General features: G+C 37.8%; 2 protein-coding genes and 1 pseudogene across 4 annotated transcripts; all 3 read left to right on the top strand.

The window, feature by feature from the left end:
• Window positions 1-5,101: 5,101 nt before the first annotated feature.
• LOC124638326 (growth arrest-specific protein 1-like) lies at window positions 5,102-23,581 on the top strand. 2 transcript variants are annotated; one of them, XM_047175264.1, is made up of 3 exons: window positions 5,102-5,564; window positions 14,934-15,173; window positions 19,807-23,581. In XM_047175264.1, exons 2-3 carry the CDS (start codon window positions 14,937-14,939, stop codon window positions 20,293-20,295), a joined length of 726 nt encoding a protein of 241 aa, XP_047031220.1. In that variant the 5' UTR covers window positions 5,102-5,564; window positions 14,934-14,936; the 3' UTR covers window positions 20,296-23,581. The 2 variants fall into 2 exon arrangements, with proteins under 2 accessions (XP_047031220.1, XP_047031219.1); XM_047175263.1 differs by lacking the exon at window positions 5,102-5,564 and adding an exon at window positions 11,490-11,706.
• Window positions 23,582-46,141: 22,560 nt separating this feature from the next.
• LOC124638014 (membralin) lies at window positions 46,142-130,142 on the top strand. Of its 2 annotated transcripts, XM_047174786.1 has the most exons (11): window positions 46,142-46,336; window positions 46,722-47,272; window positions 48,929-49,220; window positions 52,009-52,048; window positions 52,856-53,090; window positions 55,734-55,824; window positions 60,466-60,523; window positions 68,726-68,809; window positions 87,004-87,136; window positions 124,023-124,122; window positions 128,929-130,142. In XM_047174786.1, the coding sequence occupies exons 2-11, from the start codon at window positions 46,794-46,796 to the stop codon at window positions 129,658-129,660; spliced, it is 2,244 nt and encodes a 747-aa protein (XP_047030742.1). In that variant the 5' UTR covers window positions 46,142-46,336; window positions 46,722-46,793; the 3' UTR covers window positions 129,661-130,142. The 2 variants fall into 2 exon arrangements, with proteins under 2 accessions (XP_047030742.1, XP_047030743.1); XM_047174787.1 differs by lacking the exon at window positions 46,142-46,336 and having other exon boundaries at window positions 46,704-47,272.
• Window positions 104,563-106,005, top strand: LOC124638015 (annotated as a pseudogene).
• Window positions 130,143-143,105: the final 12,963 nt, after the last annotated feature.

Genomic DNA, 143,105 nt, shown 5'->3' with positions numbered 1-143,105 from the left:
CACTTACCACGAGGCACCTACCCTCCGAGCGGGCTGCTAACCCTACTCTAGCGACTCCACTCTGACCGGCCGATGAAGGCAAGCCAAGAGGCGGGAGACCTATCCCCCGTCATGCTTCACTCCGGCAGGCCGGAGATGGGGGACAGTATACTCTCCCTGGAGCACTCGGATATATAGCCCCGCGGGGTCGCTACTCCCCGTCATCCGCCTCAGATGCCCTGCGGGGCTCACACTATTATTAATTTATATTCATTGAAATTTATTTTCTTTTTTTTAGTTCGGTTTTGTTTAAAAAGCGTGTTTTTTAGTTTTTTAAAACTATTATTTATTTTGTGTACCGATGGACACTTATGTTATCGAAAATATTAGTAATTTTCTGTCAAAAAGGCTGATAGAAACACCAATTCCGTTATATAGTTGATTAAAAGGTTACTTGCTGGGTCTATCAAGTTTTTAGGGTTCCGTACCCAAAGTGTAAAACGGGACCCTATCGTTTTCGCTCCTCTGTCCGTCCGTCCGTCTGTCACCAGGCTGTATCTCAAGAACCGTGACAGTTAGAATGTTGAAATTTTCACAGTTGATGATTATTTCTGTTGCCGCTATAGGTAACAACAAATACTGAAAACTAAAATAAAATAAATATTTTGGGGGCTCCCATACAACAAACGTGATTTTTTTGCTAATTTTTGCTCGATGTCGATAACAGGTAGATGCGGTTTTATAAATAATGGTACGGAACCCTTCGTGCGCGAGTCCAACTCGAACTTGGCCGGTTTTTTTCGGATGGATACTTACATATGTTATCCAAAATATAGTAATTATCTGTCAAAAAGGCTGATAGAGACACCAATTCCATTATGTAGTTGTTCAAAAGATAACTTGCTGGGTCTATAATGTTATTTCTATTTATGTCGTTCTAAAATATACCTCATGAGGCTATTATTATTATTCTTTTATGTGGTGAGAAATCAAAATGGGATGGCATGGGAACCCAAAAAAAAAACCACATTCAATTGAGGTACTTACTCGGGAATATGTTTTGCAAAAGACTTGTGTCTGATATTAAAACCATTGCCCAATATCGGACACATTGCCCAAAGTCTTATGCTAAACAAGGAGCAATAGAGATATAATCATCGGCACGAATCTTGAGCGCTGACCTTCACCGGCGCAGAAGTGGCAAGTTTATTAGCAAAGAACCAATCCCGAGTGACGGCTATGACGCGACGCGCTGCGGGCCAATCACCGCTTTAGCCCGTCCCCGCGCCTCGATTCATACCACAAAAGGGATCTAATAAATTACTTCTGCGCAGGTCTGTGCAGGTCAGCGCTCAAGATTCGTGCCGATGATTATAAAGTAAGTAAAAAGGTATTACTCACGTGTAAATTTGTTATGTAAATACGTATATTGAACTTAAATGCAATAATGTAACGTACAAATATATTGTGACTGTACCTATTCTATTTATATTAGACAAATATTTGTAAATAAAACAAAAGTATACCTGAAATGAGTTTTTATTTATTCCTCAATATTATTAAGAATATTAACTTCTTGAACATAAACAAGGCACTCTGATTTCGACGCGTTCAAGATAAAGCGTTTATATTACAAATAGTCAGACGTTTATATTACAAATGATCAGACGTTAATGTTACAAATGGTCAGACGTTTATATCACGAATGGTCAGACGTTTATATCACGAATGGTCAGACGTTTATATCACGAATGATCAGACGTTTATATTACAAATGGTCCGACGTTTATATCACGAATGGTCAGACGTTTATATTACAAATGGTCAGACGTTATTTATCCTCACTAATATTATAAATACAAAAGTAACTATGTCTGTCTGTCACACTTCCACTCGCAAACTAAAGCACCAGTTTTAATGAAACTTGGTAAAGGTTGTTAGATAACTAAAGCCTCAGAAAGAGTGCTGGAAATACTTCCTTATGGGTACAGGTCGCAATGTAAACCATGGTGGAACTATGAGCATATCTAGATCATCCTCCGATCCCTTTTCCCAACTATGTTGGGGTCGGCTTCCAGTCTAACCGGATGCAGCTGAGTACCATTGCTTTACAAGGAGCGACTGCCCTATCTGCCCCCTCAACCCAGTTACCCAGGCAACCCAATACCCCTTGGTAAGACTGGTGTCAGACTTACTGGCTTCTGCTTTTACCGCATATATGCTAAGGTCAAGCAATGCTACGTAGATGGGAGTGTCGTGTTTACAAATTTTAAAAATATCATTTTTGTTTTAGACTTCCGTAAAAATAAACGGCGACTTTTTCTTTTTTTCTTATTGACGCAATTGGTTCTGATAAGTCTAGTTTAACCTTGGTTTTATATTTCATTTTACTTACTTTTTTGAGTTCCTATACATATAAATATAGTTATCGGCATGGATATTGAGCTCTCGGCGTAAGAGTAGGGATCGCTTTGCGCACTGTACACTTAAGGCAATAAACCAATAAATCGCTTCTGCGGAGGTTAAGGTCAGGGCTCAATATCCGTGCCGATAACTATACATAAGTTCTGTTTGTCAAGAAATTTAAGAAAAAATGCTAAAAGAAATACAAAATTTTTTGACTTGATAATATGCCAAGCTGTGACCTTGTTTGCACAAAATTTGTAATTTTTTGTTGTTTAGTTCTGTCCTTTCATGTTTTACTTTTAATTTGTTTTTGTACTGTGCCAATATTTCTTTTCTCTCCATAAATATTAAATATATAATATTGGTATAGATAGAAGTGTAGCTCATCATCTGCCGAACCTTTTCTCTGCTACTATATAGGGACAAAATTAATCAGGAAATGTTCCAAGCATTCTATTAATATATTTTTTCTAAGGCTTCCCGCCCAATCATCTCAGTGGAACTTACTTAAATGAAGGATACCAAATTACTCTGTAATTTTCCATTATGGGTTCCCAAGATATATTTTTGGTACATACTAAAAGGATTGGTCTGATAAAGAAGATTGTCATGGTATGGGCATGTAATGAGGAGGGATGATAGGCATGCAACTAAGTGTGTGCTAAGTATGAATGTAGATGGATGGAGTGGAAGAGGAAGACCTAAGAAAAGATGGATGGATTGTCTGAAAGACGACATGAATAGGAAGGGAGTGAGTGTCAGTATGACGAGTGACGGGGAAAAATGCAAGAGGATGACATATTGTACCAATTACGAGGTCTTTTCCCACAGTTTCACCCTTGTCTCGGGGGAACTACTGCCCATACCAGGATAAAATATAGTTTACTAGGGAATATGGGAAGAGTGCAGCTTTACAAGAGAACGTAGTAGGCCTGCTGGAAGAGAGTTCTCATGAAATAAGCTGTGCCTTTGTACTATCTGTTCAATTTTCTTCTTGTCTGTATTCGATGTGTGTAACCGTGTACATAAACTGTTAAGTACAAACAAAACGTTTCCTTTTTATTATGTGTATTAGTATAGATATGCTCATAAGATATTCAATGACAGATATTCAAGGGGTATTGGGTTGCCCGGGTAACTGGGTTGAGGGGGTCAGATAAGGCAGTCGCTCCTTGTAAAGCACTGGTACTCAGCTACATCCGGTTAGACTGGAAGCCGACCCCAACATAGTTGGGAAAAGGGATCGGAGGATGATCTAGATATGCTCATAGTTCCACCATGGTTTACATTGCGACCTGTACCCATAAGGAAGTATTTCCAGCACTCTTTCTGAGGCTTTAGTTATCTAACAACCTTTACCAAGTTTCATTAAAACTGGTGCTTTAGTTTGCGAGTGGAAGTGTGACAGACAGACATAGTTACTTTTGTATTTATAATATTAGTGAGGATAAATAACAGTTATGTACATGTAGAATTAAATAGATGTTTAATAATACATCAACTACTTTCAAATCACATTATTTTTAAATAATTTAAAATTAAAATTAATTAATTAACACTACCCAGAACATGGAATTATTTGGATCCCTAAATTAATACAGCAAGCCTAAATTTATATACAATTCAAAAACAGTTATCATCTTTTTTTCATATGGTTGAATGCTAACCTACTTTGTTTATTATTGAAAAAGTATGTTTTTTACTAACGTGTGATGTGTGTAACATAATAATTACGCGCGGGAATACTTGTATTAGATCCACGTTACACTAAAACGACGACAAAATAAATAACAATGTTATTTTTTATGTAAATTCGATCAACCTTGCCCGCAAAAGTGTTACGGAAGTTCTGCAACGAAATAATCGAAATCTAAGCGTCCTACTGTGTGCTATCATCGTACCGCAATCACTGAAGAGTATAACCATCGTCTTACAATCGGCTTATGCGATCAATTCGTATAAATCAGCATTAAAATACAGATAACGAGATAAAGATACCACAACAACTTTGGTGTGTAAACAGACAAAATCAATAGACTAATACTTACTGATATAAGCCGGCTCACCAAATCGTAATTACAGTTAATGTCTTACTAAAAGCATTCCAGAAGAAATTTCCGACACAGATTACAGCCACAATTATTTCATCCGAATCAACACGTAATCAGTTGTTTATAAAGCGACGCTGCAAGCATGAAATCACTCCGATACTCGAAGCCGACCCATAACAACTCAATCAACGCAATTTTAAAATAAACTTTTTTTTTATCCCGTACAAACACTGGCCGCCTTGAACAAAAAATATTCCCGGCGAAGGTCTTAATAATGACTTTCTCGAGAACTTGTTACATATGGACAATGTGTAGAGTCGTATGTACAGGTTTTCGAAACCAAGCGATTTTGAACCGTATGAATTGAATTAAAAGAAATATCTCAGGATTAAGATCTTAATAATACCTACTAAGTGAGACATCAAACTTTTTTTGTTCGAATCAACCGTGATATTTTATTTTAAATATGCAAAGAGGTGTTTTTTATTGATCTGCCATTCAGAATAATCACTTAGATTCGCTAGCTCCTGTTTCCAAGCGAGTGAATAACTTACGCTTGAGTCTTTTAACAAATAGATTTTATGAAAGCCTTTAATAATTCATCTTAATCCTACAGATCCGACAGAGCCGAAGACAGTTCATTCGGACTTGTCGGGTCGGTGCCAGTAGAATAAAAAAATAAAATAAAAATGCAACAAGTCTATTTCGTTCAGTGAGCGTTTATTCCGAAGAGACTTAAGAGGCTGGGAGTGGGGTCGGGAAGGGAAGAAGATATGAAGCTGTCATCTGGCGGTGTGGCGGGGCTCGGGCTCTAAACACAAGTAACACAACTCAATCGGAGGCGCGCGCGCGGCCCCTGCGAACGTACCCGCACGTATCCGGCCTCGCGCTCACCATAAACAGAACGCAAACAAATACAACAAGTTATCGTATAAACTCTAACTGAAAATCGGAGTTCGTAAATAAAACTTTACGTGGATATTCATGAATAAAGTGATGGTTATTAGTGACGTTGTTCAACAGTGATATTTTTGTGGGAGATCGTAAAAGTTTAACAAAAACAGGAGTTCTAAACTTTCCAATGAACACGAGCCATGTGACTACGGCGAGAGCGGCGAAGCAAGATTTGTACGTGCATTTATCTTATTTTAACTTTATTGTAACGTTTCTAATAATAGACTGGACGAAGGAATTCAGCTTGTTCACTTATTAGTTTTAAGACCTAGCTGGTGTTTGGGCTTCTAACAGTATCATCAGCTTCTGTAGCTAGTCTTAATTATTTACCAAAGAATTAATATCGGACATGAACCTAATAAATTTCAAGTATAGTCTATTTAAATAAGAACTAAAAAATCTTAACTAAATTTTGCGAGTTTCCAACGCAACAGTAACATGCCGTAAAATGGCCAATTGCGGCATTTAAAGATACCTAAACAACCAGTGAGATATGAATGAAGTCATATCACTACATTGTACACAAACTAAATGTAATGAATCGATTATTTACCGTAAGATTTAAGGTCACGCATGTCATGACTTATACAATGAATGCGGTACGTAACTCCAATAACAGGGATCGCAAGTTAATTCATCGCATAGTAAAACACATTTGCATATTCGTGATATTGCATATAAATAACTCAATTGGTCAAGTAAGTACTGGAGGCGAACAGTAGTGTCCTCGCCTTTCCCGTGTCCTTAGCTGTAGCGAACGTGTATTGAACTAATGAGATGGTCTATTAAATGTTTGACGTAAATATATCGCTCTACAAGTAGTTAAGCGAAGTTTTATGCGGAATTTGTGAGGACGGACATAGAATGGTAATGATACCGTCGCAACAAAGTTCTATTTTTGAAGTGGAATGGCAGAAATTAGCATTTTGAAATTGTATTCCAGACAGTTGGCTTCAACATTCACTTTTTCTTGCTGAAATGCATTAAAAGTTGCTCTATATAACAGTGGTCTTAACTCCAAATTAGCTTCAATTTGAAGTTTCGCCAATTTTATAATGGCGGTTAATAAGCAACTCATAAAGTTCTTCTAAATCCTGTCTGTTAACACTGAATGTGTCAGAGTGTCGCCGATGTATGAATTAGTCATTACATGTCAATTTTCTAATCTAGACGGACGCACGTTCCGCACATAAAATTGTATTCAGCGCCTAGATTGATTTATTGCCATCTGCCGTGCGCTGTCCATGGTTAATGTTTATATCTTCCCTTCTTACCTGTAAGGTACCTTCAAGGACAAAATAACAAACAACAAATGAGTTTTTTTTAACTTCAAAGCTCTACTGATAGATAAGGAACCACTCGTCTTTTGTTTTTGGAGTTGGTAACTATTAGTATGGTTTCCAAAGGATTGCAACATTTCGTTTTCTAGTTTTTCAGCTATTCCGACAAAGTATGTAATTAGGCGATAATTAGCCTGAAGAGTTTTCCAAGGAGCCGTGAAGTGGTTGTAAAACTTCAATAAGACGCAATTTGTAACGCAACACAAGTACAAGTGAGCAACTTAGACCCGTTTTAAATGTACAAAACACAAAATGTCAGAGCAAACTGTCGACATTTTAAAATGGCATTTTATTTAACGACCGAAACGTCTCGAGAGTTTCGCAGAACGAGTGGCGAGCGGAAAATTATGATAATTTCGTTTTTGGTATCCGACAATAGACGAATGCCAAATGTCGAAATAACTTAGGATAGCATAAATACGAGACTGTTGAAAGATCAAACAAATCGAACAGAATTAAAAGAAAAAGTAGAGTCGATTTGTCATTTTCAGAATTAGTCATTTGGAAAATCACAAATCGATAAGGTAGTAGGTACATACGATTTTCATCTAAATGAAAATTATATGATAGGTAGGTATATCAATGTCAATATAAGTGATGATATTTGTTTGCATTGATATTCAATCTCTATTCTACAGTAAATTGAATGAATCTAATCAGAGTCGGATGATTCTACGCCGAAAGCTGATATTTGCTAAGAACTTTGTTTTGCACCCGAGTGTACAAACAAAACAAATCAACCGGGAATTGTCGAGCTTTGAAAATGCTTTCTTCCAAAATGTTTATTTTGCTTTCACGAAGCGAGAAATTGGATAGCTTCAGCAGAGTCAGTTGTCTCTGAATTATGTTTACCTTTGTAATTAACAGTAGATGAGTATTCTTCAGGAATATTATGTTACCGAGCGTGCGTTATCTGGGATTGCCGGTTCACAATACGATTCTCCTCGCCTTGTTTGCATAAGCTTTATATGATTTGATAGTGACATGATATGACGTGAGCCAACACTTTAATGCACGTGATTGTATGAAAGTTATACGACCGTTTGTTTGTGTAAGGCTTTCTTTAATAGACGCCTGTAATAACTGAAGGAAATGAAAAAGTGCCCCCATATTTTATTAAGTGCTTCGTCAGTTTAAGTACCTATCACATAATTGGAATATATTTCGGTCATATTTGGGTTTGACCCTTAATAATGTTTTATATCAACGTCATTGTTCCCAAATTAAATTGTTCGAAAAATAACTTTATTAAATTTAAAAGAATAACAAAACGTTTACGAGGTGTCTTGTTGCGAAACGGTAACACGTCTGAGCGGTTACGACCGTTTTATCGGCTTCGTTACCAAAACCGATCGCGATATATTCAAACTTTGTTTTCGTTTTGGTCACGCGTGCGAATGATATCCGAACTTGATTTAGAACAACATTCATTTCGATGTTTAGAAACAAAAAATGTGGTCGACGCACTACTATTCTGACCCTTGCAGCTGCAAGCCACATGTCTTAATTTGTCTCCCAAACCGACCTTTTTAATGATTTATGACTGGGAACATGGCGTGTCCTTACATATGAACCCATGAATTTGTAGATTCCGGAGAAGACTTGAAACTGACTTTTCTATATTTAATTGTGTAGGTATGTGGCATCAGGAATCTTTGTTTGTCACTCAATTCTGTAGCAAGAGCTTGTATCCATTTATTGTAAGTATTATCTATCATTAGATGGCTCTGTTCAGTTCCCCTTTTCTCTAGCAACATTTATCGGGACATTTTAAATCTTTCTTTATTACTTTCCTACTTAGTTTGCAGAGGAAGGAACAATAAAACTGATCTCTTCTTAAGAAGCGAAATAGTAGCTAATGTGTTCTATTTGAACGCACAACTAGACAATTATAATAAAGTGTTAAGAGTTGCTACCTGCGGCCCTTTTGACTTGTCCTTTTTTACTTGCTACTGTTCATTTTTTTGATTTCTATTTTTACCTTGTCCTGTCGAGGAGATCAAGCGATGTTACCTGCGTGAAATAAGAATTAAGATGTTCCTTTATTGTTAAAGGTTATGCAAGTCAAGAAAATATTTTTTTACTACGATTAATGTCACGTTCACTGTTGAAACTTTTTTGATAATTCCATTTCAATGGGTGGTTGAAACTTTCAAGTATATGGTGCTTGATTCATTTTTCGTGGGACTGTTCTGCAAAAACAAAGCGCTCGAGTGGTGTTGAGCCGGACGTCCTTTGGATTGGAGCCAATCAGTTTGCTTCCGTTCGTGGAGTTACAAACAATATGAGTTTCTTCCAACTGATTCAATATTGGGGACATCGTGGGCTCTCTTAATTTAGGCCTTCGTTTTTGATGTATCCGTCCTGTTTTTATCCTAATGCCAGAAAGGTCTATAATTTTTTATATCTCATCTTAAACTATCAGAAATATTAAATTCACATGGCTTGAACCACCATATTTTTTCAATTACATATTCCGCAGGACAAGTGGCATTAATTTCAGGCACATTATCCTTTTGCAGTACCCACAATTTATTTAATTGTAAACAGCAACATTGACCCGGCTCATCGTGCATTCGCTCTTCAAATCCAATCCAGCATTAGCTCCTGAGTCATCAACCCCTCTAAGTAACAAATATATTCAGACGCAGCTTAGGATTACGCCTCGTTGAGAGCCCCATTGATTTGTATGATTTATTATACTGGTAACACGAGATTTGTGTGAAAGCAAACATCTTTAGTGTTGCCCGCATAATCTGCCACTTCGGAAAGCTGAAATAAGACTGCGTTAACAAAAGAAACCTTTTTGGTTCTAAAGATTTTAAAATATTTTAAAAGTTCGTTATTATTCATGGCTAGAAATACCTACATCTTCGACCTTACCAAGCAAGAAATAATTCGATGATAATTCAACTTTCCTAATAAATACCTAATATGCCTCAATTTAAGAAGCTTAATACATCATGTATAAATCAATTGACATTAAGTGCTATATTAATATCATTATCGCCAGCATTATACTGATTGTTATTAATAGTTTTCGTCAGTGGACTAGTAATTATTTTAATTGTATACGAGTGTAGGTTCATTGGACGTGTCCCCCAGTCTTCTATTTGTAGGTAATCAGTAGATCTGTAGTTTTGGCGAACATGAGTTCATTTCTATGTTAAAGACTTTATCAGAAATAGGTTCAGAAGTAGGACGTCCTACAATTAACTGTAATTATCCTGAAAAGGTTGGAACTAGTATGATTTTATACAATATTTTTTAAGTACATCATCTTCGCCAGTCGTCTCTACATGACTTAAAACCTGCTACTACTAAGAAAGTCATAAGATCATATGAATGCAGGGAAGTACTTAAAAATGCAATAAACATAGGTGCATCATGTTCTTGCATCTTGCATGCGTGTTCGCGCATCTCATATGTGTTGGTGTCTTGTTGCCAGGCGTTCTCTGAAATGGCTACCTAGTAGCATTTCACGAGAATTTACCTTGACTACTAAGAACTGCCGTTACCGATTATTAATTTGCAATATAAGATATTTTTGTAACGAATTTTGTGGATTAAACAATTTTGCACTTTTTTGCGTGAATGCAAGAGTTGCTATTCCGGTTTTCATTTTGAAGATTTTTCTGGCAGAGGAAGACAGATCTTTAGGCTAAATCAAATGCCGGTTAACATTTCTTTTTTTATTCAAACAACTCGTGTCGTAGAAGATCTGTAAAATGCGCAACATATTTTTATTGCTAGGCAATTAATCGAAATTCAGTTATTATCTATCAATTCGCAATATTTCTGAGTAATAGTTAAAAAGTGTTGGTATCTTCACATCCCTTATCTCCGAGGCCAACAATACGTTAATCGGGTGACAAACAATTAGTGATAACCTCATTAAAGTGTTGCCAAAGAGTATACAGAACTGTGACATTGGACGAACGCGCTGAATTTCAGATAACATTCATCTTTGCTTGGAGACTACGGAATAAATGATTATGCACGCCTTTCATGCTATTAACCTTCTGTATGTCGCTAAGTATTTTAGATAAAAAAGAAAATCAATTGTGTTTCGCGTATGTCTGCGCTCCGATATACAACGGTTAAAAAAAAAACTATTGTATCTAGATATAAAGTAGGAATACATTTTGAGTCTATTTCTATGTCTGTTGCCGGAAACCGACAGATTCAATAAGAATAGATCCTTGTTTAAATGTAGGCCAATACAGATTCTGAGAAGTACTCATTTTAATACACTACTGGCTACTAGCTTGTTCGTTCTGAAAATATAACGCGTACACATTACCAAAATGTTTAGTTGAAATATTTATGTGGTGGCAAAAACATAATTAGATTCGACATTACATTTTTCGCTGCGCAAGAAAATGAGAGCAGGTTTATTTTTTTCATTGCACTATATATTTTTAAAGGAACACTCCAAAGAGTTTAATTTCAAGTTTTAAAGTTGTCTCAAATCTGTTGTATAAGGAAACTGGTTAAATAAAAGAATAACGTCAACAATTGCACACAATCTCAACAAGCAATACCAAAGCGGATTGACACTTCAAGTGTCCTATTATTCATTGAAACATAATTTCTCGCGGGTCAATTAATAGGTCTAACAATATTGGTCGTTCTGATAACGCAATGCAGACATCGGAAACACCAGATAGCTTATCTAAATCACTTGTTTTCTTGTAATTAGTCCATTTTATAGTTACGCAAGTTTGTTTAGTTTGATTTAGTATTAATGGGACAAATAACGATAGTGAAGTGTTCAATTAATGTTGTAGTATTCAATTAGTTATTACGGAGGATGCACCGAGCCGGGTGTTGATTGATTTAATAATGAAATGATCGTAAAGTATTGTGTGATTTACAACTTGCTATCGCAGTTATTATACGGTTAATACGATTCTATAAATAGGTTTTTATGCTCATCAACGCCTTCAAAATGTATTTGCGGAGTATGAATGCAAGTGAGTAAACAAATGTTTTAGCGCGGTGGAAAAATTATATCACGATTTTTGGAGATGCCTCTTTTTCATTGCAAAAAAGTTGTATGTTGTACATTTTCCATAATATATTATAAGACTAGGTGTTTGGTCTTTGTATTTGATATGACAACAATGTACGTAGGTATTACGTTTGTGTACCAACGTCTATCTATCTGCAATGAGATTATTTAAATGGGTGCGGAAAATCTGGTTTCAGAAACATTACTTGTCCAATTGAACCATAACCACCTTTATCTCTTCAATCAGTATTTGTTCAAATAAACTCGGAGTATAATTCAATACCAGCTGTACAAGTTTTAGAAAGCGGTTTAATACGATCATTTATATTCGAAGTTTAATGTGTCGTGAGACGACTTTATACTTCTATAGCCGACTCCATAAAAACGTGGATCGTAAATCAGCACTACAGACATTTGTTAAGAGGAATATACTCCGCATCATTAGTTATAGTGTAAGAGATAATAAATCAATCGTATGTACCTACTTAACATCTACCGGTAAAGTATGGTGTCTGACTGTCTGTTGAACTTGGAAGCCTGGCTGATAGTGCTGGGGATTCCGGAAGCTGCATTATTACTTTAATAGTTTTGGCCTTTGCCTTAACTTATATACATAAGTATAGCCTGGATTCAAATGTTTAGTACCCAATATCTCTGCGTCTTGGCTATGTAAGTGACTTCTAGGGAAAAGTTGTACTGAGCAGGACCAAATAGGTTTTTAACAGGCCATAAATAGAGTTGACAGAACGTACACGAGCCGAAGTTATAGCCTAGTAAAGGTAATACCACTGCACTTGCAGAAAATACAGGCCTTAATCTGTCAGATAGAATGTTTACTGCTCAAACGACGCAAAAATGGTCTGGTCTGTTTGCATAACAAAATTAGCGCTTTATGGAATTCCTCGTAAACTGGTATTGGAAGCATGGTCTGTGAACATGTTCGGTAGCTATTTGTCCTCGTAGTTGGCGCCTAACGACATGCAATAATGAGCTGAGCGGGAACACGACTTGTTTGTGTTTCTGGTTAGAGCGCGCAGCCGCAGCCGCACTATATCATGCTACGTTTATGCTAAAACGTCTTAGAACGTACTTTAACATTAGTTATGTTTGATTTAGGATTTTATAATAGTGTGTGTTTTGAACGCTGCGGAAAATTGTGCAGTATTTTCAGAAGTCTTGAGTCTTTTTTCTGTTACCTACTTCAACTTGTAGTTGAAAACATAGACGGTCCAATAGTCTTTCCTATTTGTAGTCTTCAAAGGCCTGGTTGAAATCCAAGCTATGTTGTATGGTTGTAGAGCGATGGTGAAACATTTTTCAAGTGTGTCGCTATGCCGGTCAGGCTTGTGTGCAGGCAATTACTAACGCTTTTCACACCTGCCCGCTAACCGCTCGCCGTTTGGATTACGACTGTTGAAATGTCGCAGCGATGCCTTTCTCGGATTTTGATTTAGATAATGTTTACCACGGCTCCGGGTATGGTGCCAAAGATATTGTGTTGGGTTAGTCGTCACGACCGTCAGCTACACGACTCCGTTTGTGTAATATTGACGTTTGATTTTATCTCACCGTGGCCGGTCCATTAGTCCTCGTCATCTCACGTACACAATCTCTTACCTAGAATTGACCTGGGTTTGGAATGCGCCTTCTAGTGCCAACTGCACGAATCACGTACTATAATGATACTATTATGGCAACGACACTTTCATACTGGTCTCCGGCCGAGCGAGTTTGAGCCGTTGCATAAACATTGACACAATGAAATAGTGTGATACGAAAAGTTTACGACCGACTTGGATTCATGCTGCGCCAAGAATACGTGATCATACAAAAGAATAACTTCAGAGAATCGTGGGCAGAAGAAATATTGTTTTAATTAGACGTAGTCAGATGCGCCCCAACACAAAAAATACATAGTAAGCACTAGTCAAATATTGGAGTTGATTGTAATTCTATTATGTAATTGAATTACTAAAGCAAACAGCTCACGTAGGACGCGCTGCTTATCTGTAGCCATTGCGGCGTAGTCTTTATTAGTATGCAAATAAGGGTTATGTTTGAATGCAGGTAACAATTGTTATTGTAATGTTACACTGGCTCCTGCGCCGTGAGTGGTGGACATCTTAAGTTGTCAGTTTGTTTTCTTTTTGCATTGGGGACTCTTCGGCGTACGACGTTAGGGCTGCCACAAAGACCCTTTTTATTTAGGTATTGGTGGATCATATTCAGAACTTTAATCTTATTCCATGTCAGTTTAATGGTTTTGAAGAAGATAGTGATTTATGGGGAAAATTCTGGTCTGCACGTCAAATTAAAACTCGTTAGCAGTAGTAAATAGGAATAAACTTTGAAGAAGAACCGAAGAGTTTCTTCAAACATTATCACATTTCGTGTGGCCTCGTTCTCTTGCCTATAGCAAAACAATATTATTTCGATATAGAACCGACACTAGACGAACTCACAACAGCCAACCCTATCCCAATGTTACGGTAAACGTGTAAGTTAGTAGCGAGTGACGAGTGGACGTGACGTGATTTTGTTTGTTTACGAAGCGGCCGGCCTCCTTCCGAGAACAAGACCAAGTAAGCGAGAGTTGCCGAGAGATGCCGAGGGTTGCCGAGAGATGCCGAAATATGCTGACACATGCAGCCCGTACAAACAATTTCACGTACAGCTTCATTATCGATACATTGTAGTCGATACTTTGTAAAGCGGAATTTGCATTTTCACTGCGACTTGACCAATGGGCAAACTTATATTTTTTTGTTTTATTGTACGCAATGAAGTCGTTTGCGCAATGAACTTGTGTAACTGTCCTCTCTGACTGGCAGTTACCATACAAAAAATACAATCAGTCTGTTATGGCAGTTTAACTTTTCGAAAACCAGGTCATAATTTGACTCCAGAGATTCTGGGTCTACGTCAACCATTAGCTCTACATTTACCATTATAAAAAAAAATCTTAAAGCAATACTTCATAGGGCTTACATACAGGGTCTATTGTTAGTGCACAAACACCCTTAGGTATTAGTCGATCTTATAGATCTTTCGAACCCAGATCCAATCCAAATTCGCCAAACTTCAACCGTATCATAAATTCCAAGAATCTTGTAGACAATCCTCTTTATACAACCTTTTCTTCACAACCAGATCAAAATCCACATGTTCTAAATTTAAAATGTCTTCCAGGTGATGTGGCTGCTAGCGGCACTCCTGGCCGCGTGTGCTGCGGTCGGCAGCACGATGTCTTGCAACGAGGCGCGAACACGCTGCGCCTACCGCACGGGCTGCGGCGCGGCGCTCGGCAACTACATGATGATGTGTGAAGCAGTACTCTCTGAACCCTCGGCTTCGAGCTCCTGTCCTAGGGAGTGTGGGAACGCCCTTATTGCCTTGACTTCCACTGAAGAGGGGAAGGAGCTTATGAATGTAAGTTTGGTTTGATCTTGTCAAATAGTTTGTGCAATGTCAGAAGTGTATGATGTTTGCCAGAATAAACGAAATCGGATTTTGCTCAAAGACTCTTCAAAATTCTAAACAAAAAGATCACTGATACAATTTGAAGAATCGCTTCTGTAATTTCATGAGTGTTATAAAAATAATATTCAGAATGTTTAATACTGGTATTCATTTACAAAACAAGATATATATTACATCTTAAGAAAATTGGATTAACAAGAGATTCCTCGAGATTGTTGGCGGATGTCCAACATTAACATTGTAGGATTTAACGATTATGTAGTGACAAGTTAGCTGTCCGGCGGATGTAAACATACTATTATTATAAGCTTGAACATCAAGATTAGGAAGTTATATGCCTTGGAGAGGCTCTCAAGTCTCATTCACAATATTTATGACGAAGTACGGATTACGAAGGTGAAAATTCAATGATGTCAAAAATTATGGTTATTTCCAAGTGATCCAAAGTTTGGTTCCATTTTATTGTGCATTTGAATGGTTTACATACTTTGAGCTCTTTAAGAAATTGAAAAAAGTACTTCGCCTAAACTTACAATAACGTAATATGCCTAATAAGGAAATAGTTGTCCATGCTGATATTGCACGTGAATATGTTCAGCTATTTGCGAACTAATAATATTCTTGAAATGTATCCGAGGCTATGGCTTCATTCACTGCGCCTAGTAATGGACCATTGTTTCGAAGAATATCTTTATCTACGCGTTGCACTGAAAATGTATTAGAAGGTGAACTAATATCATTCTGTATTGCAAGTGAAAATGGTATTTTGACATTTTATTTTCTAAACCATCATCAGTAGAACTTTATGACATTTCATCATATCATATTCCATCATTGCTTTTAGTTCGCTAGATAGAAGCATAAATGTCTTCAACTTATAACGTGTTATGCCCTCTACTTAAAGTTGAACTCTTCACCATCAAGCCTATTTATTAAGCCCTATCATCTAAACGAGCACTTGTAGACTCCAATCATCATCTATTTATAAACTGCGGTGTGAATCCATTCAGATTGATTATTCAAAGTTCAGACTTGTCACAATTACTCCTCATAACAGCTGTTTACAGCTTACGCCTCACTCAATTGGGTATACGACCAGTAAGTTATAACCTTTAGTTCGTAAAGTAAATTGGGGATGCCGAGGTCTTGCTTACTTGGTTATGTAAAGGTGCATGTAGCAGACGCCCCGCAATAAAATCTAATTTAGACGTTGTGGGCAGATTTGTCCGACACGAAGGAACGTCGAGGGTCGCGGTTGACGACCTCGTTGGACTAACTTGGTACCTAGCATGTTGTGCGCTAGCCTCGTCCGTCAAACAAGCATGATTGTGTTGTGTACATGTTGCTATTTCATGCTTAATCTTATGGGATTGTTTAACACCATGCTTAACATTATTGTTTTCTGTCAACAGTTTTAGTATGAAATTATTAGGATTTGGAACTTTTAAAAACATGTTCCTTTGAATTAAGATTTATTTAACATTGACCGGATTAAATGAATTATTCACTACCATTTTAGCATGCAGTGTTTTGTTCACATCTCCACTTTTCGGGCTATAAAGATTTCATGAATCTAAATTGGGAAGAAAAGCGAGAAGAATGCGAGCGAATCACTTCACGTGTTTGTCGCACGTGATTAACGGAGTTTGGCTTTGTTATTGTTTCCATGAGCTTTATTGATTGTTTGTATACCTACCTACTAGACTTGAGGAGCGATGCGTAGTTGTTTGTAGCAACGCTTGTTGCACCTTCTTTGTTATCGTAGAAATCACGTAAAAACTATGATCATTGCTTTCTCATATTTATAGGTAGGTACAGATGCATGATAGGAAAAGTAAAGGAAACTCTACAAATGTAGGTAAAACATCTCAAGTAAATGGAAATGTTATCTATCTTTGATTTTAAAAACAACTCTCATTATAGTCTGTTTTTTAATCTCGTAGACTAAATTGACACTTGCAAAATGTCAACCTTCCAAATAATTTTGCTAGCTCTGTGGTGCAGTGTTGTACTTACGATACCGGTACGTTGAATCGTAACTTTTTACAATAAGTCATCCTGAAATAATGGGCTTATCCTTGATGATTACGCATGGCTTTGCGTGGTCAGATATCCCTGGCAGTTTGTAGCACGTCGTACAGCCATGTGTACGTACGTGAATTTTAAATATAAAACTTTGAATGAATATTAAATTCGTCTATTATAGATAAAAAGTTACGATTCAACGAACCGGTATCGTAAGTACAACACTGCACCACAGAGCTAGCAAAATTATTAGAAAGTTTGACATTTTGCAAGTGTCAATTTAGTCTACGAGATTAAAAAACAGACTATAGTATTGGTATCAAAATGCTATTCCGGTGTGTGCATCGATGTTGTTCCGTCGTGTATCGTAGGCGGCCCAACATGGTTCTGTTTATGCACAATTTTGATCTTTCTATTAACACGTGACGGCTACATGTGGTCTCAAGTGGTGCTAATGCATACGAGCTTGGACACAGGCGTTCGTGTGGCTTGCAGTTGATATTTCTGTAAAGAGCTGTGGATATGTCGTCTAAATATACGATGAGAATACTTGAATTGGTTGAAAAGCTTACATAGTCCCTACTCTAAAGTTTTTTAGCGGTCATAAAAAACGTAAATTTCATATTTATGGGACTGCAAAATTTCAAAAAGTTATAAATATAAAGTGAAAATACATAAATTAGAAGTAACATAGTACAGTTACAAAAGGACTGAAACGTCCTACACCCAATTAAATATTTTTATTGACACAAACTGCACGTTATCGTAATTTACCGGCTGTAAAACGATTTTCAGGCAATCAGCCGACTGCCAGCAAATTATCTGTGTAATAGTTTTATTATGAGCACACAGTTTTTTAAATCTTTATTATCTCTACTTTGTTTAGTGTTACAATGTAAATAAGTTGTTAACCACTTGATTGCATAGTACTGCTAATTTCCGTCCGGTAGTAATTTAAAGAATAAGGAGCGGAAATTGAATCGTATTTGCTTATTTTTTCCTAGAAATACACAAAAACAACTTGTAATCTTTTAATATCCTAATAACGAAGTTAATTGCAAAGGTCGAATGAACACATTTTTACCATCAATAAAATAAATATAAACTTTCCAAGCTACATTTGACAGCAGCACTTTGCGCTAAATATTTCTGTCATCGTAGTAATGAAATTGTATCAGTATTGGCAGTTGTATCAACAAAGGGCCTTCCTATCCGATGCCTCGGACCCCCCAGCGGCGCAGGTGCTCACCTCGCACTAAATTACAGAAAACATTACACCATATTCGAATTTCTTTGCATCTTGCACACTTGTAATTTAACGATTTTTAAGGACTGCTTTCGTACTATCGATTTAAATATCCATTAATTTTTGCCTTTACGTAAAGCAGGTGCGCTTTTGTACGCATTATCGTTTACATTATTCCGTACATGGTTAGTGTACACTACACGCATAGATAAGGCAGCAGTTTGAACTCAAACCGGTCAAACCTTTAATTATATCGTAGTAGCGAGTGTGATTACGAGTACTACGTTGGGCAATGTATATCGAAAGGCAGAGCAAAGGAGCGGCCGCGTTCAGCCTTGAGATTTGACGTCTTGATCGGGACCTACCGCAGCGTCGACTCTTGCGCAGGTGTTGCCTTCTCACAAAAACTAAGCGTAAGACGGGCGGCCGTGTCTTCATTAATCCGAGCTAGATATCCGGTAAATTGACCTTAAATTTGAGAGCGTAACCGATTGTTGCATCTTAACGAAGCAACTGCCAATTTCCGAGGTCGTTCCGCGTCGTTCCGAGCGAGACTGCAATTTTATACGGTATTAGCCATTCATGAGTGCATTCTTATGTGTTCTGTGATCCTCCGTTTGCCGTTGTAAATTGTCGTGTTAATGCAGGTCATTAAGGCGTATGGCCGTTTGTTTTTAAAGCATCAGATAATCTTCTTCATCTTAATGATTTCATTGAGCTTATGATAATGAGTGATCTTTTAAACTGAATTTAATGTTATTGTACTCGTGAGCGTGTCTTTATAAATTTCTTAAATCACGCCATGTTTTGATAGTGGATAGATTCCGGAATACATATTTGGTGTCATAAACTGTAGTTTACGTTCGTTGAATGTTATTATTATGCGCCATGGACCGCGACGATTTACGAGTTTCCCTAAAACTTTATTACATTGAATTATTAATAGATTTCTCGTGTATCACGTGTTCTTTTATAGTCTTGAATGCAGTTTGTGGATAGAGAGCGTTGGATATAGTCATGTAGGTTGGATTGTTTGATAAGAAACGCCTACTTCATATTGTATCAACACCGGTCTGATATACCATAGTAAGATGCACCTAAATTAAAAAGTACACGGTTATTACATTTCTAAAAAGGAAAAACTGATGGCAGTAATGACAGACGTTAACTTTACAATAGGTAGTTATATTTATTACGGCCATAAATTGTTTTACTTCAATAGGATATTTTCATTTTTGTTTCTCTTATCAAGTTTACACTATCAATCATTGAAAAACAGAAATATCTTTAAAACGATTTCTTTTGTTGCAGTGTGAATGTGAAGACGAATACTGTTTGGAGGCAAAACAACGCATCGACATCTGTCGACCTCAAGTGATGAAGGGGGCAGCCAACGCGACTTCTTCATGTAGCCTGTCCCAGCTCATCTGCCTCGCCGACGCACAGTGCGCCACAGCACTGCAGTACTACCACCGACTCTGCCGGTCCATGTTCCGAGGCAGAAAGTGCTCCAACAAGTGCCTAAACTCCATAGAAATCTTAAGAAAGCAGGAGAAAGCCGCAGCGTTAACAGCCTGCCAATGCGACGGCAACGATTACGATTGTCCAAGAATGCAGAACAATCTAGCGAGGCTATGCTACCATAAGATGAAGAACCATACAAAGAACCATGATAGACATGGGGAGAAACATAAGAAGCCCCCTGTAGAGGAAGTAGTGCAAGTCAGTGCCGCGAACTTTGTGCGAGTGTCCGCGCTCATTGCGCTCATATGCGTGTCCAGTTACACCTTCATTACGTGATACATGGTGAAGTACTTCTAATAGCTGAAAGTGTACAATACGAACATTATAATAAGGACACTGCCATAGAAGAGACTATACGTTAGATAAATTCTGTAGTGTTTCTAGATAGAAATAATTTAAGCTAAGGCGTTGAAGTACAATACAATTTAGTGTACATTTGTAAAAACAGTATTAGTTAGTTTAAGGCTATCGTGAGGGAATCAAGGGTAATTATGTAGATTGTTGTTTATATTTTAACTATTGGCTTAATATGAGAGTGGATGTGTCGCCGCCCACGGGCTGCGCAGGCGTCGCTATAAATACGGCGGCGCCGGTGGTCCGGTGACAAATGCTGGTCTGTTCCCGATGTAGCACCACGCCGATTGATCTAACGACTGTTCCGGTAACACCATCATCCTCACATATTTACGTCAAAGAGAAACTCTTGTGTCTCTCTCTTTGTCGACAGATGTGAAGAGGATAGTGTCAGCTGAGCCGAGCATGAGATGTGTAGTATGGATTAGGGAAGTGGCTGATATAATGACACAGTCGCGGCTAAATCCGTTAGGCGGCACTAATCGTTCCCACTGATGTAGGGCGTTGGTTAACGTTTTACAAATATGCGGTATGGGATGCCAGATTTTTTTCAGAACGTCTTTTGATACTTTTCTTTGACATCCGTTTTATTTTTTAAGTGGGAGTGTGCTTTTGAGAGATGAATGTCAGTTCTAGTGTGAGAAATTAGAGGGGTATGTCAGTAATGATTGAATGAGTTGTCGATCTATTTCTAGGTTCGTAGGGAGCAAGATCAGTCATTTATTGTCGTGCAACATTCGTCATTACAAAATCGGTTTTATTACATCGTTCACCAAAATTGCAGTACATACTCAAACATGTTTTTTCCTCGTTCAATTCTCACATTAAACGAAGATTGAGATATCTGTCTTACCGCGAAATCGTTGATTTTTTTCGAAGTATCTCATTTAAAATGTTAAGAGCGTACTTACATGGGCTCGTAAAGTAGTACCAAGGCAAACGAATGTGCGTATTGTTGGTACGTTTCTCAGTAACGTGCGTCTGCTCAGTAATGAAGAAGAACCGGTCCCGTAACAGGCTACATGAGATCAAATCAGAGCAACGTGAATGAAATAGCTTTATGGGTTTTAGGAGGAAAATTTTAACCATAAAATACTTAAAGCAGATAAAAAAATGTAACTTCTGCTTTTTGTGAGAAGGTCTACAATTTTTTTATTATATACGAAGCAGTTAAAAAAACTTTTACTTTTTATCAACCGGTCTTTAAGACTTCTAGGAATTGCCTCTATCAGAAGTAGCCTTTGAACTTTATTAAAATAAATTCGTAACTGCAAAAAATATAGACTTGCAGCTGACCCCGATTTTTTAAGTGTCAGTCATTGCATTACTCATGTCCTATCAAATTAGTGCAAATGTCTTGTTGGCTCTTGTTCTAAAAATTTTATATTCTTTTTCCTGTAAAATTCCGACTGTCGAATTCAATTTCTTTTTTTCGTTGCGAACTATGTAAGTCGGCCTTTGAACTATTGTTTTCAATTCAATGTAAATTCCCATAAACTTGAAATAAAATCCTCCATACCCAATACAGGTATTAAAATCCCATAAAATATTTTCCCATACCACTTTATTCCAACAAACCGCAACATATAATCTTAATAAGATGCGTATGCGACAGCTGCGTATCGGCCATCAAGTGCGCAGTTTGCATAGAGCATCTAAGGCAGTTCTGCGCGGGCGCAGTGACGTCACGACTTGCCCATATATCTCCTCACACAAGTGACATGTAACTTTGTATGCATCCCGCAGACGTCAAAGTAGTGTCTCGTCACCCGAATCATGTTCTAATGTTTAATGCAACAGTTGTTTCTGAGCAGAATACTAATCGGTCCTGATCTTAATGTTGATTTTAACTTCGTTAGGCTTAGGCTCCGCTGAGGCGGAGACGAGCGGAGCGGAGAGGAGACGTGTGAGGATCGACCAATCATATTACATGAAATCCACATCGCGTCTTCGCTCCGCTTCAATGGAAACAGTCAAGCGGAGACGAGCGGAGCGGAGAGAAGACGTGTGGGGATCGACCAATCATATTACATTGAATCCACATCGCGTCTGCGCTCCGCTTCAATGGCAACAGTCAAGCGGAGAAAAGCGGAGCGGAGAGAAGACATGTGGGGATCGACCAATCATATTACATAAAATCCACATCTCGTCTCCGCTCCGCTTCAATGCCGATGGAAATAGTCAAGCGCTCCGCTCGTCTCCGCCTCAGTGGAATCACGTACCTCTTTTCACAGCTCTGCTCCTCTAAGCTCTGCTCGTCTCCGCCTCAGTGGAGCCGCAGCCTAAGTCCGTACCTAGTTTACTTACCTTCGAGAAATCGTTCATACATATGTTTGTAGATTGTTCTTGTAAACGTTTACATGGCTTTGTTAGTAATTGAGTAACAAGGCATTGCAAATTTGCGAAGTATGACTTGCCAGTTTAATTATTTGCGTTAGTTGTTTGCATATTTTGTGTCAACATATGATCATGTGCTGTTCTTAGGGTTTTGTAGATTACAGTTTTTCTTTGCTTTAATTGCAACCATTCATCAGTTGTCTTGTGTATATCTACATGGTCAAATAATAAGGTTTTACAAAAAAATGTGTCCTACAAAATGGTCATTGTTTGGAAATTCCGTAATCGTTTGTAATAATTTAACTTACTTAATTTATAATTCACATCAGTATAGAATATACCTCAGATATACATGTTTGTATGTGTTCATTAGCCTGTTATTATTATATGCTTGTGTGTGTGACTTCGTATGTGTTTCATTCTGAGTGTAAAGTTCAAGAGCTTGTTCTACAAACGCTATTTTTTATTTAATTTTAATTTTCAATTGATTTGTTTTAGCCCAGCATTTGATATTTGCGCACAATTTTCCAGTTTTTCTTTAGAAATAAGTAGGTAAATAATTACTTATAATAGGTTTTACTGTAAGAGAAGAAACTCATTAACCACAGTTTACCAAAGTGAGATTATTAGACTTAGTACAAGAATTGTAAATAGCTTTAGTTCATAACTTAGTCTTAGTGTATTGCATTGTTTTAATAACTATGGAAATTCGTACAAAGTATTTTAGAATAAAAACGAATAATTTATTGAATTACATAAAAAAATCTTAGTTAATAAGTATTGTTGTATTTTGTTTCGTTTTGTACAATTATTTTAAGGATTTTAATTGTATTTATTTTACAAAATTGCAATAAATTGTCTGTTTTCTAAACTTTGTTTTCTTTAAAGAATAAGCACTCACCTACTGTCCCATAAGTTCCCGATAATATTCCAACGAGTAATTTAGTGCACCTAGGGGTTAAAAAGCTAAAATATACGGCTACGGAAAATAAAATTTAAGGCTGAAAGAAAGAAAATTTATATTTCTCTAGACTAGACCGTAGCAGTTCTGTAGTTAGTAGTTGACCGATTTCAGGTCCAGTTGACAGTTACTGCAACAACATTTTCTCTAGAAAACTTACAGCTGTCAACTACAAAACACAGTTGGTATAAATACCCCTATAACTTACATTAGATATAATGCCAACAAGCCAGTTTGTAGTAACTCCGTTAGCATTAGCAGCCCTTATACGATACTACTGTAACGTAACTATAGTTCGGCCATTCAGAGAATGCGTTCCTGACACGTCGCGATTGAACTGACGACGTAACTTTGCAATGGCGTTGCAGTTACGATAAAAATATTTTTGCTGGTTGTTTACCGTTTTAACAATTGAGGAGCATTAAAACAACATTATTATATCAATAATCAATGAATGTAGTTACGTCGTCAGTTCAATCGCGACGTGTCAGGAACGCATTCTCTGAATGGCCGAACTATAAGTACTACTACTTGCTACTAAGTACAGCTAACCTGGGCAGATGTTGCTTTCTATCTATGTACTTGACAACATGTTTACACTGCGGGTCAAAAGAAACGGTGTCGGCATTATCTACATTGTATCACTGTATGTAAGTACTTGAATGGAAAACAGATTCTTTCGGCATATATTCCCAAATAATAATATAGGCTATGCGTGCAGCTGGTCTAATCGGAACAAATATTTAATTTGATTTAGTCAATAGCTGGTGAGTCCTAAGAAATAATTTAATTATTTGTCACCTAGCTTTAAGACAAGGTAAAGGATTAGTACTTAAAGCCTGATCTAAATCCGTGAAAAACAGGAAAATCCAAATGATAATTTCCCATTTAGTAAATGGAGGCTTATGTGTACTATATCGCGTAGTATTGCTACGGTAAGAGGCTCCTTAGGAAATATTAGTTTAATCAGAAATAAAACCTCGAAGCTTATAGATACAAAAATATAATCAAAAAATAAGTAAATAATAACAATACCTAGTACCTAGTGGTAGTACATAGTGCTCACGCAGAACATGCTGAACATTGAAGCATTATTTCCTTCTTCATAAGAATTTTCTCGCACAGAGGAAGAGGAAGGAATAATCTTGAATGAAGATTTACTTAAGACCTTTTTTCCACGATCATGTAATGAAAACACCACCTGGGATTTTATGATTTTAAGTACCTCCCTAGTGGACTAAAGTACCAAATTCCTTAATAAGCAGCGGAAACATTTTTTGCATTTACCCCCAACCGTGTTACGCAACTCAGCACTTCCTTTCCCAGGGTTCGCAAATCCGTTCTCGCGAAAAGATCACGTTCGCGTACTTAGGAGTAAGAGCCACTGAGCCATGGAGCCGTGTAGCCACGGAACCACGGAGCCACTTAACTCAGGGACCGTTGAGAGGTGCTCGAGGATTAGCACTCGACGGCGCATATCCTGAGAGCTACGTCCGTTGCTTTGAGAAGCGTGTGAAAATGTGGCGGAGTAAGGAAGAATTTTGCTACAGAAGCGGCTGAACTTAATTAGTGAGGTTTTTGATCATAGCACTTTGTGAATTTAGGTAAGCTTTGATCTCACGTATCTACTTACTCAATTACCTTAAATTATACATTATCTATTGCATTTGCAGGTAAAACTGGGCAACAATTGATCTGTTCTAAAATCTGAATTTAAATCTCGCTTTTTGGAAGTATTTTAATCAACTGATTAGCTTACCTAATTGGACACCAAAAATCTTCACAAAAACAAGATTTTTACATAGCAAACTAGTTCAGAAATGTTATTTATTGGGTTTATTTTTGCCGTTAACAACACCTACAGGAGGTTGGGTGGTCCACTCCTACGCTACACAACGTTGTCATCATTATTGAGGTAACATAATTAAAAACTCATTGCATGTAGGTATCATTTAGTTGCCACCTACGAACTTATGGACAACGCCGGTTGTAAGTATACCACCTAGTGTGAATTGTCATCTACGTGCCATGATTGTCGTGTTAGGTAGATCCCATTTCCAAAAAGCAACATAATATTATACATAAAAGTATTATGGCAAAGGCAAATATTGTTTTAAATATTTGAAGAAAATATTCAGAGTTTGCAATGGCAAATTACTGCACCTTATTCGCTTTTCCTGATTTTTTTGCAGAAGTACAAGTATGTGCCTACCTACTCTGTTTTTTACTAAGCAAGTATAGATACCTATCTACTTATTTAATAGAGGTACGTTTTTTCGTCTGCTTATATGAGCGAGTTAAGGGCGCTGTTCCAGTAATACCTTTTTTGCATTTCCTAATTTCAAGTCATTCGAAGCAATATTCCCGATATTTTTTTTGTGTGTTGCGGTTATTTCGTTTCAAGTCAATTACCTTACCAAAGTCAAGCGCGGCTCAAAGTTGGACAGACTGCGGTTTTGTGGTCACCATACTTTTTATACAGGTGCTGCGTGTAGAAATGTGTTCGAAAACATGTAATTAGGAACATGTGGTGTGAAATGGAAAGACGGTTATGTATTTTATAGGATACTTCCTACATTGCCTGCATGTTGTTCGTTAGAGAACTAGAACTAGATTATAGCTTCGTACTTGCATACAACTGCTCCTATTTGCGTGCTCTTTGTGAAAGAAATGATGTTCTTAAAGGACCAATGTCCTAAACTGAAGCATAGGAGAACCTGGAAAGGTTTTCCTTTGGTTTTGGTAGACTCGTAAAATACATGTAGAGTTTCCGTCCTTCTAACTGAACCATGCATCAGTATCACAAAAAAATGCTAACATTGTAATAAATGCTGATTTAAAAGAAATTCAATCCAGTCTGCAGCTGCATGGCTGGAGACCGCTGAAAATTGCTCAATTGCAGTTCAAAAGAAACAGTTATTGGTTATGACGATATTATCTAATCAGAGCGCGCTCTAAATTCGCATAATGCATTGTTTTACCCGGCGAGCCGGCAGCGCGGCCCCAGGGCTCCGCGGGTGGTCCCAATTACATGTAGCAAGCCTTCCACGTACGACTTATGTACCCCTAATTATTACCACTTCAAGTAAAGTTGACCATTTGTGTAGAACGAAACGCGGTAGACAAAAAACTAACCGAAATTGTTCGTGTTCTATGAAATATAATGATTAGGTTGCCCGCCGGAATTCCTAAATTGGCTCCGTAGATCTGTCGGTCACGGCATCCGTTATCTACGTTTCTTTAGAAAACCGCAGTTTTATTTAATGCGTTTCCAACAACAACTTAATCAGCAAACTATTTATGGTCATCATCATAGTAATAATAAATTAATGTCGATATGTAATTTAAAGTAATTGCTTCATCATGGTCAGGAGATTACTGGTGAAAAAATTGTAATTATACCTATATGGTAATACTCAATTATTTTCGGGTATATTGGTTATATCCTCCTCTTATAAAAAGTTTAACCAGAATATCAAGGTGCGTAAGGAGATGAGTAATAATTTAGATCTTTAAAGTAGCTAGAATCATTGTAAGCAATTAAAACATCAATTTATGGGTGCAATTATGAACTAAATTATTTGTTTATTTTTCTGTAATAATAACAGTGTGTCTATCAAAGTTTTTAGGAGGCAGTGAATCATCAGCGAGATTAAAATGTGGTGCAATGAAGTCGTCGTCGGCGGACCACCGCGCTAGCGTGCGCGCGCGCACGACGCTCCACGCCTCTAATCCGCGTCTCTTGCGCAATGCACGACACGACGTTTACATGTTTAGATGTTCATAACTTGGGATGGAAAAGTATTAAGCGATAAGCTTAATCGAGTTTCATGTTAAACTTTTGGAGCTTAACTTAAGTGGAGTTTAGAATATTGAAATATGAAGAGAAATCACTTTTACCGAGGTATTTTGATGAGCTAGCTAGAGAGCCGGTTAATAAATACATAAACAAAAATTGCTCGTAGGTAGATGTAAAATGCGCTTTCATGAACTTTTAAACAATTTGAATGACTAGATACGTACTTATGTCATTTGATGAACTTGAGGAATAATTAAAATGCTTAATTAAGATTACCACATCCTCTGATTGCTTTGGATGACTCAGGCTTAATTAAAATCGTCTTATAGTAAAGATCATTACTCAATACCTAGTAAATAAAATACATACCTACCATCATTATTGAAATATTCCGTTGTGTCACATGATACAATTAAACAGGAAAAATATGACATAGGTGCCTAATTAAATGCTTGATAATATTTTTTTTTGCTTATATCATAAAGCTACGCATGAATTAATAAAAAAAAATCGTTTACTTACGTTAAAACAAGTTTGGCGTGTTTATCTTGTAATCTCAATTATTTTGTCGTTTCCTTCACAGTCCAGCATCCACATTTTACGGCTTCCTGTAACCATGGGAACGACTGTCGTATGTAATAGCTTTATTGTGTGTCCTGTGGACTCTATGAATGTGTTGACACAATGTTGTATTAGGATGCAAATCTAGATTCTGTGAAGCGCGTATTTTGGTGCAAATTTTGGACGTTTTTAAGGCAAAGGCAATTTACTATATAAAACGAATTGAAGAAATTGCTGACTGACTAATTGTTTGAATGAGGACCCTGTCCAAGATGTGTGTCTCTAAGGATTGTATACAATTTCAATCCAGATTCGTAATGACCCATGATTTTAAAATTGCAAGTTAACACGTTCATACTGATAGTGTACGTAAGTATAATACACAATTTAGTAAAATCTGTTAATATTCAACAGTCGCAAATTTTAATTAAGTTGTGCTAAGCGAGAATAAAAATAAATTAAGTAATAAATATTTTTTTATGGGATTGGTTAGTCGAAATTAACTGTGAACTGCCACACACAGCTATGCTATAACATCAAACAAAACTCTAACAAACAAAAGACGACGACGTTGAGAGTTCTAAAGCAATTTCCGTGTTTTCATGCCTTTTCATACAATTGACTTGAAATATATTCTTTCACACGTTTCTAACGTACGTTTTGAAACTGTCCGCCATTTATGGGCATTACTTACTTAGACAATTTAGTCCTACAATAGTGTCTGTGGATAGTTCCACAGGGATTTGTAGAAATAGTCTGCTCAATGACCAATTCGATGTCCTTTCAGTCTAGTGTGCAAAATCTATAGTAAATTTAATGGTCAATCGAAGGTGAATTAGAAGATTCGCAATAGACCCGAGTGTGGGCCGAAGCCCACCCCAACGATGTGTGTAATATGAAACAATGAAGACACGACACTGAAATTATTGTTAACGGGGAAAGATTGTTAGTACGTAGTTAGTTCTTCATAAACAAACCGTTTTACCTTCGGTTTTACTCAATAATTTTTATGATGTATTCTTACGTGTGCAAATACGAAGATATTTAAAGTTCTCTTCTGTTAAGAAGGTTGTGAATTTAGGCCGTAAAAAATATTTTTATTCCAACAACATACCTACTGGTGATCCTTGCACCTATTCTTAAAGGTTTCGATAAGCAGCTAACACGGCTATCATGTGGTGGTTTGAAGCAGTTCCATCTAAGGATACTCTTTCTACTATTGCAGCTTTAAAAATTTCATTACAGTCAATTTCTGACCAGCCATACTGTTTTATTTTCTCGTTTCAGTGTCGCTAAATACGAACGAAAAATATTAATTTGCTGGAGTATGCAGGAGGTCTTCATTTCTCAATAGAATGTCAACAAAGCAGCTAAAAATATATCTTTAGACCACCAGTGACTATGTTTCAATGAAGTTCGAGGACAACGCATAATTCCACAAGCTTAATTGGGCCATATATTTTTAGCTCACTTTAATTAATTTGCATATTACTCATAGTCGAGATAGAATATTCTTAGATTAGCTTGCAACACATAAAGTGGCTTGTACGCCGTGATACCAATTAATCTATCTCACACGTTGACAGCTTATTGCTCATCGTTTGCAAAATTAGCTCTGTGAAGTTGATATAAAGTTCTACGAATATCAGACTAAGTCATCTATACTAATACTATACAGAGGAAAACGTTGTTTGTTTGTTTGTTTGGTTGTAATGGATAAACTCAAAAACTACTGGACTGATTTTAAATATTCTTTCACCATTAGAAAACTATATTATCTGCGAGTAACATAGGATATATTTTATCCCGGTGCGGGCATTAGCTCCCACGGGACGCGGGTGAAACCGCGGGAAAACGGCTATTCTATAATATAAAAATGAATCGCAAAATGTGTTAGTAAGCGCATAACTCAACAACGCCTGGACCAATTTGGCTAATTCTTTTTTTGTTGTGTTTGTTATTGTCAGGAGAAGGTTCTTATGAAAAAAAATAGGGTAAAGTAGAGAAGTCAGTTGACGGGAGCGAAGCCGCGGGCAAAAGCTAGTATTTAATATTTTCAATGCAATATTTTCTGAAAAACTGAAACGTGAAGTTCAGGAACTTTTGAGGGTATTTTAAATTGGTAGATACCCATTCTTACATATAGTTTGTACTTAGTTTTATGAAAGTTTAGCGGTATTTTTTTCGAGTGTCACTCAAAAAACTGCTTTACAACATCCACTTTTAACCGACTTCCCAAAAAGAGGAGGTTCTCAATTCGGGTGTTTGTATTTTTTAAGGAAAATAAATGTTAGTCTCAATGATTAGTTCCATGAACAATTGTAAGATCAGTGGGTGGTCGTCAGTCACCAAACATTACTCGACTTCGTTACACGTAATGATGGCTGATGATGCTCTCGGCAATTATGCCGCAGCCGAATAGTTCCATCATTGTTGCGAGAGGTTAGCTGCGTGTGTGGCGTTCATGTCATTCATATTTACTGAAGAAGAAGTGTACCACCAAACCAAACCACCAGCGTGTGGTTTGGTGAGGAATATAAAGCTTTTTCAAAGGCAGATTCAGCCTTAAATTCCTTTCCATCACAGTGTACATAGCGTATTGTACAGCAGGTAGCCCCTGAATTTGAAAACCCAGTGCTTGACTGTAAGTACGTATTTAGTGTGTATTTTCTTAGGTTTAAGTTTTTGCCAATTCTACTGAGCGAGTCAAACGTTGAAACTCACCTTAAACCAATTTCTTCACAGTGGATACTTGCCATAGTTGTCGTAGTCGACAGTATCCATTCAGCGTTTAGTGACGCAATAAATATTTGAGCCGGGTTCTTACCTCTACAAGTCTACACTATATAGCTGTACCGTTACATAACAGGAATGCTACGTTTTACTGGCTAAAAGTGATACTTACGAATGGTGTGGCTTACATTATAGTAAACAAGCGAAATAGCTAAAAGCGGTAAATTTTGATCGTGGTAAGTGAGAAAGATTGAAGAAACTTTTGAAAGAATAGTTGCGAAAAGATTAGATGATTGAAGAAAATTCGCAATAGATCCCAGTGCGGCCTGAAGCCCACCATGATGAGGTGTTGTATTAAGACATTGAATTCATTGTTAACTGAGAAAGATTGTTGGATAAAACGCAGTTTGACTTAATAATTATATTTATAAGATTTATGGCAGAGTTATTTAGGCACTACTACCTAATAGAATAGAAGAAGCAAAATTTTAAACAAATGACAACAAAACTCCTTCAAGTCATGAAAACAGGTAACAGGACACAACATACCTACTCGAGATCAAGTGCAATTATTAATTAGCTACAGTTAGAACCAGTAAAACTAGCAACCAGAGCGCTTGCGTGACCAGATGAATCAATGTGCACGAAGGTAAAGAACTATGCCCTGTAGGTACAGTCATGATGACAGGTGAAATTCCTGCGATTTTCCAAAGGACTCCGATAAATGTAGACACTGCAAATGGAAAGAGTGTTCCTAATGTGCCGTAAGAGATGAAAGCCCATGTACGAGGAAGCAAGAAGTTCAGGTAAATGTTACCATTCAGTTACTTTAGGATACAAGTATCAAAGTACTTGTTCAAACTAAAATCACGAGTTCCTCTTTATTTGGTTATATTATAACGGGTTCGTGATGGAGTGTTGCCGCCTCTAAGATATGGATGTCAAGTGTGAGAGCTGTGTAATCGAAAAACAAGAATAATAGATTGGGATGTAGTTCGTTGCTTGTTTCGTCATTATCACCATGTTTGTTTGATATTAGCATATTGATGAAAGTGGCTCTTAGTTGTTTGGTTCCACATTCCATAAAGATTGAGTTCATTTGACATTTATTGTGTTGTTGTTTATGAGGTTGAAGTCAAGTAAGTACCTACTTGCTTCATAATTGCTATTTGTAAATCTAGGTATGAAGTAAATGGCGCACTGACTTTTTATCTTTGGCAAAAGGGTTGTACCAGCATTAGAAAGTTAGGAAAGAGCGAGATAAACTTCCACGTTGTTGATACTAGGAAGAATCTGAAAAGTCACATTTATTCAGCACCATGCCTGCTAGATGTAGATTCATATTCAGAGACAATAATTATCAGATCAGGCGTTATGTAACTCACGGACATACTCAAGATACCTGCGTAAGAATAACTTAACGACCATAAAGAAAATACCTAATATATTTCCTGATCATAAAACTTTTAAAATTTATTTCGTTTATGTCATTTCCACAGCTATAATCATCGAACAATAAATTTTGAATAAGTTCTTGAGGGTTCCGACCTGAATCCGCTACCGGCGTTACTTCTAAACCATCGCCGTCGGCTAAAAGAGGTTTATATTATGCTTTTTATTGTCACTAAAGCTCGGTTATTAGTATTGTACGTTTCCTGCTTATTTCAACATCAGTCACCGGTTTCTAAAGACTATCGTCTAATCTTAGAATATCGTCTGAATTTATTGTATTTTGGAACTGACCGACAATTTGCTTGCAAAAGCTTTTTGTATAACAATCCCTAATTATGGGGTATTTAGCATTGTCAGTTTTCAAGTTTACCTTTATTTTTTGTTAAGCACCTAATCCTCGGTAGCATTTTTTGAGTGGGTACTTAAGTATTACTTTTGCTGTAATCGAGGATGTGTTTTGTTTGTTGGGATTTCAGAGAAGTTGAAGTGAACAATGAAGTATGTTATTACATTTATCTCTGAGTTTCATATTTCTATAAGTATTTTTCTACTTAAACTCTCACTTATCTCAGTCCTACCTAAGCAATATGGTACACTTTATACCGATGATAGTTTACAAACAGACGGACTTGCGTCTGTATTATTGTAGAGATAAGGGGCCACTGGAAGTTTGTTGTTATTACTCTTGTTACCCTTCCGAGAATCACTAATAACAATAGAAAATTAACAATGAGTGGAGTGGGTACGCGTATGCCAGTGCTGATGAAGAATGGTCATGTTTTCTATTCTGGTAAGTTCTTAGGGATTATCATGTTGAATTTGGAAGCTGTTGTTACAGCTTTAAAGAAGAATGTAAATACAGAGTTTTCTCAATAAATTATGAATATTTTTTTTTAGTTGATCATCGTTGAATATGAGAAATATCAATTAGTTAAACCTTTATTCATCAAAGTTGAAGTTTTCAGTAAAATTGAACTTTGAAGATTTGAATTATTCTGCAAATGTGTGTGAATAGAATAGAATATCGGTTATTTCTAAGCATACATACACTACCATTGCTAATGTAGAATAAAGAAAGATTACCATGCTTTATATAAAAAAAAATATAATTATAATAATGTCAAGTAAATTAAATCCCGACATGACAATAAGCAACAATATTATATGCCTTAAAAATGTTTAAAAAGTAGTGATCTGCAAAATTCCAAACAAAGTGTAAACCTTCACAAGTGATTTAAGTAAAGCGTGGCTATGTTATACAAAGGTGCGTGTTCATGCATGCCAATGAATCGCGTTCGACATTACGCAGTCACACTATAATGCAACATGCAGACAGCTTTTGACATTAATTCTGTTTACACTTACAGAATTAAGTTGAATGCTAAGTGACTTGTGACTTGGGTACATGATTAGGGAAAAAATGTGCAAGGACTGGTTGTAGATCAGAGGAACGCTGTTATATGAAACAAAAAAGGTGTTTTTTTATAATGTGCGTAGTTGTGTAGATTTCTGGGCAGTTAGTGTGTTGTGATCGAATAACATGTTTTTTTTTTGTCTTGGAACTATATGACTAGCTAACGATTTCAGAGAAGGAAGCAGCATCTGTGGCACTCATTTAAATTTTATTAGTAAAGCGATAAATTTTACACCTCGATTTGAGCAGTTAAACGAACTTCAGCCATTAAGTCGCGATTGCGGCCATAAGCTTATTATAATTTATAGTCGGGGGATGCGCTTGCACGGGTGAAGTATACACTCGTTGATAGTCTCGTCAAACGGCCCAATGGTCGGAAAGTCAGAATAAATCATTGGGTTTTTTTATAAAGGCATCATCGCCTCCGCTGTCGCCACAGCACGGCGCGTCGGCAACATCAAAGCTGCTCATGTCTTTGTGGAGCCGCATGCGCGCGCGCCTATTGAAGGCTTCATTAAAAAAGCTCAGCTTTGATCTGTCGTTCGGTAACGTGTTTGATTGCTTCGTATTATTGTATTTGACGTTTAGATAATTGCTTGAATGTTCTTATAATGACCGTGAGGTGCGTGATTATTCTAGGTAATTTTGGTAAGCGTGTTAAATTGGTTAATTCTTCTTTTTGGATGGTGTGATGTTTGACGAGTCTGTTGGACGTAATTGCATTCGATAAACAACTTCGGTTGTTATAAAAACACCGACTTGCTCGGCAGGTATGCAACATGGCTACGTGTTGCGTGCGCACTATTCAGAAGTCTGGATATGTTGGAGAGGCAGGCACACATTATTCCGAGAATAAGCACTTACTCACTGGTAGTAGAAAAAGGTAAGGCCGGACCGCGAGCGCAGGCCGCCTCGCCGCCGCCGATAGAGTCATTATGTTCCATTATTCTGCACCGTTTCTCAAACTTCATCAACTACAAACATTCTTTGAAAAGTGTTGATTTTTAGCCAAAGTCAAAGTAACATTATTTATTTCAAATATACCTAATACAGATCCTTATGAAAAGCTAAGCTAGTTGCACATTTGTAACCTGAAAAAGAAAATACATAATTCTATGTTAACGGAGAACAAGAAGTATTTTTATAACAGCCAAACCCACAAAAAGGTTTTTCTTATTTTTCAAGAGAAATTCCTCTGATCACAATATAATTCACACAATTCTTGCACAAAAATATGCCCCTAAAATACAACTTTGAGCACCGTAGTAGACTGGCTGATTAACTCGTCGAGCTGGGCGCGGCGCGGGCGCAGCGTGGTTTGCGGGGAGAGACCTCTTGCCTCCAACCATAATGTATATCATTTTCTTCCTGCCTTAGCTCGAGGCAAGCCTTTTTTACGCTTCCTATAGACTGCGCTCAGAAACCAAACTTCGCGTATGACTTATTCAACAAAATATAAACGCGTTCGTGTTTTGTTATTGTTTTAAACATTGTTATATACTTATGCAGGGTTTAAGGTTGGCTTTTTAGTGCTTATTGTTTCATTTACAATGCCTATGCTTTGTAGCCTGTCTGGGATAATATTTAGTTATGTTCTTGATTCTGTAAGATTTTCTTCCATTTATTGCATCTTTTAATTATAGGTATCCTTCATCATAATCCAGGTTGCATCAGTTTTTAAATGTCTTGCTCTAACGTACTATGTAGCAGCAGAATTGGAATGGTGCCTACCATCCGTTCAATAAATATCGAAGACCTAGTTAGGCATAGTCATCTCTTTTCAGGAAACGATGTAGGATTACGAGGCGGTGTTTTCAAGACATGTCTTCGTGGGATCATTGCACTTATTAACACAACTATCGTATAGCTACACATTGAATTAGTATACAAAATTATACCGTTGATTGTTCCAAAAGGATAAGGCCTACATTCTCTTGAAGGCTAATTAAAATACAATTGCGTTTAAATCGTCTATGTTTAAGTTGAAGCTTGGCGGCGCCTGCACCTAACCGAAAGGGGATAAGTGTGGGTGGACACAACCTACGTAGGTAGATGAGGTAGGTAGGTAGGTACCTCCACACGTGTGCCGGATGTTACCCCCAATTCATATGTAGATTGTTGTTCGTTTTGATGGCTTTTTGTCGTTCACGCATCACAGTCGTGTGGAGACACTTTCCCGCTTTTGGGTTTATCACCCACTTTGAATTTGGATTAAGGTATTAAGTAGTTAAGGAATATAAATCGCTCTAAATAAATATAGCGGCTTTGAAGAGGTTTGTGACATAAAAACAGTCATCAAAAGCTTTTGTCAGATAAATTCTAAGAATGATGTAGTAAAACAGCATATTTGGTATTCGGCATTAAGTCGTCGTTAAAGAGCAGTTTAAATCTTCAGAATTACATTATTCTAACACACAGAAATGTTAGTTATAGCTTGAGTACTAATAAGGCAACAAATTGCTTTCACACAGCAGAATATACACAACTCAATTACAAAGTTAAGAATAAGTTGAACCATGAACTCATGTGTAGGCGCCGTTTTCAGACCCACCATACTTATTCAACACTGTTGCGAAATTAGCATTGGAGTCTACATTGTTATAATTTTCCTGTTTCCATATTTAAGCATGTATTCTTTCTTTTAACTTTTGTAAAGTAATAAAAATGAAGATGTCTATTGTTTGTGTAAACCCAAAAGGTAAAGTATGAACCAACTGCAAAAATAAAGACAAAAGAGCAAAGACAAAGAATTCTATAAATTAATTAAACATTTTTTGGATTGGGGCCTTTTTGAAGCAAACTTCTACGTATCTATGCCTTATAGAGGGACATATTATGTACGCGTTCTATACGTCATTGCAGTCTATTGTCTTTCGTATGATAAATTAGCTGATTGAAGATGCAGGAGGAATTTATTGCTTGACAGACCTATAAATTGTTACAGACTATGCTAATTCTAGTGCTAGGAACATTGCTTGAGTAACGACTGTACATTTGTTTGTCTTTTTGGGCCCAACATGAAAACTTTGTCTCAGCTTCACTTCTATAGAGTGAAAGATTTTCAGTTGCCAAGAAAGTTTAAAATTAAAGGTTCTTGTCTGCCGCTCTCCTCAGAACAGGGAGATTTGGGAGTCAGATTTAGGAGTCATATATATTTCTTTAAGCAGTTTCCAATCATATAGATTCTATCACTATTGCCAGAAAATTAGGATGTGGTTTCCAAATTATATTTTTGTCAAACAAGATAAGAACAATTTTGGGACGAATAATTGCTGTTTTGCATGGTTAGTTATGGTGCCAATAATTGTGCTCCAAATTGACGATTCGGTCTCTGCAGTCATAAAAATCAGACGTGATCCACACGCGTTTTCAAAATGTATATATACCAAGGTAGTTTAATTCCAAGAAGTTATTACAAGGAGGCCGATGGCTATAAACCGTTGCGGAAGAAATTAAGTATCATAATATGAGAGCAATAGCATGTTTCGATACATTGAGGTTCAATTACTCGCAAAAAAGCTATGGCTGTACACAGGGTACAGGTACGTGTTCATCTACTTGGCTTTTAATTTTTGAAGTATGAAGAAAGCCTTGTAACAAAGTAAGTATACGACTACATAGGTACTGCTAAATATTTTGATAATTATTGGGAGTGCAAAAATGGATAGCATTCTTAGTCTCTGTCTCTTAACATTTTCTCGACAACAACAATTGGGCAACATATCTCGGCTGTAATTTCCAGCCTCAGCAACCATGTATAATTGCACTCGTCCTTACCTGATCTTAGCTGACAAAAACAGGGTTCAGAACAAAAAGCAGGCGCGAGCCACAGACTATAACAACTTCATTGGCGCGAACGACTCGTTCACGTTCTAAACTTAAAGTCGTCGCAATTCCCGCCTTATCGTGCGACCTCTATGGTGAAAAAAAAATGACCAGCTTTCTCATTAAGGTGGCTGTGTAGTTAATGCTTTTGCTAGTAAGTTCGGTGAACTTAAACCTTTATTTTATACCTTGGAAAAAAAATATAGTGGTGTTATAGTTCAATAGGAAATAGCAATCAATGGCTCGTTTCCTACGTAGGTATATCGAGGTACTAGATGGATGTATTTGTGCTAATGTTGAAGTTAAGCTGATGTCTGAAGAAAAGTACTACCCTAGTTCTTTTATTATCAGTATGATAATATTAGTTTAAATAAATTTGAAATTACAATTCTTAGCCAAACAAAAAATATTATGATTCGAAATGGCCATTACCGCAGAACGGCAATTTCATAGGTACCTTTTATTAAATTAGGTAGGTATGAAACTGAAATTTGAGCAAACAAAAGTATATTTCTCTTAATTTTAGCCTTTTACATATCACAAGCCTTGAAACAACAAATCTAAACCTACATTCCTAACACGCCTTATAACAGGATTTATTAATAAGCCCTCTATTTCTTAGAAGTGAGCCATTATGTTCTACGTGGGCAGGTTTTAGTTAAATAGCTAGGTGATATAGTAGTCGCTAGGTGTCGTGTAACAACTTCATTCGCGCTAACGAGCGAATACCAGTTCCATTGCCATCTTATCTACATAGACACGGCGAGAAGGAAAAAGAAAATACGAGATTATTATAAAGCTGTATTTTTTCATTTTCTTTTTTATTTAAAGTAGTCTCTACGACTACTGATGATTTCTTTAGGAGAGTAGAGCCTGTGGCTACTGAGAAATAAGTAGGTAGATGCCCTTCGGTTCTTAGAATATCCAAAAGAGTCGACCAATCATGAACTGTGTCTAGAAAAGGATGTTTAAAGAATAAAATGCCATTTTTCAGCTAGTACTTATTAGTAGTAAATACCTTGGACATTGTCTTAAAAAATGATAACTTGCATTTTTTACTATCTCCAAGAGTACAGTGAATAAACAGTGACATTAAAGTATCCATGCACTTATTACCTATGCGACAAAGTATGCAATAATTACTATCGGCCAGGGCTTGGCCTAAGAAAAAATGGATGGATTGCCTGAAAGATGACATAAATGGGAAGGGAGTGAGTTTCAGTATGACGAGTGACAGAAATGGAAGAGGAAGACATATTGCGCTGACCCCAAATAAAATTGGGAATAGGGCAGGAGGAAGAAGAAGAAGGGCTGGGCCAGGATCGGCCGAGCCCTTGTGCGAAGTGTGTGTACTAATGGTAGCAATTAGGTAGCAACGCTCTATGTGTTTTTCGAGGAAACATGAGGAGTGACAGCGATTCTGATGGACACCCAAAATCGGCCATTTTCATTTTTCCATATTTTTTGCAATCATGATGATAAATTAATACACGCGTTTGGTCTAAATAGTGTCAAAAAGTTACAAACCCGCATGGGCTGATAAACATATTACCTCCTTTGCACTGCGCAGTCGGGCAAAAGAGTGGCGCTTCAGTTGGCTCAGCCCTATCGGCCTCACCTTACAGCACAACCATAGACAAGTAATAAGGTGACCAGTTCTTCGGTTCAGTATTAGCGCAGAAAAAAGTCTGCATGTAATAAACTGCAAATTAAATATCCTCATAAATTAGTCCATTAACTAAGGAGTAGAAACATAAATAATTTAATTTGTTGGTAAACAGGTTTGACCTTCTTTGATATTTTCTTCCTTGAATTATTACTACTTACCTACTACTTGACTTTTAATGATTTTCAATTGTTTTTTTTTGTTCTCATTGCATCTACGTGACACGTTTGATAAACAATTTAGAAATATAAGTTTTTAGTAGTTACTGATGAAAGTTAGTTCCCAAAAATACCAAGTGATACAGACCAGATCTCGTCAATGTCGGTATTTTTTTATTTTCCGACGGAATTATTATTTATACAAAATTACCAACTGGTTAAAAGTTTAAGCGGAAACGTCTTATAAGTTTAAAGTATTTGGAGACATGTAGGAAGTTTTATTTTCAGCGCATAAGAACAAACTTTTTAATGACTATGCTCATTAACTGGTGAAGCGATAAATGACGGCAAAACAACATTTATGTTACCCATAAAACGACAATTTCATAGTAGCTTTCTTTAATTATATGACGTGACTATGATCTGAATGATTTTGAGTTCTAAACTTATGCGTATAAGGCTGAATTCAAGATAATAAGGTTTAAGCTTTCAATAAAATGTACAGTATAATAAGTTCCTCTGCAAAGTCCAATAAAATTTGATAACTTAATCATTTTATACCAGTAAATGGTAGGATGCCTTTTACAACCATAGTCGATTGGCCATACCAATAAATTGTTACTATGGGTTTCTTAGGCTCGATTACATATACATATATAGATATGTTTTTTTTCAAAAATATTCTAAGTGAATAAGTGACTATAATTCAGTTATTTTAATAGTGTGTATTAATCATAATAATTAACTATGAAAAATCATGTGTGAGTTTCTGAGGTCGTTGATGTCTTTTCCAAAGGATGTAAAATATTATAATAAATTATTTTGTTGGGGTACCAGCTTTTTTTAAACAATGCCTATTATTGACAATTTAATGTGGATTTAAATGTGGTGCTCGTATACCTATTTTTTTTCGAAGAAGTCTTTTAACACCCATTCGCGCCTATGTATGTCCGTTTTAGTATCAGTATCAGATTAAGACTTAAATAAGAATTAATGTTCTATGCTCCTAGTAATCCGTAATTCTAGCTTTCACTATGACTTCAAAAATATATTTCTTGAAGATTATGAAACATCTTCAAAACTAGGTACTAGTAAATCGTTCTGAAGCGACAATGTCCGTACAATAAAAACGAATATATATATTTGAAGCAATATCCTGCGCTATTGTGTTCGTTTTATAAGTCCCGGTAACACCGCAGCCTTAGCCGTGGCAGCATCTGTATACGTCTTCGTGTTGCTCAGGCGCAGATGCACAACCTCTGGTTGATTTTTAAAGTGAGCCTTCTTAAATAAGTGACCCTTAACTTGATATGTCGAAATGCCTTAAAGCACGATCTGCTTAAATTAATATAATATGGTGTATGTTTAATATGGTACGCTTATTAATAAGTCACAAATCCGGAATAAGATACCTACCTATGTAGTTGCACAAAAAGGTGAAAACTTTCCAAGAAAACACATTCTGAGTACTTTTGGACATTTTGTTATTTTTTTAAATAAAAAAGTTTTGTTTTATAGCCTATTTTCATTTTGAATTTATAGAAAAGGCAAGTAAATCAAACAAAAAAAATTCAATTTTGTATTAAAACATCAGTTACAGAAATGTTGAGGAACCCTGTCCATGATCCTCTCGCATCCAGCTGCGATATCTTCATTTGGCGGTCGGCAGGTGTCACGTGGTCCCACTATACCCATCCCTCTCTCACACACACCCACGTCTATCTATCTCTCTTTTTCTTTCTCTGTAGGAAAGCTTTACGAAGGTTTGTAAGGTTTTTTTGTCGAAGGCTTTATTTATTTCTGTCGAGTTCCTGCAGTTACAAATAAATATGTTTATTTCTTCGTTTTCAATCTTCAAGAAGAAAGTTTATGTGTACTTTGTACGTTTTTATTAGATGCTCAGAGATGAGTATTGGCTTGTGAGTTGATTTCATAATTGGAATTGATAAATTGATGTCTATTGATGTTATGAACAGTGACGCGCATAAAATAATGGGTCAATTGGGCAATAGCATCAATTATAGCAGAATTATTAGGTATTATTAGGAATGAAATTAATCGATGAATGTCTAAAGTAGAAGCACAGAAAAACAAGACAAATAAAATTTAATTTTTAGAGGTATCCTTATACGTAGCAACTTCAACGGTAGCAAGCAAACGGAGTAGCGATCATGTCTTCACGATAAGTAGCATATTCGAATCAGTAACGTCAACTAAACTAACATAAAAAATAAATACAGATTAGCGACTTACTGAGAAAAACAAAGAAATACTCCCAAAACGGGAGCTGTCAACCTGTGCAAGTAAAGAAACCTTTTTACACCTACCATAGACAAAGCCGTTCAACTTAGAACCTTATTTTGATAGCAATAGATTATATTTTTAGTTTTGTTCGTGAAAGTAGATTGTAAAGTTATTTTTGTGAAGGCATAAGTTTAGTTTACAGAGCTCTGTGTAAATATTTGTGAAGTGGGAGTCAAACAGTGGAGTAATCTGAGTAATGTTGAAACTAGCGGATTATCTTATTCACAAGGCGCTTGAGACGGAAATAACTTGATCTAGGAATTGTTTGTTGTACAATGTGGACTGCTTTTGATATTGTTCTATTTTTTATGTACTTACCTATGTTGTTCTGTTGTCCTTCGAAGGGTTGTGTTAGGCTTGCTGTTTCTAAAGTACAGGAGCAATACAAACGATGGAAAAACTGTGTAGGTAATAAAATTGATCAATCTAGTGGGAGCCTACCTAAATATCACGATGTTTTAATACAAAAATAAAGACATAAAACATAATATAAGTACCTACTTATCGTCTGAATCTTTCCTTATTTTTTGTTGTATGCATTTCGTGTTCCGAATAAATTAGCGTCGATCGATTTTCCTAGAAGTTACCGACAGCCGACAACGAATATTTTTAATTCCAAAACAACTATTCGAATCTAAAATCTGTGTATTTGTGACAAACACAAAAAAAACGACATGATCGAACGTCAACCAATAAATTGATAGGGCAAAAAAAGCATGACCACAATCTCAGCCATTCCTAAAATAAAGAACAAATTGCTTTTTTTGAGTGGCTATAACCGAGCAGGGTGAGGCGATTAATCATTGACTGAGACTTATCATCATACAGTATCGGGATAGAAACATGAGTGTAAGAAAACTTTTTTGTTTATTTCACCTGCAGCGCCGTTGAACTTTCAAGGCAGTTTTTGAAGCTTTTCGACCTTAAATAACTACAGAAAAAATCCTCAATAGCTAACCTAATAAATTGGGTTTTTAAGTAGTAAGTGTTATCACTTTATGAAGATTTTAAGACGACTCTTTTATTGCAGTAAGTACTATACCTACATAATTGCAGTGAAGTGTAATAAAGTGGAGGTTAAGGAAGTTACCTACGCTTAATAATTTTATCCTACTCTGTGAAAGGCTAGTTTTTGAAATAATTAGTATAAATAGTATAATTGTCTATACCTTTCTTCCAGCTGAATTGCGACAGAGATAAGAAAAGCAATTGGTTCCAGCCAATTCTTGACATACGTAAAAATGCTCTGAAGGCTCGCAGTGCTCATTCGAAAAGCTTAATCCATAATTGTTTTGTTTGCTCACAAGTCAAAGTGAATGAGTAGGCGGTGCGAACGCCCATTGTAAGAGCAGACACATTGTCATCTGCAAACAATGATGCTTCTTAATTGAGAAGATTGTCCAGAGGTTGTCGAACCAAGTTCAGTGTGCAACATGACGAATGAGGAACACTTTTCTCCTGAGCTTCTGTCTATCCTCAGAGTGAAATACAAAGTGCACCAAGACTGATGTCCTAAATTCAATGTACCTAATTGTATTGTTTTAAAATACTTATTTTGCGCCTCACCCATTTGCCTTGCAAGCAGAAGGTTGATTTGAGCTTTCTATATTTCCTGGTCTGTACCTGTGAATGAGTGGTCTTTACTTATAAGATTGTTTAATTCCTTTCCGAGATTTCTAACCGCGAACTAAATCAGTGATGTTTACGTCCAAACCAGCGTTCGTAAAATCTTCTAAATAAATTGTGTTCTTAACATTTACTTTATCTAACACAATAATTTATGGTACTGCATACGATTTCGAGCCAATAAAATATTCATAAGGTGATAAAAATCTTTCGGGGAAGCGGTGTAAAATAAAATAAAAATATATATGTGCCGTGTCATATTGCCGTAACGGACTATACATGGCACCCGGTAAATTGGGTTTGTATCTCAGTGAAAAAACTCGCACAAATGCACGCATATGCACGGTATCCGTTTTTTATGTTCTGACCAAAGCTTTTTCTTTCACAGTAAGTTGTTCAGATAAGGATTCACACCGCTACGGACATTTATAACTTATTTTGGCAACATCAAGTGCATTAAGCTGTCGAAACCGACTCCATTTTCATATATTTCGACAGAGAAGGTATTGAAGTAATGTTTATAATGACAGTGGTTCGGGTGTGGGATCTTAACGATGCGCCTGACATTTTCAGACCAGAATGAAACGTTGTTCGATTTACTTCGATCAACTTTTAACACAATGATGAACCGTCTTTATCCTTGAGTTATAGGTATGTAAGTAGGTACCAGATTTCCCTATTTTCTGGCTTAATTACTTAAACGCTGTTGACGATTCTAATCACATTTTTTTCGTTTTTTAATCAACCTGAATCAAATTGTTAAAATTCCTAACAGCCTAATCACAATACTTACAATTGACTTCCCAATTTGATACAAAATTGGACCCTACCCAGAAGTGATAAAACGTTACCAAAGTCCCTTGAAAACATTAACCATAGAAACAAAAAAGCACAAATGTATAATGTCTACCTAAGATTCTCGAGATGATCCCAAGCCGACAAACTGTGCGATATTAACTATATAGCTGCCAACAGGAAATAAAAGTCGTGAGAATAATATAAATTAAGCGGTAGGTACAGCCTCGTCCCGAGCCGAGCGTTCGATAATTGAGACGTCAATTTTTTCTAAGCAGAGACCGGGCCGGACCGCTTTTTGAATATTTATAACGTGAGCGGATCGTAATTTAAGTTTACCTCTCGTTATCTTAGTGCCTTTATCTAACTCGACATTCGACTTGTACTTGGATTAAGTGGGCTCTATAATGGGCTACGTTCTTGGCAAAGGTGAAATGTTAACGAAATCTTGTTTAGATTTAGATTCAGTTCCTAGTTAAGCTATGATATTTTCATTAGTTACTTATTGCTAAAATTCAGGTTTTATGCGCTAGTATTTGATAACACCATCTGTAACTTGAGACGTTAGTGAAACTAGGAAAAGCATAACAAACAACATTATTTTCTGGTCATTAATCCCGTTTCACACTACACGTGACGTGCTCACTGCTCAGGTAGAACGACATTTCAATAGATTTTTTATTGCATCTATCATTCAGTCTTTCCTTATTAAATCTTTGAATAGATGACATTTATTACAAAAAAATCCTTTTACAAGTCTCGTGTACAATTTGAACGTCAATCACAGTTTCTGTAAAGGTAATGGTGGGTTTTGTTGTAATTCCATGGGCTTTGTTCCCGAGTCACAGTGCGTCTTTTCACGATTCACGCTCTCTGCAGGTCTGGGGTTATACTTAAATCCCAAGCTTTGTGCTGCAAATGATCCGTTAAATTATTGCTGCTTCTTTATGTGAAACGCATTCATTGCACTCTAGATATTGCAGCTATAGACTTAAGATAATGGCATAGATTATTACCATGATAATAGGCATGACGTTGCTCGTTTGTATCTATTGGATAGCAACTACAGAAGCTGTATCGTTCGAATCAGCAGGGCAACATTAGATAGGTAGGCCTGCTGAGAATAAAAAAAGGGAGATGACTGAAGTAGGCGTATATGGTCGCTACCTCCAGCGGGAAGCAGAAATATAATGTAGACTAGAACCTTCTGAATATCTTATCACTTCCCTTGAAATATCCATTTATTAACAACAGCTGTATAGGTGTTCGCAATGCTTGTATTATCCCACAGTGCTATTCTACTTTTTAATAAAGAATTACATTTTGACTCTGACTTATTAAGTAATTGTTATAGCATTACCTACCTACGGCATGCGGCATCACAAAATCACAAAGAGACATGTATGTATGTGATAGCGGTTTCCCGCGTTTCAAGGGAACTATTTCCCATACCCTAATAAAAGTATCCATCTTCATACTACCTCAATATTATATTTGTTTGTTATAAATCTCAGGAATTAATGTCATGAACTGCTGGTCCGATTTGAAAAATTCATTCAGTGTTAAATAGCCAATTTATCGAGAAAGGCTATAGGCTATATAGGTATATCATCACGCTAAGACTAATAGAAGCAGAGCAGTAATGAATAATATCGATAGTTCGCATGGAAGTCTTGTCTTAGAAGTGAGGGTCTTAAAATTTGAAGTTAGTCCGCTTACCATAAAAAAAAATTATACGCGGACGAAGTCGCGGGCGATCGCTATAACTCTAGACACATAAAATCTCTGTACCTACTTATGAACTTTATTTCATCCAAATCGATTAGACCGTTTATGCAAATAAAAAATCAAATTTTTTAAACTCATCAAATGTAGCGCCATCTTGTGGGCTGTAACTGAACTACAAGAGGCAAACCCTACCTTAGAATATACTTTATTCTGTAACTATGTAACAAAAAACTATGAATTAAGTATCCAACAATATCTTAGCTTACCTGATTGAAGTTAATTTTCATTGATGTGTTAATTTTTCAAGAAGTTTCTTTGGTCTTGATTGACCACAAGCAAAATAGAAACTCTGAGCGCACTATATTTGGTAGAACGAATGGTTTTGCCGAGATTAATCTGTGGCTGTCGCTTCTACGTCAAGTGACAAGTTGTTATGTCAAGAATTTGACAGTTTTCCTTTTTATTTATCTCATAATTATCAAATAGAAAGTGAATTGCGAGTTTAAGCTAAAACTTATAGAATAATTGATGGTAAAAAACCACGTAAGATACATTAAAAATACTGGTCAACCAGTGTTTATGAAGTTTTGACCTAAGTTCAGGGGTATGTATGTTAACATGTTACCCACTTACTTTTACTCTTTGGCCTAAAATTATTGGATACTGAACTCATTCACTGATCATTAATGCTTGTTATTTATTGCTAATCGACCATATTGCAGCAATTGTTTTTCTGCATTATTAGGTTACAATGTTTATTTGTATCTGAGTTTCTCGTACCATATGTCGCTTGTGATAATGGTTTCGAGTGAGAATTCGGAGTTGGATTAATAATTCATGCGAATGCTGGCCCATTTATTATTTATTTGATGTCACTATTCTCTGATTCAGTTAGTATTTGGCATCACTTGTATCTGTGTCCTCTAACTTTGACATTATACTAGAGGTTAAATACTCGTTTTTAATTTTAGTAAAACTTTCACTTGCAGGTAATTAGAATGTCGTTGCTATAACGAATAATAGACGAAAATTTTCTCAAACATACAAACAATAACAAAGCTATGAGTGCTGGTGGGCCACAGATAATGAACAACTTGCCACCGGGAGTCAATGTGGACAACAACTTGTTGCCTGGAGGCCCTATCATAAATCCTACAATGAATAGAAATAGGAATAATAACCAGAATCCTCTCTTTAATATGAGAGAGAGGTTATTCCATGCATTGTTTTTTAAGTTTGCGTTAGCGTATGCTCGGACATTCCCGAGGCCAGTACGGAGATTCTTTGAGTTCCTCGTACTGTTGAAAGCTCTAGTGGCATTTTTTGTCCTTGCATATATTCATATAGCATTTTCGAGGACTCCTACAACATGTTTGAACCATGTGAAGGAGACTTGGCCAAGGGATGGCATACTGAGGGTTGAGATTCTGAGGAACCCAGCACAGGACTACACTATTGAGCAAAGTTATGCAAAAGAGAGGAAATTGAAAAAGGATAAAGAAGAGCTCAATTCTATGTTAGGGATGTTAGCTACAGAAGGGTAAGTTGTTCATTAAAATTATTATAATTAAAAACTCTATTCTGACACAGACAATGACAAGCATTTTAGGTTAATCCAATGTTTCAAACTGAGAATGGAGGCCAATTAAGTATTTTAAATGTCTAATTGCTTGTAGTGAGCAGGAACTCATTAATTCAATTTATTTTAGATAAGATTAAATTGCTATCTGAAAATCAACGGAAATACAAAGGTTTATCAAAATTCATTTTTTTGATCATTTTCTTTTTAATGGGTCTGAGAATGGACTCTCACAACTTTTTATGAGTTTTATTTGAAAATTATCTAATTTAAAGAAAATTGTGGTCCACTGACCACTGAAATTCCACACTGCCTACATACACGAGTATTTATTGTGTTTTGGTAATTAATGCAAATTGTTTTGTATGTTAATGAAAACAACAATTTATGAACAATGTCTTTTATTGCAGACATTATACATTGTTTATATGGAAATGGTGTTTAAAGATTAGTATTTTGTTCTATTACTTTATATTTAGTATTTTATTTATTTATAGATTACTTTTACTTGGACTTTTAATTATCAATATTCAAAAATTGTAATATAGTGAGATTTTTTCTTATATTACTTTTCTGATCACAGATAAATTCTTGCAATAGCAAAAAAATCTTCCATAGAAACTTAGTATGTATGTAGTACTAACGGATACAAACCTACGTACGTAAGTATGTAAGTTATGTTCACAAAGCAAATCTTGTGGGAAAAACTAGAATAATAAAAATATTATAATGAAACAAAAATAAAACATGCACAGGAAATCATAGATGCATTGTCTTTGTCATAGGCATTATACATTGATACAAATGCTAGTGGCCTTTTCCTATATTTTATCTGCCTGTTGATTTATTTACTCATCATCTCCCAAGCCTTTTCCCAACTATGTTGGGGTTGGCTTCCAGTCTAACTGGATGTAGCTGAGTACCAGTGTTTTACAAGGAGCGACTGCCCTATCTGACTCATGTATTACTAAATTATGTGTTATGTATTCATTTACTTACTAAAGATGGGATTTTGCCCCATACAAGTTAAGTCCTATTCCTGACTCTAGTTAGCAAAATAATAGATAAATAGCAAACAAATTACTTTATGTAGTAGACAAAAAAAAACATCAGTTATAAGTATTGAGTTTTTTTGTTAGTCTCAGACAGTGCTAGTTTATTCAGTCAATAAACTTATCTGGATACAAACAAGTTCACTGACTCATGTCTCAGTTAAAACGAGAACCATAAAAATGAATTAGACTTTAAAAATGAAATATAACTTTTAAGATAGTGTATTTGATAGGTCTTTCAAACCAGTGTAATTTTCGTCTAATCTTAATTTATTTTTGTAGCTTCAAACGTTTGGTAACAGAGAATGCTGTACGAAACATTTAATTTGCATTTAGAAACATCTAACTGCAAATTATTATTTATGTGCAATAAAAACTACAGCAAACTGATTGTTCTTTATTCAAGTTTACAAGTTTATACTAGTTTATGTTAACTCAACATTAATAGCTAAATATGCAAGCGGGGTTTTCCGTAAACTATAACAGCCCTGAAGTCTTATACATAAAAAGAGGTCCTCCTTCGATGACGGCTACTCTTATACATTCTACTCTATGACATTTCCAGGTTTATCAACATAGAGTCATCGACAAGTGAAGATATAGATGACGATGACTACATTCGCGATGGCACTGACTATGGCAACATTACTAGAGTACACGACGACTCAGAAGTTCCCGCCACTGACAAAGTGATAGAAACTTCTTACGTGAACACGGGAGGGGATGGAGGGACGAGTGAGGAAACGGATCTCAATGCTACCATAGTGTCGGGAGAAGATGTCGAACCTTCTTCGTCTATTTGGGAAGGAATAATGGGACTGGTTGAGGATATTGATAGAGATTCCAAATTGGTAGATGTGAGTATACATACTCCTTTTTTTTCTGATAAAATATTGGCTTAACTTTTTTCCGTACCTGGATAAATTGTTTATTACTGCCAAGTGTCATCAAAATCTGTCTAGTAGTATTTGCGTGAAAAAGAAACTTCTCTTTTTTAATATTAGCAGAAAGTGGTGGGGCAATCCCACCACTTTCTGCTAATATTATATTATTCATATTAATGGTAGTTACAGTAATCAATAACAGACAGTAAATCATACCTTGAGTATGATACAATAGACTCATTACAAACATTGCAAAGGGATCAGAAATTATATTTTTATAAACAAATAAACTTTCCTCATGTGATATGCAGGGTCATAAGTAATAATGTGGATAGATATAGGGAACATTACATAATATGTGTTACATACTATGATAATTATGTATTATGATAATGTAGACAATGTTTTAATAGTTTCTTCCGTGTTACGGTCGGCGTGTTTAAGTTATGTAGTAACCTACAAGTATTTTTTCCGAATTATCAAACGTCACTTCATTTTGATTGTGTAATAAATCCTGAGCTTTCCCATCCGCTTACACTTGTGTGGATAATAGCGAAGAATACTCTATATTCAGTAACATAGTATCAGTATCCGATTATAATGAGGCAGGGAATTCAACTTTTAACTAATATTATAAATGTGTAAGTTTGTATGTATGGATGTTTGTTCTTTTTAAATGGCGAAACTTGGCTGTAATGTAGCTTCTACAACAGAATAAGATATGGGCTGTTTTTTTATCCATTTGCGGGAAGTAAGTCACTTAAGAGGCAGGCTACCACTGGTGGAAGCTAGTCCTTTATTGGCAGCGATGATAGAAATATACCTTCAAAATATTACTTACTTACAACAATATAAAATTGTAATAAAAAAATAATTACCATTGTTATTCTAGGTGATAACAGTTTAATTGATTGAATGTATTTCGTTTATCATATTATTGGTTTATTGACATAATTTTGCTTGGATCTTAATTTTCTAGTAAACATTGATTTAATATTAATGCTACTGTCCTGTAATCTTATCATGCCAGTAATATACAGTGACCCACTTCTAAGTTTGATTTAGTGAATCCACTTAAGTCTACGATTTTGTCATATTTAGATAATATAAATAATAAATGCTAACAAAAGAAGCCAACATAAACAATAAAAAAAGCAAAAAATAAACCACTTATAAAGGTTTAAGAATTCTTAACCATAATTATAGGAAACCGTTAAATTTTCACATTTATAAAACAATTTATATGTTAAACATAGACAATATTCCATTGCCTACCAAATGTTACTGACCTCTATATGAGTACCTACAACCTAAAGGTATTATGTTTAGGCCTAATTTAACCGACAAATTAAACGTCGCTTTGCGTAAATGAACAGTTTGCTATTGACTTTCGAGTTCAATTATCACAAAAAACACTTATTTTAAGAAAAATGCATTTATTTCACGTTTATTGTCGGTGAACTTGGGCGTAAATCTTACCTCGATAATTGCAGTTTCCATATCAATTAGATAAACATTGAATGTTAGTATAGGAACAATGCTGCGTGTTTATAATAAGCTGCATGCATCGTAATAAAAACATGCACGTTTATGCGATTAAGGGTTAAGAATTATTACAGTTATTTAATAGATAGTGATTGCGGCTGTAATTCGGGGTTTCAAAGCCTGTTTAACCTTGCCTTTCAACTTTTTAGTTTCATAGATAAGCGCATCCAGACAAACAAATGTATCATATTATTTCCTATTAATTTACTTATACTTAACTAAAATGTATAAGAACAATTTTTTTTTACAAATTCTACGGTTTTATCCGCGTCCCGGCGCACTCTTAAACAAATAATAGCCTATTACTTTCCTCAATAAATGTTCTATCTAACAATTCCAATTCGGACTTGTAGGTCGAGTAATTAACGCGTTCAAGCAAATAAACAAATTCTCCAGCTTACAGAATATAGTATTTAATGAGCGGAACATAATCCATATTAGGTTTCATATACAGTTAATCTGAGCTATGCTATGTTAAATTATTCAAATCTTAATATTTTTATGACTGTGGTCGGCTTTGGCATACTTGGGCCCTCTGTCGCGTAGACCTCCCACGAAACAGTTATTAACAGTATTTTATACTGCTCAAACAGTTAGTCTCATTCTCATAATGCCCTATGGCACCTGAGAATAGTTATAATAGCCGAGTAGAGAGTAGTACCTACATAGACAATCATGGGTTTTAGCAGAAAGTATAATAGAGAACTCTCCTTTACTCAATAAAACCACTACAACACAAGAACTTCCATGAGATAGATGCTAGTGCCTTACAAGTTAACCAAAAATAAAAAATAACAAAATTATAAATTGAAAGATGTCTGCTTGGGGCCGCCAGGACGGGTCGAATCAATACAAAATTGTAGTTTTGCTATAAATAAGCTAGAACCTCTACCGCTCTCTAAAAGGCCATATTTAAGGTAATTCTAAAGATAACCAATGAAAACGAAAGTCATCAATAATTAGCATTTTTTTAATATAACCTATAGTCACTGCATAGTAACTGTATGATTTGGTTATTTCCAGCATAACACTGATAATAATGTAATACTCGTATTTTAGAGTTTTATGTAGGTAGATATTGGATGACTAACTTTTTTTGTAAATATTACACTTATCTGCGTAGGTGTACATTTAGTACATGTACCTGATACTTTTTAAATTGTATTAATTAACTATATTACCTCATATTAATAAAATGTTATGTTTCTTCTTTTAGGAATCTCTAGACGAGTCAGCTTCTAACGACTCTTCAAAAGGTGCGTACATCATAAAATAATTCTGTATTCAGTTATTTCTCACAATACATGAATATATTACATAACGAACATCAATGACTTGCATATTTTATGAGAACATTTAGCAAAAACTCATAGGCACTGTAAGGAAGTTTTTATATATGTTTGTAAATACTCAAAGAAATCAGAGATTCTTAATTACAATGTCAATGTCCAAGATACGAAAGGTCGCCAGTAATTTTGATAGTCACATGGATTCGACTAACATTTGTATGTAAACACTGAACATTTGTGTATGTATATTATTACTATCTGACATTGAAGATTGTGTTCTAAGATTCCGTGTTTGTAAACAGTGGAACCTTTTTTATTAGTGATAACGTGGAAATGTCAGAATTTGAAGTTAAAGAGAGCATTGAAAAGGCTTCAGTTGACGTAAAAACTAATAAGCTTATTATAATGCCATTCATGTAAAATACTGTTAGTTAATTCAAAATACTCTGTTGCGTTAATATGAATAATAATAAAGTAATATATTGAAAAACCACGTGAATCATATCTTGAAGTGCGAGACTATTATTGAAGAAAGTTAATAATTAATTATACCTTTCTACTACCTTTGACCTTAAAGGTATCGATTATAGAAACGGTGCCAACATAAGTGTCATAAATATTGTTATTTTATTTGAATGAATCTTTATCTTTTTGCTTATATCGTTCCACCTATCAGCATTCGTTCTAAATTCGATTCAAATAGCAAACTTCTTTCAGATGGAATGTGGATGGAATACAATGTTCTTTATTTAAAAGCCCTTTTTTCTTTTTCAGATGAAGACTACATACTAGAGTACTCCTTAGAGTATGGTTTCCTTCGACTGTCGCCGAGTGCTCGACTGCGACTCAAGATTCCAGTCAAAATAGTCACGTTGGACCCTCAACGTGATGAGTGCTTCGGCGACCCTTTCTCGCGGTTCGTGCTTGACGAATTCCTCGGCTATGACGATCTGCTCATGGCATCTATCAAGACGTTGGCTGAACAGGAAGATAATAAGGGTTATTTGAGGTAATGATTACAAATAAGATTTAACAAAGAAATACTCTATAAGTACACTGCAAAAAAATATCATAAAACTACTCAACAATTGAAATGAAACAAATATTTAGTTCCAAATAGGTATTCAAAACGTAAGGTACACCACAAAAAAGAATTTGAATTCCTGAGTAATGTCTTTGACTACTTAATAGGTACCATACATATTATTTGAATATACAAGAGTATCTGTTTAAAATAACAAGTTCACATTTCTCATTGGCAGTGCTGGTCATACAAGATGCTTTCTGTAGACTCAAACAGCACTATGATTCGAATGATGATGATGATCCTCCTAGCCGATTATCGGCTACGGCGGCTGTACTCACGTAAAGGGATTAGGCGATTATCACACTGCCCCGCATGATGCAGCGTAGTGCGTGGATGCGTTTTTTTCCGTTGTATGGAAATACACTCAGCGGCACGGAATTTGGCCCAAACAAACAGAAGTAGATATCAGCCCAGATAGCTGTTGTAAATTCTAATTTCATATGACATTTTGTCTGTCCTTTCGTATTTGTTAATTAAAATACAGAAAAATGTGAGTCTGTTTAACTTTTATAACACTAGAAGCAGATTCCGTTGTTGGAACACAAATCAGAAAGTTAAGTTTAAATTCAGATAGAAATTGCCGAAGTACTAAGCACGTTCCAAAAAAAATTAATGATTATGATCGTTTTTTGTTTCTCTTTTCTCACAATTTGATCTGAAAATTACCCTTACTGCAGCTCAAGTTGCTCAAGTAGTGTTGCTAAGACGTCAAGGGCGTACGCAGTGGAAGATGGTTGAAACTTTAAGTGCACCGCGTATAAGTGAAAGATATGCATAGAAAATGCATGACCAGACTGGCCTTTACACAAGAAGACCAGAAAGTGGGGTGTAAGGTGTTCGTCGGCGCACGACGACCGATTTATCGTACGTGCAAAAATGAAAAATCGGTTACTCACTGCATTAGAGATACGCCAGCCTTTGCAAACAGCAAGAGAAGTCAACGTCCGTAAGTGCACAATAAGAAGAAGGATAGAGGAACGGGATGTGCGTGCTCAAAGACCAACTCGAGGCCCGGAACTCCTCCCGCACCATCGCGTAGCCAGACTTAGGTTTGCAAGAGAACATGAAAATTGGACGCATGACTATTGGAGTAAAATTTTATGGACCGATGAATGCAGAGTCGTCCTAAGAGCTCCAGACGGCCGTGAACGTGGATGGGGAAAGCGCGGACAATGGTTTCTTCGCACCACTACTAAGCAAACAGTCGGTTTTCATGGTGGGTCCATCTTGGTTTGTCGAGGCAGAAGTTCAGAAGCCCGTACTGAATTATTGGTTGTCGAAAGTCGTCTGACAACAGTGCGGTATATTGAAGAGATCCTTCTAAATCATGTTTTAACCTGTCAGGGATTCATAGGAAGTGAAGAATTTCGTATAATGCAAGACCATGCTCGACCTCACACAGCTCTTTGAATAACCGATTACTTGTTCGAGGTCGGTATTCAAAAATTGGACTGGCCTGCAAGAAACCCAGCCATGAATCCTGTAGAACATTTCTGGAACATGCTTAAAAGACAGGTCCAAGCAAGTCGTAACCCACCACGGACTTTCAGTGAACTGAAAACCGCGCTGGTAGCTGCCATGGAGGAGATATCCCAAGTGGAGATAAAAAACACGATCCAGAGGTTGCCAGATCGTATGCAAGCCTTCATCAGATCAAGAGGAAGAAACATCCATTATTAAAATTCGATAACTTTATTTTTTGTTAAAAATGTTGAATTTAAAAGTTTATGGTGATTATTGCGGTAAAGGACTCTGTTTTCTAACTCAATGAAACTTAATGTAAATCCTCATAATTCTGTTGTTTGTTAGTCATTTTCTATTGGAAAATGAGTAAATTAAACAATTTTAAAATATAAATTCTGATTTTTCATTTAAATAATGGTTATAAGGCCAAAATGTGCTTGGGCCAGATTCCGTGCCGCTGAGTGTATCTCCGTTTGTATGGAAAACACGCATAGTCCAACACACTGAAAATGCATCCACGCGCGTTCATGCGGATCACGCACATACATGCGGAGAAACACGCACCCCCGCGCGTAGGTGCGGGGCGAGACGCAAGGTATGGCACACTGAATCCCGCAGTGCCGCGCGTGATTTTGAATGGGCGTGACGTGTATATTTGAAAATGGAACTCGCTGTGCGTGAATTTACAAAACGCACCTACGTGCGTGAGTGCGTGAAAAACCCGCACGATGATGCAGATCTGCACTCCCGCAGGAACGCGCGTAGGTGCGTCGACACGCAAGATGCAGCGTGATGCGGGGCAGTGTGAAGATCACCTTAGCCAACTGCGCAGGACATATTATAGTGCACAAGCATTTGCGCAGACACTGGTGCACTCACTGTTCCTTCACTCTAGATTAGTAGAATTCATGTCAGACAATCCACTCTTATACACGATCAATGCTAACTAACGACATCATGCAGTGGATTCTTGAAAAAAGACGGGCTGCATATAGAGTACCACGAAAGTCTAGCATAATATTACAAAACTCCTCAGTATTTATGTACTAGAGCATACTCATATATGTAAATTGTACACATAAAACAATTATTTTGTTGCAGAAACGTGATCACGGGCGAACATTACCGCTTCGTGTCATTGGTGACGGCGCGCAGCTCGTACATAGCTGCTTTCTTCATAATGCTTGTCTTTGTAAGTATTTCATTGTATTATACTTGCTTATATAATCTTCAGAAGGAATATATGTGGGTAATATTCTGTAAAAGTCCCTCGCGCTACGGGTGCAGTCAGCCCCATTGGGTATGAGTGATGATTTTTCATACAAAGATCATGAATATTTTCTGAAAAGAGAGCAGATATTATATTCTTGTGTTCCAGTCAGTATTTATTGGTATATTTCTAAGTCTTAGGCCTTAGGTGGTAAAAGGATTGTAGCGTCCAGCAGATTAAATGCACAACGTTAAATAAACATTAAATAGTTTGCACAGTAATATGCAAACAAAAAATATATGGCTTTGTACGTTTAAGTGGGGCTTATTTATTTGATGTGGAATGATTCACTGATTTTGAAACGATTGAAAACAAAATCTTCCTCAGTGATTTTTACCTGACTGGTGTTTCTCGCTCGCATGTGGTTTATATTTATCTAAGTACAGTAAATAATCAATTCAAATGATATCTTAACCTTATTTTTTTATATTTTGCATTGTAGAAGAATCCATCTCGTGATGTATTTTGTCTGAAACGCTCTGAACGCCATCTAGCGTCGAGTAGCGCTCCCTCCATGAAATCACTTTCGTCTTCCAACATTTCGGTCTCCCGTGGTCGTGGTCCACTCAACCCTCTAGCGTGGAGTAGCTGAAGTTATTCAAACCCTAGTTCAAGCCAAACTGTTTTAGTAGTGCAGAAGGAAAATATCAGATGGCGCTTATACCTTTTTGTATAGAATACTTTTATTAAACTGTATATTTTACCATATTCAGTATTTAAGCAGTGATACTCACATAAATACAGATAATTGTCAAATAGAAAATAATGACCTTATTACATAATTGATTTCCTGCGTTTCGAGAGATATTAATTCAAGGGGAGATACTATTCTATATTCTTTAGGTCCTTATTTGATAAAATATGCTTACGAAACTTCATATAATGCAGAATTTATCTTCATATTTCGATGTTTATTATATGGTTCCACTATCTTTCGAGTCTTGTTGGGGTCGGCTTCCAGTCTAACCGGATGCAGCTGTGTACCAGTGCTTTACAAGGAGCGACTTATTAATTATTACTATACGGTCCCCTACCTGTATAATTATGTAAGAAATAAATGAAACTGAAACGTAATAAATAGTGGAGCTATAGACCTCTAAGATACCCAAAATGCATCCCGTCTAATATTTTTTGAATTAGGTACTATTCTAAGTTAGCCACTGCCATACCTACCCAAGTTGCCAATCGGCATAAATCAGTATTTTCCTTCATATAAAGTTCTCTTTTAGCATTTTTTATACGTGTATTAAAATTCGATAATATGAAGTTAGCACAAATATCTCTTTATCAAAGAATAACGTGTCTTAAAAGCGTGTTGCATTACACAAAGACATTACAGATCAATTAATAGGTTATCGCGAGGTGCGGTCCCCACGCCACTAAAATCAGACTCACTCGCGGAGTTACAGCTATTGCTCTTTTATAGCCCTTTCAAACTTTATTACGGTGCCAAATTCTGACGGGCGCACACCGACCGACTGCCTTATGTTTGTTTTACAAAACTCCCCACGTGAATAGCCACTTCTGTGTTTTGAAACTTGTGTGATGTCAGAAGTTTTGGGTGCATTTACCTTCACCAGGAATTGTTGTTCAAGTGTTGGACACTTCTGTCGTAATATTTTGAAGTACAGTCGTATACAACTGCACGGTAGGTATATGTAGGCAGAAACCACGCTTGACCTAAAAAATGTGGGACGCTGGAACGTGCAACGGGAACTTTTATAAAGATGAAATAGTGGTCTTAAATCAATAGAAACAGAAAGCAACTAAGCTCCAGTACTACAGAGTTTTCTTTTTCCTTCAATTGAAAAATTATAGTGCAGAAGATGGCACACTTCAGCTCTGTAGTTCGTAACCAAACACTCGGGCAAGCCATAGCAGTACATTTTTCTCAGATTACTTCCACAAGTTATGCAAACTAAACGGCCAGAAGATGTTATTGCATTAAAACGGATAAAACCTTACTTACTTTAAATTGTTGTTTAGTTTTTAATGTAAACGATTCATGCTGGCGGCGGGCAAGTTTTCTGTTCTTAGTTCATTTCTGACTGGGTTATGACTTACTGCATGATTATTAAAGGTAGATGATGATAAAGGAAGACCTACTTGTACTCGGATAATAAACTAAGGCCAACAATTTAAAACAATACGCAACAAAAACGGGTTTGAAACGAAGCATATGGTTATGCTTTCGTGAATTCTAAATATTTTTTCTAATTTATCTTTGAATCTTTGTTTGTCAAGACTTTCGATGTTATTTTTAACTCTAAATAAAAAGTCACGTTGTCTGTTACGCCTGAAGCACGAAAGGGTGTTTAAAAAAACTTCGTTTGAAAAGGGTTGAGAAATTCTTATTTCATATAACTTATAGCTACAAAGCAGGTTCGTTCCAAATTTTTTTTCTGGTTTCATGGTTTTATTTTGGGTTTTGCTTATTCCTGACGCGTAGGTAAATCTACATCATTGCCCATCTAATATAACTAAAAATAAAAGGCTATTTGCCACACCATACCTACCACGCTTATTAATGACCAACATAACAATATCATATTAATATTGATTTCCATTATTTGTCAATGCGCGTATCATGCATGACCCAACGTTACATCGGCATTGTGTCTGACAGGCTACATGCAATATACGTTACAGGAACTAATTCCACGGCCGACGTCAGTAGTCAGAGAAATTGCATTAATCAATTGTCAAACGGCCCACGTATTGCCTAACATATATCTGGTTTCACGTACTATGCGTTGTCAAAGCTCCAAAGTGGATTGGGAATTCTGCATACGAGATATCTATTAATGTCTGTCGGTGTTTCGTACGGGTCTGGACGTTGAAAAGATTTTGTTTATTCCATTTGCTGCATTTCTGGGCGTGTTGAATCGAATTTGTGCGGAATTGATTCAATGGAACAGTTGCCGAGTGTGTGGACGACCTAATTCGAGTAAAGGGAACTGGTTGTTTTAGAGATTCTTCATAGTATCGGGCAAATGGTGGATAGTAGTAACTCTGTCTGATAAAATCATTGTTTTTTCAAAGCTTGAATTCCTGCAGTCATTTGGTAAATAATTTACAAAAAATGCAAATAACATAGGTAGTACCTAAAGTTTAAATGTGAGTCGTCTAAAAGTAATCCTAAATTTTCCTAACCACCACACGAGTCATGTTTGTAAACTAAACTTATTTCAATAAGTTACTGAACTGTATAACCAACAGTATATAGCGTACACGTTTCATTTCGTACATGCTAAAGTTGTATCGTTACTAGTGCTTCATCAAGGTAAATCCGAATCGTAACAATTCCACAACCGAACTTGGGAGCAGGAACAATAAGCCGTTTGTCGGAACTCCCGTTTGATCGATCACTGTTGGGACCTATAATAAAAGCAGAAGCCGGAGCATTAACCACTATGCCTTTTAATATTAACTGTGGTAGACGATCGATGTGAGCCGCTCTTTAGTTTACGGTGCCGTTAAAACTAACAGCTCGGTGGGAGGATTACGTCCGGCCCATTGCGTTGTGGCGAGCGCACGGTCCGGCGCGCGTCACACTGCACCCCGGCCGGACCTCGACGAAAATAGTTCGCGTCTCGCAATAAACCTCACTCTTACTAAATATTTTCAGTTTCGATAGGCTTCGGTTTGAGCATTAACTAATCGATAGCGATGAACCTTGCTTGTCTATAGCAGGTCCCTTCCGAACTCAAATAGGGTGTTAAATCGGCACAGTGCCTCGTCAGCTGCTTTGAAGCGTCAATCAGAACAATAATTCTGAGATGCAATGTAGCTTTTTGCTATGAATATGTGTGACAATTTGCGGATACATTACAAATATTCTGAAAGTTAAATGAAATTACAGAAATAAATGAAACAAAGGCTTGTAAAATCTTTAACTCAACGTTTTTACGGTGCATCACGAATCGAATGTTGATTTGAGAGCGAGCGAGCTGACCGTACGAGCAGCAGAAGTCGCACTACATGTACCTAAAGGTAGTTGGTCCCGTCCCTGAGGCCGCTATCAATCTTTTCGCCACATCATTTGCTCCCCGCTCCGCCTCGCCGCGATTGAATTTCATTAACGAAACGCTTAGTACAGATTGAATCCATTTAAGTAACAGTAGAATCGGCCCTCCTAAATGTACCCTTATGCAGTAACATTGTATACGATTGAAAGCTACAGGAATTTTCAATTTTATGTTACGTTTTATTAACAGCGTACATTTTGTGGCTTGAACATGGTACTTTGTTGGGACGAGCTTTGTGGGACATTTACTGACGTTCTCATAGTGAGTGTTAAAAATTGGGAAGTTGCAGCTTCGAAGTCATAAAAACTCAATGTATAGGGTTTTTGTGTAAAACTGCGATTTAGCAAAACTTATAGTAATAGTAATAAAGTTAATTACAAACAAAAGCTGCAAATAACTCCACATATTATTACTTACACTTATAATTCACAAAAACATCCTGTAAGTAATATGATTTCCTTTCACGAAGCAACTCATAAGGCAACATTTCTCAGTACTAATCAAACAATTTTTCATTTATTTTTGCTTGTTACAGACGGTGTCCATATCTATGCTGCTGCGCTACGCTCACCATCAGATCTTCGTTTTCATCGGTAAGCCTTAATTAATAATATTTGCTTTATTTTTGACGTCCTTTGAGCAAACACGAGCTTCCTTTATCTGTGGTTTTGCGATACTGAAACATGAGTGTCTTATGTACCCCACATGTGACTAATGAATCCTGATTACGTAACGGCAGATGCCTTGAAGTCACAAAGCTACACTTGCGTTACAATTAGATGTTGTTAGGATGTATTCAGAAAAAATCTCTAGTCGTGAGCCGGCTCAAGAGAACTCTTTGTAATAACAATAATTGCGAATAGCGCCCGCGGCCGCGAAATCCGAGTCGGTATTTTTTTACAGTGGAGCCCTCCCCTCTACTGTAAAAAAATACCGACTCGGATTTACCTAGCCAAGCCCCTCCTCCACTTTGATCTGTCGACAATTAGCCAGATAGAGATAATTTGTTTCTTTCCGTATTCCACTCACCGCCACTTGCCGTAGTGTTTCAATACGATGATTGTTTTAAATCTTTTTTAAATTCTCTTTTTCTTGGAAATGAAAATTCTCAATTTTCTCCGACCATCGCTTTTGTTTGTTATTAAATTCACCGTGGCGGATGTCAGATGAACTCGGATTATTTTCTTGCATTTGTACATTTATTTTATGAAGTGTATAAATAAAAACAAGAGGGCTTTTGTACCGGAAACAGAATCACTTGGCCGTATTAATAAGGTATCTTAATAACGTTTGTCGTTCGTTAGCGATATTCAGGATTCATGTGTACATGATTCCATAATTATATATTTATTATTGTACGAATTGCTGGGACGATTCTTTGTATAGTATTTGTAGTCTAATAGTCACATTCTGTATAAAAAATGTATTTTAGGATACACCGTATCGGTTTAATTAAGCATCTCATTAATGATGTAACTATCTTAATGTGAAAAGATATTCCTTTTGAAGATATGCCTGAAAAACTTTTCTTTGTTAAAAATATAATTTTTGGGTCTAGGATACACATTGAGCGACAAACGAGACATCCGTACCTCCTTGAAGGGACACCTTTTATCATTTTTGTATAGAACCCCAACAGTAAAATAAGATTTATATCTAAAGGAGCTCTTAGCTCGAGTTTGTAGAATAAACTATTCAACTCACAATATCAGATAAGGGTAAATCTGTTCAATGGGATCCAGTTGGTCTCTATGACGACTCATCCCCGTGTACCGTCGGTAGAGATGTTCTGCCTTAAAACCGCTTTGACGTTCCTGTTTTTACTTACAGTTTTTTAAAAGTGCCGTTTACATCATCAGTGTAAAGCGTTTTCTGTGTTCTGAGAAATTAAAAGGTGGACTTCAGCTGGCAATTCCTTTAACTTGGTGTCGATTATCTTAATAGATTAACAGCATGCAAGAATTAAAAAATTAGGTTTGAATGCTTTGTTTCGGTTCGGACTTAAATCTAAATTCTTGATATCTGGACCATATTTAATTCTCAAGAGTTCTAAACGGAGACGTAAGAAATAACAGATTGTGAGACCATTTAATCGAGCAAGTATCATTAAACAGAACATTGCTCACGTACAAACGGTCACACAAAAAGCTTATCGCTACAATACATTTGAAGAATGTTCACAATAGATTCGTCTCACACTGGCCAGCATGAATACAAGAGTTTAAGTTACAACAAAGGAGGTTTTAACACAGAGCACAAACTGGACCACTCTTCAAGCAGCTTATCGGATGAATAAAAATATATTTTTAGGTCGTAGATCCGTAGTGGACGATCGGACACACACGGCCGCCGCTTAGAGGATTACACCCCGCGCCACGTCACAAACGTATTCTATCCTGTGTTGGAAGCCCTTACGGGGTTACCATATTGAAATATATTTTAAAATTCTACGCTGTTTATAAAAGAATATCACAATGTTTTTACTTTGTGCTGTAGGATTTTCCAAGTACTCCGTGCTATTTTCACAAATAATATCTTTTACCTATACAAAAAAAAGAACCACAGTGTGCGGTATGCAATGGCTGACCACTGTTTGCCGCACCTAATTTAATTGTTGATGGGTATGTACGTTTAATGAAGTTGGTCATTATTGGAATTGCGATTGTGTTGGCTGTTTAAAGCCGTGAAATATGTTGATTTTGATATTGAAATAGTTTTTTTATTGTTCACTTTTCGTGAAACTCGTGGAGACTGTTTCGAATTAATAATGGCTTGTATAGGTTTTCGGAAAACCCCTTTCACAATAGTACAAACAATTTCCTCAATGCCAGTCTTCGATTCTATGTGCAGTAATTAACAATGTCATAAATTATAGAAACATCGTGGTTTCCTGCTTCTTGAAATCTGATTGACTCACTCCAATTAATGCGACGGGATCAGATCAGTTACGGGAAAAAGGCTTGAACATTTGCATAATTAAATATCGGAATGAACTCCACGATCCCGACGAGATAATTAAGTGTTCTATAAAGGAGTCACCGGATATTTTTATCAATCTTTTATTCGCTATTTTCAGGTATTTAAGATGTTTGTAATTCTTTAAAGCTTAAACATTTTCCTTAGCCGCCCCGCTGCTAATGGATGGTAAGAAAAACAACCGTATTTTAGGATTATACAACAAACGTTGTTTAGTCTGATTTTAATGAACAAAAATGGTTTGTTCGCAATGAAAATATAGTGGGGTACGTAACCACGAGCTTGTTTTAATAATTAAATGGAAATGAGACTAAACGAAGCCTCCGTGTAGGGTTTTGGAAGAGAATTTTGTGAAAGATTGAGGTTAATTTATGACTGGTAAATTCGACTTACTTGAACCTGTAATTCCGCTGAAGTTTCATGCATGTTTCCCCGTTTTACTTTTTGCTCAATGGTAGGTTATATTAAGCTTGTTGCGGAAAATAGTGTTATGTTACTTTTTTATTTGTATCACAAGAGTTCTCATTAGAACGGCTTAACGAGGTTTAACACTCCGGCATTTCCGAGAAGTTCTCGATAATATCTTCCCTTGTATGTTATACCTACCTACGTGTACGGACTGTGCCTGTGGTCTCGCTGTCATGGCTCTTTTTTATGTGCTAGATTTTTCCAATATTATACTATTGTTTTTGAATAGGTAATCTTTTCTTACTTCCTTATCGGTCTAGATAGATTTCAAACGGGAATTCAATTTACAGTTTTCAGTTTTGGGAAAAAAATTACAAGCATTGTTCTTTGATAATGGCTGCATCTCTGGTTAACTACATCTACACCTGTACCTAAATCTCCTTCAATATCACATTGAAGTCAACCTATGTAAATGTCGTATTTATATACGAAACTTCACCGAGTGCAACTAGTAATTTCCAATTGGTGTTTTCGAGACGTGCTCGTTTGCAGGGCTTCACCCGCTCGGCTTGGCTTGCTCCGCTTCACACAGCAAATTGCTTCACTTGCTCCTTTGGCGATAAACTTACTATTGCTACCTTCGCGATGCAATCTCTGTCAATGCACAGAAATGTATATTTCCTTGAATAAACTTCTTGGTAATTACGTACCTTAAGGACGTGATGTATTCTGCTTCTCATGTATTTGATATATTATAAAGCTGAAGAGTTTGTTTGTTTGTTTGTTTGTTTGAACGCGCTAATCTCAGGAACTACTGGTCCGATTTGAAAATTTCTTTCAGTGTTAGATAGCCCATTTATCGAGGAAGACTATAGGGTATCCCGGTACGGGAAGTAGTTCCCACGGGATGCGGGTGAAACCGCTGGCAGAAGCTAGTGTATTTGATATGTTAAGGAAATATCAGTCGGTTTTTTTGTGAGGATGCATTTTTATATGCCTATTGGTAGTGTTCTGGAGAATGTCGACCATCGTATGTCATAGAGGACTTTAGGGTGGTTCAGATTTGTACTTTAATATCATTGTGTTTAACATTTTATTTCGATATACAAATAGTAGTTGTGAATTTCAATAATCGAACAGATTTTACCCAATAACAATATTGGTCTTTCGATCCGCAATGCTTGAACCATGTGCGCAATGTATACAGTTGCCAAACTAATTAGCCGAAAATTAGTAAACAAATGAAATCTAATCCTAGTTATCGGAGTTAGCAGTAGTTATTTACCAAGGTTACACGATAATGCTGTATGAATCCTTACACGTGGAAGTAAGCACATGTTGTATTTAAGTACTCGCAAAATCGGTACAAGGTTTTAATGCTAGACAAATCCTACTTCCTACTTATATTATAAATGTGAAAGTTTGTGAGAATGTATGGATGTATGTTTGTTATTCAATCCCGCTAAAACGGCTGGACCGATTTGATTGAAATTTGGTATGTAGATAGGTGATACCCTAGATTAACACATAGGCTACTTTTTATCAACACACCACGCGGGCGATGCCGCTGGCGGAATCTAGTTGTAATATAATTGTGCTGGAAATGAGCAAACTCTTGTTTTTATAAGCTTTGATCGAGAGTCCTTTAGCTACTCTATTTCTTCATCAAGTATTTTGAGGAAATTATGATACTCAAATGTAATATAATAGCGAAGCGAGAGCCCACTTATGTGTTACAGAAATAGATTTCTATGAAAATGCTGATTGGAAAAGTTATATTCAAATAAATTGTCTGTTAAAAAACCGGCCAAGTGCGAGTCGGACTCGCGCACGTAGGGTTCCGTACCATCCAAACTAATATTCTATATATACATATTTATGGATATCGAGCAAAATTGAGCAAAAAATCACGTTTTTTGTATGGGAGCCCCCCGAAATATTTATTTTATTTTAGTTTTAGTATTTGTTGTTAAAGCGGCAACAGAAATACATCATCTGTGAAAATTTCAACTCTCTAACTATCACGGTTCATGAGATACAGTCTGGTGACAGACGGACGGACGGACGGACAGAGGAGCGAAAACAATAGGGTCCCGTTTTACCCTTTGGGTACGGAACCCTAAAAACGTGCGGATTTTTGTTCTTTTGTGAATTCTTACAATTGAGGTTCCGTACTACTTATTAATGTAGTTTTTTCTGGCACAGCATAACGTCTTTTATTTGGTTTTTAGATTATGCTTCTTCTATATTTAAATTCGTCATTTTTGCAACGCTGGTATATTTTAACTTTTTGGTATCTGTGCACCCCGAAAATATTTTTTGCCGCTCAACGTAGGTTTGAAAATCCTTTAAGTATCTAATTTGTAAATTTTTCCTTCTATAAGCCGATTTGAGATGTAATTTGCCCAATTATTAAGCTCTCAATTTGAACGTAATTTTCCATAGCAATAAGGTATTAGAAGGTATCGGGGCGAAAACGAAAATAAGCAGATAATAATGATGTGCCGACGTCAATAAAATCTGACGTATTTTTTCCGCTCGCTCTACGCTCCACAGAAATTCATTTTGTTTTTGTTTGAATTTCATGTTGGCTTCCCTGTTCGCCTAACTTTATTTTACATCATAATTTTGATGCGATGTAATGTCTAGTTTGTACTACGACATGCACATTTGTTAGCGACATGCACATTTTTTCGCAACATTATTGTACTTCGAATAGCAGATACGTATAACGATGAGTAGAAACAGGTACATGTCACGAAAAGTAAGGCGCTTCGTGTTAACGATAGCTCTGGGACAGTATCATTTTTCCTCTTATTTCTCGTATTTCTACCTAATTAGGGCAAGCGGTATCGGAGAGGCGCCGCCCTTTCGTAGCCCGGGCTTGCACTAACAACCGTTTCAAGCACGGTTTAATGCCAATTACCTGCTCGCTCCAATGTTCCGAGCGTCAAGTATCTCCGCCCGACCTCCACCATTCCGCCGCGTCAAGAGATTGTTCCACTAGTTCGCGTATACACTTCAATTAATTGTCTTTAACACATTTTTCATTTAAAAAGCAAGAATTTACGTTCTAAACGGAATTTGAAATATTACTCCTAGATCGCATATTGCACAATATTTAATATCGTCGTCTTCCTTTGCTACCAATACTTTACGGTAATATGAATCCGCGCAGTAAATCGTAGAAAGTACGCAACGAAACGCGAACGGGGGAAACGACGGCGAAATTAATTTCACATGATGAATGATGAACGATGACGTTGCAATTTTCATTTTTTTTTTCATTGAAAATATCAATAAGTGTCTTTCGTGCGTTTTCTGTAATAGGTGATTAGATTCCGTTATGATCACATGAGTTTCTTTATTTAATAGGCACCTCAAAGACTAGGTAATGTTGAATTTTGCAATACGCGATTTAATGCTAATAAGATGAAATACTCGGAAGATCTTTAACATTATTTTTCAGTAATAAGGAACCTTCTCTGGTCTTAACATTTAGGCATCGTTCAGACCAAACGTATTGTCGGCCGCTGACTGTGAGCGCGCGTTACGCAGTTTATTGCTTTTCCATATATATTGAAATTGTCGTTCACACCGAACCGACTATACGCTATTACGTCGTCTGTTGTCGCTGACGCTCAGTGGCCGATTATTTTACTACGCGACTATGCACGGCGGACGCGGAATGGCTACGCGGACGCAGTTGCCGAATAGCGCCGCTCCGCCGCGCCCGCACCGCCGCGCGCCTCTGCCGCAATACACTCGAGAAACAAACTTCAATGAGGACAGACGTGACACGTGACACCTCGCGATGTTCGACACCGAAAAGTTTATTGCAGAAGTACATTCTAGAGAATGAATTTGGAATGCGAATTCAGAAGAATTTAGTGATAGAAACTTACGATGCGCTTGGGAAGACATAGCATCTGTTATGTATGAAGATTGGGGGGTTCAAATACTGAGCTCTTTTATGTGTAGAATAGTCAGCCGCTCAGCGTACGCATCTAGTGTGAACCTACACGAGCCTATTCTTTTGTTCACACATGTAGCGCATCGTACGCTATAGCTTATTGTCGGCTTGGTGGGTACGGGTACTGCAGATTGAGTCGACGTTCACACTGGGGCAGACAGTGAGTATACTCACAGTCAGCGGCGGACAATACGTTTGGTGTGAACAATCCCTTACTGAGAACGACCTTTCATAGAATATCTCCTAAGATTCGTCATATCAAACCCTTTCGGTAGACAACATCAAAAGACGTGACAGAGGGGACAAAGGCGTATATATTCGATACGGAAACTGTACCGGGATTATCCCACCTTAAGCAAACAACCGTCCACAAAGCTCAGACAAACTGAGAGCACACGAGAACTATGCTAACGAAAAGACGATAAAACCTTTATCTTATTACGGATCTACTCTCCCCAAACCCGTGACATGGTGCGTCACTTTGAACCCGATCCTATTTAGGTGAATTTTTACCGGCAGTTTTCGGAAGCGGTTAATCTATTTAGTCCAACTTTTTTCGAAACTTTGGATTTGATTTCAAAGTCTGAGTGCAGTGTCTGGTGTGTGGTGCAACATATACGGTACGGCGATAGATAAATCGTATATTTTTAAAGGTTTCCGTTGTCGGCTCGTAAAGAATGATCCGACGTCTCGGGCGACACCATTACTTCTCGTGGCACATGAAAAATTCATATAGCAGCCGTTTGATCGCGTTAACGTGTGGCATCGTCGCGCGCGCACGCCTCCAGGGGGCGCTAAGCGCGGCTTATGGCACGCCGCGCTCTCGTATGCTTGTTTTAAATGTGCACTATAACACTTATTCATAATTTCACTGTAAAATATATAATAGCGGTTGTTATTTTATGAAATATCGATACGGAAAGGTACTAAAGTGCATGCGTTGGGCGTATTTCCAGCCGTAATGAGGTTATTTTGGTTAAACATGGAAAAAGGTGCAAGTGTACAAGTCCGAAGACTTGAATACTTTTAATACTTTTGCTTGCGAAGTTCATTCTATTGTTTATATAATAGAATAATAGTATTTCCTATTTGCTAAAAGTTAAAATGTTAAGCAAATAATTGTATAATAAGTAGAGTACTTACGGAATTATTTTTCGAAAATATATAAAATAGCTGGAAGCCATTGAAAACACTTATAATGAAATACAATTGTGAAGTAGTTTTTCATAGAATTACGGCACTGCTGCAAAACAATTGCATCACTTTAAAATACATCCAGAGTTTACGTTAAAATTGAAAATATTTAAACGGATAATCGAATGATATCAGTGATTTAATTAATTATACAGTTCTTCGTATTCACAAATAAAACCTATTTGAAAAATAGTGACTGTTATTGCGCGATTTTGTTTAATAATGGCAAATAATTTTGTTTTAGTGGACTTACTGCAGATGCTAGAGTTCAACGTGACGGTATCTTTCCCGGCTGCACCGCTCCTCACGGTTATATTGGCGCTAGTTGGTAAGTGAATCAAATTAAAGACAATTGGTTGCTGGGTTATTGGGGAATAGCCTTAAAAAATTTTTTTTCGAGCTGTTTTTCTATTGTAATTGTTTTAAGGTGGTGGTATTTTCTTATAGAGGTAGTGACTATACTTGCTGAGACTTAACCTCGATTTGTAGTTCTCATATCTAAAGTCTCACTATGGCGAAGATACTTTGATTTTCGACAGCTTACAACTTTCTTACTCCAATCTTGCTATGTGTTCAAACATTCTCGTTGCACCCGAAATTCAGTATGCAGTTAAGAGGTGTTGACGTGAGACAGCTTTGCACCCTATTATGTTCAGGCAAATTAGTGCTCCAAGAGACACGTGAATAACTCAATATGCTTTTCGAGCCAACAAATTAATAGTTGCGACATCGTCAGGCTCAGGGGAACTTCGGTACATGCGGCTAAGTGTGCCGTACAAACATGCCGCGTATTCACAGGGTGTATAGAAATTAACAATAATCTTAATGGTGCTGCAGGACCAATTTGTGTTATGAAAGTTATTGGAGGTAATTCAAGAGATATGTGGTAGGTAGGTATAGCTGTATGATTGGCAACTAAGACATCAATGTCAGTGCAGTAGGAATAAAAAATCTAAAGTGTAGTTTCGTACATTGTTTTACAAAAATTACTTTAACATGAACAATTACCTATGTCACATCTTCATGAAATCACGTTAAGTAATTCCTTCCAAAGTGATAATAGATTTTTGCAACGCCCTGTACGTCACGAATACATTATTATAGCACGGATGCTACTTAGAATATAAGCAGCTCCTGCAATATCACATGGAATGCTCACGTTCCAAGCAAAGCACTGCTCTTTGACGTTTGTAGCTTTGTAAAGGTGCTGCACTATCTTTTTGAAGTGAAGACATGCTTATTGGCACCGGTAGTCGACACTATTAGGCGATATTGTGAAGGGTACGGAGGAATATGTCTGATGAAGGAAATACGACGTTGCTGCTTGACGAAAAAGTTGACTAATGAGGTATTGTGTTTATTGCATGTGAATTGGTGATGGTTTCTTACTCGATGATTTTGTCTACTTCCTTGTAGCTGCTAAAATTCAAGTTATGATATATCTCGCATGAATTGAGATTACTCAGTTTGGATTAAGTTTAGCTCTGCTGAGGTTGATGACCTTCTGATCAAAGGAAGACGACGAGACTGTCCAGCGTCCACTTAACATGATAATTTAAAGATTTTGAATTTACTTATTTATAAAAACTTTTTGTTTTTCTCAAGCAGAATATTGCATCAGACAGAAGAAAGGTGTCTTATACAATTCCGTTGATGTACCATGTTACTCGTGACGTCATCGACATATACCTGAGACGATCGTGTCGTCAGTACGTGATGGTCCCACGTTGGGCGCCACTTGCCCCTACCAATGTTTACCTTTCGTAGCCATACCATTTTTCCCTTTTTCCTTGTGTTCGAGAATTTGGTGTGTCGAGTGTCTTGGCACGTTAGTAGGTCGGTCGATTCAACAAGTAAGTCGGGCCCGGCGCCTGTTGCGCGCGGCGGGCGGGGGCGGGGCGCCTGTTGCGCCTCACAGACGCCTCAACCGCCCACCACGTAACGCCTGTGCTTTGCCCATAATGGAGATACTTTTGACCCACTTCTACATGATCGTACATTCGGAAGGCGATAACCCGATATGGGACTCGGAGAAACGGGCTCGACTTGACTAGTCGAATGGTGATGTTTACGATTCGAAATAAGCGGATGCCGTCAAGTTTGGGTGCGATTTTAATAATTTATTTTGATCTATTGTATGTAGTGAGGGTTCAAGAGAGGGTTCTCTTTTTCTGTTGGTGATATTCTCGTATCTTTTTACTTGATCACGTACGTGTCCTGCGGGTTATTCTTGAGGGGTCTGAAAGAAACTTCAATTATAGCTATACTTGAGAGTTACATGCATTCCATTTAATTATTCAAAAAACCTAAACTAATCTAACTAGATTCTTGAAACCGAAGTCATAACTTTCTGATTCTCTAAAATGTCAGCCAAATTAATGAAAACTTCACCAAAGTGGTTATGCCTAATCATGTCCTGAATTAAACATATTTCGGAATAATGCAATAAAGAACTTCTAGAATCTTCCAGTTGACTTATCCAAGTCAACTAAGTCGAAGTGAACAACTTATTCTTATTCAATTTGCTCTTGAGCAATTCCAGGTCCGAATTTATTCAACAATAAACAAAGCAAGGGCTTCTTGTACTTGGTAAACAATAACAAAAGCAAAGCTGAAAGCTCCGTGAAGTTGCTGCTAATGAACGATTGATTAGCCCCACTGTGTACTTTAGGGTGCGTCCACATCTGGCGAATGCGCCGCGAATGCGCAGCACGCGAGCCGATCGCGAGCTGTCCGCGAGCTGCGCGCGTGCAGTCACTGCAATAGTTCGGTGCGCCTCTTTAGCGCAACTCACGCAAGGCTCGTATAGAGCGCGCGAGCGGCGCGCGAGCGGCGCGCGATCTGCGCGCAATCAGTTCTCGGCCTTACAGTTCCGTATATTGGCTCAGTACTATCGAAGATGGCAGACGTCGCGCGCCGCCTGCGCGCCGCTCGCGTGCGGCGCTTAGGTCGCGCGCGAGCTGCGCGCGGGCGGCGCAGAAGCGGCGCACGAACAAAAATGCACGCGCGCAGCTCGCGAACAGCTCGCGATCGGCTCGCGTGCTGCGCATTCGCGGCGCATTCGCCAGATGTGGACGCACCCTTATAATTCTATATTTTCGACACCGATAATGAAACCAATTGTTAATCTTACCGCTTTGATATTATGGTTCAATGTCCTTTGTACCTAGAGAGTAAAGGATTTCGGTATGTTGGTCTATCATGTTCCAAGTTATGCATATGTCAAAAAGAGCTCGAAAAGTGACATTTACAATTGTTCACAAAGATTTGTTGTATCTACATAAAAAAACTAATTACATAATACTAAATAAACTTATTCACATAAATAAGGCTGTCGTAACGTGTCGTAAACTTGAACAGTTGTGTCCTCTTTACATGAAAAGAACTGACCACATACTTAACTTATCACAGACTTATCTATTATAACTTATGACAGATCTCTCAGAACATCTCATATGTTCTGGTTAATATTTTCTACAGGCTTCATATTTATGCAGCTGAATAAAGGCATGAAGTTATTCACTACTACACACCGAAGATTGGCATGGCAAACTTTTCTGAAAACGCCAGAATACTTCCTCCTACTTAATCAACCGAAAAAACGAAACATAACTATTGCAGAAGATAAATAAAGTCATAGAAGACATTACGACCAAGTTCATTTTGATTCTAAAAAGCAAAAATGCCGTCGCATTGTGGCACAGTTCAATACTACACGACTAGTCTCTTCTCTGTTATATCCGACTCAATTATACCTTACGGGCTTGCACAGGATTTCTAATCTTGAAGTTAGCCACGTGTACCCCAGTATTGCATATCGTCTGATTAATATAGTCCGTCTGCTCGTCTGCCCGTCGTATGGATTCCGACAACTTTCAAATTCTACCACATATCCTGCACTGCGTACAGTTGAGTGGAAAGATTTTTGGCGAGATCCAAAAATACCTAAACCAAAAAGGGCTTAACATTCATGGAAAATCGATCCTATGTCAGAACAGCTATTTTAATAAGGAAATCCAAAAATATAAGAAGTCTTCCAACTAATAAAAGTCCATAAAATATGTCATCTTTCCCGATCCCCATCTCTTTGAGGTTCTTTTTAGTAGTCATTTCGGGAGACTTACGCATTTTAAATTTCAATCTGTCCCCGACGATGCTATCTTGCGCCGCTCGTCTCCGGGTCGGTACTCGTGAACTCTGAAAAATGACTACCTAAGAGATTATTTTCAATCCGTTCTCGGCAGCCACCGAGATGTTCGGCATATTTAATAAGCTCTATTATCTACATCACTCTTGTCCGCGAGGAGCAGACGTTTCAATTACACCCAGTTCAGATTGTGTACTTCTTAGACTTTGTCCGCCAGATAAGCGTGCCTTGTCACTTTCACATTTATTGAATTATCCTTGTCGAATCTTCAAAAAAAAAATGAAATAAAATCTGGTCAATGTATTCGAACGCGGAAAACAATAACGTGGAAGCAAAGGTGAGGCAGTGAGGGCGAGCCTATTTCAGCTGCGCTCGTGTTTTTGTTTGCTCGCGCATCGCATCACGTTTTCCGCGAGCACGTACCGACGCGCACGCTGAATACTAATGGATAGCAGCGGATAGACGCCGCACAGGTCGCGCGTCCGAAAATTGGATTCGCATCGCATACACTGCACATGGTATTAACGCCCGGCCGTCCGAAACAATGCCCAATCAAATGGAGTGCGCCTGCTCTCCTTTCGCGCGCCCACCCGGTTATTATATTGCTTGTTAGATTTTGTTCAAAACTATTTGATGAACAAATGTTTTGTCAATCCATATCCGATAGGCCATTGTAATGTGAGTGCTCGCCATATTCATAATATTCTACATGAAAAACAAAAATCGGGATATCGTGTATTTTTAGTCCAGGTATTATTGGATTGGGCAATGGTTTCGGCCGTATTGCATAATAAGGCTTGTGGAACGCGCGTGACGAATTATAATCTGCTTCGGAGCCGTAATCCCAGTGCATCGACATGGAGCATGAATCGGCATTGTTTGTACGTTGCACCACACGGTTACGGATACAGAGCCGCTCACTGAATTTGATTGTTGTTTTCATTTTTAGCCGTTTTTGGGATTCCCGTATATTCCACGAATTTCGTAGTGTCTCTCTATAGGCGCATTTCTAACAAAATAGTCTTTCGAACTAGTAGGTGAATTGGAAAGTTACTATAAATATTATAGGTAATGTTGCAATATAAATAATGTTACACGTCAAAATTCCAGTAGAACCAGTATAAGCTATCGAGCGCGTCCTATCGATTAAATCTCCGTTCAGTATGAAATATTGTCGAGTATCGGTGAGACCGGTTATTAATTTGCAAAATGTTCGTAGATTTTCGATTCGTGCCGAAGCTCTTAAGCCCGTTACTAGCGCAGGCCGGTCGACAATGGAGGCGACTACGGCATGGTTGGATTACTGCCCCCCTTAGGTGTCCTGCTCCTACAAATGGGGATTTAATTTGCCGTATCCGTAAATACAATAGCCGGAAATTTGTTTGCCTCCCCATCGCCTCACTCATGTCCACTGCACTCAAGATACTATTGAAATACGGCTAACCTATCAGGATGTTTAAAGAGTCTGGTGAATTCATTTGCGCCAGCCTGCCTATTTGTTTATTATGGTTTCAAAATATACACTAGGTTTATGTCAAGGAATAAACGTAGATTATACGACTAAATATTCAGTTAGGCTTTGGGTGTCGGTCGCGTAAAACAATAGACCGTGAGCTCGGGTAGCATGACGGGGCGGCCATACGAGACGCCGATGACGTCGCATTAAAATGAAATCCATACGGGGATGATTGATGAGCGCCGCAAACACACCACGCCGCGCCCGACTCATTCAATTTACTGTCATCATATCCTATAGAGTGCAGTTTTATTATAATGCTCCACGAGTTTTCGGCTGTCCGATAGCCGATGAAATTGGCTCGTGCAAACGTTTACATAAAAATCTGCTATCGATTATTGGACGATCAAAATGTGTGGTACAGTAGTAAGGTTCACGCAGCTCCCTTTCTTACTGGGGATATTGGGAACACAAATCCGTCTAAAGATACACGCTTTGTTTGCCATAGTCAAAGTGTCATACGTAGATTCATATAAGGCTAGCTATCCGACGCTGGTTCATCTGTCACGTCTGTTTGGACGGAGATGCATTTCGGAGCTTCTCGAATTCACCGCTCCGCATGAATCGATGATGCGAATCTGTCATGACCCGGTCGTCTAGAATTCTGTTAGTTCAATCCATAAACCCTTACGCAACTTGTTTGAATAAAACCAGCCAGTAAGCTCTCACAATTCAATAAAACGTTGAAGCTTGTATTTATAAGAATAACATTATAATAGAAATAGAAATTGGAAGATAAAGAAACCAATTACAAATACACTTTGTTCATCTCTTGACAGCTAATATTTTAACAGTGGCTTGTTGTTCTAATAAACGCCGGTTCTTAGAATTTTTATTTCTTACCGCAATTGCTGGCGATGTGATTATCTCAATAATTTGTCTCGTTGTTCCCGGCAGAGCCTCGTTTGGCCGCGAGCACTGTCTTTATGGCGGATTCAGTCCGGCTTGTTTGTTCAACACAACTGGAAAATTATAGTTCGGCCATTCAGAGAATGCGTTCCTGACACGTCGCGATTGAACTGACGACGTAACTACATTCATTGATTATTGATATAATAATGTTGTTTTAATGCTCCTCAATTGTTAAAACGGTAAACAACCAGCAAAAATATTTTTATCGTAACTGCAACGCCATTGCAAAGTTACGTCGTCAGTTCAATCGCGACGTGTCAGGAACGCATTCTCTGAATGGCCGAACTATAGCCGGAGTGCTTTTTTATTACATTTAAACCTGCTACGTTATAATGTTTCGTGGAATTCTTTAGACGTTGGCGTTTTAAATATCTGTACACTTCTAGATTGTATTTTTATTTAAATCTAAGTTGAAATTAAATAAAAAGTCAAACAGAGAGTATTCATAATTGCAGATTTTCTCAAGTTCTTGACTTCATTATCTTATAGCGTTAGTGTAAATATAATCTTGTATGAACATTCCGATGCGTGGATAATGAAAATTGCAACTTCGCTGCCAATTAGTGTTCATCAACACACGTTCAAACCGTGAAGTGAGGCGAGAGGCGAAAAAGTTTCCATGACGTCATTAATGTACAATGTTTTCATATCTTAAGTAATTTGTAATACGATATCTTCGCTAGTTATAAGTTGTCTATCGGTACGGCGAGACGAGGTGGGCGTAAGTTTGTAATAAGAGTTAGTGTCTGGTGGAAACAACTCGCCAGTTGGAGTTTTAAGAAGTTTCGCCCCGTTTGTTTGATTCTTCTATCGTCGTGAGCCGATACTTCGGTCCCAGCAACGAGTGCCACTGATACTTTTATTATTTCCTTATGGACTTAGTGCAATCAAGTTTCCAACTTTACGATAATGGAATTTATTGTTTATTTCTGTTGCACTATCTACTTTATCTTGAGAGGGAAGTTTTCAATAAATATTTGTATTTTATTCTATTGTGCATCTTTGAGGCTTAAGTTGCCTAATTGTGGCAAATGCAAGTAAAAGTAGCTTAGTATAATTTTAATAAAAATGAGGGTCTGGTTACCCAAGACTTTTATCAGTATCTTATTGGGTAACGCTTTATAAGTATAAAGTTTCAGTTACAATGCTATATATTTCTATAAACCTAAGATTTGTTAACATAGGTGTAGCATCTCCTTCGACCCAGTTCACATCGTATCTAGATTGCCGGCTGTAAACTCCAGCGATGCTCACTGAAACGAATTAGTATAATTGATAAGCCTTCGCGATGCACAAGTTAGATTTATTCACGTACCTTTTCTCGACGTCAATATATTACAAATGTATCAAACAAGTGTGAAAAGGAAACCTTGTCATAATTTGAAGATAACGCTCCAATAGAGTCGCTACATGGTTGTGATGAAGGCAGATCAAGGTTGTCGTTTCAATTATGCATTTAAACAGCTCAACTCCATCGATATCGAATCAATCAGTTCTTAATCTAACTGCTACCAGTAATCAACATTTATTAACAGTTTTCGGGATTACCTCGTTGACCGCATTAACTGAAATCACGCCCCACGAACATTCCCAGCGGGTATCGGCATAATCACATCAGTGCCATATTTGATTTGCACGAGATCTATCGAAAATTGCCGCGCACCTAACTCCGCTATCGATAATAACTTTGAAATGAACTGAAATAGGAGCCAATGCTTATCTCCTTTATTATTAATCCACACTCGATAGGATCTCGGCCAGACGCTCAGTTTTATCTCAGATGAAAGCTGAAACTTTGCCCATACGTTCTTTCCTTTGCATTTAATTGAGAAAACTTTATTTTTGCTCGGGAACAATTTAAGAGATTAGTTTGTGTCTAGGCTTGGTTGTAACCTTTATTCCTTGCAGCACAGAATTCTCTCGAGGAATGCATTTGGTAGTAAAAAGTTGTCATTAATGTGAAAACTGGCTCATTTTGAATAAATGAACTATTGCCTAAACTAAAATCAACATAACAGAAAATTATACTACACTTCGTAAGCTTTGCTACGCCGTAGCGACGTAGCATCATTGCGTAGTAGTTGTTATCAAGCGTAGTTAGGGATGATTATTTATATACTTTTAAATTGAAGCATGTGATGCCTTAGTATTTAGCATCAAAGTGGTAATGAGGGTCTTCTCAATTTTTTCTGCCACAGGGTGGCGCCACGTATGCGTCTGGTCCAAACAGCTGTCAAATAGTATGGAATTGTAGGGTCCGAACTTATTGTTTATTGAAATTCTGTTATATTGGAAGTGTTATTGATTTTATTATGGACTACGGTCGGAATAAGGTTTCCGAACTAAAAATTGAGCTAAGAGAGAGGGTGCAAAAGTCACTGGTACTAAGGAAAAGCTTGTTGAAAAATTTGTTAACACAATATGATTTAGTTTTTTTTATTTACTCAACCGCAATAGTAAAACAATAATGCAGTGCTTTAATTATAAAATAAAAAAAAAAAACACTAAAATCGTTCACTATTCATAGTAAAGATAAGCACTTTGACAGTTACCTGGACCTGACGACTCGGTGCTGCCACCTCGTGGACGCCATTTTAGAAAACCCTCATTGGAATAGCATCGATTTAGTTTCAGAACTACAACCCTTTCCCTAATTAACTTAGAAAATACACACACAAGGTAAATGCTTTAAATTGAATCAACGCTTTAGAGCTGATTGCAACCCAAGTATTTTCACAAAATATATAAAAAACAAAGCTTCGCACAACACATTAAAGTGTTGGTAATGCTTAGTGGACTCACGTTCCGAGGTGTAAACCCCGATAGCGTCGGGCTTAATCTTACTAAGTGAATTACTCTGTCGGTACCTTCGCCACGTTCCTTTCGCTCATGGAATTAAATAACCGAATTTTTCACATGCACATTTTGTACTGCTTCAATTCCATGAATATAATTATGGAAATAATTTTGGTACTACGAAATAATTTCCACCTCTGTGTTCGTGTAATACATACAAACGTGACAGACAAACAAAACTTGTTCAATTTTATCAAAGAGTACGTCAGAAAATTTAATTACGGCACAATATTTGTCGGACCGTCACAGCGCTTTGATATGTGCCTCATTAAATAAAATCAGTTCATTTGATACACATTTTGTCTTGTAATGGAAATAATTATTTATGGAAATACAATGTGTGTCAACTGTAAAGTAATCACAGTTGAACAACAATGTGTATAACGCAGGTAAATGTCACCAGTGTGTTGAAATTTAAAATAACTTTTTTAAATTGGTTTCTGTATTTATTCATTTGACACACGGAAGGTAAATGGTAGATATGAAGCCGAATAGAAAGTGTCAAGAAGCAATTAAATTGTTGATTAATTTTATCCTGATGTATATCATTAATTGTTGTGAGTGTACAATATATAAAAATAATGTTTTGAATGAATAACAACAATCTTTTAATTTCTAGTCAGTAACGAATTGATAAATTGTTAGTATACCTAAGGCTTATCAACCTTATGCGTTGTGTACGTGTACGTGTACGTGGAACATGTTGAAATATTCATAAAAAATAATGGATAAGCTTTATTTCACCCAAGACTCTAAAATACACTTCACAAGGACACAAGATCACAAACTATTTGTATCCTTCCACGTCAGGAATAGATGTCCCCGTGCGGTTATCGGCGGTGTCGAAATCGATGATGGAACACCAGTATCGCAACGTACGCTCGTAACCGGGCGCCGAACGTAAAGTGAGCCGGACTAGTCCGTGCGAGCACCAATCTGCCAAGTGAATTACCCCGACGAAATGCGACGTAATCTCATGAAAACTGCCACTTTGAAGCTAGAAGTGCGCTGCTTATGTTATGTGATTATTATGATGTGTGTTGCATCGACGGGTTAGATTATTTTGAGTCTTAAAATCATATGTGGAAGATGCTTTACCCAACGACGTCGTTAAAAATATCCTATGTTAATATAAATGTAGTGACTCCGATGATAGTCGACCGAGTAACTTATTATACCGACAACCGCTGTAACACTAATCCCTGAACGAAAAATCTCACGTTATAATACTGTAGCAAGTTTTCGATTAAACCGTCGGACGGCCGACAAGGCAATAACCCACGCTTTATGATAAAGTTAATTAGATAGAGCATTCGTTCCCCCGAGCAAGTATACAGATGAGACGCTGTACGGAAAGTCTCTTGAAAAACGCGAAGAAAATGGTAACGAAAATCAACAGACTTACTTCCGCTATTTGACGCTCGCGTAGACCTAATTGGCTGTAAAGATAAGGAGTGCTTGGTGGAGGGTATTTGAACTTTCAAGTAGGATCAGAAAGTCAATCCGGTCGGATGGTTGAAATATCCTTTATATTTTCATCAGATTATGAAAATACCTCACTGTGTCTGATATATGCGGCTCTCAGTAGCTCCCCTATAGTTCCTCAAGTTTTGTGAAAAACAGTGCGGTGTTTGCGACGCTTTTACCGCACAACGGCCCACACATGAGTTTAGTGATTCATTTCGAAGTTTGCGAAGAACGGACGCGACGCCGTGCTCGCCTCGAGGTATAATTAGTTTCGTGATCGGCTGCCGGGCGCGGCCCGGTCCGACGAACGGGTAAAAGTCAAACAAAACACGGATATCGACGCATATGCGACTGCATGCACACTAGTCCTCTCGCCGACCGACTTCATTATCAACCAAAGAAATAAATTCAAAGTCAGGATTCATTTCATGCCGCCACCGGGACAAATGTTGAATCCGAATTTCAAATTGTATTTGTACTACAATAAATATATTTGCTGCCGTCCCCGTCCGTATTGCATTTCATGGTAAATAAAAACTAAAAACAGGTTTAGTTTGGTAGTCGGAATAGAGCGGATGTTTTCAGTCAAATTCTGTTGCAACGTTGTATAATATTGTCGTTGGGCGTTTTAATATTGGCGATGTGGAGCGGTGCTCTGAAGCGGCCTATTTACGGATCAAAGCCTGAGTAAATGGGTTGCCTGTATTGAAGAATTAAGTCAGTTTGTGTAAATTGGTAACATCCGGCGTGTACCGGAAGCTGCAGGGAGGCCGCCTCGGCTGTGCAACTTTTGATTACTTATACGTTGCCGCATCCATGCCGCGATCGCCTAGGCGTCTTATTTGAATTTATGACACGTTTTTAAATTAGGAGGTTTGTTTCGGTGATGGCTACTGTTTGACAAGAGAAAATGACAACTAACGAAATAAGTGAAACACATTGCTGTTAGCTGTTATTGCTGTTGTTTATAGGTTATTCAAAACATAAACTACAAAGTAATAATATAACACAATCCATCTACTACGTTATAAATATACCTTCGTTATAAAACATTGTTCAGTCAGTCATGTGGGAGAGTCAATATCGCTCATATTTAGTTTTTCGCCGCACTTTTATAGGTTGGCCGTGTTAATACAGAGCTATCGTAGTTTTAAATCGAATCCCGCAATATTGCTTGCGCGGCCCTCCCAGGTGAATTCACCTGGTTGATTTTCATTTTCATTTCGCAATGCATACACTACAATACTGTGATTCTTTTATGAAACTAATATAAACTTTATTACCGTGACATCGATATGTCGGCTTTCGCTTTATTAGTGTTGTTGTTGCCATTGGATTAGTTCATGCGATACAATATGCATTAGGTTATCTAGTTTGATATTTCTACGAGTTTCTACATCGATTCCAATGCAATTGAAGTTAATAAAGATACACATATGTGTTTATTTGTTGGGCTGTAAAAATGAAACACATATAGGTACTACTTTAGTTTATAGAAAGATTCACTTATCAATATTTTTTCTATGTATTATACAGATTATTTCAACTATATAAATACGAACTAACTTATCATAGGTACGATTCTTCAAGATGGCGTTTTCCTCGGTATTCGAGAGCGTTCGTTGTATCAGTTTCCAAGTCGCATGGTGTTCAATTGCACGGAGCCGAATTGCACTCGCGTCGGAATGGACCCCGCTAGCGCTCAATGCGCTTTATATGACTGATACTCGTAGGTATTCCGGTACAAAATGTTCCACATATCGAGGATGCTTTGCAAATGCAAGACATGATGTAGTCATCGGGTGATTGGATTCTTATGTACTTCTCCACTTTTTTGTAGTTTACAATCATATATGTACTTAGTAAAGATTTTATTTTTATTCGAAATTAGGTATTTGATTGCTAAAATTGACACACTTAAATTGAAAAGGTCTTGTGAACGACCAATTATGGCGAATATGCTTAAAATGTATGAAGTTAATATGTTACTTGATTAAACGCACCGTAATCTAGTAACCGTGAAGTAGTTAGTTCCAGTAGCATCGGGTGCACATCGCTAACCAGTATCCATGTGAAACCTCGGGAAAATCCTTTACATTTTTAGGCAAAAAATCGCTTCACTGCTTAAAACGTTGGCAAAGTGTGAGGATATTGAATTAGTGGCGGATTTTGCATTTTTTTCCTGCCTGTGAGACAAAAAGGCGTGGCGGCGCCCGTCGGACGATGAATCAATTATGTTACGTTGACGCGGCGGTGCGGTAATTCGATCCGTCGGCAAATGTTGATTCGACCGCGGGGCATGTCCGCCCGTGGTGGTCAACCCGCCAACCCGCCAACCCTCCAGGTCGCGCCATCGTGCGCACGACTCACTGATCCACTTTCACCTCACCTAAAATACTATGCCTTAATTAAAATACGCACATCCAAACACGTAACCGATTCTCAAATGGATTTCCAACTATTATTGTACGGTTGTTTCAGTATTGACAGCCCGTTTAATAGGCTTAATTATGTTCTACCATTTGTATGGATCGCTTAGAAGCATCACACAAAGCTCGTGGTAAAATTGTGTCCTAGTTGAACGTAATTTTAATTAAGCTAGTGCTGTAAGTCTTTACAGTGGTCCTATTATACGATTTTTCTAAACATTCCTCAATTAATTAACATTTTATTTAAAATTGCCTCCTATAATATGTCTAAACCATATATTTTTACCTAAGGATGAATGTATTCAGACTGAAAGACTTTTCATTTCACCGTTACAAGCAGCGAAAAATAACATTAAAGTCTCATAGATATTAAAAAAAATCGAGAACCACGAGTAGCGTGTACGCATAACAATAATCAGCTCAATGTTGGCTGGAGGGAGTCAGGCAGCAGATTTCAGGCGAGTGGCAAAGCGGATTATCGAAATTAACCTCTTCAACGGCTCTAATGATCGACTTTTCCACTCGAGTGCCAGGGGTTCCTCTCAACCGGTACAATCGCTGATAATACCCACTTACAAGTAAAGCATAACTTCGCCTTTTAAATATGTTGCTTTAGCTACTCAATTTTTTTTACTGGTGAATGTATTTTTTGAGAAAATAAAAACAATTACAAATTGGCAGAAGTACTTTTGCTCTTAAAAAGATGCAATAGGCATTTCTTAGTTTTAGTCAAGCCCCATCACATTAGCTCAATTAGCATTGTTAAAAATAAAATAATCTTTCAATGAAATCCGTTTATCCAAAGGTGTCCTATAAACCTAAACGTATCTAGTTTTACAGGAATCAATTTGCAAATCTTTCCATTGTGAACTGTTCATAAAGGCTTTCTATATTAGGTTGTTGCAATCGGGGCCTAATCTCGTACGGGCACGGGACTACAATAGGCGTTATTAGCATGCATGCGTCCCGTTCGATACAAATTGGCGATGAGGCCCCGACGTGGTGAGCTGCTTCTAGCGTATAATAATGTTCTAGCGTAGTAAACTAGAACATAGGCTATTTAGAATTTGTAGCATCTAAGCGAGATGCTCATAAGCGTACTACGCAGGCCTGAATAGGACTGTATTTAATAAAAACGCTTCAGCAAGATTGTAAAAAATATTGTAATGTGTCAGACTATCTTGACGGAGAAAAATTAATAAAAAATAAAATAAAACACACACACAAAAAGGTAGGAAGGTATAAAGGTTTTAGTCCGCCACAAATTTGTATTTTTTATTCTATATAGGTGTATTCTTGTTGTCGGTACGAAATGTTGTAGCCATGGATTTATAACTATTCCAATACGCGGGTACGTAGTTATCGGAATTAAATTCCATACGTTTGAGTTAAAATTAATTTCAGTTTGATGTATGATTTTGAATATTTACCATTAAAGTGCCTATTTGAGTTTGTGGACGGCCAATTTAATTAGTAAATGGAATGTTATGGAAAGGAATTTATTCAATAGTTTTAGTTGTGTAATTTGAAATATTCTTCTTCAAATATTATACCGGAACCTAATACATTTAAATATTAAACTTTGTTTCATAAAGTACCTACTCAAATTTGATAGTAATGGGTATGTTTGATTTGCTAATAAAGTATAGTATAAGGACAAACTTCATAATTTTCTGTTATATTTTGGTCAAAAATTTATCACTTTGTCTTACAAAACTGTCAGACTCAATACTGAAGGGCATATGCCTCAACTAATCATCTCTATATCCAATAGGGAATAGCATACTCCTCATTATTTTTATTTGCATAAAAGCTACTTCGCGAAAAGGTTGCCAAAGACCTATTTTCAAAGTGTTTTTGCTGACATACAATAATTTGTCGTTAAACTCTTTACATTTTTTAAAACCAACACAAATCGGTTTCGGCATACAGCCAATGAAAGTCGTCTCAAACGACACAGATAGTTAAAGCATCTCTTGTAACAACTATTAATTACAGTGTACAGGTCACGCTAAGGTTTAATTTTATGGGTCCAAGTCATTGAATCACTCCCTTAGGATCTGGATCATTAAGTGGGTAAATGGTTAATGAAAATAGAATGAGCACTAAACATCGAAGCGGAATTTCGCCAGTCACCTAGCCGTCGTTAAATGTTGTTATCGTCGCGATTAAGTAACAAAACAACTTCGCTGGAGGGCGCCGCGGGGAGGCGCGGGGCGCGGGCTGCGTCGCGAATAATAATCTCAGTTTACGACGGCAGCCGAGTGAATCAATAAAAACACTAATAATGCACAGACGTTATCCGGATCGTGCAACGTCGCGATTACCGGCACTAACGAGATCGTAAAGACGGATCTCCAATGCACGGCTTAGCCGAAACATAAGCGCCGCGGGTAGGCTACACTTGATATATGAGTGCCGCCAGATACGGAACGGATTTTATGAGGCGTTCATTTCGTATTACCTACTTTCCAAATATAGACCTACTGTAAAATACTGAAGTTCACTTCTTGGCAAAAGTCGTTGTTTAACCCACGCCTCCAGCGTCTAAAAGGAACAATCAAAAGTAACAGATTTTTTGTAGAAAGAACCCTAAACCGGCACAGTGGATCCATTATTCTCAATTTGCGCCAAGTTGAAGCAAGCGCGGACGCGGCACGCCGGCAGACGCGGCGGGTGTCCCCCTTGATTAAACCCCGGGAAGTAAGAACTAACAATTTGTGTGCATTCCTGCATTCCCCACCGGTTTATACACTAGCTCCTGAATTGCACTTCAGCTTACTAGATTCCATTTTACCTTAGAATTTCATAACTTTTATTACTTTGTTTTTGAAAGAGACTTCTTGAAGATGTTAACTAAACGAAAGTTTAGCACAATTTTGTTTCAGTTATGATTGCTTGCGGTTTGTTGAGATTGCTTGTAAGTTGTGTCATTTATTCTTAATTATGCTGGAGATAAAGCGCTGGAATGTACTTTTATCCAGTTTATAGGACTCTCAACTCATTTTGCCTACTGAATTAAAATGTGATTAAAATTATAATGCAACGTCGATCATGTACGTTTGGGTATCCCGACACGTCGCACAAACATGTATATGTGTCGTGGCGAGCTGACGAGGGCGACGCGACCGCCTGCAGTCCAGGCCCTGCCAGTGACACGAGCCTACGTAAACGTATCGATGCTTGTCGGTAGCCGAAGCCTGCCTGCTAACGCGTAATTCAACGCTGTATTTTTTAAAACCTGTTTTTCATAGTTATTAAAATACCCTTTGTGCTCTGTAAAGTTTTTGCATATATTGGGCTGCCACGTTTCAATCAGCTTTTCTCGAACATTAAAAGTATTTTTTTTGTGTTGTGCACCATTTTATTTTTGGTTTGCCTTACCTCAGTAAAAACAGTAGTTTGTTTCTCGTATCATACACGACGTTCGATTCGTGTTTCGATAATTTTACACAGATTCGTGTCGACGTCTGTCGCGCGTGCCTCGCTCCCATCTCGGGCGATCTTCGCGTAGCGCCGGAATTAAAATTAATAGCGGACGGGCGAAGGCACGTCGCGGTAGGTCCGACCCGGTCCCAGTAATTTGTTTACTCGTCTCGCTCAGGATTACGTCGCATGCTCCGTTGAATAGGTAACTCCTGGTGACTTTTCATAAGTATCAGTCAACCTCCACTTGGCTCTGTTAATGAATTTTTATCGTTTTAATAACTTTTGGCGAGCTTGAGCTTTTTTGCTTTTCTTTTCGTGTTTGTTTCGTTTAAGGGTTTTAACAACTACATTGCAGTGGTATACTATGTGGTATTTAGGTTTATTTATAATTATTCGGACCATTGAATTGACTAATTAATAAATAATTTCTTATATAAATAGTTTTTGATCAAATTAATACAACAAAGCAGATATAATAACATAGCAGTTTTCCCTGACATCGATCGCGACACATATTTCACGACAAAAGCTCTTCAAATTGGAACAAATCCCGTACATGGAATTTCATTAACAATATCGCCAAGTTTAGAGCGCAGACGTGGCACGTATATAATTCAAAGCCGGAGTTAATTGACCGAACACGGTTATGAATGCTACGGCTAAACGTCGCCGGAGCCGGGTCGAGTGTCGGGCGGTTGCCGGCGGACTTCCGATCGCACCCGCCTGTGTTTATTGTATCAGTGTCGAGGCTCATCAAAATGCAAATAAGGCTCGCCCAGGCCGCGGCGCCGGACAGTTGTCGGTGCTGTATTGAGTTATAATCCTCACTACATTCCGGTCTCCTATGTTCCCTTGTTTCGACCGTATTGTGTCTGCCAGCGTTGTTCGCTTTCAATTATTTTGATGAATGTGCTTATGGTTTTTTGGTTCTTTTATTTATGATACTAAGACTTGGATGACTCTTAGATCTAATTATAAACCAATCTTAATCAAGAGTCATAATGAGTCGGTCATTTTGTCGGCGTCAGTATCTAGTCGTTAGCACATAGCTTACATATAAGAATATGTAGTGCAATCAACGCTTTTGTATAGGACTTAATCATAATAAGACACCGAAGCGCATTCAAACATAACCAAAGACACGGGCAGAGAAGCTTATAAACTCAATACATGCAACGTCTTCGTGTGAAAGATAGGAATGAATCGTTCGGGGTGTAGCAGTATGCAGTCGTTTAATAAGCTCCTGGCTGGCTGGTCGGATTTCGGTCGTTAGCGCGTAATTGTCGACACCTAATTAGTCCCGACACTGGAGCGCGAAGCTCCGGTGTCGAGCTCACACATGACCCGCGATATTTAACGCGGCGCGACATCGCCACCTCGACCGACGCCGATGTACTTGCGATGCGGTTGAGATGCTTTATTAACTTGCTTTGTATATAATAAGTTTAATTTTTTAAGTTGGAATACTCTGAGAGGGGTGAAGGCTATATTGCAAGGTTCCGTGGCATATTTAATAAGATTTCGGAAACTAATTTTGAAAAAGATATTGTATGACTTTGATCGAGCAAATGACGCTTCTTGTGGTAATTTAAAGCACTGCATACTTAAAGTAATACAAGGCGAGGTGGCAGTGATATTACTAAAAGCGCTGTTTCAAATTATTAAAAATGTTGTGCCTTGTGCTTAAAACTTTTGAGTGACACCCCTCTACTAACTAGTAGTCTGCGTGTTAAAACAACATTTGTAATCGAATGTCTTGTTCGCAGGTATGGAGGCGATTATGTCGGAATTCTTCAACGACACTACCACTGCGTTCTACATAATACTGATAGTCTGGATCGCGGACCAGTACGACGCGATCTGCTGCCATACCGCTATTGCTAAACGACACTGGCTCAGGTAAGTGGAGTCTTCTCTCACTGGAACAATAAAACAATTCATTTTGGGATTGCTTGAAGATTGCCTTTGATGTGGCGGAATATTTGGAAGACGTTTTTTGGCGTTCGTTCTTAATGTTACTTGGAGGAACAGTCTTCGTGTGATGATTCTTGTGTTATCTTTTTGGACTTTATTTCTTTATTTTTTAGGACTGGTTTCTCAGAAAGTGGCCATTAATGTAATTCCAGTAGCAATTACTTCAGAGAGAATAATTTTGCAGCCTCATTTGAAAGTTGCAATATTTGACATCTGTTTGGCTTTTCATTGAACACAAATGCCTTTTACTATTAAAATATGTATGCTTGCTGTGGCGAGCTATTATTGTTATAAAATTAATATACGTTATGACGTCCATCGAGACATACCATATTGTTGAACACCTCTATTGGAATGCTCGGTCACGTTAAACGAACATATTCAATTATTCACAATACCTACATCAAATGTTGAGTTCATGGAATTCGTTAATGAGGACAAACTATGTCCGAGCCAAATATTTAGCTGTAATTCGATTTGTACTGCGTAATTGGCACATAAATTGTTATATTTCTAGTTATGAGCTCCGTTAATCATCAAACAAACCTCAAAATTCCTCTCTTAATACCTCTGTAGTACTTATATTGCTTTTCTGATTCTGGTTTTTACATCACACACATGAACTTAGGTACCATATTACAATTCGAAAGCAGGTACAAATAAATGTTGACTTACTTCAAACCTTAAAAAGCTTAGTAAAATAAATGTAAAGACACTGTAATTGTTTGTTTATATATGCTCCATATTTGTACTGGGCTCATTATTTTGTGTCACTTGTATGCTTGTGTACATATCGACATATTGCTCGGCTGACGACTGTTATGCGGCTAAGTATTTACTTAATGTACGATTGATGTCTAACAAGCGCGCATTTCATATTCAAGCATATTTTCTGATTTTATGGTCCCCCCATGTAGGTTCCTTTTGACAGTCTTGCGTGGAAAACGGAAATGTTGAGTTGCATAAATATTTATTGGGGTTGTGTTTAATTAATAGGCATGATGACAATTTTTTAAATTCCTTTGTATGATGTAGGTATACGTCTATTTTATATGAAAAATTATTAATTTTAAGAAAATGCGAAGTTTTTTTATCAAATAATTGCATTTTTCTCTGTCCACTTTGAATCCGGCGCGAAAACGCTTGTCAGTGTCATGTCGTCACTTGTGACGTCACGACTGAAATTACAAGACGCAAGTAAACAACGCTCGTGCAATAATTAAGTTTTTTGTGTTATTAAATATGAATTCGAAAGGGCATAGGTGTTGTGGGGTCCCCCAGTGTAAGAACACATCTAAAACAACTCCTGATAAGTTATTTGCGTACGTTCCTCACAATAAAAAAATACGAAACAAGTGGCTTAAACTCGCAAGGCGAGATTCAAAAGCAATATTGCCCAGGGTACAACTTTATTTTTGTGAAGATCACTTTGATGTTAGTTATTACATAGTTCTCTAGATTCTAGCATAGTTTATAATGTAAATAACTATTTCGAGGTTAGGTTTCATCTCTCATTGTTTTTTAATTAAACTAGTATACTTACATGGAAGTTTTAACATTTCTAAATTCAGCTGAACAAAAATCTTTATTTGATGCCAAAAACTTTCCCAGCATTATGATATCAATTCTAGGCAAATTAGCGCTGTTTGCCTTGATAAATCCGGGCTCCATAACTCGTGTTATAAACAATTAATTAATTAAAAACAAAGATCGCAGTGGAAGTTCACAATAACGAAATGTGACGTTCGCGCGCTTTCGCGCGAGTTGTTTTGAGAGATGACGTCACCAGCTCTGATTGGTGTTCAAGATATCATGGCGGATTGCCTTATTTCGTAATTTTATTTTATAAAAATACATATTAATCACATTATTAATAAAGAAAACAATGCGCGTTTTATATTCCAAGCTTCAAGTTTAATTTAATAAATATATTATTTTAATGATTTTTGATTACTGTCATCATGCCTATTGTTTGGATTTGTATGTTTTCCGATCAACAGTACCTATGTACCTACATGAGTAAAAAACGTTCATGATTCAAATGTTTCTGACAGACGCGCTTAACAGAATTGTTATGAAGACAGATCCTTTCAATCATATCTTCAACTATTCTAGATACAGATATCAATTGTACAGTTCTGTTTGTTCGGGCACTTTGTTTTTACGCCTACTTCTGTCGCGCGTGTTTCTCCTTAATCAAAAGGCGTCCGGGCACGAAGCAATTTGGCTGGCCGTCCGCGCGGGCAATAAGGAGTGAGCGCTATTAAAACAAGCGCAAATAAAGCAAATTGAAAACGGCACCGCTTCCCCCCTTGGAGAGGGCTAGTAGTACCGGCCCCGCGTCCTCGGGCACCCCGCAAAAACAACGTACTGTCGTCTGGAGAAACCTCTTGCTTCATCTAACTGCCACATATATCTCGAGAACTATCGATACGTGTACCGTTACACGACTCGATACATGTCTGTTTTGCTCGTTACACTCGAGAGCTCTACACATTACACGTTATACTTATTTTAACATGCAAAAATGATAAAGTCTCACAGAGAAGGCTAGGGGCTAATAACAAATTAATTTTAATATAAATGCTCTAAAACATAATAAAATAAAAAATGGAACGCTTTTCAGAACAAAGCAAAATAAGATACTTTAACTGTTCTAGCCAGTTCTTTGTCAATTTAATTTCCCGTGCTCGCTTTACTTTATACATTAAAGTGCTCTTCTGCTCTATGTATCCCATCATATTAACTGTGATGTAATAAAAATATTTAAAAAATATTGCAATTTTCCTCTGGCGGCCTGTGTGAAGCTTCAGTCAAGGGTAAAAAGTTCATGTCGTAATATAAAATGTAACGTTCTTAATGACATAAAGGGAAAGTGTATGAAAAAGCTAAAGAGTGGTCATCAAAGTGTCGATATGAATGGTAATAAGTACTTAAAAGTTTTATAAATAAATGTTTTATAAAGCAATAAGTATATGTATATAGCTATGTCTCCCAGAAAATGAAGAACGTTTACGAAACTATACAGTTCTATCATATTACATATTTTGTCTACTTTGTATTTTGCAATAAGTCGCAAATATGGCATCAATAATACTATACTATACTACTTCTCTTCAATGTATTGTTTAAAGGATTCATATTTTAACACTTTTCAAAACAAAAAAACCGCATCAGGTGCAATATCAAGAAAAGGCAAGCAACCCTGGTTTGTCTGGGATGTTAAAAACAATGCGTAATTTAATTAACCACGAGCAACTTTAATTAACTAGTCAATTCCGGCGAGTAATTACCGACATGCATATTTTGAAACCATGCAGTTTTCATATTGTTGCGGATTTCTCAATTTCAGTAATAAGAATGGATATTTTAATTATTTAAGGTCTACATATTATTTTACATTGTAAATTCCATTGGATGCTGTCTGATTTGATAGTAGCATTATAAGGTGCAGCCGCATGATTCTTTTACTGTCTTGGCTAGTATCAGATTGACAATGGACATACAGTTATTAAAATCTTCTCTTCTTCGCTTCAGCCATCTTCGCTTTGGATCTCCTTTAGATGTAAATTTCAACAAACGCCACTTTCCCATGCCGTCCCGAGCCCTCAAAATTAGAACACCTCTAATTAGTGTCCCAATTGTGGTTTACAAAACGATTTCGTGTCAGTTCGTATGCAACGTGTTAATAAGTGTGTGGCCAGTGTTTGCGAAGGGTTAGCCCTCGACTTGTCGCGGACGCGGTCGTGTTACGTGGCCGGGGCCCTGCGGCCGGCGACCGCGTGACGATCGGCTCCCCGCATAAATCTCCGCGACCGCCAATTAAGGCCCGCCCCGACAGTTTGTCTACGACGCCGCCCTGATTGCTTTCACTTCGACACGGCCAGCCTCTCCGTATGTGTGCGGAACAACTCTTAAATTGACGAATATACGGCGCCAATAAAATTGAAAATGCCTCGAAATTCAAGCGACAATCCCCCAGTTGAAATCTATCCGGCAATTTTTTTGTAAGGTTCTGATCACCTTTTGTCATCACTAACACTGCGAACTTCATTTTATTCGATGTGTTTCAATCACGTAGGCTTAAAAGTTCCCAAAATTATTCAAAGTCACAAAACAATCTTACTGTGAAAAAGTTACACACATTTGTTATACTGTCGCAACTCCCTTCTTGCATTCAATTACGAATTTGACTTCTGACATTGAGTGCACCCCTGTTCCCATTAATAACTACCCCGTGCCCTTGTCAGATCGATAACCCTTTATTTGTACACCTAACAATACGTAAACGTTTATTGGTTTTTGTGACGTTTCTTTTACATGTTTGAGAAAAAGCGGAACAATTTGGTGTAACGAGTGATTAATGCAATTAAAACCGACTTAGCTAAAAATAACTGATCATTCTGTGTACTTATTGAATTCTAAAGCTAGCTTTTGCTTGAATGAAAGTATATTTGTGCTTTTGAAGAAAAATTTTAGTTCATCAAAAAGTATTCTTCGCAGAACTGGGGATCAAATCCACGACTACACAAAGCGGTTGAAAGCATTGCTCGTTACCACTGGGCCAATGACATATAATGCGGTAATATGTGTGCGATTTTATTTATAAGCGTGGTGTGAGAGTTGACGCGGGCGTCGTTAGGGGTGTGCTTCTCGTGTGTCATTTTAAGGATGTGCCAAATTGAAGGCTCCAGCGTTATCGCGAGGGGAGTCTGATTTATGCCCCGGGACCGTGGCGCGCCCCCGCGCCTTCGATCAGAGCTTTATTCACTCGGCCGAGGTCAGTTTTCTTATACGAACGACGCCGTAATATGGCCGCATTTATTATGAGGGCTACGAAAATAACGCGTTAATAATCTCGACGGTGACGTCAAAGCTTTGATGCGTTCCGTGTGCAGTATTATGTAATAACATTGAGTGCCTCATAATTTGAGATCAAAAGTAGCTCCTTGCGCTGTCGAGGGCGTTGAATCGATGTAATTATCAAATGTTAATCTGATTAGGTTGTTCATTTAGATGATGAAGATCTGTGGCTTGCATATTACAAAAACTTACATGTTACTTTATTCATTGCTATATGAGAGACTGAATCAAAATATTATATCTGCTTCTACATTTCTTTTTCCAACGGCAAACAAGACACCTCACATGAGTGCAGGTGCCAAATAAATGCCACATCGTGGTCCACAATAAACGCATCGTGTCTGGTGCGGCAGTAAACCTGCTTGTCTCAAGTTTGCAGCGGTTTAACGTTCCGCCTCGTTGCGGCTGTTATAGTTTTACGTCCGCGCCACGCAATGCTACGACAACTGTGTTAATTGGACGTGTTCGCTGTAAAATGTGAGCGGTAATGTCCGTTTTATAGATGAGTGTTTTTATTTATGAAGGAAGATGTAGGATTTGCTTGTTTTAAACCTGATAAAGCTTTCTGGAGATTTCATTTCTCATTCTGATTTTTCGTATATTTTATGGTTCAAGAAAGAATATCCGTTTCAGCAGCATTATGCTAATTGAACAGGACATGTCGAAATTCCCAAACGCTATCTAAGTACAAATGATAAAAACAATTACGACTCTGTATAATTAGAACGAAATGTCTATGAAGTAAACCTTTGATACTAGACATATTTGGAGCATTCGTAACATATTTTCATTGAACACCTTTTATTTTATTTGGCACCCTTATTTCTAAATGCGGTTTATGAGCAGTGTTTTGGTCCTGTGACACTAGGCCGTTGTCGCCGTGGGTCGTGCGCGCTCAACCGTGTCTCGAATGCGTGATGACGGCTGGCAGCCAGCGTTAATTACGCCTCACCGAACAACGTATGCCGAAAACACTCCCAACTGTCCCTAATAGATCCTTGTAAACTGATGTCGGAAAACATTTCGTGGTCTTACAACAGCTTAGCGTTATTTTCTTCGCTTTCAGAATATTCTTAAAAGGTCGCTTGTCAAGTCTGCGTACTTTGAATCTGCTGCAAAAACTAATAAAATGTTTTATTGGCATAGAAATAAGATACAATTAGGTATATTGGAAGCCCTGGCTCCTAAGCTAGGTGAGACCTGTGTTACAGGAGCCAGTATCTTCACCCGTTTTTAGTACAACACTTTATATGCAATAAAATCTAACTATAGGTACGGTAAATAGAGAAAGAAAAAAAAATGAATTACATGCTTGCTCCTGCAAAACTAAAACATCTCATTTCTCCGATAAAGCATTTCATGGTTTCATCAAAATTTAGGACACAATAGAGCAGGGAGAATGACCACGACTATCAGTGATTTTACAAATTGTTTACAAGTGTACATTAATCAAAATAATCCACAATTAAATCGCAAATGAGTGCGATCGGCGTATGTCGTAGAGGCGATTAGTCGCGGCCGTCAGATTGGCGCCCCGGGCGGTGCACAGTGCTCTCATTAAACTACGCTGGTCAAAATATGGAATGGTGTGGTTTAATCTTCACTGAATCATTTTGCGGCGTCAAACTGTAATATTATTTTAATAGTTGGGTAAATTGTATTTTAATGATTGGGTTATTTTAAGTATTTACAGCGATTTTTCTTCTGTCGAATAGCCATGCAAGCTTTTAACGTGTACAGTATACTATCCAAATACACTCAGCGGCACGGAATTTGGCCCAAACAAACACGAGTAGATATCAGCCCAGATAGCTGTTGTAAATTCTAATTTCATATGACATATTGTCTGTCCTTTCGTGTTTATTAATTAAAATACAGAAAAATGTGTGTCTGTTTAACTTTTATAACACTAGAAGCAGATTCCGTTGTTGGAACACAAAGCAGAAAGTTAAGTTTAAATTCAGATAGAAATTGCCGAAGTACTAAGCACGTTCCAAAAAAAATTAATGATTATGATCGTTTTTTGTTTCTCTTTTTTCACAATTCGATCCGAAAATTACCCTTACTGCAGCTCAAGTTGCTCAAGTAGTGTTGCTAAGACGTCAAGGGCGTACGCAGTGGAAGATGGTTGAAACTTTAAGTGCACCGCGTATAAGTGAAAGATATGCATAGAAAATGCATGACCAGACTGGCCTTTACACAAAAAGACCAGAAAGTTGGGTGTAAGGTGTTCGTCGACGCTCAACGACCGATTTATCGTACGTGCAATAATGAAAAACCGGCCAAGTGCGAGTCGGACTCGTGCACGAAGGGTTCCGTAAATTACAGTTAAATCAACCTATCTCAAAAACTATAAGAGATACTTTGATCAAACCAAAAATCGTTGAAAGAGTTAATTAGCATGCATCACCTCTATTTTTTTTAGAATTTTATACCCCGTAGTTATAAAAATAGAGGGGGGGGGACATACTTTTTACGACTTTGAGAGCTGATATCTCAAAAACCGTTCACTTTAAGAAAAATGTTTTTTAGAAAACTTTATATCATTTTAAAAGACCTTTCCATTGATACCCCACACGGGTATGTACATCGAAAAAAAAAATTTCATCCCTCAGTTACATGTATGGGGGGCCCCACCCCCAATTCTTTTTTTTACTATTTAGTGTCATATTTTTGTAGCGGTTCATACAACACATATTCCCATCAAATTTCATCACTGTAGTACTTATAGTTTCCGAGTAAATCGGCTGTGACAGACGGACAGACGGACAGACGGACAGACGGACATGACGAAACTATAAGGGTTCCGTTTTTGCCATTTTGGCTACGGAACCCTAAAAATCGGTTTCTCACTGCGTTAGAGATACGCCAGCCTTAGCAAACAGCAAGAGAAGTCAACGTCCGTAAGGGCACAATAAGAAGAAGGATAGAGGAACGGGATGTGCGTGCTCAAAGACCAACTCGAGGCCCGGAACTCCTCCCGCACCATCGCGTAGCCAGACTTAGGTTTGCAAGAGAACATGCAAATTGGACGCATGGCTAATGGAGTAAAATTTTATGGACCGATGAATGCAGAGTCGTCCTAAGAGCTCCAGACGGCCGTGAACGTGGATGGGGAAAGCGCGGACAATGGTTTCTTCCCACCACTACCAAGAAAACAGTCGCTTTTCATGGTGGGTCCATCTTGGTTTGTCGAGGCAGAAGTTCAGAAGCCCGTACTGAATTATTGGTTGTCGAAAGTCGTCTGACAACAGTGCGGTATATTGAAGAGATCCTTCTAAATCATGTTTTACCCTGTCAGGGATTCATAGGAAGTGAAGAATTTCGTATAATGCAGGACCATGCTCGACCTCACACAGCTCTTTGAGTAACCGATTACTTGTTCGAGGTCGGTATTCAAAAATTGGACTGGCCTGCAAGAAACCCAGCCATGAATCCTGTAGAACATATCTGGAACATGCTTAAAAGACAGGTCCGAGCAAGTCGTAACCCACCACGGACTTTCAGTGAACTGAAAACCGCGCTGGTAGCTGCCTGGGAGGAGATCTCCCAGGTGGAGATAAAAAACACGATCCAGAGCATGCCAGATCGTATGCAAACATTCATCAGATCAAGAGGAAGAAACATCCATTATTCAAATTCGATAACTGTCTGTTTTGTTAAAAATGTTGAATTTAAAAGTTTATGGTGATTATTGCGGTAAAGGACTCTGTTTTCTAACTCAATCCTCATAATTCTGTTGTCTGTTAGTCATTTTCAATTGGAAAATGAGTAAATTAAACAATTTTAAAATAAAAATTCAGATTTTTCATTTAAATAATGGTTATAAGGCCAAAATGTGCTTGGGCCAGATTCCGTGCCGCTGAGTGTATGTATTATTTTTCAACACTGTATTTAGGCTCGCCTTGATAACAAAAAGTACAATATTAGATATTTTTAGGGTTCATCACGGTTTCAAAATTTTATGACGTCCTTTTCCGAACAACTTTAGTAGGAACGTCTAAAAGACATTTTGTCCAGCTAGACTGTATTAATGGGCACACAGTGCGGCGCCACGCTTGACGCCGCCCTCTCATTTGCATCTCCACACAGATGACAACTTGAACACTGATGGTTCCCTCGAAATTGTCACGAACATAGTGCCAAGCCGGTCTCGAATAATGTGAAAATGCAACGAAATATAGCACTGGATTCTTAGATAGTGTATTAAGAAAAAATATGAATAATTTCAGCCACATATCCGAATTCATATGATTTTAAGGTTATTTCCACATTGAGAACTAACTGGACACATATGTGCTTAAGCAATATTTTTGTATATTATATTTTTGGGAAATCTGTAAGAAATCTGGCCTACCGGATCTATGAATTTATTTATAGTAACATACTATGTGTTTAGTTAGGACTTAATTTCCCTATTTGTTACATAAATAGCCCTATTAGACTAATTACAGCATCATTCCGAAATTTAAACCCTTAACTGCCCACGCGGTCCCAACTTAAAGTTGGGCTTATAATATAACATGACGTGTCAGTGGCACGAATCTGGTAACTTAGTTAAAACTCAATTAAAGCCAACATTCACACCTCTATGATGTTAATTTCAGCTCTAGGAATACATGTTCTATTTGAACTGATTACTCTTATTTTCATATTGATGTTTGTCGTACAAGCGAGGTAATGAAGCGTGCGTTGTTCGTTACGTCGGATTGTATGTCGAATGTGGTGTACTAAGTAATACTCAATTTGTATGCGACTGTTTTAGATACTAACCTCCACTAATACTAACCCAATTGCTAAATATAGGAGTAGTCAAATAGATGTCAAGTCAAGTAGGTGTTAAAGTTAATAAATGTCTCTGAATAGAACAATAAACACTGCTGATTTTCCTGATAAGTAATTCAGTAACATTAAATGAAATCTATACATATTTAGTGGCTTATATTTATCAGTTCGCTGCGAAGGATCATTTTTTTTAATGGTAGGTTCTTAGTTGCAAGCGAACAATATTTTAAAGGTTTCATCCGAAAAAAACATATGCTCGTGATAAATAGTTTAACATCACAATTACATTACGCAAGTTAATCGGCGGCCGTCCTAATGAAGTTAACCGTATCCGAGGACAGATCACCGCGATGCCTCAATTAAAATCTCATTACGGTTAATACGCAATGGACTTTACTATTAGTGGGATGCGACACAGTTGTTAAGTGAAATGACTGGGGCTCATGAAAATTATTGCACTTTGTGACAAATTGTTTTTGTCATCAAAGAAATTAAATCATTAAAAAGTCTTCTATGCCATTATTTCTCATGGTAACGTATTCGTCATACAATTCTTAAATTAAATAGCAGTCATTATTCTTTCAGACAGCAACATCGTGACACTGGTACTTCGCGCAAAACTTAATTTTATTTCTAAGCTCTTTTCCACTAACATGTTTGACAAAACTCTACACACGCCGTCTAACATGCATTTTAACAAGAAGGTTTTATTTTTGCCAAGTGCGGTGGCAGTCTGTCTCGCTTCATTTGTATATCATTAGCATCACGGTACATGTCTCGGCTGGCGTCGTGACAACTCTGACATGTAATTTTCATAATCGCCACCATCGATGGACGACTAAACAATGGGGGACAAATACGAACTGAATTGTCGGTTCATGGAAATTATTTTATCTGTTAGATTGTGGTAGATCTTAGATTTGTTTGGTGATGTTATTTCTGAGTAGAATGTAACAATGAGATAAAAATGTTGACTTTGTTGCTTGTAAAACGACCATTACTGAAAGCAAGGACATACACATTTATTCAAGACTCCGCTAGACTTAAAGGTGTGTGGCCAACCCCTAAATATATTTCAATTAAATACCAACAAAACATCAATATGAAACACGGCAATATATCCTTGGCTCGGTAAAATATGGTCGCGGTAAGGATGATCGGTCAAGTGGTGTTTGAACTAAGGCGCGGCCAGACGCTCCTATGTTTGTCGCCAGTGTTTGACCGCCTTCTTTATGATCGGCCATCGCCTTGCCGCGATACTAAGTCCAGTGTATTTCAAAACTGGAACAACACACCTTTTTGTGCAGCTTTTCGTGAATTATGGTGTAAATAGCGAGGGTGGATGCTTGTGTTTAACATTGCAGCTAGCAAAGAAACAGTATATTCGATGAAGAGTTACCGTTTCTTTGATGAAGAAAATATAATTTGACAATGTAAACTAAAATAATAAATCTGGTTATGTGAGGCCCTAATATCAGAAATACCTTTCATGGTATGACAATTATTCATTGTGATATTGGTATGATAATAAATGTGGTCGCTTCAATGACTGCTTTTATAAATAAAACAGTACTCACAACACTTAAAATTCATGTACAAGGGAAGTATTTTTTTTCCAAATTCCACTTTACGTTAAATGTTCCTGCTTGAATCATTTCAATAGAATTGTGTCTATTTTGGCAGAATAATACGTCTGTGGAGATATTCCACTTTCCTACATGTTTTTATATGTTAATCTTTTACACGTGCGAATCATTACGAACACAAAACATATTGTATTTTGCAAGATAACAAAAGTTAACAGCCATTATAATAAAACCCATTTTGTTATATTTGTAGGGTCTAAACATTTTCACATATATTCTGATGAATGTAAAGAAAAATATATTTTCTATTTATTTATAGGTATATTCGCATTCACAGATATTCTATTAATATTTTAGTTTACGAAAAAAATTACACAAGGGAACAAGATTTTGGTTGCTTGAAATATTACTACTGATATTGTATATTTTTGGGCTGCTAATTTAAGATCTGAAGTCAGAATTTCTGTATCAGCTTTAGTTTTTGAGATATCAACAAAACGTGATTTTCACAATTTTATTAACAAAAAACAGCAGAAGAACAACAACTAAGCATCAAAAAACTTTCTTTTATAAAATTTTCTAGCTTAAATCGGTTCACTAGGGCTGTCTTTAATGCTGCTACAGTAGTTCGCCATCATGTTGGCATTCCAATGACCCTGGGACCGCTTTTCCATAGTCCGAATATCTTGATGGAACCGTTCGCCTTGTTCTTCACTGAGATCACAAAGATTTTCAGGGAAATGGTCGAAATGGCTAAGGAGCAAGTACACCTTGATGCTCATATTACAACCAAGCTATTCTAAATGCGACAACATCTGTTCAAAGTGCTTTGAATAAGCTTTCATCCTTTTTGTTTGATAGAAAATTTTGTGCAATCCAAAAGAATTCGTTTCAGGCATTTTTTTCGATATCGGTCATGTAATTATGACTTACACTTACATCAACCACCTTATTTGTGGACCATCAGAAATTCCGGCTTTTAGTTTCTCTATACTCAAATTATGGGACTTTTTAGATATGTATTGAGCATTTTTGTTCAGAGCTTTTACAAATTGTTTCATGAGCCAAAGTTTGATGTGCAAAGGTGGTAGCACCTGTATTAAGGTAAAGAGGTACATAACAAGTTAGGGTAAATCAATCTGAACCGTTTTTTTTTATTAATACCCTTCATAGCAACCACTCAGAAAAACTACCTAATGATTCGAGGGTTCTCGCCAGATCATCGGTGTTTGTTACTTGAAATCGGGTCTTTTCTTATTTTTCCATAACCTTAAAGACTCGACGCATATTTTACATACCATTTTAGACACCCAGTAGTTACCTGTCGCAGGTGTCCAAAGAAAATCCAAAGAACTCAAAGTACACCCGTTTCAAGAACTCCGACACACATAGTCGACAATCTTTAAATGTAAATTCACCACAAATATTACAGAAATAGTTAGTATAATTTTTACAGTTATTCTGCAAAATAGAAATAGTAAAAATGATATACTTTTTAAATAAAATGCTCTGTTTTATGAAATTTAAGTGTAACTAGTTCGAAAATACGGTCATTAGCTGTATCTCAAAAACTAAAGCTGTTAGAAAAAAAATGTGGGTAGATTTGAAATCAGCGACCTCGAATTAGTAAACAAAAGTCATAAAATTTCATGCAACAAAAAAAAAGTCTTATTTTGTTCCCTTGTGTTATTATATTGAGAGTGATGGGTATTGAAACCAAACAGTAACGATTTATTGTGTAAATATTTTTGCGAGTACATCGGCGTAGTTCGGCGGCGTCAAACACGAACAGCGGCGATATTTGGCCAGGTTTCTGTATTGTATTTTGTGCATTCATTGTTGTGAGAGCTCGAGTGCAATTTTTCACAGTATTTGCGGGTGCGGCCGGGGTTCCATTCCCTATGATTTCATTATTTGCTTTCAATCAGCATTGTGAGCCGGCAACACTACGCCCCCTCCGCCCCTCCACCCTCGTGCTTCGCCCAAACCCCACAGTCCCGCGCACTACCATCTAAAGCGAATTTTGTTTGGTTTCGTTTTCGGATGCTGTTTATTGTTGAGTTACGAAGATTTTTATGCTATTAAATGCTCGATGCTTTCCTTTTTTAAAGCACTAAAATGATTCAAAAAATCTCTGAAATATCGAATATTTCCTGATATTCGATATTGAATACGATGCTGCGAGTTAATATTAATTTCGTTCTGAGAACTCTCGTGCTTCGTCGTATTACGTAGGTACTTGTACATGTATGTTGTAGCGTTATGGTGGTGCAGTCAAGCGAAAGATATTTTTCATATGAAATCCACTTGACATGAATTTAATATACCTGGATTGAAGTCTGCCAATCCGAAAATGCATTTTGCTAACAGCATTTTACGAAACATGATTTTACAATAATTTTATATCGCAATGAAAATATTTTCGCGCTCGTGTTATTTATTATATTTGTGAATTTCCAGGAAAAAAGAAGTTTGATATTTCGAGTGTACCCAATTATGTAGGTACAATATGGATATACCTAATACGCATATAGTCTACCTCCTCTGAAAATAGGTCTTTAAATTTTTTTTTTCTCAAATATCTATCACAAAAACTAACAAAGAAGTAAGAAAAACATCAAATATGATTTATCTTGTTAATTTCTAAATAAAAGCACACGAGCAATAAAAGCGAAGGAAATAAGAAATTAATTGGTTCAACAAATAATTGTGAGCTGTCGCGGATAGGGCTGTGCGCGCCAATGAGCCGCAAGCGATAGTTTCCGTATGCTGCCAATTATCGCGCTCATCTCGCCAGGAACGCACTACTTCTACATCCTTAAGATAATTAATAAGATTATTACTATTAATTGAACGTAATATTAGAGTGATTTTGTTTTTAGAGATATTTTAAACGACTTCCCAAAAGGAGGTTCGAAAAATGTTTAAATATCTTAGGTTGGTCATAAAAAAGGTTTATTTTCGGCTGATGATATCGCCATGTTATATTTTTCTCTACTAATTGGCCTTTTAACGCCCTCCGTTCTTATATTCTTGGAGTGAATGTTGACTGAAGGTAGACAAAACTTGCCTGAAATAGAACCTTAGTGGGAGATCCTATAGAACGCCTGTGGGAGAACGTATCGAATGTCTGTCGAATTTATTTTAAATCTAGACTTGTTATAAGAGGTAAAACGTAGGTAAACGTAAAATTATATTCCCTTCCCATGTCTGATTGAACGGTTAATTTTTCGAACATCTCAAAATAAATTAATACTTCTGTCAGTTTCCTGGTACAATTATTTTGGTTGAGCTGTTGCCAGAAATACTTCAATTGCAATCAAGTCCGTCAATGTCAGAAATGGAATATTGGCTCTGCATTACCCAGTAACCTGTAGTTATAAATCTGAACGCTTGTATCGAAGAAGCCAGCCCAAGGCTAGTAGGAAATGTTTGATATTGTTGTGCCACCCACGCGATCACGCTAAAAGGTGAATCCTTATCAAAGCGCAATTGGAAAGAATCCTTGCAGCGCGCTCCTTTTCGTCGCCTTTACAACTTTGTTTGGATTTTTTGGCAGCCAGTGTTTGCAATTATTTTTGTGGTAATTGGAAGACATCTAGAATTCATAGAAAAAATAATACTTTAACCGTATTGGGTTACATTATTTTTCGTATATTTATTTCCCTCTATTTTAATGGTAATATGTCGAAATGACGGCTTCACTCATATAAAATCTAACCTACATCATGCTCGCTCACTAATGGTTTGCTATCGGCGTTAAATCTCGATAGACGTCAATATGCATAAAACGAGAGCGGCTCGCAAGCCGACGGAGCAGCGGTTCCATTAACGTTACATACGACAATTGTTGCCGTTTAAGGATCGGAAGTCGATCGCAATATTATCGTTTAGTGTTATGCCCGGTGACAAGGAAAAGCTCTCTGGGCGAGGCGCGCGCCCCCTGACGTCGCCTGCGGTGCGCTATACTGCCCACTCTCGTCGAGACCCGATATCGATATTGCACCTCTCCACCTTACGTCCGCATACACTACACCTGATCATATTGCAATTACATTTTTCTTTATAAGAGCCATTTTCTGGGGAGAGCCCTTGTACCTCGAAGAATATTCAGCGAAATATCTATTAATAGGTATCAATACAAAAAAGCTTTATCGAAATATTGCTGTTGAATTTCGTAGAATATCATAAAGACTTATTTCGAAGTATTTTCAACGGAAAACTTAAAATATATTTTCCAAGCAGCAGCGCTAATTGATGCTTCAATATCAAAATGTGTGCGGCACTACTCCAGCTTCACATTTATCTTGATGGTTTCTTTTAAAGTTTCCCGTTTGTTCCCGTGTAGGGCTTCCTCTGCTGGCTTTAGTTTCGGTGTACAAACAATAACAGTGCGGAGCGCCCGCGGCACACCACCCCCATGTTTGTGTTTTCCATTTAGGAGCCATCGCGGCTTCATTTCTGTACTTAAAGGCCGGGACCCGATAGTTTTCGCTTTGGTTATTAACCAGATAGAACATTGCAAGCAGCAGAACTAGTAGTTCCTGGACGAAAAAGAAAATTGATCTCTGAATTACCTCTGACTTCAGAAGAATCCAAATTGCAAGTTTCTGTTACTTCAATAACCTCCAAAAGTGATGTGTCATTAGGCTAGGTCTGTAATAGCAATAGCAATGAATGGGGTACGATGGTATCGTGTGTGCCGGCGTACAGATGGGCGTCGTCGCGGTGACGCACCGTGGACGTCCAACAGCGCGACCGTACGGCGCCACCCCCTGCCGGCGATCATTGCTCGCCATTATCCCTCCCGTATTAAGCCACTTAGCTCAATCATGATTAATGTTTTACCGAACGCGACCCGACCCGAGGCAAATAGAAAAGTTATTTACTCAGCGTCGTAATTAGGCATTCACGACGAGTCGCTCGCGCTGCGGGCTGTCTGCGCGGCTTTGTCGCCGACTAGACCGGTTGTCTGCTTTGAATGCGTCCCGTTAATTTCATTCAGATGCCTTTTATTTCCTTACACACATCACTACCGTCATTTCAATTTACATACGCTGCAAATATCTGCTCAAATATCTTGCGAGCTTTTCACACTTGAATTAATGAATTACTCACTTAAGAGCCTCTAAAGTGCATTTGATGTGAGCAAGAGGACTTGTAGCGCTTACAAAGGACAGCGGAACCATAAACTAATTTAAATACCTGTTCTACGAGAGTCGTCGTTCTGTGGAGGGTGTCATTTCGTCTTGCTTTGCTAATTAAAGGGATTACGCGAGAGTGCTCGTGTTCTAGATAACAACATCTCTTTCCGATATCGAGCCGACGCTGCAAGCAACGGAACTTGTAATTGTGTCTGCTCGAATAAACCCGGCTGTTTAATACTGTGACAACTATTCAGATTCGTATGTTTTACGGTTTTGGCGTACAGATGCGTTATGTTCTCGAAGATTCGATGCAGTTTTTGTGGTCATTGCAAAAACTAAACTAAGTAGCTATTTATTGTAGTACATTCTCGATCTTTATGGAGTATTTTTGCTTATGTTTATTTAGCTATTTGTTATATGTTAATATCATCCTACGTGAAATATATACCAACATATTCTGAAGTGGGCAGGGCTATTTCTACCCGAACAAAATATTGCTTTCTAACAATAAAAATAAGTATACGCTTTCATAAACATTCGCTTGAGTATTTCTGATACTTTATACCAAGAAGAAAAAATGTATTTTTATGATGAAAATAATGATGAAAACAATCTTAAGCTGTTTGTTTATCTTATCGAGGACTTGTTTACCTTGCCGTAACTAATTAGTGAGTATCTAATACCTCTTGTGATGAAGCAGCTTTTTTTTCTATTTTTTATTAGAAATAAGAAATATACACGTGTATTGCCAAATTCCTATGAAGACTTGTTGAACAAACAGTATTATAAAAATACAGATGAAGAATATAAGAATAAAATTTTACTGTCTTCCATAGAATTTTTTTTGAAAAATATAAATGGATATATTTTTCTTTAGACAAAGAGCCATGTTATGACTTCATATTGTGGCGTTCTTAGATGTAATAAATACAGGTGGTGGGTAGTTTAATCTTTTAGGTCAATAAACCAGTCTGTCGCTAATCGCTGCCTTTCATTGACGCTCCATTGGCGACGAGCTAATTTGGAATCCTATTACGCGTGTTACGAGTGATTTTAGGACTACAAAAATGCCGATTGGAAAAATTGAACCATTTAACTTAAATTCCAAACAGTGGCCCGCGTATATACATACGTCGAGTCAACCAATACATAAAACTAAATGAAGTTGAAGATGATCTGAAGGTGTCCTTGTTAATTACGGTAGTGGGCGAAGAAACGTACGCGTTGATGTGTGATTTGTGTTCACCTGATTTCCCGGAGACGAAAAAGTATGATGAGTTAGTGGAATTAGTCAAAGGACATTTAGAACCACAACGCTCAGAAATTGCCGAACGCCATATTTTTAGATTGCGGCGACAACGTGTTGGTGAATCACTCACAGAGTATCTTCAAGCTTTAAAACATCTAGCGTCTACATGTAACTTTGGCAAGTGTCAGTCATGTTCAACGTTACAAGAGAATCTACGTGATCAATTTGTGTCGGGACTATCTAATGACGTGATGCGTTCGAGGATCTTTGCGGAGAAGAAAATTGAATATAAGGAAGCGGTGGAGCTAGCTTTGGCGCTAGAGGCTGCAGAGAAACATGCGGAAGTGAGTGGCACCACGGCAGCGACGGCAGGGACGGACTCATCGGGGACAGCGAGCGGGGAGGCGGGCGAGGGCCTGCACTGCGCGCGCGGCGGCCAAGGGGGCTCGCGCGGGCGCGGTCGTCCGCCACGAGGTCCTGGCGCAGGCACAGGCAGCACGGGTGCGAACACCAGCAGCGCAGGGGCAGGTGGGAACGGCGCGGAAGCCTCGGGCTCGCGCGCGCGGACCTGCTGGCGCTGTGGCAAGGCGCACATGGCTGATAGGTGCAGATTCAAAAATTACAATTGTGATGTGTGTGGCAAACGCGGGCATCTTAAAGTGATGTGCAAGCTAGTGAGTGATCAAAGTGGCCGACAAAATTATCTCAGTGAGGAGTCGGATGATGGTATGTTCAATATAGAAGTGGCGGCTCAAGGTAACAGACCATATTTTATTAAACTATCGGTGGACAATACGAATGTCGAATTTGAAATTGACACGGGTAGTCGTATCTCGGCTATCAGTGAAGAAATGTATCAACGTATGTTTTCACATAAAGAAATCACTTCAGATAATTTAATATTACGTTGTTATTCAGGTTCACGGATTGAATCATTAGGCTACATTGAAGTTAATGTTAATTTAGGTCTAGTAAGTGCTAAAGGTTTGCGTCTTTATGTTATCAGAAAGGGGGCACGCCCGTTATTGGGACGGGAATGGATGCGTACTTTAAAAATCACACAAATTACACTTAATGAGGTTATTGATGATGATATTATAAATAAATTGCGTAATGAGTTCCCCGAAGTATTTTGTGACAAGCTAGGTACTTGCAAGCAGCCCATTCGACTACAGCTGTCTGATAACAAACCGGTTTATGTTAGAGCGCGGCCGGTGCCACTGGCGCTTCGCACACGAGTTGAAAGAGAATTAGAACGTTTAGAGGCGGATGGTTCCGTATATCGCGTAGATTATTCTGATTATGGGACTCCTATCGTACCGGTGGTTAAAGAAAATGGCGAAATTCGTATTTGTGGAGACTACAAAATCACAATTAACCCAAAACTAAAAAGAGATTATTACCCTTTGCCACGTATAGAAGAATTGTTTGCAACCCTAAGTGGGGGGGAAAAGTTTACTAAGATTGATTTGAAACATGCGTACGAGCAGTGCCTCTTATCAGAGGATTCACAAGTATATACCGCCATAACCACACATATGGGAACTTATGTATACAGACGTACCCCATATGGGTTGTCGTGCATTCCAGAGAAATTTCAGAAAATAATGGAAGAAACTCTGCGCGGAGTGCCAGGGTGCGTGGTATTTTTAGACGACATCTGTGTAACGGGATCTAATAAGCTAGAACATATTAAGAATCTGAGAGCTGTACTCGAAAGGTTGCGTAATATGGGACTCACTGTAAAGTTAAGTAAATGCCGGTTTCTACAGGATGAGGTTAAGTATTTGGGCTTTATTATAAATAAGGAGGGTTTGCGGCCGGATCCACAAAAACTCGAGGCTATTTCTAACGTGCCAAAACCGGAGAATGTATCGCAACTTAAAAGTTTTTTGGGAATGTTAAATTATTATGGTCGTTTCATTCCCCGGTTGAGCACATTACTACAACCCTTACATAATTTATTAAAAAAAGATGTTAGCTGGAAATGGGACTCTGGTTGTGATAATGCTTTCAGTGAGGCCAAGCGATCGCTCTTGAGTGAGAGGGTATTAGCACACTATGAGGAGGGGCGCGACTTGGTGCTGTCGGTAGACAGTAGCGCGTATGGACTGGGTGCCGTGCTGGCGCACCGCTACGCAGATGGCAGCGAACGGCCAGTCAGCTGTGTTTCGCGAACACTCAATGCATCCGAGCGCAATTATAGCCAACTTGATAAAGAGGCTTTGGCTATCTTATTTGGTGTAACAAAACATCACCAATATTTATTTGGGAGGCGATTTACACTGCGCACTGACCACCAACCGCTTACGCATATTTTTGGGGAAAAGGGCGGCATCCCACAGACGGCTGCTAGTCGTTTACAAAGATGGGCAGCACGTCTGGCTGCGTATGATTTTCGTATTGAATTCGTTCGATCAGCGGACAACGGTCCGGCTGATGCTTTGTCGCGACTACCGTTATCTCAGGAGGGTCGCTTCGCTGACACTATAGAATACTTATATTTAGTGGAGGATTCACTGCCTGTTAATTGTGCCGATGTTGCTAAAGAGACGGAACGCGATAAGTTATTATGTAAGATTAAAGGTTATGTGCTTTTTGGTTGGCCATCGGTACCGAGCTGTGAGGCGGAAAAGCCGTATTTTTCTAGGAAACAGGATTTAGTAGTTAATCAGGGTTGTATAATTTATAAATATAGAATTGTAGTACCGTACGTCTTACAAAAAAAAATATTACAAGAAATCCATGAAGGCCATCTAGGCATAAACAAAATGAAAAGCTTGTCACGGAATTATATTTATTGGGCTAGTTTGGATAGTGATATAGAGGAGGTGTGTAGGTCGTGCACGGCGTGTCGTATGGTGCGAGACGCGCCACCGCGTGCGCAGCTTCACCCGTGGGAGTTTCCATTGCACCCGTGGCAGCGTGTACACGCGGACTTTGGTGATTGTGGTGGAGTGCGGTATTTGATAATAGTAGACGCGCATTCCAAATGGATTGAGGCTGTTCCAATGCGTAGTACGAATGCACTATCTACCATTCAAGTCTTTAGAAGTATTTTTGCACGGTTCGGTTTGCCAGCACAGCTCGTGACTGACAATGGACCACCTTTCTCGTCTCAAGAATTTAAACAATATTGTGAAAATAATTGTATCAAACACACAACTTCGGCTCCGTATAGACCCCAGGGAAACGGCGCGGCCGAAAACGCGGTTAAAACTGTAAAAAAAGCTATAAAACGAGCACTATATGAAAACGAAGACGTCAACGCCGCGCTGTCAAAATTTCTTTTCCAATATAGGAATTGCGAGCACGCTACAACGGGAGTGTCTCCGGCAGTGGCATTACAAGGCCGGAGGCTGCGTAGTCGGCTGGACGTACTACGACCGGATGTCGCGGCCGTGGTGCGCGCCAAGCAGGAACGGCAGGTGGCACGTAATGCCGGTACTGACAGACATTTTAAGGTTGGCGATGCAGTGCTAGCTCGCAATTATTCAGCAAGGGGGGAAAAGTGGACGGAAGCAACTGTAGTTAAAAAGACGGGTCCGGTATCATATACAGTAGATATTGGTAAGGGTTTAGAATGGCGTCGTCACGCCGACCAGATAATTAGTAAACATAGATACTCATTATCGCGAATGAGTCTATCGGGCGTAGAACAGAAACCGCATCCCCAGCAAGTAGTAGAGATGGGAGCCGAAGGTGAGGTGTTTGAAGACGCATCCAGCGGTGACGGTGAAGCGGGGGAGGCACCGGTTGTAACGGGACAGGAACCCACCCCGCAGACGCAGTCACCGCCCGGGGCCGCGCCGGTGTCGCCTGAGCCTAACTTAGCGCCAACCCCGGCACCGCCTGGTGCGTCTGCTCGAGCAGTGCGAGCGTACCACAGAGCCAAACGAAGTGGCCGGTCATTGTTAAATTAATTAAGTTACTTGGTTTGAAAATCTATTACTTATGTATTCGAAAACTTAGTGAGGGAGAAGTGTGGCGTTCTTAGATGTAATAAATACAGGTGGTGGGTAGTTTAATCTTTTAGGTCAATAAACCAGTCTGTCGCTAATCGCTGCCTTTCATTGACGCTCCACATATAAATAGTAAGAAAATGCACCGTTTTAATTTGTAATTGTAAGGTGTGTGTGTGACAAAACATGACACCTTAATGATTGTCATTTACTATATTGCAATAAAAAAAAACTAAAGTTATTAACAAAATCCTTATTTCGGTACATTTCAATACACTTGAAACATTGTTCCGAAACTTGTAACTTACTAAAAAAGTTCCTACACCAAACTCGATACACTACAACTTCCCGACACAAACTCTTTTTCATACAAACACAATGAAATTAGTTGGCCAACTATTATTGAACACAATAAACTGGAGTCCAATTTGGGCCTTGTCGTACATTTGAGGCCCTTGAAACGCTGTCACGTGTTTCTAAGGCCGGGCCACTGTCTGGCACATGAGTAATTAAATTAAACGTGTACCACTTTGGGTTGGGCCATTGTGATTCGAACAGCGGGTATTCGGTTTTACAGTCGTGTTTTTGGTGAATATGTAAGAGATACTTTCTGCATTCGCCTTATAAAAGGTTAAGCTTATGATTTGTGAGAATAATAACTGTGGAAAACACTTATTGAAATATTGTGGAATAAAATATGGTAACCTGAATTGCACACATAATGAAATCCCAAACAAATGTGCGCTGATTGTGCACCCTTTTATTTTATTTAAAAATTAGCATTCCGTATGTGAGGTTCGAATGCGGCTAGTCCACATACAATTCGAATGTTTTTCCTCCAAATATTTTAGGCTAGCGAAAATTGTATTTAAAAGAACAATTGATTATTTAGCAGTTTTTACTGTATAATTTAAAATTTTGTCACTATTGTTTTAATATTTGCAGTAAATATATGTTCGTCCGCTGTTCGCTCCACACTGTCCGCATCTGGTCGCGGTGCACGTACAACGAGCTCAATTCACGTCACGAACACCGACCGTTTTGTTTGCGCTTCCACTCGCTTTAATACGTAATTTGTTGTGAATGCCGCGAAATTGGCACACTGACAGCCGTCTGCAATTGAAAACGTATCAACTTGTAACAATCGTGGCCGCCCTCGAGCCTCTCGGATTATGTGCGATACTCCGAAATTGCGTACGCGGTCTTGTGCTCAGCGCTTTAATGTTTTCTAGGGTACAGAAATAAATGTTACATGAAAGTCCAAAAGAAAAAAGTCTTTGACTTAAGGCTCGTTACCTTCTTACGGAAATCTAAATACCAACATGCCAACAAAAAGATACGCTCCAAACAATCTTGGAAGAAACTACGGAGAAAACAATATCCCTCGGTTGATACAACGCGACTGCTATTCACTAAAAGAACTGTCATATTTTTTGATAGACTGCTTGTAACAGAGCACCGTGGAGGTCACTACACTTGATAATAAAATCGCAGACGGGCCCTTTTGTGCGGGCTCCGGCTCGGAAGTAGCAATTTTTCCATGACATCCGGCGCCCTGCCGTGCTGTCCCCGCCATTCACCCCGCCCCGCCCCCCTCGCGCGCCCAACACTGCATAAAATATTGTTCCGTTAATGCTATTCAACGATATGCTCGAACGCTTGCTAAATGACTTGTCGACACGGTTTTTGTCGCCGTTATGGGTCTTTAATACCATCCCGGTACCGTTTTTACAGATGATTTATTCGATTTCCTCTGATAAATAAGAAATTGGCTTTATATGAAATCTAGGATGTTTATACCTCATAAGATGCTTCATCCTTCACGGAAGAACAATTTTGAATAACTCACCACTTTTAATGCTTGGAGCGGAATTCTCGGAACCTTTCGGTCAGATAAATCTACCGAAAATTTTGGCGTATTATTTTCATATTTTGCAAAGTGGAAAAGTTTTCATACAACTTTACATAGACAGTCGACTAACCTTACAACTGGCTTCCTAACTAATGAACTACAAGACACTGTTCCACCGACTTCGTTTCAAATTCAAACGGAATACTTTCGATTAATTTCACTTGTTCGACAGCTCGTTTTAATAATTTACCCCGACTTGTATCGACTAGCTCGTAATTGCCGAGCATGCAATTTTAATTATCAACTTTACGACATTGCTATAGAGTCCAGAACGTAACGGGTGCCTTTTAATTTTGTGACCGAGTTTACTTTGGTAGTTTTTGTAGGAGCACCCCGTGGCAAATAAACAACCGTAGAACTGTTAAATAACCCTCAATGGACAAATTATTTTCGGTTCTCAACGGCATTTGTATCAGCTTCCGAAGCCGGAGCAGTATCGCTTTCAAAATAGCCTCGGTAGGATCCACTTGTTTATTTAATGAGATTAATTTGGCCTGTAATTATATTATTACTCAACGGAACTTTCAAGTAATTCTGTGTAGTGTCAATTAAAAGGCCGCGAATATCAGGCTTCATAATTATGTATTCAGATTTATCAGTGATCTGATAGTATTCATAATAATATTTACGTGAACAAAAATTGTGTTATGGATCTTATTTTGCTGTTGAGAAGAGTATAAGGTTCTGAACGTACTATTACATCAATCTTATGGCACCACAAAATGATGGTCCTAGTTTTGTTACAAACATGTAACGAGTGATACGAGGGGCATGGCAGACGGGGATCAAGGGTAGTCATGACGATGTCTCAGGTCCTCTCGCCTCTGTTATTAAGCTCCTCTCAAACAATATGCCGCAAATTGAGTTAACTCACTAATAATGGTATCGCGGCTGCAGAGGGCTCGCCTCTCCATTGAGGACAGAGGCAATCTTTCCTGCCCCTCCCCGGCGAGCCTCTATTAACCTTTTTATTTGATTTGTCGAGATTAATAGCCACGATGTGTATATGCCGCGAAATGTCCGCTATTTCAGCAGACATCGTGTTTTGTAAACAAGTTCTCTAATAACAAATTAGTTCTTGGAAATATTAGATGAGCTTAAACTATTACTAACGAACCAGATTAAATTCAAGACTTTATCTCAAGAAATTGATGGATCGGATACTAATTTTAACGAAAAACTTGTTTACCAGCTGTTTAATAAGATTAAGAGATTTCTTTCTCAGATTTGCTAATTTTATAGACAAACTTGTTTATCGCTTCAATGAAAATAAAATAATGATCTATTTTGCTTGAAAAAAGTAAGCAATTTAATATAAAGATAATAGCCATGTGCAATTTCTCAGCGTAATGTGTCGGCACGCATGCGAGACTCCGCGACTCGCGCCGCAACCTATGATTTCAATTATTGTTTGATGTCATTATTTCTCTTGTGTTTATTCGGGACGCGTTTCTCCATTTTTTACTTTACCCTTCCACCCTCGTATTTGCGGCACAAATAAGACGCGGAGGTGCGCAGCCTAGTCTCGGTAACTGATATGTTTGGCGCTTTCCGTCGAGATGTTTAAACAAGTCGCAGCCAAATCGAATTGAGTGCAGTTACTTTGAGATGCCGTCTTTTACCTCAGATGCTTCTAAAAGCTCTCTACGTGATATATGACGCTAGTTACACGCCGTTTGCATCTATGTGCCGACTGGTTCAATAAACATTTTCTAGGAACTGTTGGGTACCTCATTAAAGTGGCATAGACGTTTCTTAGTTGTTAAAGTTGCACTCTGAACCTACGCATTGAATGTCAACACACCATTAGCTATTTACCTTCTCTTCAGTTGATCAGTGTCGTGTTACTAGAAAACAAAGCATCAAGCTTTTTGACGTCCATTCTCCGCCGGTGTGTGACAATGAGAACATAATGGACTGTCACACTTCATGTCTCGGTGAAGCCAGTCTTTGTTTTCTCCATATACGCGTAAGTAGATCGCCAAGATATCCTTTAATAACCGGAGTATTGATTATGTGTCTAGGTGTCCAAAACGAAGACACCCGAGCACTTGAAATAATATTTTTAAAGTAACATTGTACAAAGTACTAAGTGTATAAAAAGAGCAACAAGGTGTGACGCGCTGAGTGAGCTAAGATATATGCGGCGCTGTGCAACAGGCGTGATTCAAACCGTAGCTGCGGGATTGCCAGCACCTGCGGCTACTTCATCCACAACCACAAACCCAACTCTATTTAGAATAGTGTAAGGTTTGTTTTACAATAGCACCGTCCACTCAGCCAAAAAGTATACCCTAAACGAGAGTTTCTCGGTCTCCTTTAAAGTGGTTGCGGTAAAGATCAGTTTCGTTGCGCCATTGTTCCGCTTCGGAACCGCGCCGCCGCAATATTTCAGCACTTTACTAAGAAATAACAATGCACCGCTCGACGAAAGCACTATAGTTGTGAAATAGAACAGCGTAAGCAATGCTTCATCATCATCGTAAGAAGTGCAATATTCTTGAGAATAAAGCGCAGTCGTTGCACTCATATTACAAATTGCTTTTTCAGAATGTGGGTGCTTGTTCAATATTAAATTAAATTAAACTACTTCACACAAATATTTAAGTACTTTACATTGAAAGTTTGAATACAACTTGCTCTGTTACTGTAAGGAGAGAATAGTATTCTTCTTGTTCGAAAAATATCGAAGGCAGTTAGCTACTTACAAAATTTGAAACAGATAAGCGTGGAGCACAATGCGAGCTAGAAAAAGTTATATGTCGCGGCACAATAGGAGCGGTCCAGAGTCCTTATAAGCCTTCACAGGTGTCGCCTCCTTTCCATACAATGGCGTCGCCAGGCGACACGCGACAAATATCGGGGACGTGAGAACCCCGAGACAACTCCACTTCTTTTATATTTATTTGTAAGAACATTTAATACCGCGTTTTGTGTCGGAGTTTTGTAAGACCTCTGATTGTTTTATTGGCTGTTGTTATGTCATTGGAGGTTTATCAATTGTTCGATTGTGTACGCAGGAAATAATGTAAGGGAATTGGTATAAATAGATTTGATTCGCTGAAGATGGAATGATATGTTACAAAAAGGGTGCTTTTATCTATCTAAAATAAACTGAAAATAGAGAAATGTGAAACTTTATTTAGTTATTATTCTTGTTATTAAAAGTATTAACGTTTTTATAAAGAAAATTGATCCCTGTCTAGTCTGGTCATAATTAACAGAAATATCATAACAACGAGCAAACAATAAGATATTTTCGTTTATTCTTATAGCAAGAGAAAACAGAAAAATAGCCAGCAGGGTGAAATCGAAACCTGTCCATGATCAGCCATTATTATTACCAGCACACGTTACGAACAAACATACATACGATACCGAAGCTATGTTGTTTACCTTATTAATTTAATATAGATCTACCTTAGGATTTGTTTTTATTTCCAGTAATATCGAATGTTTGTGTAACCGAAATACCGAGGGCTATACACAATATTATGATAACCGCTGCCCGGTTACCGAGAGCTAACAGAACTCGGTACGAGTGACTTATGTCCCTAATGAGTTCGTAATAAGATTAATTTATGTGCTAAGGATTGTTTATTTAAGATTTTGTTTGTATGTAAGAGGATTGTTTTGTTTTAAAACATGTGGTGCCTTAAGTACAATATACGAACATTTACTGAGCATATACGAGATCATTATACAAATAAGACGAACATGAAACACCTTTGAAAGTGGTCTATGATACCGTAAGTGTACTGAAATATATTCTCCTTAATTTTCTTATCAAGGACTTTCGGAATGCATACAAGAATCCATAAAAAGCTTAATCATGATTTTGGAACCTGTAGCGTACAGACATGCAAACATTAATTTGAATCTATAAATATTTATCTAAATACCCTGAAGTACAATAAAGTCATTAAAACTCAAGTAGACATCAATGACCCAAGCTCTGTGACGTTAAGTTTAAAACTCAAAGCGTCGAAGACAAAGTAATGTTAAAACGGATGCCAGAGGAAATAGATGAAATTTCTCTCAAACAACGGACGTTTTGGGGGTTGTTGGCATACTGCTTCGTACGGAATCGGCAGCGGGGTGTATCCGGTGTCCGTACTGGGACGCTCCGGGCTTCGGGAAATAATGCCATTTCCGATGAGGGCCCGCGGGCCGTGTCGACAACGAGATTAGGGAAAAAAGACGGGAATTTAATAACATCGCCGACACACGTCTCACGGCGTACAAACAGTCCATTCCCGCTGAACTCGTAACCCCAATGTGAGCATATTCGATCTCTGTCGAATATCAGGCGCAGCTGACACTGTCATTTTCATAATCTCTTTCAAACTTAAATTTCTGTTTTTTTTTTTCAAGAGCTTTTTCAATTCTACAATATTTCAAATTCCGATTTTAAAAGCGTCGCTTTAAAATTTGCGACGCGATTGCCACGTGAGCAGTTAAAAAAGCGGAAATGCGGTAAAAACGTTTCGTGATCGCCGGGCACGTGACCAAGCGCTACGAGACCTCTACGGACCTACTACGCGGCTACGACGCTACGATGCTACGTCTACTGACTACGGTACAAATTGTAGCACATATTTTTTTATCGATATTATATTTTATGACGTTTTGTTTATTAATAATTATATGAATATGGTGTGCGAAAAAATATGTAATTAACGTAACTACAGTAAATACTTCATAAATTCTATTTTAATACAATCGACTTCGGACTCACGTTGTGCGACATTTTAAAACACCAAACAAGATTTTTCAAAACGAAGCAATACAAAAATAAGTTTGTTTAAGTTAATAAACTACGCAACAACCCCTTCGCAAATTGCGAAACTTTATATCGTAAAAAATATTGTTTAAAAAAACATTTTTAGAACAATAACCAACTTTCTATTTATAAAAAGTCTTAGAAATACGGGTGAATTGTACAATATGTTGGGAGTTGGCAACCCCTAGCAATTCTGAATTGGCTGGTGAAAGTTGTGCCTTACGAAACTTGACTGGGAGTGGGTACTTGGCGTTCAAGTCGGCGGGTTTGTATTGGTGAGGCTTCCTCGACGAATTGAGCCATCCTGCCTCTGTTGACATGCCTCACACCCGGCTTGCCAAACTCTGCAGTAGATGATTGATCAATCGTGTGGTTTAGGGTGTCGTGAATCAGCTGATGTCTGTTGTAAGTTATACATGATATCATAATTAGGTATTTGATTATTAAAGAAGAACTATAATTTAAATACCTGTGGTGCATTAGATTGATAAAAAATGGTCTCATTGTTTCAAATGAATTTGTTTAGGGTTCTGTAATGTAGGTATCTTAGAACACGATAAACAATAAAATAGCGTTAGTGACTTTTATGTGACGATATTTTGTCCTCATGTGTTTTTACCTAATATTTATTGTTACATTATATAACTTAACCTATCAGTTTAATAAAATTTGCCTGCAGCCTCCTCCCAAACGGGTCTATTAAAGCATTCTCACAAGACACAAGTATCAGACATGTCGAACTGGCAACTGGAGCAAGTTTGTGTGTTGAACCGCATTTGTCGAGCCATCGCAACTTGTGCCCGCGATTAGCATCGACACCAACTTGCTCCATCGACGTTCTAATTTCATACTACATATTCAGACTTTAACTGGCTGTGTAGACTTGCCTGATTTTAGATAAAACTGGGCTTAGATTGTATGCAAAGTTTTTGTTGGGATGATCCGTTTTATAAATTGACTTGTGTTTTAGTTGAGACATATTTAGTTATGGATTCTAAGTGGTATTTTAAAACTTGTATGTTTTATATACTGGATGCAATAAGGAATATAGCTTGGGCAAAGTAACTTTGCAATTCTGAATTTAGCCATTTGACTCCTGCCGCATGTGGCTAGTGTATTGTTTATGACTAGTGTGAAGTCAATGCGATAGTTATTATTTGTACGAACAAACGCACTAGGTGTCAAATGGCTTGGTACTAAGAACTGAATTGCTAAGTTATTTGGTAGAAACTGTACCTGCTAAATACTGAATTGTTTATGTAAACAATTTGGTTAAACGTTGAAGTGTCACTTACGTCTGCATTCTAGCGGATAGCACGCGACATTCCTCGATTGTTAAGTGTATAAATATCATCATAGCCTATTAAGTTAATTACTACGATGTAATCGTGACTGCAGCTTGAAATTCCATGCTGTATGATAGAATATATATGCGTGATTAACCGTTGTTTGTGATACATTAGTAGTAATGTGTAATACCTATTGTGTATTTTCAAACACTTAATTCACAGTAACTAACAGAAAATGTTCTAAAATTAGAACAAAAGGTGCACAAATATAATGAACAGAGTATTTCAGGGTACTTAACAATGAGTGCGGCATATGTTGATCCTGGTTATTAATAAACTTGGCGCCCTTTTTCCTATCGGCGGCATGGAATTATTGGATAGTTGGTATTGTCAGCAGTGGTCATAGTCGCGAACGCAGCCGTGGCGTGGAATGCCAGCGGAATTTCATTTCGTTAGTGGCGCACCCTGCCGGGGTTGCGGATTCCGGCGGTCAACCCGCGACCCCGCGCCGTCGCCCTTATACATTCGTTCACTCAGAACTGTATGAACTAAATTGTCATCATAACATCATCTATCCTTCACTGCATTTTCAACTTTTGATTTTTAACCCTGAGACACAGGTTTATAATTTATATACCTACACACACATAAGAAGAAAGAAGACAAGAATGAATTTACAAAGGTAATGCTTATTTCTAAAGAAATTTCTTCTTACCTAGTTCAGGCAAATCATACATCATCAGCGCAAATTATGTACGAAGTGAAGTAAGAAACAATGCATTTATTATTTACTAGCTTCTGCCAGCGACTTCGTCCGCGTTAGAGTCGGACTTTGTGCAAAGAGAGGAAGAAATAATAAACACCAGCCCCTCCAATTATCTAAATCTATGCGTACTTACTGCTTCTTTAAGTAATAAAATGTAAACTATTAATAATTTGTAATTTGAACGAATATTTAAACACAAAAATAACTAATAGGTACCAACCTATTTTATAAAATAACAACAAAAGAAAGTTAAAAATAAATTATTTAAAACCTAAAAGTCGCGCAATAAGGTTGAACGCTCTGAACGTCTATTCGCATCAATCGCACCAACAGCCAAATATTGTATGAAGCTCGCGCAGCCACCGCGCCGCGAGTCGCGTCGAGCGCGGCGACCGTTGCACAAAAATGATCCTTATAGCGTGCGTGATTCAGTATTCACGCGCGGTGGCTTATTACGGTTTTTCATGTATAACTTTGGTGTTTCTTTACCGATTTAAATCATTCTTTTTTTAATTAATAGATAATACTGTTAACTATGTTTAATTAGTGTGAGTGAGAGTGTTATAAACGAAATAGTAGACAAATATAATCAGAAAGCCCCGAACTGCTAAGCTACCGAGAGTTTTACGTGTTATTGTGAGTCAACCATAAAAGATAGACATATGCTGCCATGGGATATTTTTTACATAACTTTATGAAGAATATTTCCGTCGTACATGGTTTCTGTGTACCTGTAACCATTAAGGCTGCACACGCGACGGAAGCTTAAAAAATGGAGTAACTTCTCCCGTTTTCCCAACATTTACCTTCACTGTCCTGCTCCTATTGATCGTAGCGTGATGAAAAGTATTCTATAACCTGCCCAGGAGTGTGAAGAATATTTGTGCCAAGTTTCATTAAAATCCGTCCAGTAGTTTTTGTTTCCATAACGAACATACAGACAGACAGACAGACAGACAGACAGACAGACAGACAGACAGACAAAAATTTTACTGATTGCATTTTTGGCATCAGTATCGATCACTAATCACCCCCTAATAGTTATTTTGGAAATATATTCAATGTACAGAATTGACCTCTCTACAGATTTATTATAAGTATAGATTTTATTTATTTAACTACAAACGGTCTTATCACATTTTACACAGTGAGCGTTAAAACACGTTAAACGTTATTATCATAATATACAAGCAGAACATTGATTTAAGATTGAGATAAGGCAATTTGCGTTAAAAGGCACAGGGTAACCTTATTGGGAGCATCCTTTTATATTTTTTCAAAGCGCCATTAGCAGTTGAGCTTCAGTGATGAAATATTCAAAAAACGGCATAATTTTTACACAAAAGTATTTTTTAAATATTTACATGCCTTGTCCTGCGGCGGTGGTTGTTTATTCTTGTTTTAAATATTAATTATTAAAAAGAGAATGATATTTCATTTGGACATTATTTGGGATTAACTGTACTTTATATGGGTGTAACTATATATGTATATTATCTCTCTAGAATCGGATTCATTTGTAGTACCCACAGGAGTGTCAATTTTAGTACGTATTTAAAAATTAAACGTAATGCTATCGATACTGCAACCAAAATTAACGTAAGATTATTAATCGGATCCCAAAGATTCCTGATCTGATAAATAATATTCAAAGCATTTCCCGATGCTCGCCAAGTATTGTAAAGAGAGCGTCGCGACGGCAGCCGCTCTCCATAATATTGTGTTATACCTTATCGAATTTGCATGTTTTTACTGAATAACATTCCTTTGGCGCAGTCGAGATCAAAGGCCGAGGCGAAAGTGATTTCGCACTGAGTTAGTTCAACAAGATTCAGTTTCGCCTCTGCTCCTATCGGGCTTCTGAATAATTTTCGTGTAATAAGGAAAATTGTAAATGGGCATTCGACTCGCGATATTTTATATGAGCTATCAGTCGCCACCGAGACGACCCGCTATACAATGAGACGAGCGTAACATCACACCATATTGTATCCAATGATATTTCATGATGGTGCGAAGACCGTGCTATGTGTTCATATATTCACTTACTCAATACGAATCAATGTGGTGCACCCGAAATCATCAATTGCAAACCGAACAAAAGAGTCACACGCACTACAGCCAGGACGTCATTTACATTTTCCATTACAGAGGCGATAAAATATTTATGGACGAAATAACATTAAGAAAACGCCGCTTGTTTCTTCTAACATGTATGTTTAATGCGTTGGTAATCTCGCGTCGTTTGATGTCGCTCAAAGAGCCGACGCCTACGGAGCTTAGCTGGACTCTGCCGAAGACCAGCCCTGCCCCTCCTTAAATTATTCCGTAAACGATCTGTCTCTGAAATGGTTACTTAAGAACTTAATCGACGCCTTGCTCTTTGTCTGCGAAACAGATGTTTTTTCAAACAACATTTTATTGAATTCCAATTTTATTGTCTCCTCTTTTTGTGTGCTTTTTTACCTCTGATTTTAAATTGGTTTCAATTTGTGTTTCGTTTTGTTTTAGCTGTTATAATTTGATGGTTCAGCATTATGTTGCTGGTGTTACATAACGGAGAAGTAAATATGTTGAACGAACATATTGTATTAAAGAGTTATTTACTTTAAGGTAATTTAAAGTTAGATTAAAATATCGATTATGATCAGATTAAAATCACCCTATCCAACTATGTAGTCTAGTCCTTTGAGTATGAAGTTACAGAATTCCACTACTGAAAATTATTCCGAGAATACTATTTAGATTTCAACGTAATGCTTGTAATAAGGGTACTTGGCCAAAACTGATGAGATGATAGAATTAAGGAAAGCATGTTTCACGACGCTTTGGTCGCGATTTACCACTAGCTACTAATTAGTAGCTCACGCTCATATTACCATATTAGCCGTATTCTCGCCCTTGTCTAACTATCTATTGATTAGTCTAATGCATAAGCGTGTCAGGTTCTATACTTTACCTATTGCATATTAATTAGCGTCTATTAATCTCAGAGAAACATATATTTTTAATTTATTAATAATTGCATATCCATGAGCTTTTTCCAATCAGAAATATCGATAGTTAATCATTTTTACGTTCGCAACATTTGTATCATTTACCAAGTAGCATCACAAGGCATTGTAAAACCGGCAAACGCCAGAGAGCATCGTGTGTGTAGCCATTTCTTCACACTCGGAACACAACAGCACAAGAAAAATGTATATCTCAGTGAATATCGATTTCAAATAAAATTGCAACCTTTTCAGATAACGAGGTGACATTTCCCCTTTTCCGGGCCCGTTTGTCGCCCTTGTCGTACATTGGGAATTTATCCACCGAAATAAGCAGATAACGAATCTAATGCTGTCTCTACATGGGAAATATACGATTGGCTCGAGTCGCTTGTGCTAAGTGTCGGCGCTTCGGGTTGCGTTGCATTCTTCTTTAGTAGACCGTTTTGGAATAATCTAAAAGAAAGGACAATGCCAGGGTCTGGGCTCAAAGTTTGCCCAGCAGTGGGAGTAGTTCCAGCTGGTTCCATAGTGCACTCTGAACACGAAATCCAAATATTTTGGAAATCGGTCCCAGAGGTCCCGAGAAAAACTGGTTCTAATGTCAAACTTGAACAGTCACTTTATAAAGCCCAAGCCATTTGCCCAGTAGTGGGAATGGTTAGAATAGATTCTTTTCTTCACTGTTAATACGAAATCCAAATATTTTGGAAATCGGTCCCAGAGGTCCCGAGAAAAACCGGTTCTAATGTTAAACTTGAACAGTCACTTTATGAAGCTCGAGCCATGTGCCCAGAAGTGGGAATGGTTAGAATAGGTTTTTTACTTCACTCTTAAGACGGAATCCAAATATTTTGGAAATCGGTCTCAGAGATCCCGAGAAAAACCGGTTCTAATGTTCAACTTGAACAGTCACTTTATAAAGCCCAAGCCATTTGCCCAGAAGTGGGAATAGTTAAAATAGGTTCTTTACTTCACTCTTAAGACAGAATCCAAATATTTTTGAAATTGGTCCCAGAGGTCCCGAGAAAAACCGGTTCTAATGTTAGGCAGCCATTGTTAGCAAGCCATTGTAAGCAGCCACAAACCTAACAACCTCTTTTCTTGAAAAAACATTCAGATAGTGGTTTCACTGTGTGGTGTTACAAGAATGGATAAAGTGAGGAATGATTACATTAGAGGAAGTCTGAAAGTAGCGCCAGTTACAGAAAAGATGAGGAGTAGAAGATTGTCGTGGTATGGACATGTAATGAGAGGAAGAGGAAGACCTAAGAAAAGATGGATGGATTGCCTGAAAGATGATATGAATAGGAAGGGAGTGAGTGTCAGTATGACGAGTGACAGGGGAAAATGGAAGAAAATGACATTTTGCGCCGACCCCAAGTAAAATTTGGGAACAGGGCAGGAGAAAGAAGAAAGATAGTGGTTTCACTGTTAACAGGATAAAAAAACAGAAATAGACGTTTAAAGGTAATTGTTGTTTCTCTTGCTTTTCAGTCTCTATCTACCACAATCAGTTCTAAGTTCGTGTAGCGTCATGCAATTAATATCCGTAATGGCAATGGAAAAATCTTATCAAGACGAATAAAATAAGCTCGAACACGAGGTAGTAAATAGATACCGTTGAGGAGTTCCCCCGTCTCACTGTCATCTCCATCGTCGGGTCAGGTCTTAACCTCCACTGTTTTGTGGTGTCGGAGACATATTCCCGAATGACAAGCTTTTATTCGATATGTGCTTACAATTTCCGAGAGTTCCCTATTGTTTTAAGGTTTCTATCACCAGACCCTGGACCGAATAACAAAGGAACCATTTGGAAAGTAAATTCTTTCAAACAATAAAATGATTGTTTGAATCGGTTGGTAAACGACGGAGTTATGCACGTACTTACGTAAAAAGAATACAAACAAACTGAGAAACTCCTCCATTTTTTGAAGTCGGTAAAAAAAAATTCTCGTTCAATACCTCGTATTTGTCGATTAATATTATAATGCATTTCAATTAAGGTAATAAAAGTGGAATCGTTAAGAGTTCGTATGCATATTTTTCGTAATATTGAATAAGAGTCAAACCAGTTTTTCTCAGGACTCCTGGGATAGATTTCGAAATATTTCGGTCTGGGACCTATTATACGCCTATGGAACATAATACACTACGCAGTTACTGTGGGCAACTCTTGAGCCCAACTTCCATACAAAGAATAGCATTGTCCTTTATTTTTACTGTTTTTTTTTTCGACTTTGTACTGCTTTTACCTCCAAATGTCCTAAGCCAATTGATTTCTTAGAACTAACTAGGAAGTTTTACTATATCAAGCCAGATAATGATCTTGCAGAGGTGATGAATTAATTAATTTCACGTGGGAAAATGTGATTATATATCTATATATTATATCAACTTAACAAAAACTTCTTAAAAAAAAAACAAAAAGTAAGCAAATATTTATCGTATATCAGATCCTAGCTACTTATAATTAATCAAACATGGCGTCTTGTGTTTCAATAAGCTACTAATGATGTCCGCCCACTGCGACGTCGCGCGATACTTGTTGCTTGACTCGACGCCATGACAGTCTTGGCTGGCTTGGCAGAAGGCCAAGTAAACAAAGGCAGTAAGTAATATGCCTCTGAACGATGGAAAGGAAATTGCTATACATGCTTAGTACTGAATTTACCAGTGGTCTAGACATTGAATAATTATTTCCAATAGCATTCTCTACTTGACCTTACTCTCTATGTACTTATATCCAGCCTAGCTTTTGTTAAACCTAACCTCACTGCATCTATAGGTAGCATAATTTACTTGACACATTGAATTTCAATTGTAAAATCAACCTAATTTTTCCTATTTAATTTTACCGCAATTTTAAACAAATATATATTTTTTAATATTTCTTGTAACTTTTTCAAAGATATATCGTGAACCTTCTGTATCCTGTAGTTCTTTCTCAAGACATTGTCCATAACGAGATAACACTAGAATACAGTTTATGTGATGGTGGCTACTACACGCTGACCCTCGCCTTCTACTACTCCAGTAATGGATATTCAATTCAACGTCTTTTATGTTCTTAGCACATATCTATGAATGTGTAAAATTGGCTATTTTTATTTATTGGTTAAAAAAAATCTAAAACGTTTTGGAGAAATACACTTAGTCAAGTTTTGTTCTGGTAGATACATCAAACATGACACATGTACTTACATAGACATACAAAATGTTGATCTGTATCTTTGGTAGATAATTGATAATGGTTGAAGCAAAATTAGACATTGTAATCCTAATGTCATATTATTTTCAAAAATGAGCAGTCGTGATACTTTAAAAATGTGTTCTCATGGAATTCCATCAGAAATGTGATTGAAACCTTTCGAAAGAAAAGACATCTTATTTTTAAGCCCACCTAACTTTGACAGAATTTGACATTTATTTCCATATACAAAAGTAATAACAGAATATATTTTCTTTGTCCACAGATTTTTCTACCTGTACCACTTCTCGTTCTACGCGTACCACTACCGGTTTAACGGACAGTACAGCAGCCTCGCGCTCGTCACATCCTGGCTCTTCATACAGGCGAGTATCATAAATACTAGTGTAAACACCAAAAGTTTGATTACTTTCAAACGTTCTTCGGCTGGCTCTCGATGACAAATGTTGCTTTAGATCCTTGATATTTCCAGCGGTAGACACGAACATCCATGTTAACAATACGTCCGAATACATTATCTTGGGGCAAGGTGGAATTCATAAATTAAATGAGCAATGTCAATGGACAAATATGAGTGAGTTACCACATGCAGCAGTAACAAAATACACTGCGGTCGTACATTCAATATTGTCCCTCACACGTTTTCAATGGCAAAGAATCACCCCCAAAAACAAACGAAATTCTTCCCTTTCAAACCGCAATATATGCAGCATAGCGCTGTCCTTATTCTAATATGACATGATAATTTGCAACTAGCCTATTTACCAAGTGCAGTGATGTTTGTTCAAAGCACTTTGATGTCGGTCAGGCCGCAGGCGCCACGCACTCGCCACGCAGAACGCATCACGCTCTATAGATCAACTGTTTGTCTAAAGCGATATTAGCTTTGCTCCCCACTGTTATTGCTATACTTCCTAGTGATACTTCCCTCGTGTTAACCGCGCCGTAATTTGTTCGGCAAACTTTATGGATATTTTGAAAATTTTGGCAGCGAAATATCGTCTACTTTAATCTATCTAGATTTTTCAATAAGTGTAGTCCATTATAGGGTAAAATATCTGACATTTTAAAAGGAACTATACTAAATTCATAATGTATTTACATAAGATGGCACAAAAGAGAAATTTTAGCACCATATCATCAATAAAAAATTACATATGATTTGTGAACATATGTGTACAGATGTGCAATAGCATTCGAATAAACCTCGAGGGCTCTTGAAAAATATCTATCTACGATATAGACTACTAATACTCTCTAATGGAAATATTATGGACAATGATGTCTGGGTTTCTAAATAACTAGAATCAGAGCCCTGCTGTCAGATTTAACACCAAAAGACCCACTAATATGTATTGAAGTCCCAGTTGAATAGCAGAAAAATAACGTCTTATTATTAAAATAAGTTTGTATGTCATGACAACGTTACAATAGCTGACGGGTCACGGGGCTTCGGGGACGCCTCGGGGACTCACATACATTCACGTTTCACCCACACGCACAGTTCTATAGGTGCACACAAACTTGGGAATTATTATTATTTTTAAAACTAAAAGAGAAAGCTTCTTTACAGGGGTCGGGTCGCGAGCATTTGTCAACAAATCACGTCCCCATACGTTTTTGTGATTGTGCCTGTATCCCCTAGATGTCACGGAAAATTCGCCTATATTTTCTGAGATATAAAATGCCGTTTTCCTATGATAGTTATCAATTTGTGCTGCACCATGGTTTGGGTTTATACTCGGAGATTTGTTTCAATGGTTTCAGGATTATACAAACTGCAGCTTTGTTTCAATCTTGTTTTGTTTTAATGGATTACTATAGTTCTATTCATAGTTTCATTAAGTGCTTGACCTAATAACCATGTCATGATAAAAATGGACACAGCCTTTATAAGGAAGAACGTTCCGAACCCGTGTGGCGTCAAAGTTTTGTCAAATGTTTCCCGGGACGATTCAAATGACGGCTGTGCGTGTAATACTTTTTGCCGGCCCGGGGGACGCGCCGGCGACACATTACCTTCAAGTGATTTGTGGACACCAACACTAACTTGTGATTGACCGACAGACGCTTAAATGTTTCAAAACTCGTGAAACTTATAAATTAAAAAACAACTCCAAACAAGTTTAGCAGTCCAATAGATACGACAAATATTAACATACGTGGTAATTGATTCGCCTCGACGCACGTTAATGTCAGAATAATTTATAAATTTTATACAAAAACGGCCATTTATATTAATATCGGCGAGCTAAAACAAATTTTATCAATAACCCGAAAATCAAACATTTACTTTTCCCCAAATTCAAATAAGCGGAACATTTAATTCGATTCCTGTATATTTTGGCGCTGTCCATATGATAACATTGAAGTGACCATGATAATTACTCGTGAACATGCTTGGCTATTAAGATTGGGACTCACTGATCAACAATAGCGTAATATAGTTGATCCGTGTACGTTAGGGGCGCTATAGACTGTGTGTCTTGAGCGGATCTACTCCGGCGTCGATTTCCGGTCGCTATGCTGCACGGAAGTTAATAACACGCCGAACGGACTTCGGCCTCCCGCCGGTACTACACAACACACAGGTACACACTTGTATACCGGTGATCTATGTACACATATGTATGTGTGTACTGTGTTAATAGTGACCAAGCTATCTAAATTGTGGTCTTTGACGGTGATAGCACAGTGATAGTGCGTAACGTCTAAGATTGGACTGCCGCATATTACGACCGCTTCTATAGATATATACATATAATACACATAAGTAGCCCCGCAATATTATTGTTTACGAGTAGGCACAAAGAACTGTGTTACACATTAGGTATGCGCTAACTCGATATGAAAATAAATACGACTAGACAGACGGTCAATGCATCTGAACCTTAGTAGAACAATTCATTCTCGTTATGTTTGCTTTGATCCTGTTCAAATCTAAAACTACTTTGATACGTTTAGATATATTTAATTACACTGACCCACAATTTGCTTTATTTTACTTTTACCAAAAAAAGGATTTATTTTTTAATTTCGCAATGATCCCATAATCTGCGATGTTGTGAACATGTTAGGCGACAACAAAAGCGCAGTTATAATTGAGTATGGAGATAATATTAGGCGCGCCTCGAGCCAGCTCAAGCGTCTCAGGGCGCGGGGCGTAGGCTCTGCCGGATTACAGCGCGAGGGCGACGACGAAAAACAAGAAGCCCCTTCGGAATGCAAAGTGGGGTCTTATCTTATAATCATCGAGCGTGTCAACTTATTATTAAAAATCATATTTCATGAGGTCGGGCCAGCGCGACGCGCCGCGCATAATATTGTCACCGACGTGCGATCCTCCTTACATTAATTTTAACAGTCGAAACAGCTTGTTGACAACAGGCTCAAAGAGAATTTACTATTCAATTAATAATCACCTAACTTTCTATTAGCTGTGAATTTTTCGGCGACTGAGCGGTCGCTGAAGACTAACTCGCGACCCCTATTATTGTAGAGGTTTAATAGGCGTGCTTCAGTTAATTTCTGTCAAGTCCTAAATCAACAGAAAAGGCCCGCCATCATGGAACAATGTAAAGTGTTGTAATCTTGCAGATCTCTTGCAAATTATAGTTAAACTTAAGTCAAACACTCTCAGCAGCTTACTTTGTGGCGTACATAATTATATTATGCATACCTTTAGGGCGCAAGCCGACAGGACCTTCAGTGCATCTCGTATTTATTAATAAAAGGCGTTGTTTCAGAATGTCGACTCTTTAACGTAGTCATCCTATGCTTGTCCAAGGATTTGTAAAATGAAAAGGGATTTATAAAAAATGTCTCGTCCGGCGAGGGCGGCGCTCCTTTCGCTCCGTTCACTGTTTTTTCTTAGCATTTTAAATCAAAATAACTTTATTTTTGTCAGAGATTTCCACCGTCTTGGCATAATCAACGCGCTGCCAGTAAAGTGTTTAAGACAATTTTGCGGCTAAAAAATTCATCATCACAAAAGATTCGCGCGATTCGCCTTTTGCAAAAAGCAAATTGTTACTTACATACATTTGTACCAGTATATGCAAACTACTTAGCGACGTATTTGTTGCTTCTTTCTTTAATATTATGTATAGTAGAATAAAACCTGTAACAAGTTTAATATTCGCTTATCATTATGAATTTGACTAAACTGTTGATGTTAGATAAATTTTCAAACAGCCAAGCCCTTAGGAAAGTTCGTGCGTCTGTACGCTGCCAACGTAATCTGTTACAAACGATCTGAAAATTGATAAAAATGGCCTCGTTTTTTATTCACGTATCTATCTAACAGGGCGGGCGGTAAATCTCAAAGCGACCGATTTTAATGGACGTATAAAAGGGCGTCATCTCTGTCCATTAAATACCTTTTAAACGTTTGATCCTTTTTTATATTTGCTGCTGTAGCGATGATCCGCGAACAGATTGGGGCACGAACGCATGGTGTTAATTAAGCTTGTGAAATGTAACCCGTGTTCCACTGACCTATCGTCCTGTTCGCAAATGTGTGTCACTCAAATATAATCCGATTCTGTAGTGCCCTCTGAGTTTGTCACCGTTCTCGTGAAATTGCGACACCGAGGGGGATGCAACTTCAATGTAAAAAATGACATAAAATTCATTCAATTATCTGTCAAGGAGCACACGCCGCGAATAATAAATCACAAAGGTGCCGCAACTTGTCTGCGCCGGTAACCCGTTACACCGCCACTTGGAAAAAATCAAAATGAGGGTATCAGAAAATATAATTTCAAATAAAAGTTGAGTCAGGCGCGGTCACAAGTTTCTTAATTAAAACTTACGTCGGACGACGCGAGGGGAGGGAACTTTGACCCAGAAATAAATAAATAAAGACTGGGGAGGAGTGAGGACACCGTCACGAGTCGCTCATTTATTTGTCTAAAGGAGTTTTGCTCAGTTCGACGGACGTGCCTCATAATCTGCACTCACAACATCTATCTGAGCGCCAGCTAAGCGCGTCTCCGTCGCCTAGCCGGGCGCCATCTCCGCCGCAACTATTGCCAGCTTATCTCTTTACCGTTTATTTATTGCTACATTTCCCCTTAAATCACAAATAGAAAGCGTTTGCATCGAATTTTACAAATAGGGAGATTTCGAAGTGTTCTAGAATATTTTATGACACTATGTTTTTGTTCCAGCACTCCATGTTGTACTTCTTCCATCACTACGAGTTGCCAGTCATACTACAGCAGGCGCAGCTGCAGCAGTTGCTTCTCCGTACTCACCGCGGCATGGCTGGCGTGATGGGACTGGCAGGTATCGCCGCTCTGGCGAGCGGTGCGGCCTACCACGACGCTCCAGGCACCGGCACACAGGCTACTCCCCCGACTACCCAGTCCACTACGCAGACAGTTCAGAACACCGCGCAGTCTACCACACAAACATCACCGTCCGTCTCCACCGCGCAAACTAACACCACTCACACTGGCGATGTGGTGACCACCAGACCGTCCGACACCGCGGTGGAGACCAACACTAACTCGGGCGGCGACACACAGGAGAGCTCTCTTGCCACGCGTCCAACTGTCGATATAAGGAATAATGACAAAGATAACTCCGTCACTCCCGGCGGTGACGCAGACATCAAGATAGAAGAAATTGCTAGGAAAAGGGAATCTTACAGCAAAATCAATGTTGGTAACAGTAACTCTGTTGCCAATGAGACTGATCATGCAGTCTTGCCTGGTGGAACTAACGGTAATTCCACTATTGTGACAGACGTCAAAGATGAGACTTCGACTTTAGATCGTAGACGAAAAGACAGTATCGTCGACAACAGTGACGACCCGCCCTTGGTCCAGAGCAGTTCGCCAGCGAAGACTGACAGACTGGCTCCCCGAGCCTCCCCGGAGGCCGACGAATTAGATTAGCGTAACTTATTCAGAGGTCATTTCACAATAATATCTATGTGTTAGTTCCGATTAATCGTAACCGCTTTTGTGAACAAGTAAAGATGTTGCCGTAACGATACTGTTTATATAATGTCTGGTAGATGATACTGTCTCAAGAACTTATTAGAGAATTTTGTCTTCGAATAAGATCAAATAAGTCACAATATATCGGATGAATCTTTAGTAAATATATTGATCAAACATGTTCACAATGTTCTTATTTTTTAAAGAAGGAAATCTTAATTTATGGTATGATACAAAGGTGATTGTAGTGTAAGAAGTATTCTGCCATTACCTGAAGCAAATCTGTAAATATTTATGGTAACCTAATATGTAATGTATTAGAGTTTTGTGTTATTGAAATAACGTGTTACTTTGATTGTGCTTAGAGGTTGGCGCTGGAGGTTGGCATACTCTATTCAGTGATTTAGTTAATAGCAATTAAATATTTTTGTTCAAAACTGTGTATTATTTCGAAGCCTATTTAATAATCTCTACCTGAACCTTCTCCAATTATACGAAGATAATCAATTAGCACAATTTATCGGTGTACTTACTGTTAGTAGATTCTGTAGATTCTCGATCTTAAGGTCAGCAGTGGCAGTAAAGTTTTAAGCTGAATATCCATTTAGTTGCATCATGTAGTCGTTCGTTTTGTCGTTTGAAAACTGTTCAAACTGAGGATTAAGTAGAAAAGTGATAGCTTCAGCAACACATCTCTTTTGGGGTTCAATTTATTTATCTTTGATATCTTATCCGTTATGTCCGCAACTGCTTATAATTTTCACAACTATGTTGTAGTCGGCGTCCAGTCTAATAAAATGTAGCTGAAGACCAGTGTATGACATGAATCGACAATCTGATCTCCACAACCTAGTTACTGGGTAATAATATTATCTCTTCTTGGTAAGACTAGTTGTCAGACTTTCTGGCTCTTGAATATTTTTCAAATCTAGGAGATTTGTCGAACTACAGTGTATTAGACTATTACTGTTCTAGTAGGAGCTCGTGCCTGGTGTGGGATAAGGGTATTAGAATAGAATAGAAAGTTTATTTATTCAAGTAACATGACTCATAATGTTAGTTAATAACTTAATTTTATGTTTTTCTTTGATAATTATGTATTTCTAACAATAAGAAGAATATTCATTAGGACCAGATTTATTTTCGAATACCAAATTCTTAAGTGCAGGAAGATTTTTAATCCTGTGCATTAATTTAAAGATCATTTATTGTCTCTAATAAATTTTCATATAGGATTATAAAATAAAACAATGTTTCATTTGAGTTGGTATATAACATGTTTAATACATGAGAAGTGAATACAATTTCATTGGAAAAGTTTACAAAATAAGTCTCTTTTGATGCGCCTCTCCTGACCACGATACATCGATACTGCTCCTGGCTGGCTAGGAAGTTGGGAAGACTCGTTGCATTCCTCATCTGCGAACACCGAACAAAAAGGTTAACAAAATAATCACAGAATAACTACTTTACTATGAAGATTCACGACAGTTACAGAACACAGTTATAATCAAAATATGCATTACATTCAAAAAGTTTTAATAACATCGTTATATAGATAGTTTTCCTTAATCTTATAGCAATATCGGAAATATTGTTCACAAGTTTTCCTCAGTTACCTACAATTTTACTAACAGACACATACAGCCTTACTTATAAACGTGAATTAAATATAAGTAATACTTAAGGGCTGTTTAAGAGAATTCTTACTTATAAACGTTACTTAAGCATGTTTTAACTAACATTTAATCACTACTTAATACTTTAAGTAGTGATTAGTTAAAATGTTGCTTAGAAGGTGATTAGAGATTTTATAAGTAAGGGGGATAGAAACTTATTTCATTATACATAGAAACTTATTACACAAAATATATTTCAGTATTAACTAGCCCATTTATCGAGGAAGGCTACTGGTTTCTTTTTATCCGAGTGTGCATAGTGCATAATTCCAAAGCCTCAGTGTAGTTCTCATACATACAGTTATTTTCTGTTAAACACTGGTTGCCTTTCTTCGGTTCACTGGTCGATCGCTAGAAGGACCAGAATTCGATACTAAATCGATCTAGCAATTGATCGGTGAATTTACCAAAAGCGACCAGTGATTATAGTTCGGCCATTCAGAGAATGCGTTCCTGACACGTCGCGATTGAACTGACGACGTAATAACATTCATTGATTATTGATATAATAATGTTGTTTTAATGCTCCTCAATTGTTAAAACGGTAAACAACCAGCAAAAATATTTTTATCGTAACTGCAACGCCATTGCAAAGTTACGTCGTCAGTTCAATCGCGACGTGTCAGGAACGCATTCTCTGAATGGCCGAACTATATGTACTATTTACCATGACAATTCGTTTAGTCGGTTTTTGTTTAAAACTTAGCATGTCATTGCATGTTTTGTAAATTGAGGTAATTATGTGACTAGGGACTAGGACCTTAGCTATTTATGAAATCATTCACATTATAAAAATTGTTTTCTATATCTTTTTAAATAAACTTTGTGCTTGATACATAAATAAAGAACATATAAATCTGAAAATTACATAAGACAAAATATTCTTCTATTTTCGTCTTCATGGACTCCTCCGTTGAATTTCTCCTTGTCAGCTACGTGTATTCTCAAGCAATAACATCTCGTAATGTGTGTTAATTCCCCAAGAATACGCGTGACCTCCAAGCAAGATCGATGTGCTGCGTGTCTTCAGTCGGCCGGACTCGACGACTTATGTTAATATTCCATAAGTTATTATATTATATAATAAGTAACTAAATTCACACAAAATCATTTCCTCAAAAGTATTAAACAGACAAACCAAACCACATATATTTTTTATTTACAATATTTTCAGTCTTGGTATCTACAATTTTTTTTTAGGTTTTTCGAAACATGTGTGTTATTGTTACTTACAACTAGGGCTGCCATCCGTCCGGGTTTCCCTGGATTTGTCCTCGTTTGGAGGCCGTCCGGGGGCCGTCCGGGCGGGGTTTCAAGAAGTGTCCGGGGAAAATCCGGACACTTTTCATGTAAGTAAGCACCTCATTGAATTTAAGTATATGTTAATAGTAAATGGATTACAAATTAGGTATTATTTTGTTTAAAAAAAATCGTACTAGTTTGGGGAAAAATTGCGATTTACGCCAAATGTCCGGGTTTTTTAAATGTTTGTCCAGGTTTGGTGAAATTCGAGATGGCAGCCCTACTTACAACATACTTAGATATGACACTTTTACCTAAGACTGTAGACAGTATATACTTATTTCAGTTATTTCTGTATTAATACTTAAACCTAAAGATCACAGGTAGACATTATCAATATATCACAACTTTCGACCAACATCATGAAAAAGAGACAAAAATCGAAACAATGACACAATCAATATTTATTTGTACTTATCTGTGTCTTATCCGGGTTATGACCCGGGTCGAATTTTCCGACAAGAAGGGCAGTGGGACTAATCGCGGGTCGCGGTGCGTCGGCACGAACCGGCTCGCCGGCACACACAGCCGGTAATCCGGCGGCACACGTACCGGAGCCGGCGCGGCCCGACGGATTTACTGCCGGACGAAACAGACACACAGCTGATTGTCGAGATTAAAGCCCGCACCGGACCACGTTTTAGAGAGATTTACCATTGTTTGGCGAATAATCTAGGTGCCGTTTATCGAGTCTGTGCAAGTTTTTAGATGCTCATTTGTGGAGGTGGTGATAAAGCTTTTCTATTTAAGTATTCTAATTTTAGATTCCATAGAAATAACTTAGGTACCTACCTTTATACTAAAGTTCTAAGAATATTTCTCTTAGTTATCTGGCAACCTCTAACTTCTAATATTTGATCTTTCAACTTCTTTGTGCGAAGTGCTGTATGAATGGACTAAATGTAAAGATTTTTCTTTTCATTCATAGCGCTTTAAGCTCTTTTGATCGCCTTAAAAGAAAATTGACACAAAAGACTTGTACGAAGTTGGCAATAGAAAAATTTGTAACACCTTTTTATTCGATGTTGGTTGACGCGATCTTTAACCGACAATCAGATATCAAACGGCGCTCGGCCGATAGCGGAGGTTTTATCTGGCCTCTGTTATCTGAGGGCGGCCCTTTGATCCGTGCGGCTCGCTTTGAAGTCGCACGCGCCCTTTGTGCCGCACCGCTCCTGCTGCGCGCCGCCGTGGAACCTGCATAGACGATTAAGGTTATTTAAGAAGATACACCGGGATGACATCGTTATTAACTATTATAATATGACGTCAGTCTGGATATGTACTTCTGTAGCCTTGTAATATGATTTCATACAGCCAATTGATATCATTCATAGTTTGAGTTTAAAAAACACGTACTGAAAATATTCCTGGTCAAAGCTCTTAAATAAATTTTATAAGGAAATATTTATAGTATCAAATTGCTCTAGAAATTGGCGACTGAATTACATCAGGTTATTACTTTCCACTTAAATATTTCCCGGTAACAATTAATTTAATTAATGTAATGGTCGGTTTCAGTAGCGAGCCTTTTAAACTGATCGCTGGGAAACCACACGAGGTCACCAGTGTAAAGTTATTTAATAGATAAACTTGACTGGAAGATAAAGCGAAAAAGTCATAGTCTCATAAATTTTAAAAGAAATTAGCCAGCGTCTACTTCCCACCTGTTGGATGCAGCGCGAGAGATAATTTTAAACTTTCAGTGCAGTTTTAGATGGTAGATCTTTTTCTAGTATGAATAACTTAGCATAACTATACCAAAACGAAAAATTACTCTTGCATTACCCTAGTTTGTCCATGGAAATTAGTAATACATATGTGTCATTTCATGACAAAAGGTACCTTAAGGACTTTGGCGCTTAAGTCATTTGGAGATACAAATTCTACAATCTTGCTTAGACTAAAAAAACATAATGTCGTAAGTGCCAACACCCCATAAGGTACCTTTTACTGCGAACTGACACAATATAAACAACTCTACATGTAATTATTATTACTTAGATAAATCATAGCTCGTGTTTCTAGCTGCCATAACACCTAAGTCCTCATGTCTTGTTCAATAATTCTGCCAGTAAACGATCACAAAACAGTTTAAAATGGCACAGCGGCACTACTAGCTGCACAATCCACAATCCTTTCGTATTTTACGGCAGTCGCGCCGCCTGCCGATTACAGTGTCGTTCATTTATCCGCTTTTATTGTCCCAACTAAAATATTATGACAACTAACAGCATGTTCACATTGCACATAAAACTACCTTTTATTTAAACTAAAATGTTTGCTTTTAATTGCCGTATTGTTTTCGGAAATCTGATAAAAATAATGTTTTTTATTAGATTCGGATTCCAACTAGATTTTAGGTAAAACATCCATCAAAACGCAGACTAGGAAAATTCTGCTATTGGGATTATCTCTGACTGACGGGTATTTAGACACAAGCATTATAAATGGTATTACATTGGAGAACAAAAAACAAAATTATAACATATTTTAGCGAAAAATATATTCGCAGAGGGAGTCCGATCACGCGATTGTTCATAAGCATTAAAATGTTTGCGAGCATTTTCCGCGCTATTATAACCGAGAGCTTTACCACTTGGCTGCTTACAATTCGTCCCGGGGCGTGCGGTCGCGGTCGCCACAAAAGCAAAATTAATTTTAAAATACACCAAAAGAAATTAACTTTCAGTGGGTGTCTGGGGGAAAAGGTGAAAGTTCCAAACGAGAGAGCACTCGAAACGACTTAAAAATAATAAAGCGGACGTAAATGCGAGCCGCGCCGGGGACAATCCTATGTTTATATTGTTTCTTTGTACTCCATCATGTTTTTGTAAACCTGATTTTTAAAAGGCTTCTGGGTAATTTCGACTACGAGTGCTTAGCAATTTTTTTGCCATTTTATTTTACCGTTTATTTGTTTCGTTTGGATTAATTCCGTAATGAGCCATTATTGTTTTTGTTGCTTTTATTGCTTTTGTTCATTTTCTGTTCTAGAATGAAGACAAGTTATTTGAGTACTTATGTTAAACTCCAATAATGTAAATCATTGACAGTTCTTCATTTTGTTGTCTAATCTTATAAACGTCAACGTATTTCTATTTAAAAAGCAGAAGTCCTCTCAGAAAATAAAAAGTTAGAACCCACCAAATCATCCAACTCCAACAAGACGTGAAACCATCAAAAAATTAATTAACAAATTGTGAGAGCAGTATTAGGAGGCACCTTAGTTTTTCTCAGTTGAGCAGCGTCTCATATTTCAGACGTTTTAATTTAACGTAGCGCGCTCGCTCCCCGCGGTGTACTTAAGGAGTCTGGGACATTATAGACTAATTTTTATATGCCTTTTTGCAAGAGCTAAGGATAATCGAACTGCCAATCCCGACTTGGAACAAAGGAGGCGAGCGGAACTATTAGGGTACCTACTTTAATAAATCAGCTTTATGCAAGCGGCAGTGTTTTGTTTTTTAAACTACTTTAGCTTGTCTAGATTGTTTTCGTTGGCGCATTTGAGAAGGTGGATGATAAAATATTTTAAAAGACTTCCTTGGCTTTTGCGGATAAATAATTTTAATGCAGTTTTAGATAGAGAATCTATTATAAGAGGCTTTAGAGGGCATTTTTCGATCCAGGTAAAAATTATCTAAGGCTTTGGTCTGGCTCAAGAAATTTGATTAAAATACCATCGTGCTTCACATTATTAAAATTGCATACTTTAAAAATTGTTGTCAACCTCAAAAACCAACTTCTCACTCAAATCTTAAAGCAAAAAAATCTGCATAATATCTAATAGTGAAACAAAAATGAGTGAGCAAAGGGTTCGCAGGTGGCAGGTCGCGGGACCGACAGCTAATTAAAATGCTAATGAAGCGAGAGACGCAACGCCAGCGTTTAGTCTGTGGATGCTCAAGATATCTAATTTGCGGCTCTGGAGCGCTGTAGAAGATAGCCCGATGTTCTTTAGTTATCGCGGTCTTATGAGATAATAACTTTTTTATTTAAGTTTCTGTTCGATATTGTGGCTGACGGCAAAGAAATCGTTTTGTATTAACTAGCTTCATTGTTAGTTTTATGTTAGTATTTATTTTATGTTTGTGATTTTTACTTACTTAGATTTCCACAAACTACTATTGTATATTACCTACTTAATAAGGTGAGATTCGATTTTTCAGTCATAGTCTTGTTAATGCAAGCTCGACGTAGTTCGTGTCCATTTGCATGAATCTGTAAAAGAAAACCCAAAATTATTAAAATATCTCGACTCAGTTCATGCCTTATTATGTAATTCACACGTATGTAGAATATAGTCCCAACACAAGTTCATGAACCGGTATCAACTCCCAGACAAATTTGTTTCCGTCATTAATCAAACTAACTTGATTTAAATTATGCGGTGACATGTGAGTTGAAGCTGAAAACACAAGTCGAGTGAGTCCGCGGTCACGGGTCGCGCCACGCCGCCGCCTCGCCTCGCCTGCCTCGGCTGCCTCGCCTCGTCGAGACACCGATACATCAAAGAGCTCCGCGAAAGAGGGTTAAGCCGAAATAATCCCTACGATAACTTTAAATGAATTCGTTAATTACACTAGTGTTGATTCGCTAAGAAATACACCCCAGGGAACAGCGCACAAATTACCTATCAACAAAATTAAAGCCACTCGTAGGGCCTCAGCCGTCTATCGGCTTACTCGCTTTTAGTAATATCGCGTCAAAATTATTTATATGTAAGCAAACCCGCGCGTGATTAGGGCGGTCCCTGACGAGCCGAGGTGATGTTTAACCCAATTTCATAATTCGTATGTTTCGGTTAATAATTAATGAAGTCATAAAACGCGCTGCTTAATAAGAAGCTTCAACTCAAACGTGATTATGTAATTATCTGTAATAGCGTTCCAGTCAAAGAGGAGCATATATCTAAAAAACATTACCCTCCTTCTTTGGCAGTCGGGTAAAAATGAGTTGTTACGTCATCACCAGTACGAAACAATAATACGCGAATGGATATACGTTACCGCGTTATGCTGAAAACATGCCGAACGGAAAATTAAAGAAAAATACGGATACATTTTTCTATGAACATTATTTGATTTTTTATCAATATTTTGTTTCTTTTATTCGGTGAAGGCTTCCTAAAATTACTCTATTAGCATAGCGAACATAAAAAACCCCAACTGTTCTAACTTATTCAAAATCGGTTAATATTTCGGCGTATTGATTATGAACAAGTTCAGTAAAGTCCAATAACGAGTATATATAGAAGGAAGAGAGAATGAACTAATAATAAATGACATGTTGATAATTAAGTATTGAGGCTCTCGTCCCGAATGAGAGTGTGTGCCGAGCGCCGGCCGACGGGCCCGGGCGGCGGCCGGCTAATCTCCTCGCATGTTGACTCTACTCAATAACTAACTTCAAACATAATTATCTTCGTCGATTTCCCCTAAAATTGGCGATTCCCTCGGAGGGATTCCCGCGATATTGCTCCGACAAATTTCTTGTGCCAACACGCCGGCATCGGGATATTATCGAGGGTCATTGTTTGATTATCTCATTATAGGATGATTGATTCCATCAGGCGTTCATTAAGATGTTCTCTGTGATCGCGTTTTCCTCCTAATTATATTTACAAACAATTATTATTGGTTATTAATGTGATTTCTTTGTAGGCGTCGCTATTTCTTGCTAAATACATGTGTGACTCAAAATTTAAGAAAGTGCAACACATAATCTATAGAACTACATACTGTACTACTATACTGTGTTCAGTTGTTGGTTGGCTGCGGTTGTCGGATGCTGACAATATGATCAGGGTGTTATCTGGCTCGTAAGCGGTATTAAGTAAAACGTGTGCGTGCGTGCATATTGAAGACGGTGCAATTTCACGACACATCGCGCCCTTGTTGGCGGTAATAAATATAAAATATGTGCGATGCCGCCACGGCCCGCCATCTTGAATACCAAGTGGGCCACACCGACTAACTACAAATGATTTTAAAAAACGTCTTCCCCCGTCCGACGCCCTCTAACTCGTTTACTGCATTTTATATTCATTATTTTACCGCTACCCGCGCGCTTTTACGACGTATTTAATACTCAGCAATCATATTACGCTGTAGTTTGTGTCTACCTACTGTAATGCTATTACTGCTTTATTAAACAAGTTCGAATATTGTTATACACAGTCATTTTCTTGTACGACTCGAGCGGTTACGATTTAGTGCTACGCCGTAGCGCTTTGCTACGAGCTACGACAATAATTGAATTGAAAAATTTTGGTGTTTTAGCACACGCTTCATTTGATTTCAAATCAAATATTTAAAAGGTGTTGTTAAATTACTTAAATGTTAAGCTTCCGTCACCAAACGTGAAAACTTTTGGGAACAGGTAAAATTAATTACAATTTATTAGATCGCTGAAACAGGCATGTTATCGTGTTTAAATAAACTTTTTATTTGTTTTCGCATAATTTCCAAGTGTCGGAGTTGAGTGACGGCGAGAACAGTTGACACCTCGCGCGGCAACTGAACGTCATCGCAAATTAAGCTTGTGGCACATTATAGCAGCACGGCAACAGCACGGCTGCAGCACGGCGTCGCCTCGAATTAAGACTACGGCGAGCGGACAGCGCGCCAACCACGCGCTGTCCGCTCGCCGTCGGCGCGCCGTCCGCTCGCCGTCGGCGCGCCGTCCGCGCGCCGGCCGCGAGGTGTAAGCTTGCTGTCACCGCAAACTCAATATTATTTTAAGACGATTATGATTGATGTTATGATTGAACACGACGTAATGACGTTGTTTCGCTGCCGGCTCGGAGTCGGCGGGCAATTAGCACGCCGTCGGCGCGCTGTACGCATGAGGACCGCTCGCTTGCAGCACGCGGGCGGCGAGTCGAGTTGTGTGGAAGCGGCAAGCACGCTGACTGCTCGCCGTTGGCTTTTTCATATTGACATTACGAAATATATTATAATATACACGATTTAATGCTCTAAATTGAATGACAACTTAAATGCTGGTGTGGAGCCGTGCTGTTGCGGTGCTGCTGTAATGTGCCACGTCCTTTAAACAAAATATCCGCGTTGGTGATCCATCAACCGTCGCGAAGAGATCAGGCGGCAAATTTTAATTCTGAATGAAGCTCTTTAAGGGCGCGGTTTATTGCGGAGCCAACTTAATGTTTCGCGTGACTCGAATGCTGAGATATTATTTTAATTTCAGCCCCCATCGGCCGCTATCCGAGGTGTCTCGCACACCCAACTTTACATATTTTTGAGGGAATAAATCTCGTTTGATGAAAAAAGAATTTCACTGTAAACACCGCCTGGTTAATGGAAATTTTTGTTTAGTATGCAGCGTGGTGAAATTAGGTGGGAGAAGCTGTCTCTCAGAATACGTATGACAGGCAAGCCGTGTGCACCGCATATGTAGGTACTCGCGCCTGGAGTGTGCCACACGTGTGCCAAATATCTGTACGAACACAGGTTTTATTATGAGAAAATCCCTCATGCATAAATCTTTATCAAACACACCCAACTCCCTAATTTCATGATAAATAACTGACAGTGAATAAGACCTCGACAAATAATCACGTAATACAAATTACATCTTCCCGAATCGTTACTGAATCTCGTCGTACCGACATTTTTATGAACAGGGATCTCAGTAAATCCGTCTTACATAAAAATGAGCGGTGTCCCCCACCAAATGCAACGAATCAAAGGACTCTGTGCCGAAATTCGCAACAATTTTATTATTCAATTATGGTTCGGTGGCGAGCAATATGCCAGCGTGAAAATGACACCCTTCACGCCCTCCCCCACTCCCCTCGAGCCTCCAGATTATAAGGGCCGACTCGATACCGTATCTCGGATAATAAACATGATGGTTAAGGAGATCACTCTATGGCACAAACTTGTTCACAAATTAACCAAAATAAACGCGGAGCGAGCTCGTGATGTTGCGGCGGCTAAATTAAATTTGGATAGTCCCGAAGTTGAGTCGCAAGTTTGCATGCACGTGCACAAAATGTAGACACGGCTTCCCACTGACGGAGATGTATGAATGTTACAGTAATTTGTGGCGGCGACATTAGTTTGGCGTTGCATAAAGTTGGACATAAGTAGCGCTCAGACTGTTCTCGACGCGGTCATTTCTTAGGTGCGCGTCTCCTTGTGTCGGGGAATACATTTGCTCATTTCGCAACACTCGATTGAATTCTCGTTGAGGACGCCGCAAAGAAATATAGTGGAAAGCGTTCGGGCGTCTTAGTCTGTAGATTGCGATCACCTAGTGGCTTGCCGCGTGCTAAGTGGATTGGAGTGGGACCTCATCTGTTCGCCGTCAGGCGAGGCGTGGGGCGGCCCCCTCCGCCTGCGAATTGCGTTAAATAAAGTCAAATTGAGCAATAAAGGCTGGCTCCCCGCAGTAATGCAATAGAACCGCTGGTCCACGCTAAACTATACCGCTAATTTACACCAAATGGTAAGCAACCCGTCTCTATCTTGCGTTGCAGTTATTTGTACTGATTTAATGAAATCCTTTAAAACTAGCATTCTTGTATGTATTTAATAAAACATAGTCTAAATACTTATTTAATACTTTTACATTTTGATTTATTGCTAGTCGATAGTTACACTTTTTTTGTATTTCTGCTATACTTTTGGCCCCAGACAACTTTGAAATGTTTCACTTCAGCTAACTTGGCACTTAATAGAAATTCCTTAGACAAGACAGTGGTTCCCATATGACTACGATTGACATACTTTAAGTTAAAAGCACTCAAAATTGAATGATAGGTGGTACGATAAAACGTAGCTTATAAGTGAAAACAAAGTTAACTGTGAGTGACGAGGGTAGCAGTCGCTCGTTATGAGATTGTTTTGAGCCAAGAAATCATCGCGGCCATTATACTGACTTTAATGTTTACAGGGTTGCCTGTTCACAAACATTTTTTTCCGTTATTTTTTTATTTGCCTCTTTTCAAATATTTTCAATTTAGGACACAAAGCGTGAGTTAAAGTGTGTGCTTTTGATTAGACATAAAATTGATTTTAAATCTTAATTAATGTGAATAAAGATCCCATCGAGAACTAAAACGGGGTTATACATAACCTAATATTGACAAAACATACCACTAAACACACCACAATAACTTGTCTCGAAACACAAGAAAGCAAGCCTGCCATCCTTAAAGTTAACAAATAACCCTTCCTGCTAGGCTCTTGTTCCGCAGATTCGGGCAACGCGGTTAGGTTTAAAATTCAATTTATTTCAATTTGTGTGTAATCAGAGGGGGTTAACACAAAAATACGCGCTCGCTTTATATTGCGCTGTAAGTTGATCGCTTAGCGTTAGCTATGGAAATGAGACTTTCGGGAAGATGGGGACTTGTAATTACTTACTAGCAGGGGATGACACCGTTGTAGTGTTTGAATACAGTGTATTTGGGGTTATCGATTTAAGTTTCGATTCATGGGTGGTAGCTTTAAATGGCTTTGAAGTGAAAGATAGACTAAAAGGTTATTTTAAAAAGCTATTTTTCAGCTAGGTTAGAGCTAAGTCAAAAAAAAAAGAAATTTCATGACAGTCGAAAGTGTATTTTTTTGTAATATTAATATAAAAGGTTAAAAAATAAACATAACATTTACAATTTCATATAGAATCAAAAATCCATTTAACCAAATCAATTCCCAAATTCACCGACAACTCCCGCCGTCAATTGTCACAATAAAAATTCAAATAATTTGCACTCGCATTCAGTTGTTTTAAAAGCGTTTTTAATATTCTCGGCAGTCTTCACCGTTGTATGGCAATTCCGCCTTGTTTTAAAACGGGCAAATTGAGCTTTTTTTGTTTATACAAGTTGAGAGCAGTTGGAGCGTGGGTAATCTCTTTTACGTTTGTTGGATTTGAGACTGCTAAGGCTCTTCTTTTTCATTCGTTTCGTCAACTCCACTGTATATTGTTTGTCCATGTTTTCGCCTGTTTTGCACAAGACGAGAATTCCTCTCGGGCGAGCGCACACTCACTATGCGTGTAAATTGTTAAGCTTCGTAATATTCCTTTTATTTTTCACTGCGTCCATTTCTTTTATTTAAGTATTCGCTGTTTGCAACTGTCTGTTTGTTGCATCTTATGGCTCTTTGATGAGGTTTTACTTGTACGTGTTTCTATATTGCATGTTTGATGAAAGTTAACATACTTTTTGCTTGTTCTTGCTCAATAAAGTTGCCACTTTACTTTCAACGTGGACATTTATGAACTTTTTCTACGTTCAGTGCTTAGATCAAATTAATTAATTACCAATGTAGTAATATGTAGTGCTACAATAAGCTACGCCTATCACGTCACGTGTACGTCCTTTATGTCGGAACTAATCCATCAATCAGGCGGTATCGAACTGCACGAATATATCGTGTTACCAAA

Source organism: Helicoverpa zea, chromosome 17, assembly GCF_022581195.2.
Source record: "Helicoverpa zea isolate HzStark_Cry1AcR chromosome 17, ilHelZeax1.1, whole genome shotgun sequence".
NCBI lineage: Eukaryota > Metazoa > Arthropoda > Insecta > Lepidoptera > Noctuidae > Helicoverpa > Helicoverpa zea.
This window is presented reverse-complemented; position numbering and strand designations above follow the sequence as displayed.

Excerpts from the sequence above, each read along its gene's own strand:
- LOC124638326 (XM_047175263.1), top strand. Across the intron at positions 15,174-19,806 it reads AGGGGAAGGAGCTTATGAAT|TGTGAATGTGAAGACGAATA; the intron begins GTAAGTTTGGTT and ends CTTTTGTTGCAG.
- LOC124638014 (XM_047174786.1), top strand. The coding sequence starts at position 46,794 with ATGAGTGCTGGTGGGCCACAGATAATGAACAACTTGCCACCGGGAGTC. Across the intron at positions 55,825-60,465 it reads TCTTCATAATGCTTGTCTTT|ACGGTGTCCATATCTATGCT; the intron begins GTAAGTATTTCA and ends TGCTTGTTACAG. Across the intron at positions 124,123-128,928 it reads CATCCTGGCTCTTCATACAG|CACTCCATGTTGTACTTCTT; the intron begins GCGAGTATCATA and ends TTTTTGTTCCAG.